The sequence below is a fragment of the Dendropsophus ebraccatus genome, chromosome 6 (assembly GCF_027789765.1).
Source record: "Dendropsophus ebraccatus isolate aDenEbr1 chromosome 6, aDenEbr1.pat, whole genome shotgun sequence".
Classification (NCBI taxonomy): Eukaryota; Metazoa; Chordata; class Amphibia; order Anura; family Hylidae; genus Dendropsophus; species Dendropsophus ebraccatus.
In genome coordinates this window covers 143,262,569-143,406,747 of record NC_091459.1, presented here as the reverse complement: position 1 = coordinate 143,406,747, position 144,179 = coordinate 143,262,569, and the positions used below count along the sequence as shown (strand labels likewise).

Genomic DNA, 144,179 nt, shown 5'->3' with positions numbered 1-144,179 from the left:
GACCACCCTTATGTAATAGGGCCAGTGTCCTATTACTGATATATTCCCCGACCACCCTTATGTAATAGGGCCAGTGTCCTATTACTGATATATTCCCTGACCACCCTTATGTAATAGAGCCAGTGTCCTATTACTGATATATTCCCTGACCACCCTTATGTAATAGAGCCAGTGTCCTATTAGAATGTTGCTCATAATATATATATTCAAGAGCAAAACTTGTAAAATTCAAATCAAAATTCAATTCTACATTTTTTAAAGATTTTTTTAAAGCTGGAGTCAGAGTCGGTACATTTTTTTTCCGACTCCGACTCCAGCCAAAGCTAGCTCCGACTCCACGACTCCGACTCCACAGCCCTGGTTGTGACATCACCATGTTATCCAGGAAGTGACATCACCATGTTATCCAGGAAGTGAAATCACCATGTTATCCAGGAAGTGACATCACCGTGTTATCCAGGAAGTGAAATCACCATGTTATCCAGGAAGTGACATCACCGTGTTATCCAGGAAGTGACATCACCATGTTATCCAGGAAGTGACATCACCATGTTATCCAGGAAGTGACATCACCATGTTATCCAGGAAGTGACATCTCCATGTTATCCAGGAAGTGAAGCCTAGATGCAGTAGTAAGTGCAGGTAAAAAAGTAATAAGTGTATATTGGTGATTTATATAACTTTTGGGGGGCAATACAATACTTTCATAAAAAGCCCACCAGGACCAGCTCTGAAGCTGCTCGGCCCACCCAGCCCCCAGATTAATTGACTTTCCATCTGGACTGTGTACCATCTAACTAAACACTATCACTAAAAGTTAGTCAGCGAGCCTGCTTTACTATTCCCTGCTTTGTTTCCTTGACTCTTACCTCTTGTTCCCCACACATCTGCTTGTTTTATTCTGCCCGGTGAGGAAGCTTTTACTATCCAATCTGCTGACTGGTTTATAGAGCTGTCATCCCAGAACTGCAGCATGCAAACAGTACTATAAAAATGCAGAAAAAGCGGAAACCTTCATAAATAGAATGAAAATACAAACCTGCATCACATAATCCACAATTTAATCTTTTAAAAATGGACCTATATAATAAGACAGTGCTATTATATTAAGGGGGAACTCCGGAGAAAATAGAAATGTTTTCAAATCAACTGAAGTCAAAAAGTTATAGAGAGTTGTATATTTCTTTCACTTAAAAATCTTCCAGTACTTATCAGCTGCTGTATGTCCTGCAGGAAGTGGTGTAATCTTTCCAGTCTGACGCAGTGCTCTCTGCTGCCACCTCTGTCCATGTCAGGAACTGTCCAGAGCAGGAGAGATTTTCTATGAGGATTTGCTGCTGCTCTGGACATTTCCATTTTTGCAGTTTAGTAATATGGTAAAATAAAGGATGAGATTACAAAGTACAATTGATCCTGCTCGCTCTTATATGGCTCTGCAGATGAAAAAATAAATGGCTCTTAAAGCGGATGGGACCAAGAAGAAACGAAAATTTTCTCGGTGATTAAGAAGTCAAAGGGGTTATCCAGGATTAGAAAAACATGGCTACTTTCTTACAGAAACAGCGCCACTGCCGCCCTCAGTCTGTGTGGGGTATTGCAGCTTAGTCTCACTGAAATTAAATCAGCGGAGATGTGAGACCGGACACAAACTGAATAGCTTTGATTTTCAAATCCTGGAAACGCTCTTCATAGAGGCAGCTAATTAAAGGGGTATTCTCCCCAAGAGCTAAAAAAAATTAAATGCTCCCAAACCTAGCTGGTCTTAAACAGCAAGTCCCCCTGAGTATATTGAGCCGTCTCCCGTCTTTTTAGCTGCTTCCGTTCCATAGTTTAAAAGATTTTTTTTTTTTTTTTTTTTAAAAGCCAATCTATATTCAACATGTCGCCGGTCAGAAAACTACATCTCATATCATGCAATGCTTATCCCTAAATGGTACATGATGCAGCAGAGCTGATAGCCACAAGACATAGCAGAGTTGAGGTGAGGTTGTGACATAGCAGAGTTGAGGTAGTGATATAGCAGAGTTGAGGCACTGATATACCAGAGTTGAGGCAGTGATATAGCAGAGTTGAGGCAGTGATATAGTAGAGTTGAGGTAGTGATATAGCAGAGTTGAGGCAGTGACATAGTTCAGTTAGTGAGTTTAGGCAGGGGGTTATTCAGAGGTGGGTCAGCAGAAGGGGGTCACAGGCGAACCAGGGGGGGGGTGCCGGGGGTTAGAAGCAGAGACAGAGGACACGGATGGTGGGGGCTAGGAACAGGGAGTGGTGAAGGTTTGGACTGAGATTAGATGATTCTTTGCGTATGGTGGGGGTGAATGCATCTAGATAACAGCAAAACTGTGCAAAATCCATAATAAATTGATGTTGGAAAGATGGAAAGCTATGGATGGGCGTATATATGGGGGATACCCCTTTAAATATCTTCTCAAATGTTGCCTAATAAGGGATCAGCGCAGTACAATAAAGGGTCCACTCTGGTCCATGTTGTTAAAGGTATTATATTGTAACAATCACTAGTATACCTGGTATGTGTAGTTTGTTTTTTGTTTTAGCACCTTTATTTACTTCTATATTTTTTTCTATTTATGGATTTTTTTTTTAATTATTTGGTAATTTTGTTGTACTAGTTTTTTTTTTTTTTTTTTACAATGATGAAAGCAATTTCATATTCTCAGCATTAGGCTGGGTTCACACTAAGTTTTTTAAATCCAATTTTGCAAAAAACCTACATGGGAAATCTTGAGGGGTTAGCTTCGTCCAGTTGTTCAAGCCTGGGACTTGTGTTACTGAACCTGACAGTCTCTGGGCTAGTTTGGCAAAAGGCGGTCTTCTATTCAGTTCTAACCGTGAGTAATAGGATTTCTACAGAAGTCACACTCTACACTATCCCGGCAGAGAACTGTCCTAACTAGGCAAGGTCCCCAAGACAGTCCCTATATCGATCTCCAGTCAAGCTACAATTCTTCTACCGCACCCCGGGCCACGTCCAGGGCTGGTTCCAGGCTTTTGCGGGCCCCTCATCCATCCATTATGCACAATCACTTGAGACACCACTTTACTGACACTGACTGACTGACACACACTAACACACAGAACTTACAGCTCAGTCTTCTCCCTCTTCCTCTCTGTGAGGCTGCTCTTCACACTGTGAGGTTGAGGACCTTCGGGTCATGTGATCAGGTCCTTCACTCTTTCTCTCTATCTCTGCAGGTCCTGCTCCATCTCCTGTGTCTTCTGATGTTCAGCTCCTCACCCTGCACTACAGTGATCAGGCAACATTAGTACACCGGGCCCCTCTTCCTCTCTGGGCCCCTAGAGGTGCTGTGGGCCCCGGCACTTGCCCAGGTAAGCCCTGAGCTGACGTCGGCCCTAGCACATGTTCTCTGTCCTGGCTGACAATGGGGTATGATGTTTTTTTCTTTTGTGTGGTTAAAAACCTTATAACTAAGGCGTCATTATAGTGATCCCATAATTTGGGGTTTGGTCTGAATATGTAGGGATTTGGGGTATAATAACACTGTGTCTATAACGAACTTGGGGCCACAGATTCACCTGAACCCCTAAATAGGCTCCTAGTTGTTTATTGTATCGGATTTAGGAAATTTAGGAAAATTATCCTGTATGTTTAACCAACACCTAATATTAGTGAATCTCTCTAGAATACCAGCTGCCTACACGTTGTACATGTCCGTTAGTCCCTAAAAATGCAAAGTCATCCAAACCCGGAGTCACACATCACTGTATAAACCTGCCCAGACCTGTAATCTCTATTTGCCAGCCGTGTTCCTGAGATATCATCTGGTGACCTTCTGGAAAAGAGCCAAATCCTTACATTGCCTGATGGTTGTGCGGAGCTGGATATAAGCTTGGAAGTGAGCACATTATAGTGGAGAACCGCACAGCTTAGAGGTTATGTTCACACATGATGGATATGCTGCAGATTTGTTGCATTTTATTTTTCTTGGACTGAAGTTTCTTGGAAAATTTGCATTGTATCTTTCGAACATAACCCCAAAGTTACAAGCCACTTCCCAGCCGTGGGGCCCAGGATAGGTGCATGTCTTCCGGAGAGCCATCCAAAGCATAAAGCTAGTAGCAGAGATGAGCGAACCAAATCTTCTAAACCAAGATTCATGGTGAACCTTGCAAAAAAGTCTGGTTCGGTACAAAAACTCAAGTGAATTGTCCTCTGATCAAATCCTTCTGGTCGGAAGGGGTGAAGTTGACATCCAGTCATATAGAGGTGGACACAGCTCTACACAGGTCCTGTACACCATATACATTACAGTGCAGTTATGTCAGGTGACTCACAGGGGATGTCTTCTCTGATCAGAGTTTTTCCCTTTTCATCTTCTTCTCCATCTGCCCTGGGCCATTATGAGAACTTCTCCGAGCCACGAATCCACAGAATCTGCCAGACAGACATATTAGGCTCCTCACTCTGGCACCATCCTCATCTCTATACTAAATGCACATCTGTATTGGCCCCTTTACACCCTTATTAAGTGGGTAGCCCTGACACTATGTGACCCCCTTATAGCAAATGACCCCCTCTATGTAGCCACCTTATAGATGGCCCCTTGTTCAGTCTTCCATATAAATGACCCCATGTGTATCTCCTAGAGGGCACCCTCTGTGTAGTCCCCCTATAGTAGATGCCCCCCTCACCTACCCCCTATAGTAGATGCCCCCCTCACAACTCACCTAACAACACACTCCCCCGTCCCTGCTGTCTTCTCCTCCTCCGCCCCTGTTGCTGCGTCACTCCCTGGGGGTGTCCTGGGCAAGGCACACATCAGAAAGCTCAGTGTGCGTCGGGGCCCGCGCTCCCTGTACCGAAAGTCCCGGCCGACGCACACTGAGGTTCCCGATGCATACGCCAGATGGGACATCCTCAGGAAGAGGAGCAGCAGCTGAGGGCCAGATTGCCTCTTGCGACTGCAAGCAAGACAGTGCTTGCGGTCACAAGAGGGAGGGGAAGGGGCGCGGCAGTACGGGGTCCCTACTACACGACAAGGGAGGGGGGACTCCGGCGCAGCACTTACTGTCGGGGGGCCTTGCCACCTTATAGTAAGTATGCTGTGTGCCTGGGGGGGGGGGTCGGGGCCAACCTGAGGATTCTCCGGTCCTCCGGTGGCCCAGTCCGGCCCTGGTTCAAGGAAATAAACCATATTCAACAAATAGAGGAACTCTTATCAGATTCCCTCCACTATGGGAATAGATACTCCTATTGTTGGTCACCATGGTTAGCATTTAAGGACACCGCTGATTACAAACTAATATCCCCTCTTCCTCCGGACTCCCCTTCTTCCTCTCCCGCTCCCACGCAGACCTCTTCTTGGGCACATTCCCCTAAATTTGCCGCTCCTGCTTCTTCCCCGTAAGTTAGTTACCTTTGCATTCAGGTTCCGACAACTGGACACCCTATTCATGCTCTACACAGTATAAGGTATGCAACAGTGAACTGACCTCATCAAGATGTGTGATGGCTCGCATCTGTCAACCCACATAATGGACAAGAGGTGAAACTTTGAGGCTTGAAATGTTAGGCTCATATCCTATGGCCTTTCTGTTTTCCGCCCAAACAAGAAGAGCGCATTTGTTACCCCTGTTGTTTCTACCCACCCTTCTCTTCCCCTCTCTTCCTCCTCCTGAGTGCTTGGCACTTAGGTTTGTGTACGACTCCACCAACGTTGCACAACTTGTACCTTGGTATGCTATATCTTTTTGATAACAGTGAATGCAGGTTTCATGCTTTTGGATGATTCCTCTGCTTTTATGTTTTTGTATTTGGAAAACCCCCCAATAAAAATCAGACAGCGCCACGATTGGCTGAGCGAGCTTTCACTCTTGTTTCGATAGTGACAGCCCACTCACTGGCTATCTCAAGAGTGACAGCCTGCTCAGCCAATCACTGACTGTCTGAGACGACACAGCGCCACAGCCAGTGGCGGATCCATGGAGGATCCGATTTGAAGAGCCCTGATGCCTCAGTGTGAAGACCACATCACTTTGTCCATGCATCTGGGTGATATATATATATATATATATATATATATACATATATATATATATATGATGTCTCTGTGATTCTGTGAAATTACTCATTCTTTCAATGTGGTGGCCAGCAATGTGGATGTTCTTAGTTTTGCTGTACAGCTCAGCCAAAGATAGTATTGTCGTGACGCCAGTGCTAGTCCAGCACACAGGTTTGATGTTGGTACCTGCTTTGTATTGTGGCTGGCTGTGTTCCCCAGAAATGGTCGGTTACCTGCCAGGTTGTGATGGGGTCCCTTGGACTCTTGTCACGGTGTCCTGAGTGGCAATTGACCCACCCGGACTATCGATACTGCCACCCACAGAAAGGGGGAAAATATCTCAAGGTGTGCGGCTAGTGTGTATAGGTGCTGGTGCGTAGTCCCAGGGATATAAAAATAGAATAGCTTTACTGTGCAGTCTCTTAATAGTACAATACACTTTGGTAAAATAAATAGATCTTTTACCAAACTTTATTGCTTTACTTGATTGTGCTGAGGAGGTGCTTGAAAAAGTAGTGCTTAAGAGGTAGTTATAGCAGTGCTTGATGAGTTCAAAGTAGAGTAGAGTCCTAATAGGGTGATACAAGCCCCAGCCGTGGTTATCTAGGTGAAGCTAAGCTCCCGGGGGTCTCTCAGTTACCTGCATTGCGAAGTAGGATATGTAGACCTTCCTTGGTAGCTTTGTCCTACCCAGGCTAGTTCCTCTTGTTCTCAGGATACTGCCCTGCACTTTTTAGACTGGTTCACGGCGTGGGCTAGGATGTTCCTAGACTCTTTTTCCTTGTAGTGCTTAGCACTGCATAGTACATATTAAGATTACTGTAAGAACTGGATGACTCTATCTGCAGCTGTACACATGTGTCTTAGACTTAGACCAGACTAGACTCAACTAACTTTGGTCCTGGACAAGGGTCCTAGCATAAGCCAGATTCCGGCTTGGCTACCGCAGGGACACTTGCTCTGTGTGTCTTTCTCCCACAAGAATCCAACTAGAACTTCCTCCCACAAGTAACTAACTTCCTACAGGGGCTAAGTAATCTACCCTGTGAGTGGTGGGATGGAGTGTGGTGTTCAAGAGAAAGATGAAAGATAATAGGCTGAGAGTAGAGAGCACCTCCAATAGGCCAGCACAGAACACATGGTACATATAAAACATTAACCCATTAGGAGCTTCGGCTGTGCAAGGCATAGAAATACATATATAGAAGATACTGACATTTAGTGGTGAAACTATAAAATACTACCTTCATCACCACTTAGAGTTAGAAGCTTTTTTTAAAAGGTGCAAAGGACAAAACAAGCAAGAATATAAGAAATTTGCTGGAAAGCTGAGTATGTGTTCTAATTTCTATTTTTTTGGCTTAGTGGGCTGTCGTTATGAGACAAGAGAGATGGCCTGCTCAGCTTCAAGGGCAACCAGAGACAAAAGAAGGGCAGCAACAAGGGAGTGTGGGAAGTATAGGTGAGGGAACGACATCGACATAAGATGGGGCCAGGAGAAGAGGATGTGGTCGACAGTTATTAGGTATGTATGCTTTCTTTCTTTCTTATACCTCCGGGGGAAAGGGGTCAGATAATGTAGCTTAATAACACACATTACAAAGAGCTAAAAACACAAAGCACAGGAGTTGTCCTTTAAGTCCCAGGATGAGAGGGTAAGCTGTATGCTTTAACCCCTAGACGACCTAGGACGTACCGGTACGTCCTGAGCAGGTGGGGGCCGGCTGCAATCAGCAGCTGGCACCTCACCGTTAATGACATGCTGCTCCTTAAACTCCTTAAACGCTGCGATCGCGGTGCGGCTGCGGCGTTTAAGTGTAAGTGACAGGGGGAGTCCCCTTTCACTTACCGATCGGGACCCCTGCAGTGTGACTGCAGGGGTCCCGATCGTTAAAACAGACCGCCAACGTCTCTCACCTGCCTCCGTGCGGTCCGATCGGCGATCTGCTGCACTGAGCTTGCACAGGCTGGCTCAATGAGCAGAGTGTCGATAACACTGATCAATGCTGTGCCTATGGCATAGTAATGATCAGTGTAAAAATCAAAGTATTGTATGTACAAGTCCCCCAAAGGGACTTCAAATGTGTAAAAAAAAAAGTTAAAAACACTAATACACTACCCCAGACCCCTCCCCCAATAAAAGTTTTAATCACCCCCCTTTCCCATTATATAAATAAAACATATGAAAATAAATAAATAAACATATAATATACCGTAGCGTGCGTAATTGTCCGATCTATTAAAATATAACAAGCGTCATTGCGAATGGCGAACGGCGTACACGAAAAAATGATTTAATTAAAAAAATATATATAACATTAGAGAATCTGTGTAACCTGCATATGGTTGTGTTCGGACTGACCTATAGAATAATAGTATCATGTCGCTGTTACCATATAGTGCATTACGTAGACACAGGAACCCCCCAAACGTTACCATATTGCATTCTTTTTTACAATTTCACTTATTTATATCTTGATAAATAATATATTTGGGATTCCATCATACATGTTATGGTAAAATGAAAGACGCCATTACACAGAACAACTATTCCTGTAACAAATAAGCCATTACATGGCCTTGTAGATAGAAAACTGAAAGTGCTGGAGCTCTTAGAAGGGGAGGAGGGAAAAACCAAAGCGCAAAGAACAAAATTTGCGCGGTCCACTGGGTCATTTAGGGCCTGGTCCTCAAAGGGTTAAAGGCGTTACCCAGCACTACAAAAACATGGCCACTTTCTTTCAGACACAGCACTGCTCTTGTCTCCAGTTTGGGTGTAGGTTCTATAACTCATGAGATTGCAAATGCCCCTTTAATGCTTCCCATCTAGTTTACAGGAGACATGATCTGGGTCTCACCTCCATTGTCCTCCATAGTGCAATGTTTGTGTATATATTTTCCACTGCAACATATTCTCCCTGCAATGATAAACTGTGTGCACGACCAAAGTCCAATTTACTCAGTATTTCATAATCTCCCATAAGTTTCCAGAAATGGTGCAGGGTCAAAGAGTTCAGAGATTCAAACTCATTCCGTACTTTACAAAATGTAACCGGAGTCACCGAGTTTACAGCAATAAGGAGCGGAGTCTACAAGCCGAGTACAGCGGATCTGCATAATACCCACAATGCACCAGTTTTAATAACTTTGATGTACGCTGCACGCGTTCCAAAATAAATTCCCTTATCTGTACAGAATGGAAACTCTGGGTTGTGGGGAACAAGGTTCCTTTCTAAATGATGATTTCTTCACAGAGACAAGAATATATTCCGGCTGACACTGACAACTACGTATAATGAAGCCTGAGCGGGATCGGACACGTTGTAATAGGCACATCTTGTTATTCCCAGTGCTCATGTTTGTAATGGGCAAAAGGCAGAGATGATATTCCTAATAATGGATAAGATTATTAAACATTAGATCTTTTGCCAAGACAAATTATGGGGTGCACCCAAAGGGAAATAGATACATAGTTACAGTACTTTGCAATGGTCAAACTCCCTTTAAGTAGAGCGTGAGCGGGTACAATGACGGACAACCTGAGTAATATGGAAAATATGGAAAACTCCAGGTCCAATCTCCTGAAGGCAGCTATATAACAGCTATACTTACTGTATCCAGGTCCAGTCTCCTGAAGGCAGCTATATAACAGCTATACTTACTGTATCCAGGTCCAGTCTCCTGAAGGCTGCTATATAACAGCTATACTTACTGTATCCAGGTCCAGTCTCCTGAAGGCAGCTATATAACAGCTATACTTACTGTATCCAGGTCCAGTCTCCTGAAGGCAGCTATATAACAGCTATACTTACTGTATCCAGGTCCAGTCTCCTGAAGGCAGCTATATAACAGCTATACTTACTGTATCCAGGTCCAGTCTCCTGAAGGCAGCTATATAACAGCTATACTTACTGTATCCAGGTCCAGTCTCCTGAAGGCAGCTATATAACAGCTATACTTACTGTATCCAGGTCCAGTCTCCTGAAGGCAGCTATATAACACCTATACTTACTGTATCCAGGTCCAGTCTCCTGAAGGCAGCTATATAACAGCTATACTTACTGTATCCAGGTCCAGTCTCCTGAAGGCTGCTATATAACAGCTATACTTACTGTATCCAGGTCCAGTCTCCTGAAGGCAGCTATATAACAGCTATACTTACTGTATCCAGGTCCAGTCTCCTGAAGGCAGCTATATAACAGCTATACTTACTGTATCCAGGTCCAGTCTCCTGAAGGCAGCTATATAACAGCTATACTTACTGTATCCAGGTCCAGTCTCCTGAAGGCAGCTATATAACAGCTATACTTACTGTATCCAGGTCCAGTCTCCTGAAGGCAGCTATATAACAGCTATACTTACTGTATCCAGGTCCAGTCTCCTGAAGGCAGCTATATAACACCTATACTTACTGTATCCAGGTCCAGTATCCTGAAGGCAGCTATATAACAGCTATACTTACTGTATCCAGGTCCAGTCTCCTGAAGGCAGCTATATAACAGCTATACCTACTATATCCAGGTCCAGTCTCCTGAAGGCTGCTATATAACAGCTATACTTACTGTATCCAGGTCCAGTCTCCTGAAGGCAGCTATATAACACCTATACTTACTGTATCCAGGTCCAGTATCCTGAAGGCAGCTATATAACAGCTATACTTACTGTATCCAGGTCCAGTCTCCTGAAGGCAGCTATATAACAGCTATACTTACTGTATCCAGGTCCAGTCTCCTGAAGGCAGCTATATAACACCTATACTTACTGTATCCAGGTCCAGTATCCTGAAGGCAGCTATATAACAGCTATACTTACTGTATCCAGGTCCAGTCTCCTGAAGGCAGCTATATAACAGCTATACCTACTATATCCAGGTCCAGTCTCCTGAAGGCTGCTATATAACAGCTATACTTACTGTATCCAGGTCCAGTCTCCTGAAGGCAGCTATATAACAGCTATACTTACTGTATCTGTATCCAGGTCCAGTCTCCTGAAGGCTGCTATATAACAGCTATACTTACTGTATCCAGGTCCAGTCTCCTGAAGGCAGCTATATAACAGCTATACTTACTGTATCCAGGTCCAGTCTCCTGAAGGCAGCAAGATAACAGCTTGAAAATGGCTGCGTGATGCTGCTGAAATGTAGCGCACTATGGATTGCTGTATTATGCCTTTTGTTTGAATAAATTCCCACAGTTTTTTCACAAGATTGGTGTGCCGTGGAATATCCTAAACTATATATTTAAGTCTGAGGTCAAGACTATCTGCTGGCACCCACACATTTACCACTTAGTGCTACTCGAAATTTTATTTTTGCTATCTATCTATCTATCTATCTATCTATCTATCTCCTATCTATCTATTATCTATCTATCTATCTATCTATCTATCTATCTATCTATCTATCTCCTATCTATCTATCTATCTATCTATCTATCTATCTATCTATCTATTATCTATCTATCTATCTATCTCCTATCTATCTATCTATCTATCTATCTATCTATCTATCTATCTATCTATCTCCTATCTATCTCCTATCTATCTATTATCTATCTATCTATCTATCTCCTATCTATCTATCTATCTATCTATCTATCTATCTATCTATCTATCTATCTATCACCTATCTATCTATCACCTATCTATCTATCTATCTATCTATCTATCTATCTATCTATCTCCTATCTATCTATCTATCTATCTATCTATCTATCTATCTCCTATCTATCTATCTCCTATCTATCTATCTATCTATCTATCTATCTCCTATCTATCTATCTATCTAGTCCACAGAAATCCGCAGCACTCCAACATGTGGTAAGAAAAAGTTTTATTCCATCAGTATAGATACAAAAATGGCGACGTTTCGACCCTCTCACAGGGTCATTCTCCCTGTGAGAGGGTCGAAACGTCGCCATTTTTGTATCTATACTGATGGAATAAAACTTTTTCTTACCACATGTTGGAGTGCTGCGGATTTCTGTGGACTGTGTTTGGGATCCCTAGCCAAGGGACTTTCTTCGCTGGCACCCACGTCTTTACTTTCGGATGTGCGGCTCCTCTCTGGACTATCTATCTATCTATCTATCTACCTATCTATCTATTTCCTATCTATCTATCTATCTATCTATCTATCTCCTATCTATCTATCTATCTATCTATCTATCTATCTACCTATCTATCTATCTATCTCCTATCTATCTATCTATCTATCTCCTTTCTATCTATCTATCTATCTATCTATCTATCTCCTATCTATCTATCTGTCTATCTATCTATCTATCTATCTATCTATCTCCTATCTATCTATCTATCTATCTATCTATCTATCTATCTATCTATCTCCTATCTATCTCCTATCTATTATCTATCTATCTATCTGTCTATCTATCTCCTATCTATCTATCTATCTATCACCTATCTATCTATCTATCTATCTATCTATCTATCTATCTATCTATCTATCTCCTATCTATCTATCTATCTATCTATCTCCTATCTATCTATCTATCTATCTATCTATCTCCTATCTATCTCCTATCTATCTATTATCTATCTATCTATCTATCTCCTATCTATCTATCTATCTATCTATCTATCTATCTATCTATCTCCTATCTCCTATCTATCTATCTATCTATCTATCTATCTATCTATCTATCTATCACCTATCTATCTATCTATCTATCTATCACCTATCTATCTATCTATCTATCTATCTCCTATCTATCTATCTATCTATCTATCTAGCTATCTATCTCCTATCTATCTATCTCCTATCTATCTATCTATCTATCTATCTATCTATCTATCTATCTATCTCCTATCTATCTATCTATCTATCTACCTATCTATCTATCTCCTATCTATCTATCTATCTATCTATCTCCTATCTATCTATCTATCTATCTATCTATCTATCTATCTATCTATCTACCTATCTATCTATCTCCTATCTATCTATCTATCTATCTATCTCCTATCTATCTATCTATCTATCTATCTATCTATCTATCTATCTATCTATCTCCTATCTATCTATCTATCTATCTATCTATCTATCTATCTATCTATCTCCTATCTATCTCCTATCTATTATCTATCGATCTATCTATCTATCTGTCTATCTATCTCCTATCTATCTATCTATCTATCACCTATCTATCTATCTATCTATCTATCTCCTATCTATCTATCAAATCAAATCAAATCAAATCAAAAAAGCTTTATTGGCAGGTCCAAGTTACACATTAGCATTGCCAAAGCATGGGGAGAATAGGGAGTTGAGGAAATGGGATTCACCCGGGGTCGGTGTACAGGGGTTCATGATGTATCATGGGGGGGGGGGGGGGGGGGGGAATACATTCAGGGTCGGGGTATTGGAGTCCATGACCTATCGGGGTTGGGGTATCGGAGTCCATGACGTATCACGCTCCTCTCAGTCTATGGCAGGCAGTGACGTATTGTGCCACTATAGTCGCTGTGGTCTCTTCTTCTCCCAGCAGGATGGGTAGTTTCTCTTCCTCCTCCATGGTGGAGAAGCCTGGGAGGAGGTTGGAGAGTCTCCTATAGTGAGTGTCCCTCACTGCTGAGTATTTAGAGCAGTGTAGCAGGAAGTGGGCCTCATCCTCCACGGCCTCCTGGTCGCACTGCTGGCACAGTCGGCTCTCCCTGGGGATGTAGCTCTGTCGGTGCCGCCCAGTTTCAATGGCCAGGTTGTGGGCGCTCAGTCTGTAGCGGCTCAGGATCTTCCGGTCTCTGGGGTTGGGAAGCTCCTCCAGATATGGGGCCAGTCTATACTCCCTCTGCAGGCTCTGGTACACGGCCAGCTTCTGGGATGCCCTGACCTCCTCTCTCCATTCTTGGACGTAGTCTTCTTGTCTCCTGGTTATTGTGTTCCTGATCCCGGCTTTTGTGAGCTGGTATGGTGGGATTGTCTGGTTGGGCTGGGTTCCAGAGGGTATGTTTTGGGGCTCATCTATCTATCTATCTATCTATCTATCTATCTATCTATCTATCTCCTATCTATCTATCTATCTATCTATCTATCTATCTATCTCCTATCTATCTATCTATCTATCTATCTATCTATCTATCTATCTATATCTCTCTATCTATCTACCTATCTATCTATCTATCTTCTATCTATCTATCTCCTATCTATCTATCTATCTATCTCCTTTCTATCTATCTATCTATCTATCTATCTATCTCCTATCTATCTATCTATCTATCTATCTATCTATCTCCTATCTATCTCCTATCTATCTATCTATCTATCTATCTATCTATCTATCTCCTATCTATCTATCTATCTATCTATCTCCTATCTATCTATCTATCTATCTATCTATCTATCTATCTATCTCCTATCTATCTATCTTCTATCTATCTATCTATCTATCTATCTATCTATCTATCTATCTATCTTCTATCTATCTATCTATCTATCTATCCATCTATCTATCTATCTTCTATCTATCTTCTATCTATCTATCTATCTATCTATCTATCTATCTATCTATCTCCTATCTATCTATCTATCTATCTATCTATCTATCTATCTATCTATCTCCTATCTATCTATCTATCTATCTATCTATCTATCTCCTTTCTATCTATCTATCTATCTATCTATCTATCTATCTATCTATCTCCTATTATCTATCTATCTATCTATCTATCTATCTATCTCCTATCTATCTATCTATCTATCTATCTATCTATCTTCTATCTATCTATCTATCTATCTCCTATCTATCTATCTCCTATCTATCTATCTATCTATCTATCTATCTCCTATCTATCTATCTATCTATCTATCTATCTATCTATCTATCTATCTATCTATCCATCTCCTATCTATCTATGTAGATCAGTGCAGTAATACATCTTGTTGCTCCATTTTGCAGTATAACAATAAGTAACAGACTCAGTAAATAGGACGTTGTGTAAACGCTTAAAAAATGTGAACCAGGAACGGAGGCAGATTGTTTGCTATCTTAAATGTGACAAGTCCTATGGGGGTGCACCCGTGTCTTCCCCTTCCTCATACATGAGTGAATGAGGACGCGATAACTGCTCGAGCTCCAAGACCACAAACAGCAATTTAAACAGAATAGAAACAGATAAGAAAAGAGGAAGAAGACAGAAAACAACAACAAATCATTAAACATTTATTTATGTTCCTGTAAAACAGCAGCAAAGTAGAATGGAAAAGGGATTATTTTACTCAAAATACAGTAAAACACTATATAAAATTAATCTTATGCACAAGCCTGAAGAACACAGAAATGGCTGCACATCGCACCCATTGTTGATACTAAAGCTTGTTCAGCTACATTAAAAACCAACATCAGAAGTTAGTATATAAGTTAGTATAAGAAGTTAGTATATCTTCTCTCCATTTCAGAAGTTAGTATATAATTTGATCAAACCATATTGCCTCATGTACCAACGTGCAGGTCTCTGATACACGAGTCCCTAACCAAACAACAGCGTTCCGGTCAGTGGATGCAAACCCCATAGAGCGTGCGCAAGCAGGATAGGGGGGCCATAGAATTACCCTGCAACCCCAATGTCACAGGACCAAACCCCATGTGTATCCAAGACCTGCACGTTGGTACATGAGGCAATATGGTTTGATCAAATTATATACTAACTTCTGATGTTGGTTGTTAATGTAGCAGAACAAGCTTTCGTATCAACCATGGGTGCGATGTGCAGCCATTTCTGTCCTCCAGGCTTGTGCATATAAAAGTAATCTTATTCTGCTATGGGAATGATGTTTGGGTTAAAGTTCCTCTATTATCAGGACAATGATCCCAAAGACAAGGCCAAAGTAAAGCTAGGATGACTGCAGAGCAAAAAGGTGAATGTCCTCCGATGGTCCAGTCAATGTCCTGACCTCATTCCATATAAGACTCCATGTCTTCATTTAAGTATCATCTGACTGTGCACCTGGATGACAACAATTATTCTAGACTGTAGGACGAGCTGTAATTATAGACATTACCCGCTTTATGATGACAGCTTATCACTAAAGGGGTACTCTGGTTTCAGAAAGTTATATAGATTTGTATTTTACTTCTATTTGAAAAATCTCATGTTTCCCAGTACTTGTCAGTTGCTGTATGTCCTGCAGGAAGTGATGTATTCTTTCCAGTCTGGCACAGTGCTCTCTGCTGCCACCTCTGTCCATGTCAGGTACTGTCCAGAGCAGCAGCAAATCCCTATAGAAAACCTCTCCTGCTGGAGCTCTACTGACCCCCCATCAATATCTCATTGGATTGAAAGGGTGGAGGATACCCGGAGGCTGGAGGAAATTATTAGTTGGCAGAACTTCTCACATGATGCCTACTTAAAGGTGTGGAGTCCTTGGATAGCCCTATTGAAACGTAACCAATCCTAAGTAGTATGTTTTATAATATACAATACATCTCTGTATATGGATATTTTACTTTTTTTTTTACATTTAAAGTTTTGTTCTTGAGTCTTTGATATGATGGGACGCAGCACTCCCCCCCCCCCCCCCTCTCTTCTTCTTTGTTTCCTATACAACTTCCTCCTCTCATGGTTCTGTTGGTTCCTCCCCCCCCCCCTCACCTAAAACCCTCTCTATATTTTACAGTATATCTAGAAACGGCTGTAATGACTCCGTAACTTATATCTACATTCAGGGGCGTAGCTAATGTCTCCTGGGCCCTGGTGCGAGAGGCCAACTTGGGCCCCCCCCCCTCCTTTCACGACCAAGTGATGCTATTGTTGTGTGTGTGTGTATATATATATATATATATATATATATATATATATATATATATATATATATATACACACACAGTGGTGCCTTGGATTATGAGCATAATTTGTTCCAGGACCGTGCTTGTAATCCAAATCCACTCTTAAACCAAAGCAAATTTTCCTATAAGAAATCATGTAAATGCAGACAATTGGTTCCACACCCCAAATATATTTATTATTCTGTACTGTACAGTAATGGAGAGGATGGGAAACACAAGGGCTGACAGAGACTGCAGGGAGCAGGAAGGAATGAGCAGGGCAGATGTGGGCGCATACATGCAGCACTCTCTGTCCGGGGAGAGAGGGGTTACAGCTATGGACAGATTACCCCCCCCAACAGTCCTGTCCCCTGATGTAAGCCCCAGCCTGAAGGGGATCTGCTATGATTTGGAAGGTGTTTAGAGTACAGTGCTGTAGACCCCGCTATGCAGGCCATGCCCCTTCTCCACTCGCGCTCCCACCCAATACAGGAAGTTCTTAAACCAAAGCAATGTTCTTAAACCAAGTCACAATTTTGAAAAACTGTGCGCTCTTAAACCAAAACGCTCTTAAACGAAGTTACTCTTAAACCAAGGTACCACTGTATGTATGTATGTGTATATATATATATATATATATATACACACACACACACACACACACACACACACACCAAGACAGATATTACCTATTACCGCCATACTGTTACCGACCAAATCCTGTATACTGAGACCAATATTACCAGTAATACCAGTATATAGGGAGGAAACATTACCGCCACACCACAACCACTACCATCACCACCATATTGTTACTGACCAAATCCAGTATACTAAATCACCTCATCCAGTCATATAGAGGTGGCCCCAGCTCTACACAGGCTCTATACACCATATACATTACTGTGCAGTTATATCAGATGACTCACAGGGGACGTCTTTTCTGATCGGAGTTCTTTCCTTTTCATCATCTTCTCCATCCGTCCTGGGCCGTTATGAGAACTTCTCCGAGCCACGAATCCACAGAATCTGCCAGACAGACATATTAGGCTCCACACTCTGACACCATCTCCATCTCTCTACACACTGCACATCTGTACTGTCCCCTTTACACCCTCATTTAGTGGGTAGCCCTGACTCTATGTGACCCCCTAATAATATATGCCCCCCTCTGTGTATTCCCTCTCCCCCTATGTTGCCCCCCCAAATAGATGGCCCCCTCTACCCCCTCCCTTATAGATGGCCCCCTCTACCCCCTCCCTTATAGATGGCCCCCTCTCTCCTCACCCTCCCTTATAGATGGTCCCCTTCCCCCCCCCCTCCCTTATAGATGGTCCCCTTCCCCCCCCCCTCCCTTATAGATGGTCCCCTTCCCCCCCCCTCCCTTATAGATGGTCCCCTCCTCCTTCCCCCCACCCTCATAGATGGCCCCCTCCTTCCCCCCACCCTCATAGATGGCCCCCTCCTTCCCCCCACCCTCATAGATGGCCCCCCTCTTTCCCCCCACCCTCATAAATGGCCCCCTCTTCCCCCCACCCTCATAGATGCCCCCCTCCTTCCCCCCCACCCTCATAGATGGCCCCCTTCTTCCCCCCACCCTCATAGATGGCTCCCTCCTTCCCCCCACCCTCATAGATGGCCCCCTTCTTCCCCCCACCCTCATAGATGGCCCCCTCCTTCCCCCCACCCTCATAGATGGCCCCCTCCTTCCCCCCAGCCTCATAGATGGCCCCCTCCTTCCCCCCACCCTCATAGATGGCTCCCTCCTTCCCCCCACCCTCATAGATGGCCCCCTCCTTTCCCCCCACCCTCATAGATGCCCCCCTCCTTTCCCCCCACCCTCATAGATGGCCCCCTCCTTTCCCCCCACCCTCATAGATGGCCCCCTCCTTTCCCCCCACCCTCATAGATGGCCCCCTCCTTTCCCCCCACCCTCATAGATGGCCCCCTCCTTTCCCCCCACCCTCATAGATGGCCCCCTCCTTTCCCCCCACCCTCATAGATGGCCCCCTCCTTTCCCCCCACCCTCATAGATGCCCCCCTCCTTTCCCCCCACCCTCATAGATGGCCCCCTCCTTTCCCCCCACCCGTACAGGCTGATAAAAAAAACAAAACTTAACTCACCTGACATCACGCTCCCACGTTGATCCTCACTCCTCCTGGTCTGTCCCCGGCTGCTGCGCGGCTGCCGGGGGTGTCGCGTCTTATCCCCGGCAGCGCGCGCATCCCAGAACTCCCTGCGCGCCGGAAACCGGAAGTCAGGGCCCAAGGCGCGCAGGGAGTTCTGGGATGCGCGCGCTGCCGGGGGTAAGACGCGACACCCCCGGCAGCCGCGCAGCAGCCGTGGGAAAGACGGAGCCAGACTCTTGTGACCGCAAGCAAAACAATGCTTGCGGTCACAAGAGTGATTGATCGGGGGGCCCCGCGGGCCCCCCGTGTGGCGGGCCCAGTCGCGGCGGCGACTCCCGCGACCACGGTGGCTACGCCACTGTCTACATTATGTATTATAGTATGTACAGTTTTGAACTGAATCTATAATGGGGTCCCGACCCTTCCCCCCTCCCCCCTCCCCCCTCCCCCCCTCTTTTCTCTCTGTATTCCCTAGAGTATTTTTGTAAAAACCAAAAAACTTCAATAAATAAAGATTAAAAAGAAAACCTCTCCCGCTCTGGGCAGTACCTGACATGGACAGAGGTGGCAGCAGAGAGCACTGTGTCAGACTGGAGAGCATACACCACTTCCTGCAGAACACACAGCAGCTGATAAGTTACGGAAAACACAAAATTTTAAAAATAGAAGTAAATTACAAACCTTTATAACTTTCTGAAACTAGTTCTCCATAGTCTTTCTGCAGACACATAGTCCGCCCTAATGGGGTGTTCAGCCTAAGTGCCTGGATCAGCACAAGCTGTGAACATGAATGTTTGATATTTCCTTACTAGTGGTTGTATTCATGTTTTCCCAGACTCCTTAGGGCTGCATCCAACTTCTTCAGCCACTGTGATCAAATGCCAAAAGATCGGACTTCAGCGCGCCCAAGTTCCAACCAATGTGATGTGTGGTACTGCGCTATGTTATATTTTTAAAGGATTTTTCTATGGTGAGCACTAGTTTGTTTGCAGGCTAGAAAGGAAAGACTCATGTAACAGCATTAAAGGGGTACTCCAGCGTGGGGGCTATTTTTTGATCTGGCCGGGGAGGAGGTGGCCGAGGGAAAAGACGTCCACTCTCCTCCCCGATTCCAGCGGTGGGTCCCGTATCGCAGTGCTCCGGTTCCTGGCCGCTCCCTGGTGTCTGGCGCGGGTTTGAGACGTGACGTCTCAGATCTGCTCAGCCAGTCAGTGACAGAGGCGGGATCTGAGCGGACTTGAAACGGATCCTGCCTCTGTTACTGACAGGCTGAGCGGGCTTGAGACGTCACGTCTCGGGCCCGCGTCAGACACCAGGAAGTGTCCAGGAACCGGGCACCAGAGCGCTGCGATACGGGACCCCCCTCTGGAACCGGGGAGGTGAGTGGACGTCTTTTCCCTCGGCCACCTCCTCCCCGGCCAGATCAAAAAATAGCCCCCCCCCCCCCCCCGGACTACCTACTTGGCTGGTGATGAAGTAGAACATTTTTAGCGTTTAGTAACTTTAGTAACCTTTTAGGTCTCACTTGACCAAAAGTTTTTCTGTACATTTTTTGTATTTTGTCTCGCACTGGTCTGAACACTGCTCTATTTCCCTTGGATTCCACCACTTGTCTATTTCTCTGGGCTACAGACAGTTAAGCCAGTTGTGATTGACAGTTCATTCACTACTCATATTCCTTTCTTACCACTCTGTGATCTGTGTGGTCTACATGTCAGAAGACTGATCCAATCACTCCCTGGACCAGAGCTCTGACACCCCATAAGAATATCACAGGCCCTTTGCTTAGTTCTTGCTTAACGGAAAAGTCTGGCGAAATTTTTTATTGTATGTTTTCTATACCCCCCAAAAGTTATATAAATCCCCAATATACACTTATTATGGGAAACACTTATAAAGTGATTTTTCCCTGCATCAAGGCTTCACTTCCTGGATAACATGGTGATGTCACTTCCTGGATGACATGGTGATGTCACTTCCTGGATGACATGGTGATGTCACTTCCTGGATGACATGGTGATGTAACTTCCTGGATATCATAGTGATGTCACTTCCTGGATAACATGGTGATGTTGCAGTGTCCCAGAACAGAGTATTTATTTGTCATTTTATCTATACACTTTTATTATAACCATTCCTGTTCTGGAAAGCTATGGTCCACTGCAAACTGTGTGTATTGTGTCACCCCTCTCAGTATTCAGGTCTGCTATTCCATCCATTTCTTGTATGCATATTCAGTTATCAGTGCCTAAGGGTATTATGTCGCCCCCAGTGTTCAAGTATGGTACTTCTAATGTATATTCAGTCCAATATGTTCTAATGGTGTGATAATGCAATGGCTTGGTGTCACGTGACTGCCCTGCTTCCATGGTAACCCCAATGGCCATCGAGCTTTTGCTGGGGAATACCATGTGACTTCCTGTCCTACCAGGGTCCTGTCTTCCACCTTCAGGGGGACAGGGTGTGTGTTGCTGCTGCTCCTGTGTCACAAGGCCGCAACCCTGCGGTATCTGCTGCAGCATTACCAGAAGTGTTCCTGGCTGTGTTCTATCCTCAAGTCCTCAAGATTCTCATCCTTACCACAAGATCTGGGTGCCGTTCTTCAGTCATTCCTCTTATCATCTTCTGTAAATCATCAACAGCAAGGATTCATCTCAGTCTCATTCCACCCAGCATCTTATCCTCAGTATCACTACTACTCCCATCATTCAGCACGCTATAATCACAGCCTATTGCAGCATCACCCATTACTCTGCCTTATTCAAGTCTGCCTTATACCTGGTTGCATCCGGAGAGACTGTTGCTACTAGTTACCACCGTTACAATAAATACACAACTACCGTTGTTTCTGAATCTTGGCATTGGTGTGATGATTGGTGCCCTGACTAAGGACAACGAAGAATCGCACGCCTAGTCTCCGCTCGGTCAGGAGCACGGTTTTCAGCTGTGATCCCTCGTGCCTACACCGTGACAACCCTCTAGCTAGCAGCTGCCCCAGTTCCTGCCCGCAACAACACCTTTCAGCGGAGTGGCCCCTAGGGGCATCGCAATGTCACTTCCTGGATAACATGGTGATGACACAACCCGACTCCCAGAGCTGTGCGGGCTGTGGCTGCTGGAGAGTATGATGGCAGGGGGACACTGAGGGACACAGGGCACTGGAGGGACACTGAGCATCCCTCTGCTATCATCCTCTCCAGCAGCCACAGCCTGCACAGCTCTGGGAGTCAGGTCGTGACATCACCATGTTACCCAGGAAGTGACATCACCATGTTATCCAGGAAGTGACATCACCATGTTATCCAGGAAGTGACATCACCATGTAATCCAGGAAGTGACATCACCATGTTATCCAGGAAGTGACATCACCATGTTATCCAGGAAGTGACATCACCATGTTATCCAGGAAGTGACATCCCCATGTTATCCAGGGAGTGAAGCCTTGATGCAGTAGTAAGTGCAGGGAAAAAAGCACTTTATAAGCATTTCCCATAATAAGTGTATATGGGTGATTTGTATAACTTTTGGGGGGCAGTAAAATACTTAAATAAAAAATTTTGCAGGACAACTCCTTTAAAATCTGTTTTGGCTTTTTCTGGCATTTTCTGACCTCCTGTTTCCCTGCTGATTTTCTGTACTGTATTTTCCCGTTTGGTTTTCTGACCCATTTCTTCAGTGTCTTCTGTTTGTCTTGTTTTGTCTCTGTGTGCACTTTGGCGCTCCTTACTTCTTGGATGGATATAGATATATATATATATCAGGTATATCATGTAACAGTATAAAGTTGGCTGGAGCCATAACACAACAACACATAACTTTTTCATTGTTTAGTAACTTTAGTAACCTTGCAGGTCGGACTTGACCGTAAGTATTTACCCTTTGATTGGGTTACAAAATATTACCGAAAGGTCGAAAATATAGACCTGCTCTATGTAGCAATCCTTCAAGGCTTTGTGTGGCGGCCGGTGACTCAGTCAGATGTTATGACTGCCGGCTATATACAGTTGTGGATATGGAGCACAGTGTCATAGGGACGCCACTAGATCTGAGGTTTATCACATTCTAGTTTACTTTTCGTAAGATTTTGCAATCTGGAATCCTGTACAGAGTGGAGCTTCTCATGATTGGAGTCACCCAGATTATTATGAGAAGCTGCACAACATGTACAAGTAGTGACCGGGAAGTGACTCATTCTCCAGGTGCGAAGCTTCTCAGACCACAATGTAACTCTATCTGCCCCAGATTTCATTGTGCACCAGAAAGTAAGCCGGCGAATAGGTAATGGAAGTTTATTAGAGAGTCTAAAAGGCACCAAATACATCCAATAGCAAAAAAGAAAAAAAAAACACTACTCAACTTTGAATCCGCCATGATGCAAGGGTGCTGGTTCATGGTGCCCACAGGTCTCAGGTTACATGGTATAAGTTATTTATCGTTGCATTTAAAGGGGTTATCTAGTGCTACAAAAACATGGCCACTTTCTTCCAGAGACAACATGACTGTTGTCTCCAGGTCAGGTGCAGTTTGCAATTAAGCTCCTTTCACTTCAATGGAACTGAGTTACAAAACTCCACCCAAACTGGAGACAAGAGCGGTGCTGTCTCTGGAGGAAAGTGGCCATGTTTTTATATTGCTGGATAACCCCTTTAAAGCTGAGGTTATAAAGCCTGGAGAAGCCCTCTGTCTGAAGCTTCCTTCCCGCTAGGTAAAAATGATGGCTTTTTTTTTGGACTTTCATAGTAAATATCTGTTGTTATTTTGCTTAAATTGCGGCCGTTCTAGAAAAATGGCCATCATTTTTACCTGGTATATAAAAAAGGTCCTATCTCTGTATGACATCCTGTGCTGATTTACCTCCAAAAAGCCATTAAAGGTCATTAAAAAAGAAATTAGGATGTGACTCTATTAAGCGGCAGTGTATGAGAAGATCACCGCAGCCAGGAGAGGCCATTAAGGCGAGATGGATGGTATAGGCCTGCACCGGGCGTATCCTGCTACTATTATGTATTGTGTTGGTGCGGATATTATCAAAGATGACACATGCTGCATAGTAAGGCTACGTTCACACTACGTAAGTCCTGCAAAAATCATGGCCGTTGTTACAATGGCCGTGATTTCTGCAGTACTTACGTAGTGCTGCAGGCTGAGGGAATCCCGGTCGGAGTGTATACACATAGGGGGAGATTTATCAAACATGGTGTAAAGCAGGGATGAGGAACCTTTGGCCTTCCAGCTGTTGCAAAACTACATTTCCCATCATGCCTGGGCAGCCAAAACTACATTTCCCATCATGCCTGGGCAGCCAAAACTACATTTCCCATCATGCCTGGGCAGCCAAAACTACATTTCCCATCATGGCATTGCAACATCTGGAGGGCCGAAGGTTCCCCATCTCTGGTGTGAAGTGAAACTGGCTCAGTTGCCCCTAGCAACCAATCAGATTCCACCTTTAATTTTCCAAATAGTCTGTGAGGAATAAAAGCTGGAATCTGATTGGTTGCTAGGGGCGACTGAGCCAGTCTCACTTTACACCATGTTTGATAAATCTCCCTCATAGTATACTCTGCAGACAGGATCCCTAGAGGCGCAGCGAGAAACTGACATGTCAGTTTTCTGCGGCTGCTATTCACTGAATAGTGGCCGCAGAAAACCCTGTCAGTGCACACTGTGGAGCAAGTGGCCATAGTGTGCAGTGGAGAGTTCTGATGCGCGGATCAGAGGCGTAACTACCACTATAGCAGCCATAGCGGCTGCTATGGGGCCCGCCGCATCAGGGGGCCCCATGGCCTGCTCCTGCAATACACTGGGCCCCCTGAGCCGTCATCATTTGCAGCACCGGGTGGCCCTGCTGGTCTCCTGGGTTTTGCAAATGTCCCTTTAACTGCAAGCACTCCTGACCAGAGCTAGCAGTTATGTAGGTATGACTTCATTTGACCGTTTAGTGGTCAGTCGGGGGGGGGGGTCACGGAACGGCCAGACTCTTACAAAGTCGAACATGGCCAAACAATGCACGCTCATGATGAAGGGTTAATGCTCCCATAGTACATTAGCTGCATCACTTCTCCAGGAGAGAAAAATGAAGCCAATTATCAATAGGATGTTCTTTATTGTACTGTATGTCTTACATAGAATGATGCAGAACTAGCCTGGGAAGGTCCTAAGCTTGTGCACCGATCACAGAATTCTTCCACCAAATATTTTAAAGGGGTACTCCAGCGAAAATCTTTTACAGATTTATCCTTTACTTCTATTTAAAAATCTCCAGTCTTCCAGTACTTATCAGCTGCTGTATGTCCTGCAAAAAGTGGTGTATTCTCTCCAGTCTGACACAGTGCTCTCTGAAGATCATGCCGCCCCCTGCAGGTGCACAGAATCTGCTACCTGAGGTCGGACTAGAGGGATCAGGGGGAAGTGTTTGTGTCAGGACACGGTATATACTAATAACCAAAGTAGTGGTTAGTTACATAGTATTATTAGTGGTTCTCCGACTGTCTATGACTCTATCAGTGCGATAGGCCGAGCTATTCCAGTGTCTGCATTCATAGACGTGTAATTCTCCGACTTGTTTCCTTTGTCTTTATTTGGGGTAATGACTCAGAAATATAAGATGAAATATCCAGTTAAGCAGAAAATTCTCAGAATTCACAAAAATAATTCTTTTGTGTAATATAATAAACCTGATCAGTTGGAATGGAGGCAGCCGAGTCTGCAGTAATGTAAGTCACCCACAGTACTTAAAGGGGTAGTCGCATCTCACAAAGTGATATCAAATCAGTCGGCTATGCCCTAGCTATAGGACTGGGGGGCTCTCTGGGACCCTCCCGATACTGAAAATGGTCCCCGGTCTTTCTTGTCTATGACGCGGCTTGAGATGTGATGTTTCAAGCCCGCTCTGCCATTCTGTGGCTGTAGCGGGGTCCGGCCTCTGCCTCTGAATGGCTGAGCGGCTTGAAATGTCCCATCTCCAGTCGCGTCATAGATAAGAAAGCGGCCAGGGACCGGAGACAGAAGCAGTGCGGAATGGGATCCAGCGCTGGAACCGGGGAGGTAAGTGAAAAAAACCCTCACGTCCTGAGTAACTCTCTGCTGCCACCTCTGTCCATGTCAGGAACTTTCCAGAGCAGCAGCAAATCCCCATAGAAAACCTCTCCTGCTCTGGACAGTTCCTGACATGGACAGAGGTGGCAGCAGAGAGCACTGTGTCAGACTGGAGAGAATACACCACTTCCTGCAGGACATACAGCAGCTGATAAGTATTGGATGACAATATTTTTTTATAGAAGTAAATTACAAATCTCTGGCACCAGTTTATTTATAAAAAAAAAAAAAAAAAATGGGGTGAACAATCCCTTTAATAATCAGTCTTTATAATGTATCCCCATAGAAGAAGACATGGCAAATGACCTCAAGAGAACGCGGCTTCATTACTATATTATTCCTCAGATTTTTACATCTAAGCAGAACAAGGTTACGGCCACGCGTAGAGTGAGGAGAAACAATGATCTGTGACACTGCGGGAGTGCAGAATGGATGGGACCACGCTGGGCTGTGAGGCAGGGACGGCAGGCATCTCGTATCCCGAGGAGAAGGCGGGCACGTAGAGCCGCTGTAAATAACAATGGGATTGTATGGAATATATGTTTGCCGTAATTGGAATCAGATGCATTTCTTGGCTGGAGCTGTGTTTTATATTGATTCTTCTCTTTTGTAGCAAACATCTGTTTGTTTATATAATAAAGCAGAAACAGTCGGGGATTGTGCGCTGCGACGTCCGTAAACAAAGGCTTTAGATTGGCGACGTCTTCCCATAAAACTCAACAATACCGAGAAGAAAGTTCCACCTTGCAGAAAATCTTCTACCCGGGCACCAATGGCACCAGTGGTAGTGCCCACTCCTTCTGTCACTGTATGGTCTACAGGTGGTAAGTACAGGCGGCCAATGGCACCAGTGGTAGTGCCCACTCCTCCTGTCACTGTATGGTCTGCAGGTGGTAAGTACAGGCGGCCAATGGCACCAGTGGTAGTGCCCGCTCCTCCTGTCACTGTATGGTCTGCAGGTGGTAAGTACAGGCGGCCAATGGCACCAGTGGTAGTGCCCGCTCCTCCTGTCACTGTATGGTCTGCAGGTGGTAAGTACAGGCAGCCAATGGCACCAGTGGTAGTGCCCGCTCCTCCTGTCACTGTATGGTCTGCAGGTGGTAAGTACAGGCGGCCAATGGCACCAGTGGTAGTGCCCACTCCTCCTGTCACTGTATGGTCTGCAGGTGGTAAGTACAGGCGGCCAATGGCACCAGTGGTAGTGCCCGCTCCTCCTGTCACTGTATGGTCTGCAAATGGTAAGTACAGGCAGCCAATGGCACCAGTGGTAGTGCCCACTCCTCCTGTCACTGTATCGTCTGCAGGTGGTAAGTACAGGCAGCCAATGGCACCAGTAGTAGTGCCCGCTCCTCCTGTCACTGTATGGTCTGCAGGTGGTAAGTACAGGCGGCCAATGACACCAGTGGTAGTGCCTGCTCCTCCTGTCACTGTATGGTCTGCAGGTGGTAAGTACAGGCGGCCAATGGCACCAGTGGTAGTGCCCGCTCCTCCTGTCACTGTATGGTCTGCAGGTGGTAAGTACAGGCGGCCAATGGCACCAGTGGTAGTGCCCGCTCCTCCTGTCACTGTATGGTCTGCAGGTGGTAAGTACAGGCGGCCAATGGCACCAGTGGTAGTGCCCACTCCTCCTGTCACTGTATGGTCTGCAGGTGGTAAGTACAGGCAGCCAATGGCACCAGTGGTAGTGCCCACTCCTCCTGTCACTGTATGGTCTGCAGGTGGTAAGTACAGGCAGCCAATGGCACCAGTGGTAGTGCCCACTCCTCCTGTCACTGTATGGTCTGCAGGTGGTAAGTACAGGCGGCCAATGGCACCAGTGGTAGTGTCCACTCCTCCTGTCACTGTATGGTCTGCAGGTGGTAAGTACAGGTGGCGAATGGCACCAGTGGTAGTGTCCACTCCTGCTGTCACTGTATGGTCTGCAGGTGGTAAGTACAGGTGGCCAATGGCACCTGTGGTAGTGCCCGCTCCTCCTGTCACTGGATGGTCTGCAGGTGGTAAGTACAGGTGGCAAATGGCACCAGTGGTAGTGCCCACTCCTCCTGTCACTGTATGGTCTGCAGGTGGTAAGTACAGGCGGCCAATGGCACCAGTGGTAGTGCCCACTCCTCCTGTCACTGTATGGTCTGCAGGTGGTAAGTACAGATGACAAATGGCACCAGTGGTAGTGTCCACTCCTCCTGTCACTGTATGGTCTGCAGGTGGTAAGTACAGGCAGCCAATGGCACCAGTGGTAGTGCCCGCTCCTCCTGTCACTGTATGGTCTCCAGGTGGTAAGTACAGGCGGCCAATGGCACCAGTGGTAGTGCCCACTCTTTCTGTCACTGTATGGTCTGCAGGTGGTAAGTACAGGCGGCCAATGGCACCATTGGTAGTGCCCACTCCTCCTGTCACTGTATGGTCTGCAGGTGGTAAGTACAGGTGGCCAATGGCACCAGTGGTAGTGCCCACTCCTCCTGTCACTGTATGGTCTGCAGGTGGTAAGTGCAGGCGGCCAATGGCACCAGTGGTAGTGCCCACTCCTCCTGTCACTGTATGGTCTGCAGGTGGTAAGTACAGGCAGCCAATGGCACCAGTGGTAGTGCCCACTCCTCCTGTCACTGTATGGTCTGCAGGTGGTAAGTACAGGCGGCCAATGGCACCAGTGGTAGTGCCCACTCCTCCTGTCACTGTATGGTCTGCAGGTGGTAAGTAGAGGCGGCCAATGGCACCAGTGGTAGTGCCCACTCCTCCTGTCACTGTATGGTCTGCAGGTGGTAAGTACAGGCGGCCAATGGCACCAGTGGTAGTGCCTGCTTCTTCTGTTACTGTCCAACTACCTGGGGGTGCAGACGATGGAAGGCACTAGCACTCCTCTTGTCAGGGGCTGTCAGGGACGCTTATACCATAGAGCCAGATCATGTGCCCTCTGCCCCATAGCAGCTTTGTGGTCTGCCTCCATAGTAGCTATGCCACATTTTCAAGATAAGCTGCCCTGTGAATGCTATCACTATTTTTGGCATCTATATAACTTGTAAGAGGCGTTTTTCACCTGTTTTCTCTGGCCTTCCATCTAACACGAATCATACTTAGCCATGCTGCCGAGGCTGTGGGGGACATGTCGATAATGTATACTTACCGGTCCCGCTCCTCCACCACTGGCGGTTCCCAGGCTGCCCCTGCTCTGTATCACTGTCAGCATTTAGAAAACATAGAGCCAAAGCTGACCAGCTATTTCCTATGGAAACAGGATGTCATCAGATCTAATGAAAAACTGACAACGGCGGAGAAGTGAGACAGGTAAGTATACATTACTGACATGTCCCCGGCAGCTTGATTAAGTATACATTTTTCCTGTACAACCCCTTTAACTCACTCCTCCTCTGTCTCTCCCCTCTGCCAATCTTTTCACTTACTACCCATTTCCCAACAAATTCAGTTAGGAAGATTGTTCACAACTTGTTACATCCATACATCTCTGACCTCATCTCCCAATACCTCAACAATATACGATCCTCACAGGACCTCCACCTATGACCTCCTCCTACCTGCTCCTAACACCTCCTTATCCAAGATGTCTCCTGTACTTCCCTCTCTGAAACCCATAACCCTAACACAGACCTTTACCTACCAACAAACCTTCCATAGCAACCTATAAAGCCCGTGTCATTGGAAAAGCCTGCGGCCTACGCTAAGCCTGCTGCCATTGACCTGCTGCCTCCCTCACCGGCTCCCTTCTTTATGGATTGGAAACCCTCGCAGGCAGACATGAATACTGCGATACCAATACCACTTTCCCTACAGGCACAGTATTACCTACAAATAGTTTTTCCACAGGGGGGGACGCAGCACTACGTGGGCACCGGGACAGGTGAGTATGAACTCTTTTTTTATGTTCCCCCACCCCCATTTTTTTGCCCCGCACCGGACTTTCCTTGTAAAACACGTCTGTATTCTGTGTAACACATAGAAAATTGACACCAAACTTTTACTTCTGGACGTACATTTTTTTCTGTCGAATACCATACACGGCTCATGCAAAAAACCGCGGTGCTATTTATGGGGAAAAAACGAGTCTCAGACATCTCCTCTCCATTTTTTCTCTCTTTGGCGCGCTGTAGATATAACACCTCCCGGATTCACATGTTGCTTACAAATGTCGACCTTTGACCTGCATTGTATAAATGTGATACATATGTGTGTTTTATCACTCTGGCAGGTTCTATTGGCAGGAAAGAGATGCAATGTGTTTATTGTCATCGATGGTGAAGGAATTACAATAAGACGGGAATGCAATGCATTCTGGGACTGTTAGAGAGATTCACTCCATGCGTCTGGACACGGTCATATCGATTGTGCAATAATGATAGAGAAACCGGGAATGAGATCCGGCTCTAATAAGATGATGATGATGACGATTAATATCAGATCAGTCAAGGATCAACCCTCATTGCATTATTATAGGGGGGGATATTCATTATTATAGGGGGGGGATAGTCATTATTATAGGGGGGGATATTCATTATTATAGGGGGGGATATTCATTATTGTAGGGGGGGATATTCATTATTATAGGGGGGGATATTCATTATTATAGGGGGGGATATTCATTATTATAGGGGGGGATATTCATTATTGTAGGGGGGGATATTCATTATTATAGGGGGGTACCTGGTGGAGTAAACATTCAAACGTGGCCACTTTCTTCCAGTTTGGCTGCAGGTTTTGCACCTCATTTCCACTGAAGTGAATTGAGTGAGATTCATAGAAAACCAAGACAGAGTTCCTGTCTCGGCCAGACATGTCAGCAGAGAGCACTGCGTCAGACTGAAAATAAAACAACATTTCCAGTAGGACATACAGCAGCTGATAAGTATGGGAAGAGATTTTTTTAATAGAAGTAAATTACAAATCTAAATAACTTTCTGATATCAGTTGATTTTTAAAGAAAAAGGTTTTCGCTGTTAAGTTACCTGTAAAGTTTCTCAAGTTACTTCCCCCGCCCGCAGTTCCATCATCATCATCGTTGCTTCTCACTGATCTATGTGAGATGACATTTCAGATCCCCTGATGTCAGGAAACCCAGGGCAGATGTGGGCGGCAGATAATAATATTTGTCTCTTATAGACGCCCTTTGTAACCTGTTAGTCTAGTAACATCCCATATACATTCTTCATTTCATATAGAGACGCATTTCCTAGCAGCTTCCTGGCAGCGGTCGGCTCTCTGATTTATTGGGACGCCTTGATCAGGTTATTATTTCTCTTCTGAGTAGATCTAAAGTTGCAGATGAATTATTTATTCACTCTCTGCGATCCCTCCATGTCAGTCCGCATGTTACAGGCTCCTACCCTAAACAATAGAATCCTAGGTCACTGGCTCCCACAACATCAACATGCTTGTCTCCCGCTGTCATCCCAATCATCTGACTGTCTCCACCCAATTGATGACATCACCCCTATCATCTGACTGTCTCCACCCAATTGATGACATCACCCCGATCATCTGACTGTCTCCACCCAATCGATGACATCACCCCTATCATCTGACTGTCTCCACCCAATTGATGACATCTCCCCTATCATCTGACTGTCTCCACCCAATTGATGACATCACCCCTATCATCTGACTGTCTCCACCCAATAGATGACATCACCCCGATCATCTGACTGTCTCCACCCAATTGATGACATCACCCCTATCATCTGACTGTCTCCACCCAACTGATCACATCACCCCAATCATCTGACTGTCTCCACCCAATTGATGACATCACCCCTATCATCTGACTGTCTCCACCCAATAGATGACATCACCCCTATCATCTGACTGTCTCCACCAAATTGATGACATCACCCCAATCATCTGACTGTCTCCACCCAATAGATGACATCACCCCGATCATCTGACTGTCTCCACCCAATTGATCACATCACCCCGATCATCTGACTGTCTCCACCCAATTGATCACATCACCCCGATCATCTGACTGTCTCCACCCAATTGATGACATCACCCCAATCATCTGACTGTCTCCAACCAATTGATGACATCACCCCAATCATCTGACTGTCTCCACCCAATTGATGACATCACCCGATCATCTGACTGTCTTCAACCAATGGATGACATCACCCCTATCATCTAAATGTCTCCAACCAATGGATGACATCACCCCTATCATCTAAATGTCTCCACCCAATTGATGACATCACCCCGATCATCTGACTTTCCCCACCCAATTGATGACATCACCCCGATCATCTGACTGTCTCCACTCAATGGATGACATCACCCCTATCATCTGACTGTCTCCAACCAATAGATGACATCACCCCTATCATCTGACTGTCTCCACCCAATTGATGACATCACCCCGATCATCTGACTGTCTCCACCCAATTGATGACATCTCCCCTATCATCTAAATGTCTCCACCCAATTGATGACATCACCCCGATCATCTGACTGTCTCCACCCAATGGATGACACCACCCCTATCATCTGACTGTCTCCACCCAACTGATCACATCACCCCAATCATCTGACTGTCTCCACCCAATTGATGACATCACCCCTATCATCTGACTGTCTCCACCCAATAGATGACATCACCCCTATCATCTGACTGTCTCCACCCAATTGATGACATCACCCAATCATCTGACTGTCTCCACCCAATAGATGACATCACCCCGATCATCTGACTGTCTCCACCCAATTGATCACATCACCCCGATCATCTGACTGTCTCCACCCAATTGATCACATCACCCCGATCATCTGACTGTCTCCACCCAATTGATGACATCACCCCAATCATCTGACTGTCTCCAACCAATTGATGACATCACCCCAATCATCTGACTGTCTCCACCCAATTGATGACATCACCCGATCATCTGACTGTCTTCAACCAATGGATGACATCACCCCTATCATCTAAATGTCTCCAACCAATGGATGACATCACCCCTATCATCTAAATGTCTCCACCCAATTGATGACATCACCCCGATCATCTGACTTTCCCCACCCAATTGATGACATCACCCCGATCATCTGACTGTCTCCACCCAATTGATGACATCTCCCCTATCATCTAAATGTCTCCACCCAATTGATGACATCACCCCGATCATCTGACTGTCTCCACCCAATGGATGACACCACCCCTATCATCTGACTGTCTCCACCCAACTGATCACATCACCCCAATCATCTGACTGTCTCCACCCAATTGATGACATCACCCCTATCATCTGACTGTCTCCACCCAATAGATGACATCACCCCTATCATCTGACTGTCTCCACCCAATTGATGACATCACCCAATCATCTGACTGTCTCCACCCAATAGATGACATCACCCCGATCATCTGACTGTCTCCACCCAATTGATGACATCACCCCGATCATCTGACTGTCTCCACCCAATTGATCACATCACCCCGATCATCTGACTGTCTCCACCCAATTGATGACATCACCCCAATCATCTGACTGTCTCCAACCAATTGATGACATCACCCCAATCATCTGACTGTCTCCACCCAATTGATGACATCACCCGATCATCTGACTGTCTTCAACCAATGGATGACATCACCCCTATCATCTAAATGTCTCCAACCAATGGATGACATCACCCCTATCATCTAAATGTCTCCACCCAATTGATGACATCACCCCGATCATCTGACTTTCCCCACCCAATTGATGACATCACCCCGATCATCTGACTGTCTCCACTCAATGGATGACATCACCCCTATCATCTGACTGTCTCCAACCAATAGATGACATCACCCCTATCATCTGACTGTCTCCACCCAATTGATGACATCACCCCGATCATCTGACTGTCTCCACCCAATTGATGACATCTCCCCTATCATCTAAATGTCTCCACCCAATTGATGACATCACCCCGATCATCTGACTGTCTCCACCCAATTGATGACATCACCCTATCATCTGACTGTCTCCACCCAATGGATGACACCACCCAATCATCTGACTGTCTCCAATCAATAGATGACATCACCCCTATCATCTGACTGTCTCCACCCAATTGATGACATCACCCCGATCATCTGACTGTCTCCACCCAATTGATGACATCACCCCTATCATCTGACTTTCCCCACCCAATTGATGACATCACCCCAATCATCTGACTGTCTCCAACCAATTGATGACATCACCCCAATCATCTGACTGTCTCCACCCAATTGATGACATCACCCGATCATCTAAATGTCTACAACCAATTGATGACATCACCCCAATCATCTGACTGTCTCCACCCAATTGATGACATCACCCCAATCATCTGACTGTCTCCAACCAATGGATGACATCACCCCTATCATCTAAATGTCTCCAACCAATGGATGACATCACCCCTATCATCTAAATGTCTCCACCCAATTGATGACATCACCCCGATCATCTGACTTTCCCCACCCAATTGATGACATCACCCCGATCATCTGACTGTCTCCAACCAATAGATGACATCACCCCTATCATCTGACTGTCTCCACCCAATTGATGACATCACCCCGATCATCTGACTGTCTCCACCCAATTGATGACATCACCCTGATCATCTGACTGTCTCCACCCAATTGATGACATCACCCTGATCATCTGACTGTCTCCACCCAATTGATGACATCACCCTATCATCTGACTGTCTCCACCCAATGGATGACACCACCCAATCATCTGACTGTCTCCAACCAATAGATGACATCACCCCGATCATCTGACTGTCTCCACCCAATTGATGACATCACCCCTATCATCTGACCTTCCCCACCCAATTGATGACATCACCCCAATCATCTGACTGTCTCCAACCAATTGATGACATCACCCCAATCATCTGACTGTCTCCACCCAATTGATGACATCACCCGATCATCTGACTGTCTTCAACCAATGGATGACATCACCCCTATCATCTAAATGTCTCCAACCAATGGATGACATCACCCCTATCATCTAAACACTGGTTCTATTCACTGACAGCCTGAAGCCCGACCACTATAGGAGATAGAAATAGTGTACGTTATCCTTCAGGAATGATCAGGTGATGGTAAATGGCCGTGCATGAGCGGCTTCTAGTCCAGGTGCCCTTGTACATGAAATTACTAGTAACCCCCCTCATCAATCAGATCTTTATGGCAGCGAATACTTCATAAACGTCCTGAAAGACCCGATAAATTTCTATTCTTCCCGTAATTTTGGATAACGTGATGAATATAATAATAATCATAATTATAATAATAATAAATTATATATACTATATAAATATATATATATATATATATATATATATATTGTTTTCGTTGTTACTACTACTACTACTACTAATAATAATAATAATAATAATATGTTGTTGTTGTTATTATTATTATTATTATTATTATTATGTTATATTATTATTATTATTATTATTATTATTATTATTGTTATTATTATTATTATGTTATATTATTATTATTATTACTAATATTATTATTATTGCTATTATTATTATTATTACTAATATTATTATTGCTATTATTATTATTATTATTATTATTATTATTACTATTAAATTGGAATATTTTTTTAGTATTTATATTACGTACACATTTTTGGCCAAAATTTCTAAATTCTTTTTAGTATCCATTCAGGTCAGTGTTGAGATGGCTGATAGTGACGGATGTGAACCTGAGTCCTTGAGTGAATGACGGATCAGTTATTAGGGAATGTAGGAGGAGACCTTTCATCGCCTCTAGGAATCTAACCCTGCAAGGAGAAGGCTATCCCTCTATAGCGTGTACACAGTTGTCCTCTGTTTAAGGGTGAAACATCTTGGATGTATGAACTACTTACACACAGATGAACCTGACACTTCACGCTTCATGCACCAGTAAGAGAGAAGCCTCCCATTACTACACTGGACTCCCTACCGACCATTGTGTGAATACAATCAACTGGTTTATATAGATTTGTAATTTACTTTTATTTAAAAATTGCAAGTTTTCCCATACTTATCAGCTGCTGTATGTCCTGCAGGAAGTGGTGTATTCTTTCCAGTCTGACACAGTGCTCTCTGCTGCCACCTCTGTCCATGTCAGGAACTGTCCAGAGCAGGAGAGGTTTTCTATGGGGATTTGATGAAAAAGCGGGTGCATTTGTGTGCATCCATTTTGATCTATTTTTCCATTGACTTCTATTATAAAAAAAAAAAAGGATTAAAACGCATCCGTTATTTTAGCGTACACAAAAACAGGGTCGAACACATTTTTGTGTACTTAAAAAAAAAAAAAAAAAGTTTTGATCCGTTGTTTATTAGTGGAAGTCAATGGAAAAACAGATGCACACAAATACATCAGTTTTTTCTATGTTTTTTGTGTTAAAAAAACAACAGATTGCAAGAAAATGCAGTGTGAACCCAGCATTAGGCTATGTTCCCACTACTTTTTTTTTTCCAGAATTGTCTCCATGGTTGGAGCCATTACTATAAGCACCAGTCCATCAAGTAGGTAAGGACTGGGGATGCAAGGTCAGATTGGGACTTATACGTATATGTACAGACTGGCTAATAACGTCACTGGCGGGGGTATTTTACACTTTGGGCTGGCTTTCTGGCATTTAAAGGGGTTTTCTGATTGTAACTTACTTGTCCACACTATAGGGGATAAGTAAGAGATAATGGGTGGTCTGACCTCCATGCCCCCTGACGACCTCTAGATGGCGGGTTGGCACGTGACCCGCAGCTCTATACATTCTTTATGGAGTCACAGAAAAGAGAATCCGTAGAGAATGAATAGAGCTGCGGGTCACGTGCCAACCTGCGGCTCTATTAATAACAACCGATATGAAGATCGATGGGGGCCACGTAGGTCAGACCCCCCGCAACCTCTTACTTGTCACCTATCCTGTGGATAGGGAACAAGTAAATTTTAATTGGAAAACCCCTTTAACTAATACTGCCTTACAGGAAACACGACAATATAAAACATCACTGCGAGAATATTTTATAGCCTCCAGGCATTACATAGAAATTCTAGAACATGGGTGAAATGTAAATGGAAAGTTTCCCACTGACACCTCTCATTTGGGGCTTTCTATACAGTATCTCATGTCACACACTGATTGTATTGTACAAATTACATGAGAAGTGGATGATATCATTCCGCTTGCCAAAGGGGCGTGTCTCTACATAACCTGACGTTGGCCAATCAGTGCTCACAGTCTGAGACACGCCCTAGTGACAGGAAGGAAAGGTAACACCCACTTGACAGTTATTCATATATGTCAAGGAGGATTAACAGAGGAGTGGCACAATGCAGAGTTATTTTTTAACTAATTAAAAGAGGATAAAAAAAAAAAGTTTAGATGTTGTAAAGTGGACATGACAGGAATGAGATTTAGGGCACGGTTTTGGGTCAATTTATAGATTTAAAAACACATGCTTAGATCTCTGGTGTAAAGCATATAGGGCTCTCTCGACCACTGATAGATGATGTTGGTGGAGATAAGGTTTGGGCGTGAAGGAAAATCATTACCCGACCCCTTTGTTCTGGAAGAGATAAGCCACAGTCAGATCTGTCTGGCTGCAGTTTACCCCTCCACTCAAAACAGAGAACACAGGATCACTCGGCCATGCTGAACGTTACTGTGTATGGGGAGGACAGGAGAGATAATTGACGGCCGGACGATCGTTAAGCTGCGCGTTATTGAAAGTGTATGTGTGGTGGTGTCTGTGCCCAACCGTCAGGATGACGTCAGTGGTTGGAATATAGCTCAGCCAGTGATAATGTACTTGTGACGCCAGTGCTAACTCAGCACACAGGTGTGAATGTATACCTGCTTTGTTTAGTGGCTGGCTATACGGATCCCCAATGGTCAGTAACCTGCCCGGTTGTGATGGGTCCCTTGGGCTCTTGTCACAGTGGTCTGGAGTGGGAAGATGACCCACCCAGACTGTCGGTACCGCCACCCACAGAAAGGGTCAAATAACCCAAGTATGGTGTAGCAAGTGTGTGTAGGTGCTGGTGCAATGATCACTGGGTCCTAGTAGAATAAATAAAGTAGTTTTACAGAATAACTTTTCACTAGGTCCCTTCTGTGATACAGACTTGAGCTCACTGATTCTGTGCTGGGAGATATTGAAGTGCTGAGGAAGAGTAGCAGCGGTTTACTTCAGTGTAGAAAAGAGTAGAGGAGTTTAGAGAGGTTGAGAGGAGTTTGTTGCGAGAGTCCCAACCCACTGTAGTAATGTACTCTGCCGGAACTTGAGAGAAGAGTACTGAAGAGAAGAAGACTTGAGAAGTGAAAACTTGTGCCCATGTTTCGACCTTACTGTCACTATACCACCTTCTGCCCTGCAGTGTTGGGGTACTCGTCCTCGAGGATGACACAAGCCCCAGACTATGTTACCTGGGCAAAGCTAAGTGTCCAAGGGTGTCCTGGTTTCACCTGCGCTGCGATATAGAGTGCGTAGACATTTATACAGTAGCTTTGCTCTATCCGGGTCAGTTCTCGGTGGTGGGATGGGGTGAAGTTTTCAGCGTGGGAAGGGGTGATCTCTCCTTTAGTGACTTAACACTGCATAGTGTCTGTAGTTATAGCTTGTAGAAAGAAAGTCTCTGGGTTCTTCACACACGTGTGTTTGTCCACTACCACAGCTGGTTTGTCCCGGACAGGGAACCTGGCAGAGCCAGGCCCTGGCTAAGTTCAGCAGGGATGCCTGATCCTACCCCTCAGAGAATCAGAGGGAAAATAACTAAGTGATGCTACATTTCCTCTTCCCAAGTGACTACTTCCTACAGGGTGTGTAAGAGTCCTTGTGAGTGGTGGAGAAGAGAGTGTGTAGAGGAAGGAGGATAGAGATAGGTAGAAGGAAAAGAGCGTCTCCCATTGGTTCACAGAATCACATAACAAAACAGTAACCCTTTAGTGACTACAGCTGTGCAATACATACAGAGTTGTGAACACTGACATCTGGTGGTGAAACTTACATACAACTTCATCACCACCTTACTTTAGAGTATAAGGCTTTTGTGACAGGTGTCAAACTAGAAACACCCATGGTGGGACACCACATATAAGGCTCCACATAGCTATCTAGTTCTGAGAACCCCTACCTTGTGCACCTAGAGAGCTTATCCCATCTTTTTTAAGGGACATATATACTGACTTTCTTGCTTTATAGAGGATCTTTCCTTCTAGTACCACCACATTAGTTCCTATCGTTTATTGCACCGATTTGACTTCCCTTAAAGCCCAACCAAAGAACCTTCGAGTTACGAAGAGGTTAATAGTCTGTCCTTTATGGTAAGTGACCTGGAAACCAGGCGTCTCGTATCAGGTCAGAGAATATTGAAATCAAGCGGCTCGTACCAGGTCAGAGAATATTGAAAACACACAGAGGGTCTCCGGCTTCCCATTCATATTTAATGCTTCCTGTGCTACCACGAAATTAGAGCCAACCCCATTGTGCTGTGATCCCGTTTTTGACTATAACAAGATAAAGCCCCATTCAGTGAAAGAAAAGTCTAATATTTCAGGCAAAAAGGACAAAGAGTCATTCTTCCAGACGGAGTGTGAGCAATGGCTACTGTAACCTGTTCCTTCTTCCCGGCTAATTTAAGACATGTCACAAAGACGGCTAGTATTTCCCGAGAAGAATTCTCCTTGTGTATATTTGGAAGCTTGTAATACACACACATAGGACGGCCCGGCGGTAACGCGATAGCCAGCGCTCCGTTTTGTCATAAGCAAAGGAAATATCTTAAAATAAGATCCCGGTATTTAGCATGCTTTCCCTATCCCACCTGCTCGGCGCCTCTCATCCGGAGCCAAGCACTCATATAGTAACGCACACTCGCACTTCATTCCATCTTGCTACAATTTATTTTTACCGTGCACCATCCCGGGGAATGAGCAGGGATTAAATCAGCGTTTAGATTTTCACGAATGCGTTAAAAGACGCGCTACCGAATCCTGCCTCTGTTTATAGTCTAAGGGCGGAATACCAAGGACGTCACAGATTCAAGGCTAGATCCGCCATTAAATCCCGTCTAGTACATTGTTATCCGAAGGAAATTGAAAGGCATTAAGAAAGATTTGTTTGTCGCAACGTGTCCCTTTTTTTTTTCCGGTTACAAATGGAAATCATTACGTCTGTCCTAGGGAGGACATGGTAAGCTGGTTATTGTTCCCGTGCACGTAGCAATCTTGGAAAGTGGTCTACCGTTTTTTGTGTACAGATCTATGTAGATCTGCAACTTTATCACTGAAAGAAGCAAGTAGGGCTATTGGATCAGACTACACAGGTTTATTTGTAGTCTGTAACCAAGGAGACACATACGTCTGCATAGGAGCTGTAGACATTAAACAGTAGTATATTTGCAAATGTAATGAGCAATGGATATGGACCTGCCGTGCTCGGCATTAAGGGTGGACTAGATGGACCAGGTCTTCTATGTTTTTATATAATGGAGTCTAAGTACTTCAATGTTTATGCCACAATGGGAAGCTGGATGCCAGGTATGGGACTGAAAGACACAACACTCTCCTGTGTTTGGCCCCCACCTCGCTGTCCTTGCCTGCTTACCACAACTGCCCTAAGTGGCAGCGGATAACTGAGCGACAGTCCCTAGCCTGAACAGGTGAAAATACAAAATGCAGACAAGACGAACAAACACAATATATTAGGATCAGCTGGCAGGGTCGGTATCAGACGGTCCTTGTGGTACAAAATGGGAAGTCGAGGGGAAAGTCGGGAGGCCAAGACCAGAATCAGGAAACCAGGGAATACACTCAGGATAAACACTAGCCTAGTAACTCTCACAAGGAGGCTTTATTGCAGGCAAGGAGGTCCCATAGGAGAGTCTACTTATGGAGACTGGAGTCCCAGCCCCAGGGCGTGATTGGGGCTTAAACTCCAGCTCCAGGCCACATAACAAAGCTGACTGATGGTGCTGGCCGGCAGTCAGTAAGTTCACACACATAACACTTGCGGCGATTGGCCAAGGGCGGTGAAGCCCTGGCCGCAGCAATACAGGGAGGACGCTGCCGCACCACTAGCAACAGTTGGAGTTACCAGGGGGCAGGCTGTACGCTCCGGCAGTGCCGGAAGCCTAGTGTGTCAGCCGGCTCCTGACACTCGACTTCTGCTTTTACAGGGTACCAGTTTGCTTCATCATAGTCCCAGTTTGGGTAGGGGCCGCCCTATAGGACTAAATGGCACCAAGTAATCAGGTAGGTGAATGTAGTCAGCAGGCTAGGTCCTACACTGGATTACCACAATGGTGCTCAGATTATCTCTGACGTGTCCTGTGACTGTTAGGTGCGTCCTAGCTCTACAACGTCTAACACAAAAGACCTATACACTTCCTCTACCCATGTGACCTTCTATCTCCAGCATATCTACCATGTGCTGTGAGTGGGTGAAGAGTGCATAAGAAGTAAAGAAAGACATGATAGAACAGAAAAAAGAGACACTCCCATAGGTTCACAGATCCACGTGACACACAAATAGACAATAACCCTTTCCATACTTCTGCCATGTAACACTGAGTACACACACCTATAATAGCGACATCTAGTGGCGAAACTTTATCACTACTTCATCACCACTTACAAAGTACAGGCTTTTGTGAAGGGTGTAACCAATAGTAACACCCATGGTGGGACACCACACAACCATTGTTTGGCTTCAATCGGCCTAAAAATACAATGTGGGAACATAGCCTTACAAACAAGACATGGTGCGGGCTACAGATTTAGCACGGGGCCCATTACACTGTATGTATACTATATATATATATATATATATATATATATATATGTATATATAATCCTTCCTTCAGTATCATCCATCATGTTCCTGCGTAAGCGCTCCATAATCTCGCAGTACAATCTCACTTCAGATTTCATACTCCGGAAAATCATTGGCAAACAAAGAACAGGATCCGGGTTGTTGTGCTGTCTTAAAGTCTTTGTTGGAGAATGTCTTTGCCTATCTCGTCTTCTGATCAGGTATCAGTCAGACGTTGCCAGCATTCCGGCCGTGCTTCACTACCGATAAGAAATCCATCCTCTTGTGGGTTTTCGAGATACGCTTTAAATAGGCCACAAAGAGAAACTCTCACGTTATTGAATGAAAAGAATCTTTTTTATTTCTCTAATGAGGAAAATTCAGAACATAATAATAATAATAATAATAATAATAATAATAATAATTGGAGATTAGCGGAATATAGGGCGAATTACCGGAGAGTCATAAGTAGATGAATAAAGGAAAAGAAAAACACACAAAAAAACCTATCATCTGGATCTATGAGAGTGAGTCTGGGGGAGGGGTGCTCCTATTGACACTGATGGTGGTCCCAAAGGGTCACCAAGGGTCCAATAGAAGACTAACTGGAGTCACTCACTTAAAGGAGAACTCCGGGCTGGGGTGATTTTTGGCTGGGCGGGGGGGGGGGAGAGAGGATAAAAGAAGTAACATGCTCTCACCTCCCCCGCTCTAGCGTTGGTACCGCTATCCCGCAGCTCCAGTCTTCCCTGGTCCCAGATGCCTCTGAGTCTGAATGGTGACCGGGGACGTGACATAGTGGGACCCCGCTACGGCCGCAGCCTATGTGGCACAGTTGTCTATTAGACAGCTTATGTAGCACGGTTCTCTATTAGACAGCTTATGTGATACAGTTCTCTATTAGACAGCCTATGTGATACTGATCTCTGTTAGACAGCCTATGTGGCACAGTTGTCTATTAGACAGCTTATGTGATACAGTTCTCTATTAGACAGCTTATGTAACACCATTCTCTATTAGACAGCTTATGTGACACTGATCTCTATTAGACAGCCTATGTGATACTGATCTCTGTTAGACAGCCTATGTGGCACAGTTCTCTATTAGACAGCTTATGTGATACAGTTCTCTATTAGACAGCTTATGTAACACCATTCTCTATTAGACAGCTTATGTGACACTGATCTCTATTAGACAGCCTATGTGGCCCAGTTCTCTATTAGACAGCCTATGTGGCACAGTTCTCTATTAGACAGCTTATGTGACACCATTCTCTATTAGACAGCTTATGTGATACAGTTCTCTATTAGACAGTGTATGTGATACTGATCTCTATTAGACAGCCTATGTGATACTGATCTCTATTAGACAGCCTATGTGATACTGATCTCTATAAGACAGCCTATGTGATACTGATCTCTATAAGACAGCCTATGTGATACTGATCTCTATTAGACAGCCTATGTGATACTGATCTCTATTAGACAGCCTATGTGATACTGATCTCTATTAGACAGCCTATGTAGCCCAGTTCTCTATTAGACAGCCTATGTGGCCCAGTTCTCTATTAGACAGCCTATGTGGCCCAGTTCTCTATTAGACAGCCTATGTGGCCCAGTTCTCTATTAGACAGCCTATGTGGCACGGTTGGTTACGTCCGTGTTTGTAGGTTATCGCCAGTTCACCGCCATTCATCCGCTCTACCTCACAACTTGAATGACAACTCAAAATCAATGAAAGCAATTAGAATGAGCGGCCCTTCTGTTGCCTGTTCATTAGCCGGGATCAGGAAGCTTCGGAGTCTCGGAGCGGCCGTCGTGTCACCCGATCTGCTCTTTCCTTCGCTTCACATTCTAGATCCCATCTCTGTTACATTTCATTCTTTATGACCTTGTTTTACTAACACAAAACAATCCAATTGCCCTTTCCACAGCCGATCACAAGCAGCAAGTGACCTCAATGTCTCAGCCTGGCCTTTCTCTAAGTCGTGTCATCCGATCGATCTGAAAAGAACTTCTAGAACATTATACATTGTTATAATTGTACATTTCAGATGGACTTAAAGGGACATTACCACGTCCGGCCTTAGCTATGTGCAACCAGGGTGGTCACAAATAATGCCAGCTGCCGAACTGTTGTGGGGGGGTGCGACATTGCTGTCATCCATGCTGTCCCCTGCCGGGTTGAGATCAGCTCTCACGGTCCTGTATCCAACACTTTAACTATGGGCGCTTGTCGTGGGCTCTTATAGTTAAATGCTGCACATCGACAGAGCAAGGAGCCATTTGCTCCCCACCCTGTCGGTTAACTTTGTGGCCACAGGCAGTGGTATACCTCTGCCCACTTGAGGGCGCTCTCTCCCACAGATCCCCGTCGCACAAGTGGTGTCACCCCAGGGGACGGGGATTACCTACATGGAGACTAACAGGGAGAATGGTTACATTAGGGTGGTTATTCTACAGGGGTACTAGCTATGTGTGTGTGTGGGGGGGGCATGGCCTACAGGGGGGATTATCTACTGGGGGATGTCCTACCACGGGTGGTATTTACCTTTGGCTATGAGGCTGGGGGTTTATTGCCTATGGGGGATTGCTTACAGGGTGGATTGCCCACAGGGGAGATACTACAGGAGAATTACCTACATGGAGGATAACATTTATTGTGGGGACTAACTACCAGGGGGGACTACCTACGGGAGAATAGCTACATAGGGAATACTACCTGCTGAGTGGACTAACAATCCCACAGGGCTACCTAGATTGGGGCACAGAGGCCTTAACAACTTTATGGGGGCAGGGAGACCTAACTACTATATGGGGGAACAGAGAGGCCTAACTACACCGTATACTATATGGAGGCACAGAGGGAACCTACTACTATATGGACATAAGGGGCTTATTTACTATATGGGGGCATAGCGTTTCCTGGATATACATATTAGGCCCAACTGCTTATATGGAAGACGTATACTATATGAGGGTACCGAAATAGCCTAATTCTATATGGGGGCACAGAGGACCCTTTTTAACTATATGGGGGCATAAAGTTGTCTAGAGGTGTGGTGTTCCACCATGTCGCAAAAGCCTTTTTACTCAGAGCTAAGTGGTGATGAAGGTATTTATTATTTCGCCGCTAAATGTCAGTGTTTTCTATGGGAACTCTTTAATTTTGCACAGCTGAAGTAAGCAAAGGGTTACTGCTTCTTATGTATTGTGTACTTTTATTGCCCAATGGAGATACTCTTCTTTTCTGACCTATCCTTTCCCTCCTCTTCTTTGCACATATTCTTTTCCACCACTCACAGGGTCTCTTACACACCCCTGTAGGAATTAGTCACTTGAGGGGAGGAAGTGTCGCTTCGGTCTTATCTGGTTTCTCAAGGGAGGAGGACACACAGAGCAGACGTCCCTGCTCTAGCCAAGCCAGGGCCTGGCTCTGCCTGGACCACTGTCTGGGACAGTCTAGTTGTGTTAGTGAGTCAAGACACACGTTTATGAAGCAACCAGAGACACTCAGCTTTCCTAGTCTATCTACTGTAGCCACAATGCAGTGTTAGACACTACAAGGAGGACAAGTCGGGAATCACCACACCATTTTAGGTGGATGCAGTCAGCCACATTCTAAAAAGCAGGTACCAACACCGCACCTGTGTGCTGGACTAGCAATGATATCACAAGATTTACCATCTCTGGCTGAGCTGTATCACAACCACTGATAACATCACAACCAGTGGTCACCACAGTCGCACATATTGGAAGCACAGAGGGGTCACTGTTACTGTGTAAAGGAATGGGGAGTGGGAGCTGACGGGGAGGGGAGAGACGACTCATGGTCAGAAAAGTCTTTATAATGTCCAGGACAGATGGAGAAGAAAAGGAAAAGTGAACAACTTCTGTTAACACTTGCAATTAGATAGATAGATAAAAGATAGATAGATAGATAGATAGGAGATAGATAGATAGATAGATAGATAGATAGATAGGAGATAGATAGATAGATAGATAGATAGATAGATAGATAGATAGATAGATACTAGATAGATACAGTAGATTGGAGATAGATAGATAGATAGATAGAAGATAGATAGATAGATAGATAGATAGATAGATAGATAGGAGATAGGAAGATAGGTAGGAGATAGATAGAAGATAGATAGATAGGGGATAGGAAGATAGGTAGGAGATAGATAGATAGAAGATAGATAGATAGATAGATAGATAGATAGATAGATAGATAGATAGATAGAGAGGAGATAGATAGATAATAGATAGATTGTGATCTGTGCACAAATGAGAGCTATTCTTCCCTTTGACCTATGTCTATCCTCTTCTCTCTTTGCACTCTCTTCTCCACCACTCACAGGAGCTGTTACACACCCTGTAGGAAGTTGTTACATGGGGAGCAGAAGTGTAGACCCCACACTGTAGATAGGAGATAGATAGATAGATAGATAGATAGATAGATAGATAGATAGATAGGAGATAGATAGATAGATAGATAGATAGGATATAGATAGATAGATAGATAGAAGATAGACAGATGAATAGATAGATAGATAGATAGATAGATAGATAGATAGATAGATAGATAGGAGATAGATAGATAGATAGATAGATAGATAGATAGATAGATAGATAGAAGATAGATGGTAGATAGATAGATAGATAGATAGATAGATAGATAGGAGATAGATAGATAGGAGATAGATAGATAGATAGATAGATAGGAGATAGATAGACAGACAGACAGACAGACAGATAGATAGATAGATAGATAGATAGATAGATAGATAGATGATAAGATTATTCAGTTTGAGAAGACACTGTAATAGATGACATCCTGTTAGTACAGACCTCTATCAGAGTGCAGCTGGTTATATGAGTTGATCCCCCACTACCTGCTGTTTCTGCTGGGTAGTGACTATGTAATTGCTCATTTATACCCAGGGAGAATGAAGAATTACATGACGTTCATTGAAATCAATAGTTGTCCATTGATTTCCTGGACTCTGACGCTCTTCCATAGTGAAATGCTCATCTAGAGGCGTCTTTCAGCTTCAGCTTATAGAGAGAGGCTGAAGGGTTCTAGGAAGATTAACAGGCTGTAATAGGGACATGGAATAGGGGGGTCTGAGACATACAAACGATATATATATATATATAGTTATATTTGTCATGGAAAAAAATTACAAAAAATAATACTTTACTGACCAAAAATGTAAAAAGTTGAAGCTGTTTTCCAATATTTGCAAAAAAATTAAATAAAAATCTGGGGGAAGGGATTGAATAAAAATATTGATTTTATTACTCCCTTTTGCTACTTGAATTTTCATCTTATTTATGAACTTATTTGTAAGGTTTCTTACAAGGACAGTGAGTTATCCCGATCCTCCTCCTCATCAGCATTGGCCGCCATATTGTACAGACTTTACCGCCCCCACGCCCGGGTAACGGCTCATTTACGTAAGAACCTCTGATGGGCTTCTTGGTCAAGCGCTTCACGCGGAGATTTCCCATAGTCCTTAGCTTCCTGCCGTTCTTTATGGAGGTCGTTGTGTCGATTTAATAGCCTCCCGCCACTGTATGGTAATTTTTTTTATTTATTTATTTATTTTTTACTTTTTAATTCCAAGCCCTAAGGAACATCCATTACAATAAATACAAATTACGGCTTTATGGAAAAACAACTATTGAATATTATTCTTCCGCGCGTCCGTCCACATCTATTTCTTCTGGTTTTTATTGCCATGAAATTTTCATAAGCAGTTATTAGAATATTTAAAGGGAGCATTAAGAGTTGGGGGTTTGATAGCTTCGCCTATTCAGCGGGATAGTGTCCTCTCCTCCGGCTTGTGGCGCATAAATTTACAAACATCATGCAAATGTATTATTTGCAATAAAACTGACTAATGAACTTTAAAGGCAAATTACTTTCGCTGTCTGCCGGCTCGGCGAGAGGTAATCATCCATCATTCACATTTACGCCTGTGTGTTTGCTTTAGGGAAATCATAATCACTTCCTAATTTATGACTTATAAAAGACATCATGGATTTTCAATATCTCTAACAAGTATGTACCAAAACAGTTCATTTAGCGGCAGCAAATTTAAATGAAGCCTTAATACGGCTCCGCGTGCCAAAAAACCGTCAGCGCAATCACAGCTTTCTATAATGTACTTTAAGTGAATGACGTTCTTGGCCGAACACTTTTTGATTTTTATTTCTACTTTTTATTTTTTTATATTTTTATATCTTTTTGATGGTCTGAATCTCGTCTTTTTTTATGGCTTTAGTCCTCCTAAAGTCAGTTTTTTTTTTAAACTGGGTAAGAGGTTGCCTATTGGACCTATAGTAGGGCACCACGTCATCGATGTTATTAGAGGATACCAATCTTTTTTTTTTTTTTTTTTTTTCAACTTTCCTTTTCGATTAAAAGTTTTATTGTAGATTTTATATTTTTATAACAAAATAAACACAAAAGCAACAACAAGTTGCCAGAAAAACATACAAAAACATACCAAAATGAGTACAAACATCTTTCAAAGTAACTTTTTTTTTTTAAACTTTTGATGACATCGAAAGTTTGGTTCTTTAGAGGTTGTGGTGGTGAAATCCCCGTAACTATATAAACAAAATGAAAAAGTGCTCAGCTTAAACATGGCCACTTTCTTCCAGAGACAGCACTACTTTTGTCTCCAGTTTGGGTGAAGCTTCTGTAACTCATTTTTATTGAAGTGAATGGAGCTTAATTGCAAAACGCACCTGAACTGGAGACAAGAGTGGTGCTGTCTCCGGAAGAAAGTGGCCGTGTTTTTGCAGCGATGGATAATCCCTTTAAGGCCATGTTCACACTCTGTATTGACAATGGCCATTGTCTTACATGTTCACCCATCTATTACTGTAGTTTTGGATATGCCTGCAATCCAAATTACCATTGACCTCAATACAATGCATGGCCATGACCACGGCCATTGTTCACTGTCTTGTTCACAAACAAGTCAATTATTTCCACGGTCATAGGAGAACTACGGGCGTTGTTCAATACAGTGTGTGCACAGTGTAGCTGGCGGCTAACTATTGAATAAACTGTATACAGTGCTCTCTACGTGGCGGTCCTGGCAAGTGATTGGCTGAGCGGCCTGTCAGTCCAGAGACTGCTTTGAAGCTGCAGCTGCGGTCCCAGGAAGCAAGCAGAGGGCAGGAGAAGACTGCGAGCGTGGGGAGGGAGTTTATAACAGTTTAGAGCAAGGGCTGCACGGACATCCCTGATGATCGATATATATATATATATATATATATCTGTATGTAACTTATCATCAAGCTTTAAAGGGGTATTCCAGAGAAATTTTATTTCTTTCTTAATTTACTTGTATTTAAAAAATTACAGGTCTTCCAGTACTCATCAGCTGCTGTATGTCCTGCAGGAAGTGGTGTATTCTTTCCAGTCTGACACAGTTCTCTCTGATGACACCTCTGTCCATGTCAGGAACTGTCCAGAGAAGCGGCAAATCCCCATAGAAAACCTCTCCTGCTCTGGACAGTTCCTGACATGGACAGAGGTGGCAGCAGAGAGCACCATGTCAGACTGGAAAGAATACACCACTTCCTGCAGGACATACAGCAGCTGATAAGCAGTGGAAGACTGAAGATTTTTACATAGACGTACATTACAAATTTATATAACTTTCTGAAACCAATTGATTTGAAATTATTTTTTTTAATAGAGTACCCCTTTAAATAAAGGCCATACAATAAGTCGCGAAGGCTAGCATATCCCACAATTCGGTCTTCAAAAGGGGTGGGGTTTAATCAAAACGTGACTTAGAGTGTCTGTTTTTGGGAGGGCATGGCTTAAAGGACCCGTTTTGGCAATTTTACCTTTTGGTTTGTATGCTATAGTGACTAAACAGCACTAAATATCAATATCAATTATTGATGCACAAGAGATGCCTACCTGGTATGATATGTATACAGGGAAGCCATTTTGCTACAGCAATATCCTGGAGTGCGGCACAAACATCAGATAAAGCTTCAAAGATGTACGCCATAAGGACATCACTATACATGAGCCATATCTGTAGGCCGACTATGGCACATATTTCTCACGTGATAGGTGCCCCACCCAGTCATTACATATATATCCCACAAAGCTCTCTTTATTGGATATCCCTTTAAGAAACATGGCAAAAAGACGCACACATAACTGTCTAAATTCAGACTTAAAGGGGTTTTAAAGGTTTTTTTTTTTTTGTACATTAACAGGCCCAGCGGCCCCCAGTGTGACGACCTGCCCTCCCCTCTGTGACGTGGCTCCATTCATTCTGATGGACATGTGTCATAGAGGAGAGGGGGTTTCGTCACACTGGGGGTCGGCGGGCCTGCTCACAGTGCTTCGGGGCGGGGCGGTACTCACAAATAGACCACCGCTGGTCTATTCATGTATAAAAATCAAAGCGAAACTAAAGGTGGTACATTCCCTCTAAAATCATGGACTCAATCCACATTTTCTCATAGTGGACATACAGGGGGAGATTTATCAAACATGGTGTAAAGTGAAAATGGCTCAGTTGCCCCCGGCAACCAATCAGATTCCACCTTTCATTTATTACAGACTCTTTGGAAAATGAAAGGTGGAATCTGATTGGTTGCTAGGGGCGACTGAGCCAGTTTCACTTTACACCATGTTTGATAAATCTCCCACATAAAATCTATATAGATACAGGCCTAGGCTGTTTTTATCAGTAAAGCAGGGTTGGGTTTGCCTCTTGGCACAATATTATCCCTATGTGATTTCCCATATGTGATCTATTGTGTTACACAAGACACCACCTATTCGGCTCTGCTGCATCCATAGAACATTCTAATAAAGCAATGAAGTAGATAAGAGTAATGGTCATAAAGACACTCCTATGTATGGAGGACTATAAAAAGCTTCGACCCATCGCCCTGGTATAATCCATGAATATCCATCTCCTCTCAGCTACATTTATATCCAATTGCTTCATGGGCCATTGTGCATGGATGGCAATAATAAGACAGATAAAGATAAGGAGATAAAAAGCCACATGTACGCCATATACTCCTATTCCTGAGAATGATCCCGTGATGTGAGCGCTGTGCCACATGTACGCCGTATACTCCTATTCCTGAGAATGATTCCCGTGCTGCGAGTGTTGTGCCACATGTACGCCGTATACTCCTATTCCTGAGAATGATCCCGTGCTGTGAGCGCTGTGCCACATGTACGCCGTATACTCCTATTCCTGAGAATGATCCCGTGCTGCGAGCGCTGTGCCACATGTACGCCGTATACTCCTATTCCTGAGAATGATCCCGTGCTGTGAGCGTTGTGCCACATGTACGCCGTATACTCCTATTCCTGAGAATGATCCCGTGCTGTGAGCTTTGTGCCACATGTACGCCGTATACTCCTATTCCTGAGAATGATCCCGTGATGTGAGCGCTGTGCCACATGTACGCCGTATACTCCTATTCCTGAGAATGATCCCGTGATGTGAGCGCTGTGCCACATGTACGCCGTATACTCCTATTCCTGAGAATGATCCCGTGCTGCGAGCGCTGTGCCACATGTACGCCGTATACTCCTATTCCTGAGAATGATCCCGTGCTGTGAGCTTTGTGCCACATGTACGCCGTATACTCCTATTCCTGAGAATGATCCCGTGCTGCGAGCGCTGTGCCACATGTACGCCGTATACTCCTATTCCTGAGAATGATCCCGTGCTGTGAGCGTTGTGCCACATGTACGCCGTATACTCCTATTCCTGAGAATGATCCCGTGCTGCGAGCGCTGTGCCACATGTACGCCGTATACTCCTATTCCTGAGAATGATCCCGTGATGTGAGCGCTGTGCCACATGTACGCCGTATACTCCTATTCCTGAGAATGATCCCGTGATGTGAGCGCTGTGCCACATGTACGCCGTATACTCCTATTCCTGAGAATGATCCCGTGCTGTGAGCTTTGTGCCACATGTACGCCGTATACTCCTATTCCTGAGAATGATCCCGTGCTGCGAGTGTTGTGCCACATGTACGCCGTATACTCCTATTCCTGAGAATGATCCCGTGCTGTGAGCGCTGTGCCACATGTACGCCGTATACTCCTATTCCTGAGAATGATCCCGTGCTGTGAGCGCTGTGCCACATGTACGCCGTATACTCCTATTCCTGAGAATGATCCCGTGATGTGAGCGTTGTGCCACATGTACGCCGTATACTCCTATTCCTGAGAATGATCCCGCGCTGTGAGCTTTGTGCCACATGTACGCCGTATACTCCTATTCCTGAGTATGATCCCGTGCTGCGAGCGCTGTGCCACATGTATGCCGTATACTCCTATTCCTGAGTATGATCCCGTGCTGTGAGCGCTGTGCCACATGTACGCCGTATACTCCTATTCCTGAGAATGATCCCTGTGCTGCAAGCGCTGTGCCACATGTACGCCGTATACTCCTATTCCTGAGAATGATCCCTGTGCTGCGAGCGCTGTGCCACATGTACGCCGTATACTCCTATTCCTGAGAATGATCCCTGTGCTGCGAGCGCTGTGCCACATGTACGCCGTATACTCCTATTCCTGAGAATGATTCTTGTGCTGCGAGCGCTGTGCCACATGTACGCCGTATACTCCTATTTCAGAGTATGATCCCGTGCTGCGAGTGTTGTGCCACATGTACGCCGTATACTCCTATCCCTGAGAATGATCCCTGTGCTGCAAGCGCTGTGCCACATGTACGCCGTATACTCCTATCCCTGAGTATGATCCCGTGCTGTGAGCGCTGTGCCACATGTACGCCATATACTCCTATTCCTGAGAATGATCCCGTGCTGTGAGCGCTGTGCCACATGTACGCTGTATACTTCTATTCCTGAGAATGATCCCTGTGCTGCGAGCGTTGTGCCACATGTACGCCGTATACTCCTATTCCTGAGAATAATTCCTGTGCTACGAGCGTTGTGCCACATGTACGCCGTACACTCCAGCAGAAGACAACCCCATTTGGAGATGACTTTGGAGCCAAACTAGGTTCTATTTCTTATGGGAAAACTAAAGATATTAGACCTGAACTATCCAATGATACCAACAAACACTATGACTAAAATGCTTGATTGCTCGTTACTTGGGTCCAGCACTTTTCAATGCTTGAGCGCTCAACTTGAGTAATCATCCTCATTGAAATCAATAGGAGACTTTAACCAGATGCCCCCCGGCTGGCCGAGCCCCATGTGCCTGGATCACCTAGAAGAGATGTGTAAAGGAAATGTACAAAAATTGGAATAAAAAATGCAATAGGTTACTGCAAGACACAACAGAACTATGGCGGTATGCCGTCAATTTGCCGGTGGTATGACGTCAACTCCTGTGGTATTCTGTCAATTGGCATACTGACGGATGTCTAATGTGCCTTGCAGTAACAGATTGTATTTCTTGCATTCTAAGTTTTGTACGATTTGTTTCTACATCCCTTCAAGGGACGAAATATACAAAAATTAGAATGAAAAAATGCAATTTGACGGCATGAGTATTAGGTATTACTATGTTGCCCGCAGCCCCGGCAGCAGCATGCATTAGTCGCTGAGCCCCTGTAAGGGTCTTACAGCTATAGGGATTTCTTGATGTTTGCATCATCACAGCCATCAAGTAGTACAAGCCCCCCCCCCCCCCCCCCAAGCCTCAGGTTTTTATTCATTTAGTTTTTTCCCAGCTTTTTCTATTAGGGACCTCAAAGGTCCCTGGAATCCATTACCTCCCAAGTTAAACAGTCATTAAACAGTGGAAATAATGAAACATATTGCTTAAACCGCGTTAAGATCATCTGCAAACATTGAATTAATTTTTTGCCTCCTAAACCGAGTTTTATGATATTTGACGTTTTATGACATTGAAGTTCCATCAGATTTGATATTAAAAGCCGTCTCTGTGATGCCGACTTCATTAATTTTGTATAATTTACTACATCATATGCTTCATTTCTTCTTTTATGGAGATGGGATTTTGAAATTAAAGTTGTGGTAATGAGTTTCTGAAACATTCTGCCTTCAGCGTGCGATTCCGCTTTATTACAAGCTGTAGGGAGGCCGGCATCTCCGGCATTGTATGAGGGATCCCTGCAATTCCGTCCATCAGCAGAAAACTGCAAAGGTCTTCTCTAGGGTAACTTTACTTTCCATCCTCAAAAAAGGATTACAACTTGAATGTACCAGTAAGGCCAGGTTCACATTGCGTTTTTGCAATCCGTTTTTTATTTTCATCCGTTTAATAGCACAAAAAATGGATGAAAAAACAGATGCATTTGTGTGCATCCCATTGACTTCTGTTATATAAAAAAAAAGGATAAAAAACAGATCAAAATGTGTCCTCTTTTTAGTGTACACAAAATGTTGTTGGCTGCATTTTTTTGCACACTAAAAAAACAGATGCATTATGAAACGTTTTTTTTATCAGTTTTTTTTTAAGTAAATGGAAAAACTAATAAGAAAAATAAGAAAGGAAATACTAAAAGGGCAGACTAGATGGACCCAGTGGTCTTTTTCTGCCAACAATCTTCTATGTGTCTATGTGCCCCTATGTGCTTCTGCGTAATGTCCCCTATCAGCAGGTTAGGATATTACAGTGGTGACCATTATTCTTGGGGTCCCTCTGTCCCTCCATATGCCTCTGAATTCATATGGTATAATTCAGTGGCTTCTTATGCTGACTTCTGTAGAAAGCATTCTTTTTTTTAGCAAAAATATAGCAAAAAAACACCCAAAACATGGAATATAATATTGTGGCACGTGGAGAGCCTTGGGCTTTGTGCTCTATGTTTGACTATGAATCTACATACTATCAAAAAAGGTACTAACGTAACCATAGACTTGAAGTGCGACTGCATGCTGTCCATTTTACGAGCACATATACTGTGTTTGCCGGACACATGGGAGGTCACATTGTCGAGTTCCGAACACAGAAAGTATATGTCATTAGACTATATGTGGTCCATATGCATCTATGGGAATGTGGGATGGTAACGTGTCGCCCAATGTAGGGCACAAAACCTGAAGTGAATGCAGCTTCAGGCCAGGTTCACACTATGTAAAAACAACGGCTGTTTTTCATAACAATACAAATACGACCACAGTTGTGCAAAGAGCAGCCATTACTTCACAAATAACAGCCGTGGTTTACACAACTACGGCCGTTGTTATGTAATGCGGCCAATGTTTTTACATAGTGTGAACCTGGCCTTAGACATTGTGTTCAAAGTTGTAAACCAAACCTGCTTACAGTGCATAAATAATAGAGCCAAACAATGGCAAAATAACACCACAGATATTCGCACTACATCCCATCTATACACAACGATTAACCTATAGATAATGTGTCCTGCATGTCACACGGAGATTACTGTGCAATGGACGGTGGCCGTTCTGTCTCATTTCCTAAGTCCAACCATGTGCAGTCTATTAGGATTGGGCTAAATGGTTTTATACTACATATGAGAAGATAAAGGCTGCAACGAGACATCAACATCCATTTTACTGCTATTTGTGTTTTTTAACTGTTGTGCAGTAGTGTTGAGTGAGCACTATAATGCTCGATACTCAAGTCAAGCATTTTTCAATGGTCGAGCGCTCAACTAGAGTAACGAACACCAACAAAACCAATGTGAGACTCGAGCATTTAACCAGGTGCCCCCTGCCCGGCAAAGCAGAGGGTTCCTTGTTCACCTATTACCTTTCCTTTTTTTTTTTTCTATTTTTTTTATTCTAATTTTTGTATATTTTGGTTAAACATCCTTATATAGGACAAAATACACAAAATTTTTTACAAAAAATGTAAAAGGTTTCTGTGGCGGGCAGGAGAGATTTAGTTATTGGTCAGTTATCGGAGGTGTGTGGCCACTTTTACCCAAGCACCACGATGTGCTTGGATGAACATCAAGTTCGATTGAGCACCCTGATACTCGATTGAGCACTATGCTCACTCAACGAAATTGGGTGGTCTTTGTTCTTAACATCTGAAGTCCCCCCTTTCCCATGATGGAGCAGCCCTCTAATAGAAGATCATGACACAGCGATGGTTGGATATGATGGAAGGTATACAATACTTTAAGGCCCCATTACACGAAACGATTATCGGCTGTATTCAGCTGATATGGGCCGATAATCATCTTTTGTAATAGAAGACAACGCTCAGCTGACATGAACGATGTCGGCTGATCGTTGCTGTTGTTTGTCTTTCAACATGTTGAAAGACAAAGACTAATAGAGCAGCGATCTGCTGCTGTCGCTCCGTGGAAGAGGAGTGGCGACAGCAAACCGCTGTTATATGCTATGGGCTGCCCGGACGATCAGCAATCACCCGGGCAGCCCCCCCGCAGTGTCGCCCCTTGTAATAGGGGCTTTACTATGAACGTGTTTTTCAAATTCCGTTTCTATTGAAGAAATGTCTTCACTCGGAGAAAGGCATAATGGATATGACGGCAAGTTACTCTACAACATTTCTTCACGTCCCAAACATCCTTGAAGGTCACAGTAAATCCACTGGTGACATCTTCATTGTTCGATGAATTTCTTGGCATTGGTGTAATTGTTTGGATGGAATGGTGGATTCCAGAGATTTGTTCCTCCGAGGATGTAGAGAACGTCAGGTATTTCTGGTCCTGATGAACATATTAGATGTTGAGATGGGAACATTAGACGTTGCAGGAAAGATGATAAAAGCTGATGTGCTACCAATATCTCTACAAGAAATCAATGCCGAGTAAATCTATGATATGTAGGAGCAAATGTTCTGCATAGCAATGAAGAGGAATCGATGGAGGATCGTTGTGGTGACACTAAGTGGCTGAATGTGGATAATGGGAGGTAGATGCAGAGTGAGAAGCCCCATTATACACTGCCTTGTACAAATAAAATTGCAGTAGGAGTCCATCCAGGTCACATGACACAGAGCCTACGTCTTGTGGTGGTTCACCAGGTCGGTCGATCCCTGAACACTCAGACCTGACCGATCAAAACTTTTAAGAGAGAATTCAAGACAAATTTATAAATCTGGTGCAGGCGGGGGGGTGGGGGAACATAATACAGAATCTATACTTACCCGTCCCTGTGCCCCCTGTAGTGCAGCATCACCAGCTTTCTGATAGCCATTGAGCTCCTGAAGCTCCCGCTCTTGTCAAGTTAGGTGCCAATTGGGAAATGCCCCCTCAGCCAGTCAGTGAATATGACTGGACACCGCTGCAGTAACTGGCTGGCTGAATGGGTACTTCCCACCAGGAGAAACAGGAGAGCTGGTAATGCTATGCTGCAGGGGAATGGGTGTAACAATGGGTATTGTGGATCCGCTGTGCCACCACTAGCAATGACATAAGCCGCACCAGGGAGCAGAGTCTAAGGGGCTGGTCTTCATCAGAGCCCGCCACAAGGCAGGATGGGTTTACTGCACCAGGCGCTACCCTTGGCTTGGCTTGCCAATGGCGGCAGGCAAGGTGCAGCTGGAGACAAGTAGGCAGATAGACTGGAACTCAGCAGGTGGCTTGGCTGGAACTGAGACAGCAGTCAGATGGCAGAAACCAGGAATGGCTGGAACAACTGGCCAGGATACACGGGCAGGTAAATATATGGGCAGGATACACAGGCAGGAATATATACACCAAAGCTGGGCCACACACTAATGGGAAGCATGTAGAGGCTCCAACACATGTGGTAGTCCAGGGCTGCAATTTATAGGAGAGCTGCAGCCAATTAAAGGGGTTATCCAGCGCTACAAAAACATGGCCACTTTTCCCCTACTGTTGTCTCCAGTTTGGGTGGGGTTTTGAAACTCAGTTCCATTGAAGTAAATGGAGCTTAATTGCAAACTACACCTGAACTGGAGACAACAGTAGGGGGGAAAGTGGCCATGTTTTTGTAGCGCTGGATAACCCCTTTAAGGGCACATTGGCCCTTTAAATTAGAGCAAAGCCAGGGCAAGCGCGCTCCCTTGGAGACAGGGACACGGCCGTCGAGCTGACAGGGAGCTGGAGGAGGAAACGTCCAGGCACAGAGCAGGAGATGAGGCAGCAGCAGCAGAACCCGCGTGACTGGGGACGAGACTGTGGGCACGACCAGGGGTGACAGAGTGACCGCGGCAATGGATGTGACAACGTGGACAGGTAAGTATAGATGCCTAAGGCTATGTTCACACTATGCACAAACAACAGCCATTGTTCAGCACTTAAAAAACAATGGCCGTTGTTGCACTGAAAATTGCATTCATTTCAATGCACAACAGCCGGAAATAACTGATACGTCAATTATTTCCGCAGCCGTTGATCGGTACACTGTGTGAACAACCGCTGTTGTTTGAATTTAATACAGCAAATTTTGTGTCTCTTTAACATATCAAATATAAAAAAAACAAAACAGGTAAACGTTAAACCTAGATCTCAGAGTGTCCATGGACCATTTTATTTGCAACTCTTTGGACTTGCCTTGCTGATCGCCAAATTTAGAGAATCGCTGGAAAAGAGAAAATGTACACAAAAATAAACCACAAATCTCGATATTCATATCTGAGATGGCAACAAATGTAGGAATTTGTATTTATATTCCTCCAATTACGCTGGTCCTAGTCAATGTGAGCCATTGTTTCCTATCTCCCAGTCTTCCCATCTCACCAGACAATGTATTCCCAGTAGGAGTCAGAACCTTCTTCTTTGTAATAAAACTCCGCAGTCGCCTGTTTACAGCAACAATGTTTAATATGATAGAAAAAAAAAAACTGCTCGTCTTTCAGGAAAAACTAATCTTCTGCTCGGGCACAGCTCCAATCTATTCATCAGCTGAATGAACAATGGAAGCCATAACCAGTTCTACCTTCCAGAGTCCATGGCTTTATTCCTGTGACAGATGCTGCGGTGATGAGGCGGCCGTCATTCTGCATACTGGGCCTGTTATATATAATACTGACCATAGCAAGAGAGGAAGAACGTCCATAGACAACACATACAGTAGCAAAGCCCTGAGCACTGCTCCCCATACTACAGAGATGATACCGGGCAGGAAACACATAAGCAGCACATGTATACTGTATATAGGAGATAGATAGATAGATAGGAGATAGATAGATAGATGATAGATAGGAGATAGATAGGAGATAGATAGATAGATAGATAGAAGATAGATAGATAGATAGATAGATAGATAGATAGATAGATAGATAGATAGATAGATAGATAGGAGATAGATAGATAGGAGATAGATAGATAGATAGGAGATAGATAGATAGATAGATAGATAGATAGATAGATAGATAGATAGAAAGATAGGAGATAGATAGATAGGAGATAGATAGATAGATAGATAGATAGATAGATAGATAGAAAGATAGATAATAGATAGATAGATATATAGATAGGAGATAGATAGGAGATAGATAGATAGGAGATAGATAGATAGGAGATAGATAGAAGATAGATAGATAGATAGATAGATAGATAGATAGATAGATAGGAGATAGATAGGAGATAGATAGATAGATAGATAGATAGATAGATAGGAGATAGATAGATAGATAGATAGATAGGAGATAGATAGATAGATTGATAGATGATAGATAGATAGATAGATAGATAGATAGGAGATAGATAGATAGATAGGAGATAGATAGATAGATAGATAGATAGATAGATAGTAGATAGATAGATAGATAGATGATAGATAGATAGATAGATAGATAGGAGATAGATAGATAGATAGATAGATAGATAGATAGATAGATAGATAGATAGATAGATAGGAGATAGATAGATAGGAGATAGATAGATAGATAGATAGATAGATAGATAGATAGATAGGAAATAGATAGATAGGAGATAGATAGATAGATAGATAGATAGATAGATAGATAGATAGATAGGAGATAGATAGATAGATAGATAGGAGATAGATAGATAGATAGATAGATAGATAGATAGATAGAAAGATAGGAGATAGATAGATAGATAGATAGATAGATAGATAGATAGGAGATAGATAGATAGATAGATAGATAGGAGATAGATAGATAGATTGATAGATGATAGATAGATAGATAGATAGATAGATAGATAGATAGGAGATAGATAGATAGATAGGAGATAGATAGATAGATAGATAGATAGATAGATAGTAGATAGATAGATAGATAGATGATAGATAGATAGATAGATAGATAGGAGATAGATAGATAGATAGATAGATAGATAGATAGATAGGAGATAGATAGATAGGAGATAGATAGATAGATAGATAGATAGATAGATAGATAGGAAATAGATAGATAGGAGATAGATAGATAGATAGATAGATAGATAGATAGATAGATAGATAGATAGGAGATAGATAGATAGATAGATAGGAGATAGATAGATAGATAGATAGATAGATAGATAGATAGGAGATAGATAGATAGATAGATAGATAGATAGATAGATAGGAGATAGTACAGAGGCCGTGGGTGACCACAAAAAACTCCAACGTCGTTTCGGAAATGCACAGATTTCCTTCGTCATTTTCCTTCGATTTTCCTCCCTGACGAAGGAAATCTGTGCATTTCCGAAACGACGTTGGAGTTTTTTGTGGTCACCCACGGCCTCCGTACTTTTTTGCTTGTGACGTCACAAGCTCACCTTTAGGGCGGAAGTAAGTGGTGCACGTTGCCGGCCGGAGCGTGCCCACAGTTTTCACTCCGCACCATTACTGCAGATCGGGAGATGGTTCTCTGATACTTCAGTGCAATCACACTACGCCGCCTGGACTAGACCGCATTACAGACTATATATGTCCGCACTGCGGACCATCACGTCTTGCCCCGCATGTCTATGATGTCAACTCTGTATACTCAGGTAGGACATTAGTTTTCTTACGCTGGTCAGGGTTTTATATCGAGATACATTAGTGAGCTTTGATTGATGGATTAGTACGTTGACTATAGCTCTGGTATAAGTGATTGTACTATCTCAGCAAGATATCTATAGTTTTCCTCCTTTTTTAGTACGATCTGCCATCGACACCTACTGAGGACTTGAATGCATGTGGGGACTATATCTGGTTCTATATGATCCTGACCTCTAGTAGAGGGTGAGTTGCGCCAGAGCAGCTGTGATTTTATATATGCATGTGTATATATCTTGTCAGCATTATTTTAGTTTCTTTGTTTGGACAGTGGTAGGCTGTGTCCATTGCTCTGTGCAGCACCATCTAGAGGGGTGTGGCGCAGCTTAGGTCAAGTCTTTTCTAGACTAGCCTTATACAGATTTTATCTGGTCTCAGCAAATGCCAGAGATTTGTAATTTACTTCTATTAAAGAATATCCAGTCTTCCAGTACTTATTAGCTGCTGTATGTCCTACAGTAAGTGGTGTATTCTCTTCACTATGACACAGTACTCTCTGCTGCCACCTCTGTCCATGTCAGGAACTGCACAGAGCAGCAGCAAATCCCCATAGAAAACCTCTCCTGCTCTCCAGACTGAAAAGAATACATCACTTCCTGCAGGACATACAGCAGCTGATAAGTACTGGAAGACTTTACAGAAATAAATTACAAATCTCTGGCCCTTTCTGGCCCCAGAACATTTTTTGGTGAACTACCCCTGTAAGGACCATTGGGTCAGTATTTTTTATGCTTTCATACTTATCGGGGTTGTAATTTCTGCTCTGCCTTATGGACATTTTCTTAGAGGGATTATATCACCATTTTTTTTTATTTTTAATTTAAACCAGATGCTGACACATAATCGTTTCTTCTAATCTGCTTTTCCGATTGTAGATTTACTATTTGTTCCTGTATAAGGTTATAGCGGCCGTTACCTTACAGCAGTCATGTGGACCACAGGAGACTGTAATAGACTTCTACTGGAAAGTGCTGTGAGCATGCTCTGTGACCTGTGCAAAGGTCATTGCACAGGGGGGTGGAGGAAGGGAGCTGTGATCTTCACCTATTGTGTATAGTGGATGCTGTGATCTCCTTATATATCAGTTTATATCACTATTCTATCTGTGTTTATAGAGTGATTCCTATAGAACAGGAAGCGTCCAATTATAACGCTCCAAAACTGGCCGCTGATCGGAATAATTGGGCAAAAAAAATCAATTAGTAAAAAATATATTTTATATGAAAACTTGATTTAAAGTGCAGGTAATTTACTATCAATACTTTTACTTTAAAGGTTTAGCGCTAATAGACTTTAAACCATCAGTGCATTAGGGTTATGCTATAAAATTATAATGATAAAAAATAATAAAATAATAATAATAAAAAAATGTTATGAATAAAAAAGAATATTACAATAAGAATGATTGAAGTTCACACATGGAGTATAAAATAAATACATCAATATGTGTTGTGGGTCATAGAATTTAATTAGAAATTTCTGACCATAAATTGACAATTGGATATGCTGAGGGCTATTGATCGAAAACATTGATTGAAACAAGTAGTGCTGCTTAATTAACTTCAATGGTGCTTTAATGTGGAGGGACCCGGATCAATACAGCCGAGCCTGGCGAATAATCCCGATCAGATGGATTTATTTCTCAGCTTATCTTCCCAAATGCTGATCAACTAAAATAACAACAACAACAATTTTTCCTGTGTAAAAAAACAAGGTTCATGTGTTCAATAAAACAGTCCGGATTTATTAAAAGAATAGATGGAGATAGGAAAGGAGAGAAAAAGGGAGTGGGGAATAAAAATATATGGATAGATAGATAGATAGATAGATAGATAGATAGATAGATAGATAGGAGATAGATAGATAGATAGATAGATAGATAGATAGATAGATAGATAGATAGGAGATAGATAGGAGATAGATAGATAGATAGATAGGAGATAGATAGATAGATAGATAGATAGATAGATAGATAGATAGATAGATAGATAGGAGATAGATAGATAGATAGATAGATAGATAGATAGGAGATAGATAGATAGGAGATAGATAGGAGATAGATAGATAGATAGGAGATAGATAGATAGATAGATAGGAGATAGATAGATAGATAGATAGATAGGAGATAGATAGATAGATAGGGGATAGAGAGAGAGAGATAGAATATAGACTATATGTCACCATGGTTACAGACTACAAGCAGACCCTGTGTAGTCTGATCCTACAGTCACTGTTTACATCTTCTTACTAATATACCTTTAGCAGTTTAACAAGAAATAAAGGACAGAGAGAAGGAAGTATTAAGTCAGGTCCAGACTATGTTTCCATAACCTTTTTCTGGACATGTTTTAGGACAGTCATCATTTTGAGGCAAAAATACGGCTTAACTTTCATAATTACAGCCGTAAATAATGATCGCGCTGTTTACTTACGGCCTTAATTATCAAATTACACTCGTATTTTCACCTCAAAATGGAGGCTGACCTAAAATAAGTCCGGGGGAAAAAAGTTCTATGAGCATTCCTTTCAGACTACACAAGGTTTGTTTGTAGTCTGTTGTCATGGAAATACATGGAATGCATGCATGTAAACTGTATACACAAATCATTATGAGTTTTATTTTTTAGATCATTGGTGGATTGAAGATGCACTGAAATAATAATAATAATAATAATAATAATAATAATAATAATAATAATATAATAATAAAAAAGCCCCCTCCGCCCACAAAAAAAAAAAAAAAAAGAAAAAATAGTCAGTCTTATCTCCAGATTAGGGGCGATTTGTTAAAAAAAAAAATTCTGTTTATAAAATATGCTTAGAAAAGAAGTAATAGGATAAATGGAGACCGTCACAGAGACCATGAACATGTTTTGTAGCATATAGATCCAAACCAAGATGGCACATAAATAAGGTCACCTGTCCAAACCGGTTTAAGGCCTCCTGATAATACAAATGACTATGATGTTAAAATCCATTGTTGCTTTCAGACCATAGCAGTTACACAAGGATTCAGCATAATCTGTATCCTCATGTTTATGCTGCGCTAATGTAACAACGCTCCCTGACAATACCCAGCACGTCTCCTGCAAAACACGTCTGTCTGTCGGATTTTGACACGCGTCCAGCTCCGCTCATTGTTGATTAAAATATTTGCTCTATAATGTCTGTGCTTACCGGACCATGAGAATACACGGCTCTGGGTTCTTTCCAATAGCCGCCATCATTATCATCATTCCACCATCACTCCTGGCAGCCGCCGTCTGTTGTCTTCATGGGAAATAGAATTAAGGTCCAAATCCTCTCCTGTATAATATCAATGGCATCAATGGCGTTTTAATTGTAGTTCATAAATAATTTGTCACTTACTTCCTTTCTTACATTGCAGCTTATAGTGGAATCTGAAGCATTACATGCGATTTCCTTACAGAACCCAGAAATATATTGTTTCTGTTTCTCTTAAAGGGATTGTTCACCCAAAAAGTTTTTCTTTCGAATCAAATGGTGAAAAAAATGCCAGAAATTTGTAATTTACTTCTTTTAAAAAATCTCTATCTTCCAGTACTTATCATCTGCTGTCTGTCCTGCAGGAAGTGGTGTATTATCTCCAGTCTGACACAGTGCTCTCTGCTGTCACCTCTGTCCATGTCAGGAACTGTCCAGAGCAGCAGCAAATCCCCATAGAAATCCTGCTCTGGACAGTTCCTGACATGGACAGAGGTGGCAGCAGAGAGCACTGTGTCAGACTGAAAATCCACCACTTCCTGCAGGACATACAGCAGTTTTGCCTGGACAACCTCTTTAAGTTAAATTAAATCAGACTCCAGATCAGACCCCTAATTTAAAACAGGACTTAAGTTAATCACAGCCTAAGATTAATCAGACCCCAGTCCCATAAAGGGAATCTGTCAATAGGTTTATTCCACCTTAAATGAGGGCGGCATAAACTAGTGATATAAATACTGAACAGATGGGTGTATTACTTACATCATTCTGTTCAGCCGCTCTCCTAATATGCAGGAGAATAGGATTCTTGCCCTTCCCCTCCCCCCGCCCTCCAGCTGCTGATTGACAGGTGACTGCCCATATACAGCATGGATAGATAACCGCCAATCGTTCATTTTATCCTTCAACATGTTCTCAAATCGTCGTTGGTCGTTCGCTAAAAAGTCGCAGATCGCTTCGTGTAAACAGTCTTTCACAGATTCACCCTATGTGTGAGATGGGCTTAAGCGATCTTAAAACGATGGCAATAACTATTTTTTAAACGATTGTTCACTTTGTCTAAACGCTGATTGTTATAAAAACCGAATCGTTGCTTCAAAATCGTTAAACGATCGATTGGGCAAATTATTTCTCCGTGTAAATGCAGCATTAGCCACTAAGACCCCAGACCGGAACCTCACAAATAATTTAGACCCCCGATCATTAAACATAATGAGACCCCAGACCAGATCCCTAAAAGTAATCAGATACTAGATTAGACCCCATATCCCAGATGCCTAATAATAATAATAATAATAATAATAATAATAATAATAATAATAATAAATACATCTTATACCAGACCCCGGACCTTAAACCACTGAAATTACTCCGACCACCGAACAAACAAATATTTTTTAGACTCTAAACCAGACTGGTCTCCTCCATCTAAGAAACTAAGCATGGAAACATGTTATATAATATTTCGGCAGAGTAACGGCAGAATGTCAGCACATGATCATTATGGCCTATAACAATGAAAATAAACTACATGACAATCTGATGTCATCTCAGCCGCCTCCATCTATCGAATTTCGATTGTAACTGCCATTCACTATGACCTTCACCTGCACAATGCTATGGGAATAATTGTATAAAGAATTATAGACACTACAATTTTAGTGAGAAAAAAATCTATTATCTATCTATCTATCTATCTCCTATCTATCTATCTATCTATCTCATATCTATCTATCTATCTATCTATCTATCTATCTATCTATCTCCTATCTATCTATCTATCTATCTCCTATCTATCTATCTATCTATCTATCTATCTATCTATCTATCTATCTATCTATCTATCTCCTATCTATCTATCTATCTATCTCCTATCTATCTCCTATCTATCTATCTATCTATCTATCTATCTATCTATCTATCTATCTATCTCCTATCTATCTATCTATCTATCTATCTATCTCCTATCTATCTACTATCTATCTATCTATCTATCTATCTCCTATCTATCTATCTATCTATCTATCTATCTATCTATCTATCTATCTATCTCCTATCTATCTATCTATCTCCTATCTATCTATCTCCTATCTATCTATCTCCTATCTATCTATCTCCTATCTATCTATCTATCTATCTATCTATCTATCTATCTATCTCCTATCTATCTATCTATCTATCTATCTATCTATCTATCTATCTATCTATCTCCTATCTATCTATCTACTATCTATCTATCTATCTATCTCCTATTTATCTATCTCCTATCTCTCTATCTATCTATCTATCTATCTATCTATCTATCTATCTATCTCCTATCTATCTCCTATCTATCTATCTCCTATCTATCTATCTATCTATCTATCTATCTATCTATCTCCTATCTATCTATCTATCTTCTATCTATCTATCTATCTATCTATCTATCTATCTATCTATCTATCTATTTATCTCCTATCTATCTCCTATCTATCTATCTATCTATCTATCTATCTATCTATCTATCTATCTATCTCCTATCTATCATCTATCTATCTCCTATCTATCTATCTATCTATCTATCTATCTATCATTTAGTTGTATATATACATAGTAACATTTACGCCCCGCTGTCCATCCATACTCCTAGTATATCCTGCTGGGATTATAGGTGATAGTATACACTGATCTCCCCGATGAGCTGACACTATATACATTTTTTGTCAACCATTTATTAACAACATTCATTTTGGTAAATTGATATTGATCGGTGTCCGTCCTTTATCACCAGGCAACACCTTGGCTGTCATCACGTCACGGTCTTCATCGACAGGTCAGAATATCTTTACGAGGCCGACCCAGGCTCTGACCTTTTGTCCTTCCAGTATTACATTGTGTAGATTGAACGCACATTTATCTTGTTACTAAGTTACCGCGACGTGGTGAGCCGGCCGGTGCTAACCTCTGTGCCACCGCCACCACCTCGCTCCATTGTATCTGGAGGAAGGGCGTCCCAGAGACCCAGTATATGAGCACAGGGACCCTCCTAAGCCGAGCACATTACTCATCTATAGCTTATATATAGCAGTAATATATTCTACACCGCCATACATAGATTGTGGCCGCTCCCATTAGGCTCACCATCCCTGTATTGGGCATAAACAGAAAATGGAGCAACGGGTGGAACCTACATGGACACTGAAAATAATATTTATTTTAAAGGATTTTTGACTTTTAAAAGTCCCTTAAATTTTCGCCCCATCGCAATGACACCGCTGCATTCCTTTTTGATGGGGCAGTCAAACATTTCATCGCTTGGTAGCCTCATACAGAATGAATGGAGCAGCGGACAGACAGGCATGGTTTACTCTTCACCATTCACTCCAGGGACAATTCTAACCTTGTTCTCAGGATCGGTGGGGTCCCCTCTCCCCTCCCCTACACTAATCAGCTTGTTATACCGCCCCCCCATGGATACCCCTTTTAAGAACAGGAACAGAAATAGAAATATAACAATATAATAGAAATAAAACAACTCCTGTGCACAGTTTGGGTGTGGGAGTTTTGCAGCTCAGTTCTATTGAAGTGAATAGAGCTGAATTGTAATACTACACACAACCTGAGGACAGGGCTGGCGCTGTTTTTTTCTAATTCTGAATAACCCCTTTAAAGGGTTCTTACAGCCAGTAACAGCTGGGTCCTGGCCCATGGATGTATAACTATCAGGGATGGTCGCCTCATCTCTTTGAGATCCTTCGGTGATTCCCCTTTAGGAGGTTGAGTATAGGAGATTTGTTACATTCCTCCATCTGTAGACGATTATACATCACAAAGAGCTGCTGCCAATAGTGCAAGTATAGAGAGGAAATGGGCGACACGTTATTTATGAAACACAATCAAATCCCTCCCCGTGACATTATACAGGAGACGCACGGATCCCTATCACATCGACTCCGAAGGCAACGGACTTGTATGAGTAATATGGTGATGTAATGGTCGATGGTTGGAAAGAAGGCGATATTCTCACTAATACAGACATCATATTTTGTGTGTGTTTTTTTACATGGGGGTCTATGTGATTTTTAGCCTTCATTTTTATCTTGGAAAACACAAGGGACTATTTAGCGTATATGTGACAACCCTGACCCTAAAAGCCATAGAACAGTCATTAACTGGCTGGCTGAATGTTCAGACAATAGACACAGGGCTATTAAGTGGAAACATTAAGGCTATGTTCACACACAGTATTTGGGTCAGAATTTCTGTCCATATTTTGTATCAAAATCAAGAGTGAGGCTATGTTCTCACAATTTTTTTTTCCTCTCTGTTTTTGAAAATAAATAATTACGTCCGTCATTTGGCTGTTTGGTGGCCCGTCAGCGCAGTGACAGCTGTCGGTCCACTTTTCTAGGTCAGGTGGACTGATCGCCCTTTATCTTTAATTGAAAAGTCCATTGTGCTAATCTTCCCTGTTGGAGCCTCTGCATGCTTTCCTTTGTGTGTGGTCCCAGCTCTTCGTTGTTCCTGCCCGTGGTTCCTGCCGCCTGTGGTCCCAGCTGTGAATCCTGCTGTGTTCCTGCCCACCTGTCTCCAGCTGCACCTCGCCTGCCGCTGTTTGCAAGCCTACCCAGGGATAGCGACCTGGGGGTCACCTACTGCAGCAAGGGACCCTTAGACTCCGCTCCCTGGTGTGGCTTACGCCATCGCTAATGGTGGTACAGTGGATCCACGATTCCAGTCTTTGCAGTAGGCTCCAACCATGGAATCTGGTGTGGTGGCTGATATCCGTGAGATCACTAGAGTGGTCGCCCAGCAGTCTCAACAAATCTAGCAGCAGTCTCAGCAGATCCAGCAATTGTCTGCTGCCTTACAGCAACGTTCGCCAACACAACAGGCTCCTCCAGCGACCCCACCACCTTCGGCGCCTAAAATGTCTCCTCTTGGTCTGAACTTACGCCTTGCACTCCCATCTAAGTATGGTGGAGACCCCAAGATGTGCAGAGAATTCATGCGCTATGCACATCGAGCTCCTGGCCAACCAGTTCACGACTGAGCATTCCAAAGTGGCATTTGTCATTAGCCAGGGAAGGCCCTGGCTTGGGCAACACTATTGTATGACCGAGAGGATCCGGTTACTCAATCTACACCAGGGGAACTCCTCTGTTGGCGAGTATGAAGTACAGTTCCGCACTTTGGCCACCAAACTAGACTGGAACAACACTGCCCTAGTTGTCACCTTTAAGAAGGGCCTTTCCAGTTGTCTAAAGGACATGCTTTCCCCCCGAGACCTCCCAACCTCGCTAAATGACCTTATCCACCTTATCCCTAAATCAACTTCAGTTTTTTTGAGTGAGGGAAAGAGCTTCGTCAAGAACACCTGTTACATGGTCCTTGCCATGCTTTCCATTTGGCCCCAGCTTTCTAGAGGCCGCCCGCTCCTGAGTTTTGCCAGTATCGGAGGAGCCAATGCAGGTGGAGAGAGTTTGTCTGTCATCAGAGGAACGAACTCGCCGTCGGGAGCAGAATCTGTGTCTCTAGTGTGCCAGCCCCGACCACTTTAGTCTGTCCCCAGTGTCCCAGGTCTGGTAGGTGAAGTCCAGAAGTGGCAACTTTCAGTGGTTCAACTTCCCAGGCCAATGCCCATCTCCTCGGTCACTGGCAAGTCTTTCAGTGAAAGCATTGAGTACCAGATTGAACCGTTACTCTCCCATTGGGGGGAGCTGCATTCTGAGAGAATCGCCTTCTACGTTCTGTCCAGCTCCTCATCTGACATCCTGTTGGGTCTTCCTTGGCTGCAACTCCATGCCCCCAATTTAGACTAGGGGCCGGGGAGATCTTGTGTTGGGGTCCAGATTGCCTCAACTGCTATCTAAAGACCCCTCAGATCCGGCCTCCTTTTTCGCCGACAGATTCGCTCCAAGCCGTTGTCCGGCCTTCCGCCAATATGTCTTCCCTGAAAAGGAGGCTGACACTTACAATTGCCCCATTGACCTCCTTTCGGGGGCAAAAGGGTTTCATCCATAAGTCCACCTCTCCAGCAGGCACAGGATTCTTCTTTGTTCAGAAGGAAGATGGGTCCCTCCTTCCTTGTATCGATTACAGGGGCTTTAATAAGGTGCCCTTGCCTTTGATTTTAGAGTTATTTGTCTGTCTCCAGGGAACCCGAATTTTCACAAAGCTGGATCTCAGGGGGGCCTACAACTTGATCAGGATTTGAGAGAGCGACGAATGGAAGACTTCAACACCAACGAAAGGCACTTAGAGTATCTGGTCATGCCTTTTGGCTTGTGCAACGCCCCAGCAGTCTTCCAGAAGTTCGTTAACTATATATTCCGGGACCTACTCTACGTCTACGTCATTGTGTATTTATAACAATATCCTGATCTATACCTCTGATCTGCAGACCCATGTCGGACAAGTACGCCAAGTGTTGCGATGGTTAAGGGTCAACCGTGTGTACGCCAAGTTGGAAAAGTAAGTATTCCATCAGTCCAGCCTTCCATTCCTTGGGTACATTGTTTCCAACCATGGCATGCAGATAGAAGCTCTCAGCAGTACTTCAGTAGCCACGCTCTGTTGGACTTCCAACCATACAAAGGTTCCTGGGGTTTGCAAATTATTAGCAGTTTATTCCCCATTTCTCTACCTTGGTTGTGCCGATTGTGGCTCTTACCAAAAAGGGGGCTGATCCCAGGCAATGGTCCACCAAAGCTGAGAAAGCCTTTTCTAAATTAAAATCGGCTTTTGCTTCTGCACCTGTTCTGTTACATCCGGATCCAGCCAGACCATTCTTCTTGGAGCAGGACGCCTCCTCGGTTGGAGCTGCTATGCAATGGATGCGTTTAAACATAATGTGAACATAGCCTAATAGAGGTAGTTAACCATGTAGTAAAGTCTCTATATTTTAGGAACATGGGAGGGCATAGCAAAAAATAAAAACAGCATTGGAATGAGGAGAGCAAAGGCTATAAAACATAACACATGTAATACTTTTATTCTCAGCCCAGGCACTCTCTTAGTCTAATCCTCTATACGGTTGTATGTGCATGTTCTCCATTTGCGGCTTTGGGATATAATTAATATGACTAATGTGGATGAACACGCTCATGTACAGCTAAAGGTTAGAGCAGGACCAAACCTCCCTCCATTGTTAATTAACCTTTAGGGTAGAACTCACTTCTGAGGTTAAATCGGAAGTCCCTATAGCAGGTGCGGATTGACTTCTTCAGCTTCCATGTTATGAAATGTCAGAGTCAGATCCCTGCGCACATAGATGTATGAGCCCGGAGCCTCCGCAGGGAGATTATTATAAGCCGCCATAATTCATCGTTCAGTATAATACAGTTAATCATGGGACACTTCATATTGGTTGATGATAATATTCCGCAAGCTAGTCAACATTCCTTGTTACCTTCCATTGTGAGAGGGCAAAGAGCTAATGAAAAACTAAAGAAAAACACTCAAACACTTACCGTAATAACCTGCTTAGTTTTTAGTCCATTAATCTTATCCAGGAGGGATAGAAAAGAGTTGATTTGCTTTCGTTCTTGATTATAGTTATAGCAATAGATCCATATTATTTGGCTCACTTAGAGGTATTGTATGAGACTCGGAGAATGGTTCTTGTTGTAGGAACAGTCACATAGTCTATTGGTTTTATAGCTGAATGGGTGTTGTTGCCATATTAGCCACATCGCCCCCCATACACCTTCTATACCCGCCAGGCAAACAGTTGTTTCTCGCTCACCACCCATCCCCCCATATACAGAAACGAGGCGTTCCTATATTCTCTATGGGAAGGAGTAAGACACAGCGAGAGCACGGATTACAAAGAAAATCATGGCCGCCCCCATCACCACCGATATCATTTGTTGGTGGTTGTTCTACACGACCTCATATTGTTAGGAACCGGACAACAGGACAAGACAAGACAGTGAGCCCTAAGCTCAGCCCCTCCCACTGTCCTCTACCTATTTGCCACAATCCGCCCTAAGATGGCGGCGAGCAACTGGGCGGCGGTCCCTGCACTGTCTAGGTTGGACACAAAGACAAGACAGACAGACAAAACACAATGAAGAATAGTCAACAGTCCGTGTCACAACAATCGGGCAGCAAAAGTACAAAATCACAATCCAATAAACGTAGTCAAAGTCCAGGCAATATGGTCAAGGGCAGGCGGCAAGCAATTGACCTTTACTATTAGCATGGGAGACTATGTGAGAATAAACATTAAAAAGACATGACTACACATTGTCTTCTAAGCCACTAATATAGCAGATCATAGACATTAGATAAAAAGAAGTTGACGGTTGAACAAGCAATCTTCAATATTTTCATAAACACAGCCATACAGATTGTAGCCAATATTGGCTGTTAAAGCGAACGTACCAGTTGAAGTAATGCTAAAAAAAAATTTCACTACTTGGTTGGCACCGGCACATGGATGCCATTGGAGCGGTCCATTTTTCAAAACATTGCCTGGCACGCTCTATACACTTGAGGGGCCCCCAGTGTGATATCTCCTCCACTCGATGACCTGGCCAGACTTGATTCTAATGGAGGCGCATCACTGTGGGGAGGGCATAACATAACACTGAATCGGGGCCGTCTCAAGTCCATAGAACTGGCCGGTATCCCTTAAGAAACCGGAACCAGGCAGCGTTTTAAAAAACAGACCGCGCCACCAGGAGAAAATTTACACTACTTCAACTGGTACATTCACTTTAAATTAATTCAAATTGCCCGTACCTTATTGATGACATCAGGTGAAGAATCTTTTTGTGAACATTCTGACAATATTCTAAAAACGTTTTCTACCTTGCACACAGCAATAATGGAGCCGCGTGATGAGTCCTAATCAACAAAATCAATGGACCCGTCAGTCCCATGCATGGTGTCTGGTAAGTACTAGGAAGAACCAATATATATACAAGTGGCCCAATTCCCTACTGAGCCATCGTGTCACTTGCAGAATCATTAGACAGTATGTATATATATTACTATGTATTATTACTATACACAATATATTATTTTTTTCTGTAACTTTGTGATCTCCATCCGAGGCATTGGTGGTGTAACCTTTGAATATAGCGTAAAAACCCGTATTTCTTGTCTCTGACAGCCTACAGCATGGCTTTCATTGTGAGCTAAAACATTGCAATCATGATCCATAAGGATAGCAATTATTGTTGAACAACTTTTGCAGGCAATAATAGCAGGCAGTCTCTATGGTGAAATGTTTTGTGAAGCACCTAAAGCACTTAGCTCTTCCATTAAGATAATAGTCATTTTCCTGTAATCAGCCGAGGGAACATACTGTATGGGAGATATATTTTTATCCCTACAATTGTAATTACATTAAAACTTATATTTATCACATCAAACTGCAAAAAAAGAAAAACACCCCTGATGAAAAAAATTTGTTCCTTTGTAACTCGGTGACTATGTTAACTGTTATTGTACAAACTAAACACAGAGCATTGGACGTGTTGTTTTCTTAAGCGTTGGCATTAATAATCAAGTATTCAAAGTGTAGGAGAAAAAGGAAACCTAAATGCACTTAAAGGGGTTGTCCGGTATAAAATGATATTAAGTTATGTCAGTGAGGTATACTTACCTGTCCCACTCTGCCGCAGCTGCTGGGTCCTTGGCCCCCCGCTCTCCGCCACTGTCTGGAAACAGAATCTTGGCATACATAGTATAGAGTTTGTGCTGATTTTTCATTTCCGGTGGGAGCAGGACCAGATGTTTTGAAATCAGCAGAGAGTGGGAGGCCCAGGATCCAGCAGCTGTGAAGGAGCAGGACAGGTAAGTATACCTTACTAATATGTCTTCCACAGCCCTGGTAGCATAGCTGAATATCATTTTATCCTGGACAACCCCTTTAAATATCATTTCAAACAACTTCCCTCCATCTGATTGCCTATGTGTTTTTCAAAAAATATTTACTGTCCACCACCGGTGGGTTCGGAGGACTGTATAAGGTGTATGGGGGGACTCCCGACTCCCAACCAACGGATGATGTAGGTAGAGGAAAGGGTTGGGCATGATGGATTTTTACTGCCTGACCCTGTTGTTCTAGGAAGGATAAGCCGGCACTACTACAGCTGTCCGGCTGCAGTTTACCCCTTCCCATAGGGATAGTATGAGAACAAATGATTGGATATATTGAAATCCAACATGCCTGATCATTCTCTCTCGTGATATCTGCCATCAAGGAAAAGTTGGAACACCTAAAAACAATGAGATGTTTGGTCAATGTTCTTGGTGATATTGGTGAATTTGACCAATGTTCATGGCCATGTACCGGTTATGATGTACGTTGACTCAATCGGTTTGAAATCCATTTTAACGGTAGAAATTCGGGTATTCATGAATACTACTATGTCAAGTCCGTACTCCATTCTAATCCAATAGGCCGACCCGGCATAGTTATATCCACGGATACCCAAACTTCCGGCAGCAGAATAGATTTCACGCCGATCGGGTCACTGTACACCAAGACAGGTGCACTGTAATCATCTTTAAACTCACTAGTAAGATACAGTTTAAGATAATTCTATCCATGATAAACGGAAACAAGAACATTTTCCGAAACAAGAACATTTTCTGATACAATGAGATGTAATAAAACATATTGATCGGTACCCGGACGGCAGTATTTACTTTCTCCCGGACCGCCATAATGCTATGTAATGAAACATCACACTAAGGCAAAGCAAACATATAACACAGGGTTTGTCGGCAATTTTCTCTCTGTCAAGGACAAAATCAGATCTATAACTTTGTTTGCTATAACGTCACCATAGAGTAAACAGACAAAAAGTCATGTGCCGAAGGAACCCTCCGAGATATCACTCCATGGACTGGTATGGAAAATGATAAACATATTCCCTAATTATTCCTCAGCCGTGTCAAGGTTGCCAAGGAATTGACTCAAAGGCGTTGTCTGCTTTGTTTGAAGAAACTCCTAAAAAATCTACCAGAAATTGTTTTCAAAGTTATACAGATTTGTAATTTACTTCTCTTTAAAAAATCTCAAGCCTTCTAGTACTTATCAGCTGCTGTATGTCCTGCAGGAAGTGGTGTATTCTTTTCAGTCTGACACAGCGCTCTCTGCTGCCACCTCTGTCCATGTCAGGAACTGTCCAGAGCAGCAGAGGTTTTCTATAAGGATTTGCTGCTGCTCTGGACAGTTCCTGACATGGACAGAGGTGGCAGCAGAGAGCACTGTGTCAAACTGGAAAGAATGCACCACTACCAGCAGGACATACAGCAGTTGATAAGTACTGGAATTATAAATCTATATAACTTTCTGGCACTGGTTAATTTGAAAAATCTACATACATACAAGCATCTATCGAACAGGGGGCAGATGGGGCATTAGACAAATTCCCTTTAAATTACCCATACAGCAAACAGCATTAGTGCATATCGTCTAATACAAAACATCTCCATATTCTTTGGATTTTTAGTATTTATTTCTGAGTCAAGTGGAATATTTTAGCTTGAAGCGTAATGGTAGCGATGCCTACAGATCATTGCCAAGATTGTGTTTTCTTCATCTCTCCTGTTAGAGTATAAAATAATTGAATTCTTAGCTAACATATCACTGTCACTGCTCATTTTCTTTCCCTTTGCTTCTGGCAGGCATTTACACTTTACCTTTTTCAAGAACTTAAAGAGGCTGTCTGGGGAAAATTTTATTTATATATATATATATATATATATATATATATATATATATTGCAAAAATGAGAAGAAAAAAAAAGAGTAATACTCACCTCCCAGCTCCAGATTCCTCTAACTCATCACTGCTTCTTCATGGTTCCTGTGATGTGTTGAGGGGGACTGAGGGGTGCTCAGTGACTGGGTGGGAAATTTCTGTGGATCACAGGAACATAGGAAAGAAAGCTGGGAGTGGGAGCTGCTGGAATTGTAGCAATGGGTGATCAGGGGGAGGTGAGTATCACATAATTTTTACTTTAAACCACCCCAGCCATATTAAAAATAACCCTTTTAAGAGTTTGTTTTAACTTACAAAAAAGATTTTTTTTTTTCTAATACTCACCTCCCCCAATCTCCTTTAGTTGCCACTCCAACAGCTCCAGATTCTTCCCACTCATTACTGCTTCTTCATGGATCCTGTGATGTGTTCAGGGGTGCTCAGTGACTGGGTGGGCAATATCTGTGGGTCACAGGAACCAAAAAAAGGAAGCAGGGACTAGGAGCTGCTGGAATCGTAGCAGTGAGTGATCAGGGGAAGGTGAGTATCCCTTCATTTTTACTTTAAACCACCCCTAGCTATATATACATATATATCTATCTCTCTCTCTCTCTCTCTCTCTCTCTCTATATATATATATATATATATATATATACATATACACTCACCGGCCACTTTATTAGGTACACCATGCTAGTAACCGGTTGGACCCCCTTTTGCCTTCAGAACTGCCTCAATTCTTGGTGGCATAGATACAACAAGGTGCTGGAAGCTTCCTCAGAGATTTTGGTCCATATTGACATGATGGCATCACACAGTTGCCGCAGATTTGTCGGCTGCACATCCATGATGCCAATCTCCCGTTCCACCACAAAGATGCTTTATTGGATTGAGATCTGGTGACTGTGGAGGCCATTGGAGTACAGTGAACTCATTGTCATGTTCAAGAAACCAGTCTGAGATGATTCTAGCTTTATGACATGGCGCATTATCCTGCTGAAAGTAGCCATCAGATGTTGGGTCCATTGTGGTCATAAAGGGATGGACATGGTCAGCAACAATACTCAGGTAGGCTGTGGCGTTGCAACGATGCTCAATTGGTACCAAGGGGCCCAAAGAGTGCCAAGAAAATATTCCCCACACCATGACACCACCACCAGCCTGAACCGCTGATACAAGGCAGGATGGATCCATGCTTTCATGTTGTTGACGCCAAATTCTGACCCTACCATCCGAATGTCGCAGCAGAAATCGAGACTCATCAGATCAGGCAACGTTTTTCCAATCTTCTACTGTCCAATTTCGATGTGATTGTGCAAATTGTAGCCTCAGTTTCCTGTTCTTAGCTGAGCGGAGTGGCCCCCGGTGTGGTCTTCTGCTGCTGTAGCCCATCTGCCTCAGAGTTGGCCGTACTGTGCGTTCAGAGATGCTCTTCTGCCTACCTTGGTTGTAACGGTTGGCTATTTGAGTCACTGTTGCCTTTCTATCAGCTGGAACCAGTCTGCCCATTCTCCTCTGACCTCTGGCATCAATAAGGCATTTCCGCCCACAGAACTGCCGCTCACTGGATGTTTTTTCTTTTTCGGACCATTCTCTGTAAACCCTAGAGATGGTTGTGCGTGAAAATCCCAGTAGATCAGCAGTTTCTGAAATACTCAGACCAGCCCTTCTGGCACCAACAACCATGCCACGTTCAAAGGCACTCAAATCACCTTTCTTCCCCATACTGATGCTCGGTTTGAACTGCAGGAGATTGTCTTGCCGCCATGTAATTGGCTGATTAGAAATTAAGTGGTAACGTGCAGTAGGACAGGTGTACCTAATAAAGTGGCCGGTGAGTGTATATATATATATATATATGTAAAATCGCCTCCGGAAAACCCTTTTAAGGTTTTGTTTTAACTTTTATTTTTAACTAATAACTTTTATTTTATCTAATTTTTTTTTCTCTAATTGTGGACAATCACTTTAAACACAATGGAATCAACTCAAGGGGAAGATGAATTTGCTGAACATAAATAATATTTACCTCCCTACTTACACAGAAGGATTTCTCTTAATTGTATCTCATTCCCAATTTGAGTTAATCACAGTATTGTGATGTTTCTCTAGGTGTGACTCTCATTTAGCGTCTCCGGAGAGCGGGGTCTGCGGCTGTTCCTCGGTTCTAATGAATTCTGTAGGTGGTTTTAATCTGAGTGTAAGATGTAACATGGTGTATTTACTGTGCGGGTGCCATTATATCAATTAGAACATTGTAAAAGATTAAATCCCCGCTTAACGCCCATCACATGGGGCGCTAGAATATATTCAGGAGGTGAAGGGGGACCATTAACCTCTCAACAAGTTCAGCCGAGCCTGTTCCCAATTATTCCAATGAGTCGGCCACACAATAAATACACTCTGCCTGCCGTCTGTGCTGATGTAATCGCCCTTCCTTATTACAAATAAATGACGGCAAATATGGACGTCCCTCTAAGACTCCATCATGGCTGGAGAACAAGCAGAGGTTATATGGATGAAACTTAATTTGTTCCACACACGTGTCACCTTACATTTCATTATTATAACATTGCCTTTTTTGTATTTTTGTTCTATAAATCCAGAAAGTGACGACTATAAATGTTTACTTTTAGTTTATTGTGTAACTTTTTGATTATTTTATCCCCATCAAGTAGTTTTTTTTCTCTCCTCTCCTAAGATTCATAAAGATTTTCATTTTCCATCAACAAAGGTCGTAGAAAGAAAGTCGTACTTTTAATTGTTGAAAAACCAGAAAAAAGGGTAATTTATGGGGTGGAATTTAAAACGAAAAGCACAGTTTTAAGGGATCTCAATTTCTTTGCATAGCGGGGTCTACAGCCCTGTACTCTGACCCAGGAAGTTTCCCTCACCTTCCAAATCATAGCAGATCCACTTCAGGCTGGGGCTTGCATCAGGGGACAGGACTGTGGAGGTAATCTCTCCATAGCTGTTACCCCTCTCTACCCGGTCAGACTGGAAAGAATATACCACTTCCTGCAGGACATACAGCAGTTGATATGTACTGGAAGACTTGAAATTTTTAAAAAGAAGTAAATTACAAATCTGTATAACTTTCTGGCACCATTTAATTTGAAAGAAAAAGATTTTCGCTGGAGTACCCCTTTAATCTGATAAAACCTGGCCATAATCATTAGAAATTCTAGTCTCGTTTGTGGGATGGTTTCAAAACCCACTGGGATCGGTCATCACTAAAGTTGCACTCAAATTCTAGAGTGAACGCACATTTCCCAATCCTAGCTATGTTATCGGCTTCCCGCTGCTCGCAGATGTGAGATTCCGTCTACGTTATTGTACAGTCTCGTCGGGACCTCTGGGATAAGAGATACATTACCCATCACAAACAAAATATTAATTTGCCGTGTTTTCAAATTTAATCTCCTCAGTTCAAAACATCATTTCTTCCCGTCTCTGCGAGGAAAAGCTATTTAGACAATTGCATTGCCTAAAAAAAGCAAAAAAAAAATCATAAAAAAACATAAAAAATCTGTAATTTTCTTAGAGACGTCTCCTCCAAACATATATTTTTTTTGCAACAATAGGAAACTGGATAAATTGAATTTCCGACTCTAGGTGGAATTAACATTTCTACTCTGAGCATAAAAACATAAACTTAAGAAGCGTCTGTGAGAGGTGCCGATAGAAAAGCGTAAAACAATCTCTCCTCCCGCTAAAAAGAGATAAATAAAAAGCAAATCTACAACTACATCCAGATAAATGGGATTTATTTAATCTCTTCAGGGCTGTGTACATAAAATATATCCCTGTGGCGGCGGCTGGGGCTGCCATTCTGCCTGCTGGATGGATTGTGCGAGGTGACGGCGCTCCCGCTAGAACGGGCTATAATGGTGTCATTTCTGGAGACTACTTTATGGGTCGCCTTTTGTCTTATGGGAATCGGGAGCCATTTAAAGTTGACGAAACTGTCATAAAAAGCAACTTTTTATTTTCCCAATGTTGAAATTTTATTTATATGCTGAAAATAAAATTCTACATAGTGAATGCCCTGTACGTGGTGTCTATCGCCTGTATATGAAAGGGGGTGGGTAGGTGTGTCACCGTCGTATTTTTTTATAATTTTTATTTTATTTTTTTGCAGAAATCAATAGTCCAGGCTATTTTAAGAAACTTTGTAATTCGGTTTATTAGGCAAATCTGCCATTATCTGCGTTCAAAAAGACTTTCCCCAGCCCCCCTCCCCCCTCCTCTCTCTAATTCACTGCTCATTATCAGGAAATCATGTCTTGTTGCATCAGTCTGTGTAACCTATGGAGAGGGGAGGGGGAGATTAGTCATCAGCAGAGAGCAGAGAACAAAGGATTACACAGCGGGAACTGTGTAAAAGCCGGTATTCAGAGGTCAAAGAGGTCAGCGCTGACGTCAGAGGAGATAGCCCGGTGATGTAGCTGTACATTAACTCTTTGTTGTCCTGTTTGTTGTCACTCTCCACCCCTCCCCTCTCCATAGAGAACAATGAAGATAGGGGGAGAGCTTCAAACTGCTTTTTCATGCTAAAAATGCATTTTTTGGCTAATAAACCCAATTACAAAGTTTCTTAAAAGCGCCTGTACAGGTACACTTTAAGAAGATATGGGTAGGTCCATGGTTTACACATGGGGGGGACTTATCAAGAGAGGCACTCTTATCTGAAATTCCCCTTATGTCCGCTGTACTGAATTTATCCAGAGGCGCATGCTCAGAGCTTCAAGCTTTTCACTACAGTAGATACCGATGTGCAAGTGTAAATTATGATACATTAAAGGGGTATTCTTCTAAAATTAAAGGTTTAATATGTTACTGGCCTTGGGGAGAACATAACATATTCTATTCTCACCTCTCTGCACCCTCCGTCTTCGGGCCCCTGGGTGAACAATACGTCTCCACTTTCTAAACAGACTTATCTGGCACTGACAGCCCATTTAGCCGTCCCGTCTCAGTCAGAGATTGGCTAAGCAGGCTGTCACTCTCAGACGAGTCCACCTCAGAAGTGGGGGCGGGATTTTTCACCAAGGGACACGAAGATGACGTAGGACAGGAGACGGCGGAGAGGTAAACATATTTTAAGAGATATATTGGCCATTTTACAACTCCAAAGATTGTATGCACAAATATGGAACTGGGACTGCCATAAGGCAAGAGAAAAAAGTTTACCCACCCCCACATTTTCTGTCACTATGGTGCTTCCTGCCTGCAGCAATGACACTTGATGCTGCAGCCAATCACAGGCTTCAGTGGTTATATATGCTGGCAGAGACTGCTGAGGCCAGTGACTGGCTGGAGCATAAACTGAACAAGCGTGGGAAGTGTGGAAGAATCTAGAAGAACACCAGGGACCGTGGAGGGGTATCTACAAAGTTTATTATTTTACATTTAAGGCAAGGTCTGCACAGACATCGCTAACGAACCATGTAATAGGCTCAGTAAGTGGGTGCCGCTTTAGCAGTCAGCGTTCGCTTATTCGGCAATTAGGCCTAAGGTGTATGGGGCTCTCCTGACTGACCACCAACTAATTATAGACAGAAAATAACCGCCCGACTCCTTTGGGCTGGCAGAAATAAGCCTTAACCATTTCCTCAATTGCAAAACGATTTTTCGGGCGTCAGTTATTGATGGTGTATGGCCACCTTAAAGTGATACTGAGACCCACCCCTTACTCTCGCTTCATTTCATCGGTTAACAGTGTCAGGTAGATACTCCCTGTGACCACTTCAGCAGACAGAGACACATGTACCGTAATAATGGTCACTGGGACAGGAAGTCATGTGGTTGCTAGGCAACCTGAAGTGAAGAGCAGGAAATCTGTATCATAAAGAGGCAGTCCGTACAGCAGATAGACACTCCCTGTGACCACTTCAGTAGACAGAGACACATGTACCGTAATGATGGTCACTGAGACAGGAAGTCATGCGGTTGCTAGGCAACCTGAAGTGAAGAGTAGGAAATAATACATATAGAATCTGTATCATACAGAGGCAGTCTGTACAGCAGATAGACACTCCCTGTGACCACTTCAGCAGACAGACACACATGTACCGTAATGATGGTCACTGAGACAGGAAGTCATGTGGTTGCTAGGCAACCTGAAGTGAAGAGCAGGAAATAATACATATAGAATCTGTATCATACAGAGGCAGTCCGTACAGCAGATAGACACTCCCTGTGACCACTTCAGCAGACAGAGACACATGTACCGTAATGATGGTCACTGAGACAGGAAGTCATGTGGTTGCTAGGCAACCTGAAGAGAAGAGCAGCTCGCAGCTGCTTGGAAATAATACATATAGGATCTGCAAAAGAATGTAATATTAATCCCAGTGTACGTGTGCAGCTAGTAGAGAGGAGATACCCAGAGGCTTTAAATCATTTCCTTTAGTTTATTACCCATCTGTCACCGGCGGTTACATAACTCCTGACACTGACACACATTGCCGCCGCCGCCGCCGTCACGTCTCTCAGCTCTTAGTATTCCTGTATTTCTGGAATATTATCATCTTTCAGCTGACTTGATATCCACTACCTGGAGACACAAACCCTGGTAAATGGATTACTGCTGAAAGAAATTACATCTGACATTTTGATGTATGCTTTTTGTTGTTGTTGGAGATAGTTTTTAGCTATGGTCCTCTGCATGTGCGACTTTATAAAGGGTTTATACTGACAGGAAGATTTAACTATCGGATACGGATGACATTTTATGAAAAGAACAACGAAGAATAAACAATGGCGCTGCCCTTGGCAACGGAGTGTCCTATAAAACGTTATTAATCGCAGCGATACTGAAGATTTCGTATGTGGTTGATCACGTACAGAAGATCTGAAGCCTGAAGGATATCGGAGGGGGCTGATCTGCTTAGACACTACATTGTTTTATGTCCGTGATTCGCTCTTATTCGCGGTCCTATTTTATCTCCTTGATGGGGTTGTATAAGATTAAACATTGTTGCTTTCTTACAGAAACAGCGCCACCCCTGTGGCGAGGTATGGTACTGCAGTGGAGCTAAGCTGCAATACCAGATGCGACCTACACTTAGGTGTGGCACTATTTCTAGGGGAAAAAAAAACTGTTCTGGCCTAGTTAGTAGTTTGCTCCATCATCAAGTGAGACCATTAGGAGCACTACGTTGATCTGGCTGGACCCTTTCTAATGATAATGAATGGGGCAGGCCGGTTCGCTGCTATGGGTGCTTCAGTGCCTCTAATGGTCTCACCGGACAATGGAGAGCATGAATAACTGCACCAAAATGGCCCCGAGGAGGAAGGTAAGCGACATATCTTTCTCCTTGGCGTCTCTTGTGCAATAGGGACACATCAGCAAGTTAGATTTGTGTATTCTGCTGAGAGTTCCCCTTTAATTCCAACATGGCAACGGGCACTGTAGGTTGTGGTCAGAATAAATCAATGGGCTATACTTTACTAAAAGGGTTTCTCATTGGTTGACTTGGACGCTTGTGGATCTCACTGTTTCCATCCTCTACAATGACTAATCTAATGGGTGAAGGCAACCTGAGGTGTCTCACCTATAAACTAGGCCTTGCCAAAAGCCCAGGGGGGGTCCTAGACCTTTAATAGGGCTCCTGTACATCCCTTTTCTTTTTCTCCTCTTTAGTTTTTCCCTTAACTACAGGGGGGCCAAACTCACGGTCCTCCTGCTTTGCAAAACTACAATTCCCATCATGCAAAGGAAAGGCCTCAGATTTAAAAAAAAACTGTATCCCATTGTCTTGACAACTGCCAGGACCTGTACTTCTATGGCATTGGTGCCCGCTAGTTACATACAACCTAAGAGTCTGCTTCCTCCATACAGATGGTCGGCTAATATTGGCCCAATGACCATGGCGCTGTGCTCCCATGTGCACTTTGACTTGGCGGCTCTGTCGGGGGACATTGAAATTGACAGATTTATGTTCATTTTGTACCAAACCGTTATTATGTTACGCGTCTAATAGAGAAAAAACAAGTGACAAAATCAAAGCACATTCTTGCATAAACGCGAACGTCGGAGGAAGTGGATACAAAGCGCGCCGCCGCATATTTCTTCTCTCCCGAAACATTATTTGTCGGAAGTCATTGAAGGGGAACCATCCTTTTATCTTTTTTCATTTCCTGCTTCTCAAAGTGATGGGCCATTATCATACGAAAACCGAAATGCAAGAATGTAATTGTCAATGTTCGTGACACAAACGTGGAAGTAGAGCGTTAATAGACTGAAAGCCGCCTGTAAAAAAAAACAAAAAACACTGGGGCCTCACACAAAGACGACACTCACAATGGGCTATATGAAATCTGTTGTTTTCCCGGATATTTTCATTGCTGCACATGTTGAGAAGATTGTTCTGGAATGTTCTGGAACAGTGTTTGTTTTGTGCCATCACAATACTGGAACATATGAGGATGTGACATGTCTATACAGCTCGAGGGTTTGTAGCCGGTTGCTCCCTCTATACCCACCTTCACGTCTCTCAAGGCTTATAGCCATGTTCTCTGTTTATAAAATGCTGAATGTAATATGTTACGCCGCATCCCATTATATTACTGTATCAGGCCTCTTTCACGCATTCAGTGATTTTTCTGGCCTGCAAAGCCGCTATTTTTTCTGTGTGATCTGTGGAAAGTTGCATCCATTTCTGTATCCCTAAAATATGAACAGTACTAGTTTTCGTAGATTTGATCCGTGTTTTTGTCATGTCAAAAGATTTTTATAATGACAGGTACACTTTAAGGCCATGTTCACACGGTGTATGAGACCGGCCGTTCTGTGACCTAGCCGAGTACTGCCTGGATAATATGGTGATATCACTTCCTGGATAACATGCCGGTACTTCCTGGATAATATGGTGATGTCACTTCCTGGATAACATGGTGATGTCACTTCCTGGATAACATGGTGATGTCACTTCCTGGATAACATGGTGATGACACGACCTGACTCCCAGAGCTGTGCGGGCTGTGGCTGCTGGAGAGGATAATGGCAGGGGGACATTGAGGGACACAGAGCACTGGAGGGACACTGAGCATCCCCCTGCCATCATCCTCTCCCGCAGCCACAGCCCGCACAGCTCTGGTCGTGACATCACCATGTTATTCAGGAAGTGACATCACCATGTTATCCAGGAAGTGACATCACCATGTTATCCAGGAAGTGACATCAAAATGTTATTCAGGACGTGCCATCACTGTTATCCAGGAAGTGACATCACCATCTTGTCCAGGAAAGGACATCACCATGTTATCCAGGAAGTGACGTCATCATTTGATCCAGGAAGTGAAATCACCATGTTATCCAGGAAGTGACATCACCATGTTATTCAGGAAGTGACATCACCATGTTATCTAGGAAGTGAAGCCTTGATGCAGTAGTAAGTGCAGGGAAAAAAGCACTTTATAAGCATTTCCCGTAATAAGTGTATAGTGGTGATTTCTATAACTTTTGGGGGGCAATACAATACTTTTATAAAAATTTAGATGAACTTCTCCTTCAATGCTCTACTGTCATGTGCTTCTTTCTTGTTCAGTCTGTCTTTGCTGGTTTTAGCATTTGATTTTGAAAGCTTCTCCAGTGTATTGTAGAATTCTGCGTCCTGTTGTTGTTTTTACGTTAAGTCACCCTACAAAACTATTACTCCCTTCTCGACCACTGCTCTCATGTGCTAAGGATATCTATGATAAGTTACCTTATGCTTCTACAATTTGACAAGCTTGTATGGTTTCCCTGCTGATTGGTTCCACTCTTCTGCCCTGACCTAAGTCCTGGAAGTATCTAAGCACTGGGGGCCATTGTTTTGACCGAGGCAATAAAACCTCAATTTTGGTTTGATAGTCCTAATAAATCTGCAGGTTTCACCTACATGTACTTGGTTTATCGCCTCCAAACTAATAACAGCCTTGGACAAATGGGCGGGTCGCAACAATAAAATGGAGACTGCCACTTCCCCACATTGACAATACTAAAGACGACATATGTGCGGATACAGGTTATATTAACCTATGACTAACCCCCTAATATTGATGGAGCCATGTTCATGAGCCGGTAACCATAAGTGTGAGTGTACGGGAAATAAAGTTTTATGGAGACCGGATATTCTCTTTCCTTTCAGCAGTTGGAGGGGTGGGGATCCTACGCGCGAACTTTCTATAACATCTTTCAGCGCTATTTACTTTACTTTTTTCCTCATTATTAATGACTCATCTTATTCATTGACAAATATGTTGTCGCTTGGCAACATATGAGATCACCGTGAGTGGGAGTCAATGTAACTTCCACCGAAATTCAGTACAAAAATCAGGGGATTTTTCTTCTAGCGCTAGGATTACTTATCGTTGTTGGACCTTTATTTAAAGTTTATCGACTTTTCCTACTCAACACCTTTAATCTTTCTGCAATTTCCTTTAATTCAGTTTTATCCCAAAGCCGTATTATTCAATATTATCAGCCTATACGTGCTAATTGGTTGGGAAAGACCAAACCAGTCCTAGGTCCATACAACCTATGGCCTGTGGCTGTATCCATGTCTTCCAGGCAGTCTTGAGGGTGCATCAAACTCACACAGCCACCGGTAGTCAAATGCCAAGCATGCTCAAAGGTTTGTTCGTCCCTATTGGTCATCCAAGTGAAAGTCATGAAGAGTCTTTAGAGCAAGTACTAATGCATACTGTATATAAAAATAAAGGGCTGAAAGAAAATTACCCTATTATAGCATTCTGAGTTAAAGGAGAAGTCCGGGGAGACCTCTTTTTTTTCCACAAGTGTCGGGGAAAGGGAGGATAAGAAGTAACATGCTCTCACCTCCCCGACTCTAGCAGTGGTGGCCACATACCGCCGATCCGGTCCTTGGGTCCCCGATCATTTCCTGGTCTCAGTGGGAACCCGGGTTGTGACATGTCAGGTCCGCTCAGCCAGTTAGGGGCCGTAGTGGGGTCATCATGTTAAGCTTCAGTTAGACTGTGGTGGCACCGCAGAATTCAACATTTGCCACCACTATTATAGCTAATCACTAGTGACGAGCGAACCGGCCGAGCTTGGGGTTCGTATGAACCTGAACTATCGGCTTCTGATTCCCGCTGTCTCCCTGTAAAAGGCGGTCCACAGGCTGTATCCACCCTCTCCACGGAGCGGCCAGACAGCGGGAATCAGAAGCCGATAGTTCAGGTTCATACGAACCCAAACCTCGGCCGCTTCGCTCATCCCTACTTATCACTTGGCATTAGTGTTGGGATGGACTTGCTGAACTGTTTGGGTTCGGCAACATTCTCGGCACAAAAACGCTTGGCATTTGGCTCCCATCGGCTGGTGAAGTTGAATGCCTGCCCAGCTTTGTCAGCTGCTGGTAGTTAAATTGTCAGTATTTAGGTTTGGAGAACGTTGCCAAACCCGAATAGTTTTGCTGCTCAACACTGCTTGGGATTAAGGATGGTCTGAACCTGGTTCGGTTGGGGTTCGTACGAACCCGAACTCTCAGCAATGATTCCCGCTGTCTGCCCGCTCCGTGAAGAGGGTGGATACAGCGGGAGGACCACCTGGAAAACTGGGATACAGCCATAACCATAGGCTGTATCCCAGTTTTCCAGGCAGTCCTCCTGCTGTATCCACCCGTTGCAGTGTACTGGGCCTCCTAAACTCAGATATCTGTGCGTCTGCTATTCATTGAATAGCAGCCACACAAAACTGAAATGTCAGTTTTTCGTGCGGCCGCTTGCAATCCCGGCCGGACCGTATACTATGTGTGTGCACTCCAGCCGGGGTTCCATTCCATGCATTGTACCTTTTGCAATAATCACAGCCGTTGTTGCAATTTGCAACAACGGCCGTGATTTATGCAAAAAATACGTTGTGTGAACATGGCCTAAGAGTAATAACAGCAGAAAAGGACTTGGTTGTAGACAGTGACCTGTACAGTAATGTTCTTTATGATACTCCAGACTACACGGGTCGCACAGCAGGTAATTTAGGGTCTAGTTCTGACTTGTGCGTTTCATTTCATATACATGTCGGAACGGTTGGGAGAAACTAAGTGACAAGAAGACTTGCTGGGAAAAGCAATGTGCAATTTCTCTTCTATCACTAAGAATAATTAGACTGACAAGTGCTAATATATAGCAGTGCCCTTCTTTTCAAGTAATGACAAGGCTGCCTGCTATGAGAGTGAAGATCACCCAAATGATTGCATTAGATCATGGCTCGGTGTCTAGTAAATCGTTCCCATTGGACTCCCCATGCCTTTCCTTTCTTTCTTCTTCTTTCAAGTATCCTGTAATCCCTTTAATTTGATTTGGATTGAAGCCAGAGCGCTGCCTCTTTTATTACCACTGTAAATAAATGGCTACACAATAATGTTGAGTACAATTATCAAAGGCGGATGATTCATCGGGGGAGAGCGAGTGGTGGAACGCCATAAATAGTGAATGAAGTGATGGAAGAAGATGCCGCCGCAGTGCTTCAAATAATCGCATCTATCCCAGGAAGCTCTCCATTACTTACTGCATGCATCCCAAGCCTTAATTGTTTATGAAAAATAAGTTATTTACTCCGACAAGGAAAAACTCTGCTTGTAGTCTGTACAATGAAATTCTATAGATCGGTGAAATCCACAGCTTGCTTCATGACCATATTTTTCTTATTTTTCTTCATTGTACTTAAAGGAGAATTCCGATGTGGGGCAAAAAAGAAAAAAAAAATGGGGGCTGGGAGTGGGGAAACATAAAAAAGAGGTCATATTCACCTGTCCCGCTCCGTCCCCTCCAGCTCCCGACCCGGCAGACAGATGTCCCGCTCAGCCAGCCAGGGCGGGAAACGGCTGCAGTCACTGATTGGCTGAGCGGGCTAAATCCCACCCGCTTGTAACATTTCAGCCGGGTTGTGACATATGCAGAACCCAGGAGAAGATGTCACCCAGTCATGTGGCAAATTGCGGACATGGGGACAGGTATGCTTAGTGTCTTTTTTACTCTCCCACCTTACGCCCTGCCCATGATTATTTTTGGCCACCTCACCGGACTTCTCCTTTAACTTTCACTTAAAAATGTAAAAAAAAACCCAACATAACATTTATTTTTTATTTTGAAATATCAGTTTTGTTTTGTTTGTTTTTTTTCCTTCCAATTCATTAACCAATTAATTTATTTGTTAAAAAATATTATATTAAATTATATTATTATGCCTAGAAATTCACTCCTCTCTAGACTAGACGCTCCAATCCAGAGCGTTTTTATTTTTTTCTCCCGGTTTTGTTCCTTCCTCCTCACCTTCTAAGGGCCCTATTCATTCCACAGTAACGATAATCGTCCGGATCGGCCCCACTTGGCCCGAATCTGCCGATTATCGTTCGGTGAAATAGAGAGAACGATCAGCCGATGATCGTGTCATCGGCTGATCGTTCATCTAGGGCCAGAGCTAAAATCATGGTTACCCCACATCGCTACGGTTGAATAGCGGTGCGCGGCAGGCGACCGACGATTTGACAAGGAACAGCAGCATACATTACCTGTCCCGGCTTCTTCTCCGTGCTGTCTTCATCCCCGGGTCCCGCGCGCTCTATCTTCAGAATGGCCGGTCAGCTGACCGAGCGCTCAGCCAATCACAGGCCGGGACCGCCATGGCCTGTGATTGGCTGAGTGTGGCCTGTCAGCTGACCGGCCATTCTGAAGATAGAGCGCGCGGGACCCTGGGATGAAGACAGCGCAGAAGAAGCCTGGACAGGTAATGTAGGATGCTGCAAGGACATCGGTAACGATGTCCCTGCAGCCCTCGGTCAACCATCATCGGGCCGTGGAATAGGCCCAGAAAACAAGCGGCGATCTGGCAGATCGCCGCTCATTTACATCATTGATCGGGCCCTCCTCGGCCCGTGGAATAGGACCCTAAGAGTCAGAACTCTTGTAAAGTGTATAGGGTAAAAAGAAGAAACTTGCTGCGATGCATGACACATTGCTTACCTGTCTGTGACACTTCTGAAATCACCAAAAACCCATTTGTTTCCGTGGGTTTAAGTCTCTTACTTCCTGGTTGAACAGAGTTTTTATTGATACACTTTTGGGATAGATTTTTGTGACTTTTTGGTCACTTTTTTGGTCGTTTTCTCATTTTTATGATCTGAAAAAAAAAAACACACACAATTATGCAATTAGGAATTTTTATCTTTAAAGGAGAAGTCCGGCTATTTGAAAAATGTCACAGCTGGCGGGTGCCGTAGCTGCGCTGGATCACCACTTTGGCACCCCCATTAGGTTACAGGATCTCCTGCCGAGCTGACCTCACCACCTGGTTGATGGTCTGCCTGCTCAGCCAGTGACTGGGGGGGACACCACTGCAGTCATTGATTGGCTGAGCACGAAATCCATCTGCTTGGATGGGCATTTTCATGACGTCTTCGGAACTCAGGGCAAAATATCTTCTGGTCCCGGAACCTGTGGACTGGTGTTTCGCAGACAAAGAGAGAGGTAAGTAATGATTGTTTATTATGTTCCCCCTGCCCTGCCAGCTGTGAGATTATTTTAAATAGCCAGACTTCTCCTTTAATTGCTCAAATTATACACATGGCAATCCAATTTTTTTATTTTATTGTTGTTTTTTTTCCATTTAAAAACAAAAAGGTGAAATATATATATATATATATATATATATATATATATATATATATATATATATATATACTGTATATATATTTCTATATTTATTTTTTGCAATCCCCTTATGGAACTTACCATTGCTTACTGCTTACCGAATTAAAAGTAAAAATTATTTGAAACATGCAGAAAATGTTAAAGGGGTTTATAATTAAAACATTTTTTTCTTTATAGTCAACTGTTGCCAGAAAGAGCCAGAGATGTTTACTTCACTTCTATTAAATATAAATATAAAGTCTTCTTGTACTTATCAGCTGCTGTATGTCATGCAGGGAGTGCTGTATTCTCTCCAGTCTGACACAGTGCTCTCTGCTGCCACCTCTGTCCATGTCAGGAACTGTCCAGAGCAGCAGCAAATTCCCATAGAAAACCTCCCCTGCTTTCCAGATTGGAAAGAATACATCACTTTCTGCAGGACAGACAGCAGTTGATAAGTACTGGAAGACTTTTTAATAGAAGTAAAGAACAAATCTCTGGCACTTTCTGCCACCAGTTAATTTGAAAGAATTTTTTTTGGTTAACTACTCCTTTAGGCTATGTGCACACACAGTAAGAGATCCGCCGTTCCGTGACCCGAATGGTCGATCTCTGGAAAGAGTACCGGCCGGATGATCTTTGCAGCCGCAGAGTTCTGATGCGGGCGCATGCGTGCGCGCCCGCATCAGAACTCCCCACTGCACACTATGGAGCGTACATAGTGTGCACTGACATGGTTTTCTGCGGCTGCTATTCAATAAATTGCGGCGGCAGAAAACTGACGTCAGTTGTTTGCGGCGCTGCAAAGGATCCCGGCCGGAGCGTATACTATGTGTATACTCTCCAGCCGGGATTCCGAGGCAGCAATGGCACATATATTTCCGTATAAATCACAGCCGTTGTACAATGGCCGTAGTTTTACGAAAATATACGTTGTGTGAACATAGCCTTAAAGATCATATCTGCTAGTATTCCTTAAGATGTCAGGCATCGCAATCATATAACATTTTCCTGGCAAGTTATATGCTACAGTGATATAATAAATTTTAATATGTATAATTATTAATAATACTAATTAGTACTCTCATTGTTAGCATTAGCATTATTAACCTAATTAGTATAAGTGCTATTGTAAATAATATACGGGTGTCATTTTTTTGTCTTATAATAATAATTAAAATAATTGTGTGCTTAAACTTTTTATAATTCATGCTGTAACAGAACATAGAAATACCTGACATACGATATGCTGGTATAGAGTTATTAGCTAGTACAAACACTGTGTGTGTCGGCCACTTTCTTCCAGAGACAGCACCACTCTTGTCTTCAGTTTGGGTGCAGGTTTTGTAACTCAGTTCCATTGAAGTGAAAGGAGCTTAAAGGGGTACTCCAGCGGTGGGGCTATTTTGGGATCTGGCCAGGGAGGAGGAAGCTGAGAGAAAAGACGTCCACTCACCTCCCTGGTTTCAGCGGCGGGTCCCGTATCGCGGTGCTCCGGTCCCCGGCCGCTTCCTGGTGTCTGACGCTCAGCCAGTCAGTGAAGGAGGCGGGATCCGTTTCAAGTCCGCTCAGATTCCGCCTCTGACCTGGAGACAAGAGCGGTGCTGTCTCTGGAAGAAAGTTGCCATGTTTTTTTTAATGCTGGAGAACCCCTTTAACCCCTTAAAGTCCACGGGCGTATATTTACGCCCTGTGGTCGCCTCAGGAGGGTTCAGAGCGGGGCCGCACGGCGACTCCGCTTTGAACCGCTGTGGTCCCGGGTGCTTCACGCAGCGGCTATTAGCGGACACGGTCTGATCACTGTGCCCGCTAATCAGCATTTTAAATGCAGCTGTCAAAGTTTACATTCTATTCTAGTCGGCATTCTATTGTTTTCAGCTGCAGCAGCCAAAAGCAATAGAGTACCTATCTCATTGATCTATGCAGTATAACTATACTGTATCTATATATCTATACTGCAAAGATCTCAATGAGAGATCAGTGTACTTATAGTAGAAGTCCCCCAGGGGAAATAACCCTAACCCCAGGGGGGAATAACCCTAACCACAGGGGGAATAACCCTAACCCCATGGGGGAATAACCCTAGCCCCAGGGGAATAACCATAACCCCAGGGGGGAATAACCCTAACCCCGGGGGAATAACCCTAACCCCAGGGGGGAATAACCCTAACCCCAGGGGGGAATAACCCTAACCCCAGGGGGGAATAACCCTAACCGCAGGGGGGAATAACCCTAACCCCAGGGGGGAATAACCCTAACCCCAGGGGGGAATAACCCTAACCCCAGGGGGGAATAACCCTAACCCCAGGGGGGAATAACCCTAACCCCAGGGGGGGAATAACCGTAACCCCAGGGGGGCTTCTAGTATAAGTGTTAAAAAAAAAAAAGTTTAAATCACCCCCCTTTCCCCATGTTATAAATAAAAATAAATAAATAAACATGTTTGGTATCGCCGCATGCGTAATCGATCGAACTATTAATTTATCACATTCCTGATCTTGCACGGTAAACGGCGTCAGCGCCAAAAAATCCCAAAGTGCAAAATTGCGCATTTTTGGTCGCATCAAATCTATATCGTATATGCGCAATCAAGGTACCAATAGAAAGAACACATCATGGCGCAAAAAATTACACCTCACACAGCCCCATAGACCAAAGGATAAAAGCGCTATAAGCCTGGGAATGGAGCGATTTTAAGGAACGTATATTTGTTAACAATGGTTTGAATTTTTTACAGGCCATCAGGTACAATATAAGTTATACATGTTGCATATCGTTGTAATCGTAACGACTTGAGGAACATATATAACAAGTCAGTTTTACCCCAGGGTGAATGGCGTAAAAACAAACCCAAAATAAAAAAAAAATTCGTTTTTTTTTTTTTTTTTTTACAATTTTACCACACTTTGAATTTTTTTCTGGTTTCACAGTGTACTTTATTAAAGAAGTCTGCCTGTCATTGCAAAGTACAATTAGTGGTGCAAAAAATAAGGGCTCTTGTGGGTCTCTAGGTGAAAAAATGCAAGTGCTATGGCCGTTTAGGAACAAGGAGGAAAAAAACGTAAGTGCAAAGATGCAAATTGGCCCGGTCTTCTAAGGGGTTAAGATGTTCATACATATTAAGGCTGGGTTCACACTATGTATATTTCAGTCAGTATCTTTCAGTCAGTATTGCAACCAAAACCAGGAGTGGATTGAAAACACAGAAAGGCTCTGTTCACACAATGTTGAAATTGAGTGGATGGCCGCCATATAACAGTAAATAACGGCCATTATTTCAATACAACAGCCGTTGTTTTAAAATACCAGCAAATATTTGCCATTAAATGGCGGCCATCCACTCAATTACAACATTATGTAAACAGATCCTTTCTGTGTATTCAATCCACTCCTGGTTTTGGTTGCAATATGAGGACCACAATACTGACTGAAATATACGTAGTGTGAACCCAGCCTTAAAGGGGTATTCCCCTTAAACATAACTTTTGATATGTTGTTGCCCATGGTGAGACTAACAATTCCTTCCATACTTGTTATTATCTATTCAGTCTCCTTTCCCCATTTCTGAGCTGCTGCTTTCTGCTGAAGACACTAAAATCTGTATGTGAGACGTTCTCCCTGTCTACCCCTCCTCCCTTCTGAGACGGCTGATGTAAACAAGTCCCTGACTGGCTTTATCTGCAACTTTGTAATGTTGGGAGGGTTGTTTTGAGGTCAAGTTGCTGATGAACACACTGTGATTATCCCTCCTAGCATTACAAAGTTGCTACATTGTTACAGATAAAGCCAGTCAGGGACTTATTTACACCAGCTGTCTCAGAAGGGAGGGGGAGGAGACAGAGAGAAAACCTCACACACAGATTTTTGTGTCTTCAGCAAAAAGCAGCAGCTGAGAACTGGGGGAAGGAGACTGAATACATAATAACAAGTATGGAAGGAATTGTTCATCTCACCATGAGCATCAACATATCAAAAGGCTTGTTTAAAAGGAATACCCCTTTAATAGCTGTTGAATTAAAGTCTGTTTGGCTGAGAGCTATGTCACCTAATCCCTCCCTAATACACTTAAACATCTGGCTCAAAAACAGAAAGGGTCAGACATTAAAATTTAACATACCCGACCCTTCCCTTCCTTGACATCATATGCTTGTTATTATGTAAATAAGGCTCAGAAGCCAAGGGGGTGTTCCCCAGCATGGCAAAAGCCAAGGCAAGGCCAGCCCATGTCCTCTTTAGCTAGTTTCTGTCAGTCAAATGGGTAGGCAGAAGCATGTGGGTATAGAGGTAGTGAATAAGAAGATATGGGCAGAGTTTAGCTTGGCTTTGGCCATGCTGAGGAACACCCCCTGGGCTTTTTAGCCTCATTTATACAAGGCATACCTTCAATTCTAATGAGCTCTATCTAGCCAGGCACTTATTTATACTCCTGTTTTTCTGCAGACAGGTCCACTTTAAAGGGGGTTGAGAGAGGAAGGGGTTTTCTTGTCAGTCCATTGCTTCCCTTTTCATTTCTACACAATCAAGGTTGCTGCTGTTTTGCTATAGCAGTTACAATGGCACCTAGTTCTAACATATTAGTATACCTACTGGGCCACATCCATAATGTCCTGACCATAACAAACGTGTATACCTGGCCTGCTCCCCTGCCGTATTCCAGGCCACCCGGTGGTCCTCTTCATCAAAGCTTCTGCTGACTCGCCATCTGGTCTAAAGATGCCCACTCGGCACATACAGCATAGGGATAGAAGAAGAGGACAACAAACACCAGGTGGCCTAGAAACTGGCATGGGAGCAGGACATGTGAGTACAAATGTTTGCTATGTTCCCTACAACCCCCAAAGCATGTTTAGTTATCTATAATGAATAGACAATCCCTTTAAGGTTAATACAATGTTTTTTAAAGAAGAGAATTTTGAGGTTGTATTTTGGCCGTGTTTGTGTGAACGTACCCTTATTCTGTAACTTTGATAATATTTTTGTATAAGACCAGCATGTAAAATGTTTGGGGGCAACAGAGCGTGAGGCTGCGGGCCGGCATCGGGAACTCCCACCATCATGTATAAATATGATGCCAGGAAAAATAAACGTTTCCCTTATCCACAAAATCGTGGGGGGTCAGACCTTTGTACCCCCCCGCCGATCTCCAAATTGGGACCTGGTTTCTGTATTATGAATAGAGCCGTGGGTACGGAGCGATAGAAAGAGCTGAGTACACAGGAAGAGCGTTGCACTCTGCTTTTTCCGTCGCTCCGTAGGAATGAATAGAGCCGCGGGTCATAAGCCGTATCTGTGGCTCTATTGATAATACAGAAGGGGCCCAATACAGATATCAGCAGGGAGTACAGAGGTTATATTACCAGCAATCTCCTACTTTTCCCCTATCCTGTTTATTTTCCCTGGAATACCCTTTTAACAGCGTTTAAATCTTCCCCGAACTGTACTGATACAGCCTCAGCAAAGCCTAGTTAACATTTTGTCAGTTTTCCCGGCATCATTTATACATGATGGTGGGAGTTCCTGATGCCGGTCCACAGCTTCACGCTCTGTAATGGTAACAATACCAAGCAATAAAATAAAAAAGGCAGAATTTAGCAAACCCAAATGATTCAAAATGTCATTTTTAGCCCAAAATGGAACCACTAAATATTTTATCCTTCTCCGACAGAAAACAATCCTCAGCTCAGCTATAGTGCCAGAAAAATGAAAAGTCTATAGGTCTTCCAATGCAGTAACATTTAAAGCGACTCTGTACCCACAATCTGCCCCCCCCCCCAAACTGCTTGTACCGTAAAAGTTGTTTTTTAGGACAATATCTGCATCACCTGCCGAACGGACCCCAGAACAGATCTGAAGGTACAAGTGGTTTGGGCGGGACAGATTGTGAGTCACTTTAAGGTACTAAAAGTTTATCAATGATTTTACACCGTAACTGTGTCGTTAAGTCCTCCTGCAAAAATAAACATTTAATTCCAGAGAAACATAAAAAAACATAAATATAAAAAACATAAAAAAGTTAGAAAATAAAATAGATGCATTAAGTACCAAACTAGGCCACATCCTCAATGGGTTATAATAATAAATATAATGACTATTATTATAATAATAAGGTTGTTAGTTATGGCTGGCAATAATTAGTATCAATGTTCCAGGGAAGGTAATGCCTAATAATAATAATAATAATAATGATAATAATAATATTGTAATTACTTTTGTTATAAACTTTTAAATAAAAAAACAGAAATGAAATGAAGAAGGGAAGAGATAAAGGTTTTTTCCCTGATATTAAAATAAAGCACAAACCAGTAATGTATTGAGTTCTATAGAATTGTGTCTCTTTATCTCCGATGTGCGCGCCTCGTCCTACTTTTCGTAATTACCTCTTGCAAAGTATTTTCTCTGAGCTCCTGGAAATGGAGATTGTGAAAGAATAAAGACATTACATCAAAGTCCTGACTTTTACAGCTTTTATTAATTTCTGCTCGGAGTAATGCGGAGAAGCCTATGCAATCATTTAGGTTTAAAACTAATGAAAAAAGAAAAAGGAAGCGTCAGAACTCTCTCGCTTTTCTATCCGTGTCAGTCGGAAGAGTTCAGTATCTCTGGGGTCTGGATATTCCAGCGCAAATCACTAGGAGAAAAAAGTCATGTATTTTTAATATTAACACTTTAAACAAAATGTAATAGTAAAGAGGCATCAGTATTGGCATCCACTTGCCTCTGGCTTTAGCACAACACTGTGTCTCTGGAAATAAGACTGCTACACACTGTTCTCAACAAATATAACACTCTTACACTGCCTGTCTAAAACAAAAGTGTGACACATGAGTGAATATTAGTGCCATCATAGTGCCTCCTGAATATCAGTGCCATCATAGTGCCTCCTTAATACTAGTGCAATCATAGTGCCTCCTTAATACTAGTGCCATCATAGTGCCTCCTGAATATCAGTGCCATCATAGTGCCTCCTTAATACTAGTGCAATCATAGCGCCTCCTGAATACTAGTGCAATCATAGTGCCTCCTGAATACTAGTGCGAACATAGTGCCTCCTGAATACTAGTGCAAACATAATGCCTCCTGAATATTAGTGCAGCCATAGTGTCTCCTGAATATTAGTGCAGCCATAGTGTCTCCTGAATATTAGTGCAGCCATAGTGCCTCCTGAATATTAGTGCAGCCATAGTGTCTCCTGAATATTAGTGCCATCATAGTGCCTCCTGAATATTAGTGCCATCATAGTGTCTTCTGAATATTAGTGCCATCATAGTGTCTTCTGAATATTAGTGCCATCATAGTGCCCCCTGAATATTAGTGCAATCATAGTGCCCCCTGATTATTAGTGCAATCATAGTGCCCCCTGATTATTAGTGCAATCATAGTGCCCCCTGATTATTAGTGCCATCATAGTGTCTCCTGAATATTAGTGCAATCATAGTGCCCCCTGAATATTAGTGCAATCATAGTGCCCCCTGAATATTAGTGCCATCATAGTGCCTCCTGAATACTAGTGCAATCATAGTGCCTCCTGAATATTAGTGCCATCATAGTGCCTCCTGAATACTAGTGCAATCATAGTGTCTCCTGAATATTAGTGCAGCCATAGTGTCTCCTGAATATTAGTGCAGCCATAGTGTCTCCTGAATATTAGTGCAATCATAGTGCCCCCTGAATATTAGTGCCATCATAGTGCCTCCTGAATACTAGTGCAATCATAGTGCCCCCTGAATATTAGTGCCATCATAGTGCCTCCTGAATATTAGTGCAACCATAGTGTCTCCTGAATATTAGTGCAGCCATAGTGTCTCCTGAATATTAGTGCAATCATAGTGCCCCCTGAATATTAGTGCAATCATAGTGCCTCCTGAATATTAGTGCCCTCAAAGTGCCTCCTGAATATTAGTGCAATCATAGTGCCCCCTGATCATTAGTGCAATCATAGTGCCTCCTGAATATTAGTTGCTATTGTCACTAATCGATACCGACTGACATAGTAGAGAGCCTTTCCTATAAGCAGCCTGCCTCCAGCTTTCTTATTCAGGTTGTATCAATGGGTCGGTTACTAGGATGTTCCTGAAGGCAGCAGCTTCCTTCAATGTCTTTTGTGACCCCTATAGAGGGGTTGTCTACAAAAATCCTATTCATATTTCTCACTTGCATAGAAAATACTATACAGATACTGTATAATACAGAGCAGCATAGGACAGGTTTATTGTGTATATTAGCAGTCTGTACATGGAGCCAGTGATGAATATTACAGCATGGGAGGGGGCTTCCATTTCTAATTGAAAACTTAATTATCACTTCCAGCCACTCCACCACCCAATTTCCTTTGCAGCATTCAGGCCTCTCAGCAGGTGTCAAACAAAGCGACATAATTTAATTCCGAGACAATGTGCGGAGTGTGTCAGTGGCTTCTAGATATCCTGGATACAATGGGACGCTTGTGTTTGGGAAGTCTATTAACAACATTGTCTCAACAGGAAAAAAAACACCTAATACTGCAACCGAGGGCGGAGAAAAAAAAAAAATCTATGGCTTATACCCCCCCGTTTCCTAAGAAGACAATAAGGAATATAAGTTACAGAATAGAGAGCTGCTGCAGGAGGATTTACAGAGTCAAATTAGGGAAGGACAATGATTGTCATTTGTCAAGGTAACGCGTCAGTCAGCCGAGCACGGAGGTGACAAATAGGAAGCGCCGTCCGCATAATGTGACAAGGGAATGTAACATAGAAACAAACATACAAATACATGGCCTGGGCTGGAGAGGAGACAAGCTGGATGATTACCCAACGACCTCCTAATGATCCCGGGCATCTGACTGTACTCTCTTGTCCAAGATCCCTCAATTCAACCTGTCCAGTACTTATCAGTTGCAGTATGTCCTGCAGGAAATGGTGTATTGTCTCTAGTCTTCCCCCTAAATATTAGTGCAATCATAGTGCCTCCTGAATATTAGTGCCATCATAGTGCCTCCTGAATATTAGTGCCATCATAGTGCCTCCTGAATATTAGTGCAACCATAGTGCCTCCTGAATACTAGTGCAATCATTGTGCCTCCTGAATACTAGTGCAATCATAGTGTCTCCTGAATATTAGTGCAATCATAGTGCCTCCTGAATATTAGTGCAACCATAGTGCCTCCTGAATATTAGTGCAATCATAGTGCTTCCTGAATATTAGTGCAACCATAGTGCCTCCTGAATATTAGTGCAGCCATAGTGCCTCCTGAATATTAGTGCAATCATAGTGCTTCCTGAATATTAGTGCCATCATAGTGCCTCCTGAATATTAGTGCAGCCATAGTGCCTCCTGAATATTAGTGCAATCATAGTGCTTCCTGAATATTAGTGCCATCATAGTGCCTCCTGAATATTAGTGCAACCATAGTGCCTCCTGAATATTAGTGCAACCATAGTGCCTCCTGAATATTAGTGCAATCATAGTGACTCCTGAATATTAGTGCAACCATAGTGCCTCCTGAATATTAGTGCAATCATAGTGCTTCCTGAATATTAGTGCAATCATAGTGACTCCTGAATATTAGTGCAACCATAGTGCCTCCTGAATATTAGTGCAATCATAGTGCTTCCTGAATATTAGTGCAACCATAGTGCCTCCTGAATATTAGTGCAATCATAGTGCCTCCTGAATATTAGTGCAGCCATAGTGCCTCCTGAATATTAGTGCAATCATAGTGCTTCCTGAATATTAGTGCCATCATAGTGCCTCCTGAATATTAGTGCCATCATAGTGCCTCCTGAATATTAGTGCAACCATAGTGCCTCCTGAATATAAGTGCAACCATAGTGCCTCCTGAATATTAGTGCAATCATAGTAACTCCTGAATATTAGTGCAACCATAGTGCCTCCTGAATATTAGTGCAATCATAGTGACTCCTGAATATTAGTGCAACCATAGTGCCTCCTGAAAACTAGTGCAACCATAGTGCCTCCTGAATGTTAGTGCAACCATAGTGCCTCCTGAATATTAGTGCAATCATAGTGACTCCTGAATATTAGTGCAATTATATTGCCCCCTGAATATTAGTGCAATCATAATGCCTCCTGAATATTAGTGCAACCATAGTGCCTCCTGAATATTAGTGCAACCATAGTGCCTCCTGAATATTAGTACAACCATAGTGCCTCCTGAATATTAGTGCAACCATAGTGCCTCCTGAATATTAGTACAACCATAGTGCCTCCTGAATATTAGTGCAACCATAGTGTCTCCTGATTATTAGTGCAATCATAATGCCTCCTGAATATGAGTGCAATCATGGTGCCTCCTGAATATTAGTGCAACCATAGTGCCTCCTGAATATGAGTGCAATCATGGTGCCCCCTGAATATGAGTGCAATCATAGTGCCCCCTGAATATGAGTGCAATCATAGTGCCCCCTGAATATGAGTGCAATCATGGTGCTCCCTAAATATGAGTGCAATCATAGTGCCTCCTGAATATTAGTGCAATCATAGTGCCCCATGAATATGAGTGCAATCATAGTGCCCCCTGAATATGAGTGCAATCATGGTGCTCCCTAAATATGAGTGCAATCATAGTGCCTCCTGAATATTAGTGCAATCATAGTGCCCCATGAATATTAGTGCAATCATAGTGCCTCCTGAATACTAGTGCAACCATAGGGCCTCCTGAATATTAGTGCAATCATAGTGCTTCCTGAATATTAGTGCAACCATAGTGCCTCCTGAATATTAGTGCAATCATAGTGCCTCCTGAATATTAGTGTAGCCATAGTGCCTCCTGAATATTAGTGCAATCATAGTGCTTCCTGAATATTAGTGCCATCATAGTGCCTCCTGAATATTAGTGCCATCATAGTGCCTCCTGAATATTAGTGCAACCATAGTGCCTCCTGAATATTAGTGCAATCATAGTGACTCCTGAATATTAGTGCAACCATAGTGCCTCCTGAATATTAGTGCAATCATAGTGACTCCTGAATATTAGTGCAACCATAGTGCCTCCTGAATATTAGTGCAATCATAGTGCTTCCTGAATATTAGTGCAATCATAGTGCCTCCTGAATATTAGTGCAATCATAGTGACTCCTGAATATTAGTGCAACCATAGTGCCTCCTGAATATGAGTGCAATCATGGTGCTCCCTAAATATGAGTGCAACCATAGTGCCTCCTGAATATTAGTGCAATCATAGTGCTTCCTGAATATTAGTGCAACCATAGTGCCTCCTGAATATTAGTGCAATCATAGTGCCTCCTGAATATTAGTGCAGCCATAGTGCCTCCTGAATATTAGTGCAATCATAGTGCTTCCTGAATATTAGTGCCATCATAGTGCCTCCTGAATATTAGTGCAACCATAGTGCCTCCTGAATATAAGTGCAACCATAGTGCCACCTGAATATTAGTGCAATCATAGTGACTCCTGAATATTAGTGCAACCATAGTGCCTCCTGAATATTAGTGCAATCATAGTGACTCCTGAATATTAGTGCAACCATAGTGCCTCCTGAATATTAGTGCAATCATAGTGACTCCTGAATATTAGTGCAACCATAGTGCCTCCTGAAAACTAGTGCAACCATAGTGCCTCCTGAATATTAGTGCAACCATAGTGCCTCCTGAATATTAGTGCAATCATAGTGACTCCTGAATATTAGTGCAATTATATTGCCCCCTGAATATTAGTGCAATCATAATGCCTCCTGAATATTAGTGCAACCATAGTGCCTCCTGAATATTAGTGCAACCATAGTGCCTCCTGAATATTAGTACAACCATAGTGCCTCCTGAATATTAGTGCAACCATAGTGCCTCCTGAATATTAGTGCCATCATAGTGCCTCCTGAATATTAGTGCCTTTATAGTGCCCCCTGAATATTAGTGACATCATAGTGCCTCCTGAATATTAGTGCCATCATAGTGCCTCCTGAATATTAGTGCAACCATAGTGCCTCCTGAATATTAGTGCAACCATAGTGTCTCCTGATTATTAGTGCAATCATAATGCCTCCTGAATATGAGTGCAATCATGGTGCCTCCTGAATATTAGTGCAACCATAGTGCCTCCTGAATATTAGTGCAATCATAGTGCTTCCTGAATATTAGTGCAACCATAGTGCCTCCTGAATATTAGTGCAATCATAGTGCCTCCTGAATATTAGTGCAGCCATAGTGCCTCCTGAATATTAGTGCAATCATAGTGCTTCCTGAATATTAGTGCCATCATAGTGCCTCCTGAATATTAGTGCAACCATAGTGCCTCCTGAATATTAGTGCAGCCATAGTGCCTCCTGAATACTAGTGCCATCATAGTGCCCCCTGAATATTAGTGCCATCATAGTGCCTCCTGAATATTAGTACAACCATAGTGCCTCCTGAATATTAGTGCAACCATAGTGCCTCCTGAATATTAGTGCCATCATAGTGCCTCCTGAATATTAGTGCCATCATAGTGCCCCCTGAATATTAGTGACATCATAGTGCCTCCTGAATATTAGTGCCATCATAGTGCCTCCTGAATATTAGTGCAACCATAGTGCCTCCTGAATATTAGTGCAACCATAGTGTCTCCTGATTATTAGTGCAATCATAATGCCTCCTGAATATGAGTGCAATCATGGTGCCTCCTGAATATTAGTGCAACCATAGTGCCTCCTGAATATTAGTGCAATCATAGTGCTTCCTGAATATTAGTGCAACCATAGTGCCTCCTGAATATTAGTGCAATCATAGTGCCTCCTGAATATTAGTGCAGCCATAGTGCCTCCTGAATATTAGTGCAATCATAGTGCTTCCTGAATATTAGTGCCATCATAGTGCCTCCTGAATATTAGTGCAACCATAGTGCCTCCTGAATATTAGTGCAATCATAGTGACTCCTGAATATTAGTGCAACCATAGTGCCTCCTGAATATTAGTGCAATCATAGTGACTCCTGAATATTAGTGCAACCATAGTGCCTCCTGAATATTAGTGCAATCATAGTGACTCCTGAATATTAGTGCAACCATAGTGCCTCCTGAAAACTAGTGCAACCATAGTGCCTCCTGAATATTAGTGCAATCATAGTGCCTCCTGAATATGAGTGCAATCATGGTGCTCCCTAAATATGAGTGGAATCATAGTGCCTCCTGAATATTAGTACAACCATAGTGCCTCCTGAATATTAGTGCAACCATAGTGCCTCCTGAATATTAGTGCCATCATAGTGCCTCCTGAATATTAGTGCCATCATAGTGCCCCCTGAATATTAGTGCCATCATAGTGCCCCATGAATATTAGTGCAATCATAGTGCCCCCTGAATAGTAGTGCCATCATAGTGCCTCCTGAATATTAGTGCAACCATAGTGTCTCCTGAATATTAGTGCAATCATAATGCCTCCTGAATATGAGTGCAATCATGGTGCCTCCTGAATATTAGTGCAACCATAGTGCCTCCTGAATATGAGTGCAATCATGGTGCTCCCTAAATATGAGTGCAATCATAGTGCCTCCTGAATATTAGTGCAATCATAGTGCCCCATGAATATTAGTGCAATCATAGTGCCTCCTGAATATTAGTGCAATCATAGTGCCTCCTGAATATTAGTGCAATCATAGTGCCTCCTGAATATGAGTGCAATCATGGTGCTCCCTAAATATGAGTGCAATCATGGTGCTCCCTAAATATGAGTGCAATCATAGTGCCTCCTGAATATTAGTGCAACCATAGTCCCTCCTGAATATTAGTACAACCATAGTGCCTCCAGAATATTAGTGCAATCATAGTGCCTCCTGAATGGGAGGGCTGCCACCTTTGTCCATGTCAGGAACTGTCCAGAGCAGGAGAAGTTTTCTATGGGGATTTGTTTCTGACATGGACAGAGGTGGCAGCAGAGAGCACTGTGTCAGACTGGAAAGAATACATCACTTCCTGCAGGACATACAGCAGTTGATAAGTACTGGAAGACTGGAGTTTTTTTCTCCAGAGTACCCCAGTACCCCTTAACCTGAATATTACACACAAATAAAAAGAAAGGTATTGTAACATATTAGGTAGACAGTACAGGGATTAAACATCCTGACGGCCATAGTCCTGTACTATATACTAGATGATGTATTATGGTCCTCTATATCAGGTGTTATTTTGTGGTGAGTGCCTGCCCCAGATATCCCTTATCTCCACCAGGAAACAATCTATTGGCCATGACTCTGGATTGCATCCCTCCCCGCACAATAAATCAATGACAGATCCTTCTGAAAATGTAGGAATATGCTGACACCAAATGAATGAATGGGGGAAGGTTAAGGGTTCCATCAGATGCAGCGTCAGCACAATATGTCGGCATTATGGTGACCTATATAGAGGCACAGCTGGTGTCTACACCGCCTGCACCGTTATACTGTCAGTATGAACACGCTCTAGTTATTACCACCTACAACTCCCAGCATCTTCTAGGAATTGGTGGTTGACTCTTTGGATGTTATTGATGAATTCAGAGCTTGGCCCATATATACTGTACATGGTGTGATAGAGTAGCCTGCAGTTTTATATTCGTAGGCGGTGGTATCACAGCGGTGCAGTGACCTCCTATCCGGGATCTAGGTTATATGGCTGCTATATATACACTCATGGGGTGACAATGGCTTTTGACTCCCTTTGCTTTCTTACCCTGAATGGAACCATCTGCTAAGCTGCCCGGTGATATATCACCACTATATGGTAGCAGAGCAGAGTTTGTATACAGCGGCCATGGAATACAAGGTGATGGCCATTACCGGAGCTATTTCCTGTCCATATAATGTAGATGTAAGAACAGTAATTTGGTTGACAGCCATTAATAATGACCCCCACCCACGATGCTTTCCCAAAGAGAATCCAATGGAGATTGTGGCTTCCAGCCTTCAACCGACATGGAGACAGAATAGTGGGTGATGTGAACGTGCACAGGATTTGAACGTTGCTGCAGCATCGGAAGGAAACAGCGCTGTGGGATACCGCGGGGTGGGGGGTGTTCAAACAAAAAAAAATTTCCATAGTGCTTCTTTAAGCAAATGAGCGCCAATCTACAAGGTCACCACTCGGTTCCATTGTGCATCAGCACAAGTAATAGGGCCCTAGAGGTGGCCATACACGTTAGATACAAATAGGTCGATGGTTGAACTATCATTTATCGATGACTGATCATTTTGCAGACACAGCCGTACCTCTTTGAGTCCATATTGGCTGTCACAATTGTTAAAGGGGTTATCCAGTGCTACAAAAACACGGCGTATTTTTCCCTCTCTTGTCTCCAGATTGGGTGGGGTTTCAAACTCAGTTCCATTGAAGTAAATGGAGCTTAATTGCAAACCGCACCTGAACTGGAGAGAAGAGGGGGAAAAGTGGCCATGTTTTTGTAGTGCTGGATAACCCCTTTAAGCCTGGTCATATATGATTATTGGACTAAGGACGACTATTGCTCAAAAATCGGTCAGCTAAAATGATTGTTCATTGTTATACGTCACCCAATAAACAATTGTTTTTATCATCCATAGAAGGTGCATGGGAACTCTAACACCTATGTGTCCTGTAATCCCCCCAGCACTAGCATATGGTGTTCCCGCTGGTTACACAGCCGAGGGCCACACATAAGGGCCGGCCGGGCCAGGAAATCCCTTCCCTCACTTCCTCGAGGTTTGTGTTGTCAACGAGGAAGTTGTTGATGTTCTCACGATGAGTCCTTTCTCTGCCATCACCCAGTGAAGTGGACTTAGCCGCTAATTCTGATAGTGTTTGATCAACAAACGCCCCCCAGGACTGTGATAGGGGGCCATTGTGTTACCCTCACCCCTCTAGTCACTTTCTCCTTGTCTCTATCTCTTCTCCGCAGATTTGTGTATTCTGTGCAGCAAGCCATGGTGGTTACTATACTGCAAGGACTACTGATATATACATAACAATGAGCCCCGTTAGGTATTCAATGATGTTGTATGGATGGAGCTGTAGGAAGCAAAATGTGGTTTGAGGAGATAAGATTGGAGACACTACGTGTGGACTAGCCTTAAAGGGGTTGTTCCTTTTTTTTTGTTATTTACTTCCATTAAAAAAATCTCAAGTCTTCCAGTACTTATCAGCTGCTGTATATCCTGCAGGAAGTGGGGTATTCTCTCCAGCCTGACACAGTGCTCTCTGCTGCCACCTCTGTCCATGTCAGGAACTGTCCAAAGCAGCAGCAAATCCCCATAGAAAACCTCTCCTCTCCAGACTGGAAAGAATACAGCACTTCCTGCAGCACATACAGCAGCTGATAAGCACTGGAAGACTTGATATTTTTTTTTATAGAAGTAAAGTACAAATCTCTGACACTTTCTGGCACTAGTTGATTTGAAAGACAAAAACATTTTTGACGAACAACCCCTTTAAGGCGGCCATGCAAAGTGTTATGCATGGATCAATGATATCGAATGGAGCAAAGCCAAGAATCCATAAGGAATACTTAGAACAATGCAAGAAAGTTCCCTTTTTGCTGGAAGAGCTCTCTGCAATTATGAATTTTTTTTCTACTAGGACTCCATTGGTTCGGAGCACAGGAAGATGTCTAGGAGATCAAAGAGACGTCTCACAATCTATAGAATCTGATTGGTTGCTAGGGGCAACTGAGCCAGTTTCACTTTACACCATGTTTGATAAATCTCCCCCCATATATTTTATTTTAATATATTTTATTTTACAACTGGCTATCTGCTATGCCTAATGTATTTGGAAAGCCCAGCTTGAATGCAGAGTGAGCAGAGTGCTCATGTAGATGCTAGGGCTGTGGCAATCCTCACCATACCTGCTCGTCCTTATTTTACAGGTGTGTATTGTGGCCATGATGGGAAGCTGGTAGTCACTGAACTGGTATACAGGTTCCTGGAGAGAGTCTTGAGGTTCAGTGTAAATATCTGAGAAAGCCCTTTAATATAAATGGTGCATGCTCGGGTTAGGCCGGGTTCACACTGCGTTTTTAAAATCAGGTTTTTTTTATTTATTTTTTTAAAATAGTTTTTCGGTATCTGGCAGGACCTTATAGGTGTACAAACATGGCAGAGCTGGCAGCCCTCAGTAAGCCAATGACAACACATTGCACCCTGTCATCCAACTGGGCTCTAAGGCCAGGGATCAGAGTTATCTCGATTTCCAGCCAAAACTGCAGTGGTGCTTACAAAAGCAAAAGAAGTATTATTACAGTATCGTATTGCCCCCCAAAAGTTATACAAATCACCACTATACACTGATTACAGGAAATGCTTATAAAGTGCTTTTTTCCCTGCACTTACTACTGCACCAAGGCTTAACTTCCTGGATAACATGGTGATGTCACTTCCTGGATAACATGGTGATGTCACTTCCTGGATAACATGGTGATGTCACTTCCTGGATAACATGGTGATGTAATTTCCTGGGTAACATGGTGATGTCACTTCCTGGATAACATGGTGATGGAAGTGACATCACCATGTTATCCAGGAAGTGACATCACCATGTTATCCAGGAAGTGACATCACCATGTTATCCAGGAAGTTAAGCCTTGGTGCAGTAGTAAGTGCAGGGAAAAAAAGCACTTTATAAGCATTTCCTGTAACAAGTGTATAGTGGGGATTTGTATAACTTGTGGGGGACAATGCAATACTTTAATAAAATTTTTCGACGGATTTCTCCTTTAAGAGAAATAATTCTTTAAAGGAATGTACATTTTGCTAGTACAAGAAAAAAACAGTCTGAATGCCAGGAGCGGCATATAGCCAGCTGCCTGTTATCCCTTACATAGGGGACTGTATTATAACAGAGAGGATGACATGTAGGAAACAACAATACCTAAGTAAATATTAACCCAGGAACTATACGGCAGTGATCTCCCATTACACGGTCTTACATCAGAAAGTGCAGTAAGACTGGTTTGGCTTTTCCGGTTACATGCGCCCTGGTATTTGCATCACTTTTACTATGCAAAAAGAAAAAAAACTATTTTGGTATTTGGGTTATGTGATGACACTTAGTTGTTTCTTACAGGAGGAAAACGCAAAAAAAAAAAAGGTAGTAGACAGATAGATAGATAGATAGATAGATAGATAGATAGATAGATAGGAGATAGATAGATAGATAGATAGATAGATAGGAGATAGATAGATAGATAGATAGATAGATAGATAGGTAGATAGATAGATAGGAGATAGATAGATAGAAGATAGATAGATTAGATAGATAAGATAGATAGATAGGAGATAGATAGATAGATAGATAGATAGATAGATAGATAGATAGATAGATAGGAGATAGATAGATAATAGGAGATAGATAGATAGATAGATAGATAGATAGGAGATAGATAGATAGATAGATAGATAGATAGATAGATAGATAGATAGATAGATAGATAGATAGGAGATAGATAGATAGATAGATAGGAGATAGATAGGAGATAGATAGATAGGAGATAGATAGATAGATAGATAGATAGATAGATAGATAGATAGATAGATAGATAGATAGATAGAAGATAGATAGATAATAGGAGATAGATAGATAGATAGATAGATAGATAGATAGATAGGAGATAGGAGATAGATAGATAGATGTAAAAAAAATATTAAAATAAATGAAATATTAATGATATATTTTAAAAAATAACATAAATATATAAACAGTATAATAAAACAACAATATTCTACAATTAAAAATAAACAAAATAAATGAGTAAATAAACCAACAGTTAAAAGTAAGAGCACAATATAAAACCATATAGCAGTAAAACAAAACCTTTATAAAGGAGATAATAACTCGGTGTCCTTGTGTCCGGCCCGGTATCGCCGTCACTCAGGAGACATTTATTGGCTGCTGCTGGATTTTTTGTACAGTGATTAGCTAATAAACCATTATTACAGCACATGACACCATCTTCCCAGGGAGTTCTGGGGATGTCGCTTTACGGACAAGGTAGACTGGATCCTCCTCCATAATTACACCTAGCACATTAGTCTGGAAATGAATGAGGATAGCTGTGAGCACAGGTGCCGCGCGCTCTGCTAGAGGTGTCCGGGCAGCTCGGAGCTGTATGCCTCCCTGCCACATACACTCATGGCTGCCATGCTGCCTGCTGTCAGGATGTCATCACATAAGCCTGCTCTCCCTCTGCTGTCCAGACTGATCCTACATATGTCACACACCACCTCCTCTTATATACCTGTATAAAAACATAAAAAACAACATGCACACATACACCTGCATAGTGATACTACCTTCAAGTGCTGATCAATTGTGCGCACAGTGAGGTCCAAATACTGAGCCAAATACCATATGTCACCTCAACCTTATAGAAGCTTGGCTAGGCCTTTAGGGGTGTGTCTGTTGACAATTAGATAATTATTATTATTTTTAATAATTTAAGTCATAGTAACATAGTAAAAAAGGTTGAAAGAAGACAAGAGTCCATCAGGTTCAACCTAGGGAAACCCTACTGTGTTGATCCAAGGAAGGCAAAACCCCCCACGAGGCAGACGACAACCGCCCCACCACAGGGAGAAAACTCCCCCCCCCCCCCGACTCCAATGGCAACCAGAACAGTCCCTGGATCAACGTATCACCAGAAATCTAATGCCCATAACTTGTAATATTATATTGTTCAAGAAAATCATCCAGGCCTCCCTTGAACGTATTTAATAAATCAGCCATGACAACATCATGTGGCAGAGAGTTCCACAGTCTTACCGCTCGTACAGTAAAGAACCCGCGTTGATGCTGATGATGAAATCTTCTTTCCTCTAGACGTAGAGGATGCCCCCTTGTCATGGTTACAGACCTAGGAGTAAGGAGATCACTACAAAGATCTCTGTACTGTCCATTCATATATTTGTACATTGTGATCAGATCGCCCCTAAGACGTCTTTTTTCTAGCGTAAATAACCCCAAACTTGATAAACTATCCTGGTCCTGTAACCCACCCATTCCCTTAATGACCTTTGTTGCCCTCCTCTGCACCCGCTCTAGTTCACCTATGTCCTTCTTATATACCGGTGCCCAAAACTGTACACAGTATATACCATGTGTGGTCTGACCAGTGATTTATAAAGAGGCAAAACTATGTTCTCATCTTTAGCATCTCGTCCTCTTTTGATGCAATCCATTATTTTATTAGCCTTGGCAGCTGCTGCCTGGCATTGATCACTAAAGATGAGTTTACTGTCCACCAATACCCCCAGGTCCTTTTCGGAAGTAGTTTTACCCAGTGTTTTATTATTTAGCACATAACTGTATTTATTATTTCTATGGCCCAAGTGCATAACCTTACATTTATCCACATTAAACTTCATTGTCATTTCTCTGCCCAAGCCTCCAGCTTCTCCAAATCCCTCTGTAATATGATATTATCCTCCTCTGTACTGATTACTTTACCCAGTTTAGTATTATCTGCAAAAATGGAGATTCTGCTCTGTAGCCCCTCTACAAAATCATTAATAAAAATATTAAAAAGAAGTGGACCCAACACTGACCCCTGTGGTACCCCACTAGTAACTAAAACCCAATCTGAATATGTTCCATCAATGACCACCCTCTGTTTTCTATCACACAACCAGTTACTTACCCATTTGCATACGTTTTCCCCAAGTCCCAGCATCCTCATTTTGTAGACCAACCTTTCATGCGGCACAGTATCAAATGCCTTTGAAAAGTCTAGATACACAACATCTACAGCCCCCCCCCAGGTCTAGTCTATATACACAACATCCACAGCCTCCCCCCAGGTCCGGTCTATAACTCACCTCTTCATAGAAGCCGATCAGATTAGTCTGACAGGATCGATTCCCATATGGTATGTGCCATTCACACGATTTACCCAGGATGCTCTTAAATATGTCCCATTTCTCTTGTGTACTTTTATTGCTGAAGGCATTGTCCCAGTCTATGTTCCCAAGGTCCTCTCTTAGTTTTTGGAAATTAGCCTTCCTGAAATTTAATATTTTTGTAGCCCCTCTGCTAATTATTTTATTGAAGGATAATTGAAAACTTACTATATTATGGTCACTATTACCTAGGTGACCCCCCACCTCTATTTTTGATATTCTGTCAGGCCTATTGGTTAAGATCAGGTCCAGAAGGGCCCCCCCTCTTGTTGGTTCCTGTACTAGTTGGGAAAGGTAATTATCTTTTACTATTTCCAGTATCCGCTTCCCTTCCTGGAGCTGCAGGTTTCTGCTTTCCAGTTGATATTTGGGTAGTTAAAGTCCCCCATAATAATGACTTCCCCCTGCTTCGCTGCCGCATCTATTTGTCTTATAAGAAGATTTTCTGACTCTTCCACTATACTTGGAGGTTTATAACTCACTCCTATAAGAATTTTATTATTCTTCGTCCCTCCCCTTATTTCTACCCAAAGAGACTCCACATTATCATCACTTATATCCTCCCGCATATAGGCAGACCCCTCCCCCTTTCTTGTTATTACGGTCATTTCTGAATAGACTATAACCCTGGATATTAACAGCCCAGTCATAACTCTCATCCAGCCATGTCTCGCTTATCCCCACTATATCATATTTCTCTTCAACCATTATGAGTTCTAATTCCTCAGCTTTATTAGTGAGGCTTCGAGCATTAGTATACATACATTTAATATGTTTGTCCATATTCCCTTTTCTCTTGTCACTAGTAACTGTTCTAATCCCTCCCGCCGCTCCACCCCCAGTTCCATAATCTAGGCCCAGCTCTCCATCTACTCTGTCTTCACTTACTATATTGTAGTTGCCCTCCCCCCCGGTCCCTAGTTTAAACACTCCTCCAACCTCTTAGCCATCTTCTCCCCCAGCACGGCTGCACCCTCCCCATTGAGATGCAGCCCGTCCCTACCGTAGAGCCTATAACCGACCGAGAAGTCAGCCCAGTTCTCCATGAACCCAAACCCCTCTATCCTACACCAGCTCTTGAGCCACTTATTTACCTCCCTAATCTCCCGCTGTCTCTCAGGTGTGGCTCGTGGTACAGGTAATATTTCGGAGAATATCACCTTGGAGGTCCTAGTTTTAAGCTTCCTGCCTAAGTCCCTGAAATCGTTTTTAAGGACCCGCCACATACCTCTAACTTTATCATTGGTGCCAATGTGCACCATGACTGCTGGGTCATCGCCAGCCCCTCCCAGTAATCTGTCAGCCCGATCCGCGATGTGACGAACTCGAGCGCCAGGAAGGCAACATACCGTCGACGATCCCGGTCTTTGTGACAGATTGCCCTGTCTGTCCCCCTAATAATTGAGTCCCCCACTACCAGTACCTGCCTGGCCTGCCCTGAACTCCTGTTTACCACCTTACTGGAGCAGACACCCCCCTGGCTTTCAGAGGCAGTGTCCTGCTGCAGCAATGCCACCCCTGAATCAACATCCCCCTCATCCGCCAATTTGGCAAACTTGTTGGGGTGTGCCAGATCAAGACTGGCCTCCCTCACACTCTTCCCTCTACCCCGTTTTCTAACTGTGACCCAACTAGTTGCCTCTTCCTTCTGTACTTCCATGCTATCACTCTCTCCCCCATCTACCCCTTGGAGCGCTTGCTCAGTGAGCAGCAGACCCCTTTCCAGTTTGCCAATGTATCTCAATCGTTGCAGCTGCTCATTTAGATCCAGGATCTGGGCTTCCAAACCAGCAACATGCACACATCTCCCACAATGGTATGCACCCTCGATCGGTTGATCAAGGACTGCATACATCGCACAAGATGTACATTGGACCGCATTGTCAAACATGGCGCTCATTTTTATGGGGATATTATGTATAACTGAACAAAACAAAAACAAGCATCAAAAGCAAACAATGTATTCAAAAGCAAGTAAACAATTTGTTTTCCTCTAAAACTCCCTGAATCTAAAGTCCCAGAATATTAAAGTCCCACACTTGAGACAAAAACACACTTCAGATCAAAAACTCGCACGCTCTAAAACTCGCTAACAAATACAATATAAAAGCACTTAGCTTGCAAAGATTGCTGTTACGTTCTATAACTTGGTTCCATTGAAGTTAATGGAGCTTAATTGCAAACTCCACCTGACCTGGAGACAAGAGCGGTGCTGTCTCTGGAAGAAAGTGCCCTTGTTTATCTAATGGTGGATAACCCCTTTAACTTGCGCTTAGAACAATTTCGGTAAAACAACTTCTTTACACATTATGTGGACGATATGATATGTAACGAGGAACATTCTCCTGATACTATGATAGTAACATTAATAAGCGCCTTACCAGAAATACAACCCCCAGTCTCATCTATGATCCCCCTGACACCAGATATTGGGGGGATATCCGATTGTTGGTGGATCCCACTGAAATTACTGGAATCTGCTGAGAAGCATCTGTAAGCAGCTCCCATAGAAGGATTACCAGAGGAAATAGTGGTTCAGTGGTTCGTATTGGCGTCCTGCAGTACTGGGGGTTCAATAAAGACATCTGCAAGGAGGTTGTATGTTTCCCCGGTGTTTACGTGTTTTTTTTTTTCATGCTTGTATGTTTCCCCCATGTTTCCCCGACATACTTGTGTCGTTTGGGGGCAGCCTTCCCCGCCGATGGTGCTGGCTGGGTTTTGGTGGGGCTTTTTGGGTCTGGTCCTGTGACATTGGGGTTGCAGGGCCGTTCCATGGCCTCCCTTCCCTGCATGTGCACGCTTTGCGGGGTTGGCGGTCGCTGACCGACACGGTGTGGAGTTAGCGTAGGGACCCGTGTGGACCAGAGGACCTGCGCGGTGGTACACGGGGCAATATGGCTTGATCAATTCATATACAGACACTCTGGTGTTGATTTTTAATATAGGCCTAGCGGCATTAGTGTCAGCCATAGATGGGATGTGCAGCCGTTCCACTCTCTCCAGTCCATGTTTAAATGGGTTTCCCCCATGTTTTTGTGGGTTTCCCCCATGTTTATATGGTTTTCCCCCATGTTGACATAGGTTTTTCCCATGTTTATGTGGGTTTCCCCCATGTTTATATCGGTTTCCCCCTTGTCTGTATGGGTATCCCTCTTGTTTATTTGGGTTTCCCCCATGTTTATATAGGTTTTTCCCATGTTTATGTGGGTTTCCCCCCATTTTTGTGTGGGTTTCTCCCCTGTTTATATGGGTTTCCCCATGTTGATATAGGTATCTCCTATTGTTATGTAGGTTTCTCCCATGTTTTTATGGGTTTCCCCCATGTCTGTGTGGGTTTCCCCCATGTTTGTGTGGGTTTCCCCCATGTTTGTGTGGGTTTACCCCTATGTTTATATAGGTTTTTCCCATGTTTAGGTATGTGCACACTGAGGAAATATGACAGAAAATCTCTAGGGTAATTCGCCGCGCGCATCTCCGTCCGTGTCATAGACTCCATTCTATGCACGGGCGGATTCCTTCATCCGTCCAAAGAATGAACGTGTTCATTCTTTGGATGGACGACAGAATCTGCCCGTGCATAGAATGGAGTCTATGACATGGGCAGAGACGCACGCGCACGCCGCAGTCCGCGAGGGGGCACGAATTACGCAACCGATTTTCCGTCACATTTCTGATGTGTGCACATACCCTCGGTTTGCCCCCATGTTTATATGGGTTTCCCCATGTTTCTGTGGGTTTCACCCCATGTTTATATATGTTTTTCCAATGTTTGTGTGGGTTTCCCCCCATCTTTATATGGGTTTCCCCCCATGTTTCTGTGGGTTTCTGCCATGTTTATATGGGTTCCCCCAAGTTTGTGCGAGTTTCCTACATGTTTGTATGTTTTCCTCATGTTTATGTGGGTTTCCCCCAAGTTTGTGTGGGTTTCCTACTTTTTTTTTTTTTTTTTTTTTTTTTAAATCAAACTAGATTGTGAGACCCAGTGGAGAAAGGGATTGATGTGAGTGATGACAAGCCGTGTACAGTGCTGCAGAATATGTTGGTGCTGTATATAGGTAAGTTATTATACTCAGGATGAGCACAGTCAGGTGCAGTCACCATTTCTGTTCTCTTTGTAGGGAGATGAGAGGAGTGTCTTCTCCCAGCCGGGCAGGATACCACTCTCCTATTCTCAGTTATTGGCCTCCTCACTGCACACATCCTGTGGTGACCCCCTAGTTCTAGATGTCCGCAGCCGCAGCCAGTGTGTTCTGTAATAGGGGGCGTCCAGCAGACCAGTCAAAATGTTCGGGTTCCGCAACCGTACGCTCTGTGACTGATTCCCCTATGGTGTCCTGGAACACATGGAGAGAGCCATAGACTGTATCCATGACAACCTGAGGGCGGCATCCATCTTCTGCGGCCGCAGGGAATCAATCGCAGAGCGTACGGGCGCAGCTGAAAACATGGAACCCGAACATTCTGTCACCAGTAATAGAAGTGTGAATGGGGCCTAATAAAGGCTGTGACTGACCCCGCCATACCCAACCAAGGGCGGAAGAACCACAACTCCCAGCAGGCTCTGACATACTGGGAGTTGTAGTCCTGCAACAGCTGGGGAGTTACTTGTTTAGTCATAGTCTGTGAGGGCATGCTGGGAGTTGTAGTTTTGGGTCAGATGGCCAGTCACACGTAGGGTAAAGGCTAAATATATATATATATATATATATGTATATGTGTGTGTATAAATAAATATATATATATATATATATATATATATATATATATATATATATATAGCCAGTCACACAATGGGTAAAACAAATATATATATATATATATATATATATATATATATTTGTTTTACCCATTGTGTGACTGGCTATATATATATATATATATATATATATATATATATATATATATATATATTTATTTAGCCTTTACCCTACGTGTGACTGGCCATCTGACCCAAAACTACAACTCCCAGCATGCCCTCACAGCCTATAACTAAACAAGTAACCCTCTCAGCTGTTGCAGGAGACATATACACATATCTCCGTGCTGTATATATCCTCATCCACTGCTGACACAGAATATTATACTACATTGACCTGAAAGCCTGCGCTCTCTTCCCCCGGGGGAGAAACAACAAGCCGCACTATTTTCCCTTTACCTAGAAAGCATCCATCACCACACGGCGGCCCCGGGATCACCTGAGCCTGCTCACTCACCCCCCGCGCGCGGAGGGATACGGCTCTTAATGCTCTATTTCCTTTTCGCTACAGGATTAGAATGGAGCGGAGGACACTGTGCCGCTCCGATGGGCGGGAAAAAAACGGCTCCCGACGAATGACTGACGGCTCTTTCCCACCAATCAGGAGAGAGGAGTCCGGCAGAAAGGGGCGGAGCCGCTTCCCCATTGTTCGGCTGGTGCGGCCAGCTCGTGCACCGGCTGGCATTGAGTAGTGAGGCAGCGTACGGGGCGCACACACTCTCCCTCACACACACGGACAGGCGCACGGGACACATCTTCCCGGCCACGTAAGACACCGCGCACCGAGGAGGAGGAGGAGGATGTCTTGCTGAAAGGGATCGGCCTGAGCCATCCCTTCTTCTCCCTCCTCACAAGAAGCCGCCGCTGCTGCAGGGAGATCGCACACACTTCGCCTTCCATCTTCCCTCGTCTGTCCTTGGCTGAACTTGCCCATTGTGCCCCCTCTGCCCGTTGTGTGCCCGCTGCTGCCGCCTCACCCATCGCTGCACCGTTACCGGCCTCCACACGCCATCTACAGTCAACTTTCTTATTGTCAAGTGACGAGAAGACCCGCAGCTCCATCTCCCTCCTCCTTGGGATTTGCTCTCCTCTTCGGCTTCTTCTTTCCGGTCACCGTTGGTTTCTCCACTTACAGTTTTTCTCCCCCATTGGATTTTGCACAAGAACCGGATCAAACATTTTTTTTTTTCCTTAAATCTGATCTAATTGGCTTTTTCTTTCTAACAACTCTACAATCCCTTTAAATTTTGTTCTCTTGGAAAAAAAAAGCACAAAGTCCTCAGCATCATCTCCCCCCTCCCCCCCCCCCCCCTCCAAAATAGCCTTGGATTTGGCTGCTCTTTCATACTCATGAACATACAAAGGTCGAACCCTATATCGATCACAAGGTATGGGCGACCTAGGAATAAGACCCAGGATTTTGAAGAGTTGTCGTCTATAAGGTGCAGCGAGCCCAGCCAGAGCTTCAGCCCCAACCTCGGCTCCCCGAGCCCCCCAGAGACTCCCAACTCGTCGCATTGCGTTTCCTGCGTTGGGAAATACTTATTGTTGGAGCCTCTGGAGGGAGACCACGTTTTCCGAGCGGTGCATCTGCATAGCGGAGAAGAACTACTCTGTAAGGTATATGAACAATCCCTTTAAGCCCTTTAATTCAGTGCAATTGTCCCCGGGCTGTCGATCTTACAAGCTTGACTCTCCACCTGGTGCAAAACTACAATTCCCATCATGCCTGGACAGCCTTCGGCTGTCCAGGCATGATGGGAATTGTAGTTTTGCATGCTCCCCTCCCCCCTCCCTCCCCGTTTTTTCGAGTCTGCAGGTGTGCACATAACTTCAGGTAAACGATCCCGCTTTGATCTTTCATTTGCTACCAGCTGCGAAAAAACAAAGACCCCGTTTATGAGGGTACCTGGTGGCATCCGGATCAAAGGAGCCATTGTAGAGGCGGGGTGCCCCCCTTTGCAATATCTGGATCCCACCTAAAAGAGTACAAAGTATCCGTCCCTTCTGCTTGTGTTTCCATTCATTGTTCCTGTAGAAAAGCCGCTCTCCTCCATTCATTCATTCATAAACAATGGGGGCCGGAATGATGTCATTGCCGGCTGTAGACCAGGGTCACCGAATTCCCAATGGCGGTCTATCGGGATGGATTTATAATGCTGGTGGTTATGAATACCGCTCATTTAAAAAAAAAAAAAAAAAAAATTCTAATTAAAGTTAGTAGAAATTCATCCCCCTGAGTTGCATAAGCCGCCCGGGGAGCGGAGTGTCGGCCCCATCGTGCAGGATGGCTCTGTGTGCTGCTGACATCTCTGAATTCTATTGCATCTTCTATGTGCGGAGTGTCCTCGCTGCAGCCGCCGGGCTGGTGACATATGCTGCAATTTTTGCTTTATTGTTGTGTTTTGAGGTTTTGCAGCTATAGTAGAGTTATTTTTAGTTTTATTACTTTAGTGTTTTTGTTTTTGCGGATTTCTTAAATTATACTATTCCTCCTGAAGAAGGTAAAGAAAACCTTCTGTATGCAGCACTACTATATGGCGGCACTACTAGTGTGAATTAGGGATCTATAGGCCGCCTACAAGGCACTGCATTCTCACCTAGAAGCCTTATGGTGACACCTTGTGCTGCTGTGAAGGTCTATATAGTCTGGGCCCCAGGATCGCTATGTGCTATTACAACATGGGCCCTTGCACCGAATGAGTTTAGAAAATGAGACAACTTCTAGGTGCTTGCTTTTTGGCACTGTTGCTATTGAGACCCCTGGACCTGCCTTGGTTTAACCCCATGGTGTCTTAAAGGGATCCCATTATTATATAAAGTCCGTCACCTTCTGTATGTCACCCATATGCAGGAAGAAGCCAGAAAGGAGAGAAGAAAATTTATATATATATATATATATATATGTGTGTGTGTAATCAGACCTGTTTCAGGTCACGTGGAATACACACAAACAGGTCTGACATATATATATATATATATATATATATATTATTTTTTTTTTTAATTAACAATGAATATAAAAAAAAACATTTAATCATTTAATAAAGTTTTTATTAAAAAAATATATTTTTAAGTATATATATTTAAAAGGAAGGTCTATCACTTAGGTTTAGGACACATAGGGAGGAAAATAAATATATAAAAAATACAAATATTATTATGTTAGCTACTAAGAAGGTATGGCACCCTGTTAGATTATATGGAGGTATATCACCCTGTTTCAGGACGCATTGGTTCCTATTCACACCCATTAAACTTCTAGTCCACGTGAGGCTTGTGTCTGCTGCCACTCTTGTCTCACTCCCTTTGTCTCTCCCCCCTCTGCAGGTTTTCGATATTCGCTGCTACCAGGAGTCCTTGGCGCCCTGTTTTTGTCTACCTATTCACAGCAACATTAACCAAATAGCTGAGATCCTCCTTGGAGAGACTAAAGCCTACGTGTTCTTTGAGAGAAGCCATGGGGACATGCACTCTTTTGTTCGTACCTGCAAAAAGCTCAAAGAGGAAGAAGCGGCCCGGCTCTTCTATCAGATCGTGTCGGCCGTAGCGCACTGTCACGACGGAGGGGTGGTGCTGCGAGACCTCAAACTTAGGAAATTTGTCTTCAACGACGAAGAACGGTAAGATCCATCTAGGTGATGCTTCATTGTTTGCATCTGGGTGTAGCAGAGTTGAATGTGTTCAACTCAACTTTTTGCGGAGCTGCTTTGTGGTGAACCGTGCGGTGGGTATTGTTATAGAACAGATGGCAAACACATGGCGGCTCTGCTACAACCTGCACCCTCCATGTATTGTCTTTTTATTGGATACTATTGGTAAGAACAATAGGACAACAATGTTACTAGTATTTACATAGCACCTCTGTTCACGGTTACAATGCACTTGCCATATAATGGAGAAAAAAAAGAGCTCTAGCCCTAAGAGCTTGCAATCTGTGTGGGTAGAAGGGCTAATTGCACTTGATAAGGTTTAAATGGGTTCTCCTTTATTTCAAATCAACTGGTTTCAGAAAGTTATATAGATTTGTAATTTACTTCTAAATCTCCAGTCTTCCATTACTTATCAGCTGCTGTATGTCCTGCAGGAAGTGGTGTATTCTCTCCAGTCTGACAGTGCTCTCTGCTGCCACCTCTGTCCATGTCAGGAACTGTCCAGAGCAAGTAGCAAATCCTCACAGAGAACAAAGAGGAGTCTCCCCTAGGGCTCTGCCGGCAGTATACGGTGTGTACTGTTGGGAATGCCTGGAATGTGGGCTAGTAAGAGGCTCCAGCCATAGGTTATCCAGCAGCGTTATACTCCGGCCACTTACTATATTAACAATGACATCTTCCCATGGGATAAATCATTCTGCTTTCCTTCAGGAATGTGGACATGTGACTTTTTTATTTTTTTTTTACGTTAGTTGTAATGTATGATGTGTCATGTGAACACGGTTGTACTTGGAAGCTGTAAGGCTGCGTTCACATAATATGCTTTATGGCAGTTTTGCAGCATTCTAGGTTTTGAATTGAGATAATGAATGGGAATAAGGTGCAGCTCTTAGATATTAGTAAGGCTGGGTTCACACTACGTTTTTGCAATTCATTTTTTGCAAAAAAACTTGAAAAAAACAGATGCAACTGTGTGCATTTGTTCATCAGTTTTTCCATTATTAAAAAAAAAAACGGATCCTTTTTTTTTTTTTTTTTTTTTTTTTTTTGAGCCTACACAAACGTGGTCGACCTCATTTTTGTGTCCGCTAAAAACAAGATTTTTTTTTTTTTATACAATGGAAGTCAATGGAAAAATTGAGGCACACATGCATCCGTTTTTCTATCCATTTTTCCATCCGTTTTTGCAAAAAAACTGGATGAAAACGGGTTGCAAAAATGTAGTGTGAACCCAGCCTAAGCTGGCACAGTTGCACTGATAAAATATAATTTTCTATAAGGCTGTATGTAGAGTTAAAGGGGTTGTTCACAAAAACTTTTTTTCCCTTTAAATCAACTGTTGCCAGAGATTTGTAATTTGTTACTTCTATTAAAAAAAAATAAAATCTGTAGTCTTCCAGTACTTATCAGCTGCTGCTGTAGTCCTGCTTTAAGTGGTGTGTTCTTTCCAGTCTGACACAGTGCTCTCTGCTGCCACCTCTGTCCATGTCAGGAACTGTCCAGAGCAGGAGAGGTTTTCTATAGGGATTTGCTGCTGCTCTGGAGGCAGAGGTGGCAGCAGAGAGCATTGTGTCAGACTGGAAAGAATACACCACTTCCTGCAGGACATACAGCAGCCTAGAAGATTTGACATTTTTTAATTGGAGTAATTTTTTGGACTTCCTGCCACCAGTTGATTTGGAAGAAGAATTTTTTTTTTTTTTTTTTTTTGTGAACTGCCCCTTTAAAAGGACACCTAAGCTGTGCTATATCTATAAGCGTATGTGAGAAGGACTCCCGCCAGCGCCTCCTTTTACTTATAATCCATTTTATTTCTCCTTCTCCCCGGAGTATAGCGCATAAGACGTGCTCCCGGATCTGAGCGGGTGATTACAGTAATGGCCTATTTAGTAGCGTTTCAAGATTTGACCTTTGTGGTTAAATATTCTCTGCGTGAAGCGGCCAGAAGAGAATGGTAGAGGGTATCGGTGAATAGGTGTGAGCTGCCGCGGTGCCGGGACTCGGCTCAGTGTGATCCGGCTGCACCATTGTAACACGGCCCTGTGAAGGCTATAGCCGGCCAATGGCTGCCCCTCAGCCTGACAGGCAGATTTTACAGGTTGAGTATAGAAATTGGCTTCCGTAATGTAACAGGTCGTCTTTCATCGATCAGGACTATGGGTGCTATTACACAAAGCGATTTTTAACGATAAACGATCGCAAATGAGGTTGTTTATCGTTGACCTGTAATCGTTCACCATATTACACAGAACGATAGTCGTTAGTCATGATCGTTATTGCGATTGTTACTATGATCGTTTACGCCTTCTGATCCCAGCGGAACAATGAACAATGTGCAATTACACTGAACGATTAGTGAACAAATGCGGAGCTTGAGCGAACGAATGGGATTACAGTGAACGATTAGCAATCTAAATCAACGACATACGAACGATTTTTCGATCGTTGCCCGCAATTACACAGAACGATTATCGTTTAAATTCGAACGATTTTTCGCACGATAATCGTCCCCTGTAATAGGGCCCTATGTGCTCCACTATTCCCGACACCATTATCCTACCATGTCGGGCGTCCCTTGTAAGGTTTCTGGAGATCACATCACAGATCATTGCGTAGCTGCCATGTCTGGGCCAGACTCCCCTCTAGTTCATTCTACGTCATGACTGTGTAATCCCTTAAAGCATCTGCGGGGTTATAGAACAATGGAGGTGGAGGAATATACTGGTATAAAGATTGATGGGGGTGGGGGGGTAAGATCTGTATGATGTTATGCCAGGTATGGGGGCATCCATGGGATGCTGATGGCTATTGTGTATACATGGTTACATGCTTATTGTTTCCTTTTGGCTTCTAAAATACTGGCCCCAAATTTACTTTCTTTCCAATGGTTTTCATAGTCTTCAGGGGCGGCCCCGAAGCCTAATTCTTGGTCCGTTAGTAATGTATCGGTATCTGGTTAATATTTTCCAATAAGTGTCCATAATGCATTGCATAGAGGGCAATGCTATACCTGCTTGCTTCTAGGATATCTCATTGAACATTGGGGGTTTCCATCACTACTGGTATACTTTATCTATGTAATAATTGATCCCATTATCAGTCTAAATATGGCTACAGTTTGCTTGGCATAATGCAAAATTAAAGAGGTACTCCCAATATTTAATATATATATATAATTTATTTATTTTTTTAAATCAACTGGTGCCAGAAGGTTGTATAGATTCATAATTTTACTTCTATATATATAAATCTCCAGTCTTCCAGTACTTATCAGCTGCTGTATGTCCTACAGGAAGTGGTTTATTCTCTTCAGTCTGACAGTGCTCTCTGCTGCCACCTCTGTCCATAGCTGCAGCAAATCCCCATAGAAAACCTCTCCTGCTCTGGACAGTTCCTGACATGGACAGAGGTGGCAGCAGAGAGCACTGTGTCGGACTGGAAAGAACACATTTCCTGCAGGACATACAGCAGCTGATATATACTGGGAGTTTTTTATTTTTTTAAGTAATATACAAATTTGCATAACGTTCTGCCACTAGTTAACTTGAGAACATTTTTTTTTTCCCACCCAAATACTCTTTAAAGGGATAATCCAGAAAATGTTATACCTTTTACATATAACATTCCCCTAAACACTTGTCTAGTCTAGGTTTAGACCAATGATTAGTTCACTTACTTTAAACCGAATATTTGGCATCGCTGGGTCGCACCACTTTTGCTGTACCTGGTAGGAAAGTTCTAAAATTTACAATGTGTTGCGAGCTGTGTAAAAGTTTTTTCTGGCCCGTTGACGCCTTTGCCTCGTTCATACTACTAGATTAGGAATAGAATGCAAGAACTACAGTGAAGACTGACACAAACATTACAGCGAAAAGACTTGTAGAAGGTTGTGTGTGTGTTGTAGAGGTAAGTGGCAGCCGGAGACTGTGGGAAGTTGGGTGACAACCTCTGTGGCTATTGTAATGGCTAACTAGCGAGCGTCTCTTTCTGCGAGGAGGCAATGTTTTCCTATGGTAATGGAGGCTCTCAGCCATTGTGTGGAGGCAGTCATGTTTTCTTGCTCGGTGTGAAGCCAGCTCCATCTAATGAGCAGTCTCCTCTGGATTCCTTTGGCTGTAACAATGCTTTTCTTGTGTCATTTTATAGCAGTCAGCTGATTTACTTTGGGTAGTGCTAACCTCCCTGACCTCGGTCATATTGAATGGAGCACAAACAGGGCTTGAGGAAATTGTTAATCAGCTTTAGCAGAGAATACAATGTAATCTGGGTTACATAAAATATGATGATGTGTCAGCGGAGCGACGGCTTCCCGGGCCCGGGAAACCTCTAGATGGAGCATTTACGTCACCGCTGGGTTTGTGGACAAACACGTATTGAATGGGACTTTAACAATTGGCTGCATGTGGGGGGCCGGCCGGGCCTTGTTCCCATATGGGAAGCTCATCCGGGCCTCTTAGGACGTCTCGGTTGGTTTCATCCCATTTCCTTTGGAGCATTCCATTGACTTAGAACAAAAATGGGTGAAAATTCCAATGATTCACCAAAAAATAGGTCCTTGATAAGTTCTATTTATAAACCAGTATTCAACGGGCGAATGTTTTTTTTTTTTAAATCTGCCTATTTTGAGTATTCACCCAAAAAGCTGCACAATCCGGGATTTCCACCAAATTTCTCATTCGCAACTTTTTTTTTTTTTGTTAGTCGCCCAGACTGGTGCAGGCCTATGTCTGGTCAGCACCAGGTGAATATGTTTGTACAATTTTTGAAAATATCCTGAGAGAATTCTAGTCACAAGCTTACGCATAGTTTTTGTATTAGTCCTATTCGGCTGAGTAAAAGACAAAAACAAAAAAATTGCATGTTTTACACTCTGTCCCCCATAGTGATAGCTCTGAGTTAAGTTATAGTTGCATACAAAAATCTTGCAAATTATCCCTTCATTGGTAAAAGATAAGCGGACCTACAGTAAGATTGGGTTTGAGCCCCTTAGGCCTCATTCACACAATCATGGACAAGTGTACGGGTCGTGTGAATAAGGCCTTAGGCCTGCATCCACCACCGTCAAATGGATTCAAATATTGAGCGTTTTGGTTCACGCAAACCCAAAACTGCTGTGAGTTTGCTCATCCTTTTGGCTCTTTCTAAAAGTTGCAGAGGTAAATTATATCGGGACCACCAACTTTCATCATCACTTTAGATGAGTCTCCGGCTGATCGGTGATGGTCCCACCACTGGTATGCCCTCTGATGACAAGCTATCTTGTTCCCCAGTGAATGGAGCAGCAGTGCATGTGAGCGGCCATTGCTCCTGTCACTGCCTGATATTACCAATGGTTGGCCACTTTATTCCTACTATGATGTGCAGACCCATAGCATGTATGTAGTGGTGGTTAAGCGTGTGCACTGTTCCATTTACTAGAGATGGAAGAGACCCCACACACTCACACACACACTCACACACACACACACACACACACACACTCCGTTTCATCTATACTTTTCCTAGGACCAGTGTCATACCCGTCTATTACATGCACACCTGTCTTTATATTTGGAGTGAAACCGGCCTAAATTTTTTTTTTTTTTTTTGTATACCTGTTTTGACTTGAGTTTAGCTTTAAATCCGGCATATAAACAACAAAAGATATAGTGGTAGTCAGCTCACCTCCACATAGATTTGGAAGGATCCCCGTTCATGGAAGAAGGATGCAAGGGGACGGCTTCGGCCAGTTGCCAATACGGTAATGGAAGTTACAAACTGATGGTCCCAGCACTCGAGATTAAAATTTCAAAAAAACTTTATTGCATATCAAAAAGGGAAAAAGGATAAAAGCTCATGACAGGATATGCCAGAAAACCTATGTGTTTCACGCGCATGTGCGCTTAATCATGATCATGATTATGCATGCGAAATGCGTTTTTTTGTTTTTTTTACCTTATCCTGTCATGAGCTTTTATCCTCTTTCCCTTTTTGACATACAATAACGTTTATTGGAAATTTTAATCATGCAATGCTGGGATCATCACCTTGTTACTTTAATTCCAGCATATCTGCCCCAGACATTATCCAGTATTTTTCCTGCTTGGATCACCATAATTTTATTTTATTTTTTTTGCATTCGTATTCCCTCCAGGGTTGTTGCTGCACCTCCAACCCTCCCGCCATAGCTCAGTAATATATCCAGCTGGGTGAGGGATGTTCTGCTGAGTCCACATTTAGTCATATTGTGGCAGCAGCCTGAATTTCAATGTTGGCGTATGAATAAACAAGCTTTGTCGTAGGGGGGTGGGTGGTATTGGCAGTGAGTGGAGGAGATGACGGAAGCCGTCAGATCAGCACATTCCTATATGAGCGATGTGTAGATTTGACCATTGCTCAGCACTCTGTTTGTTTGCCACGCTGAGCTGTGCATCGCAAGCATTCTGAGCCACGTGGCCGCCTCTCATGGCGGCAGGCGTTAGGTCATCTTTAATAGGTGTCCGTTACTGGAGAGTTCAATATGTTTGTAATTATACAGTATCTCCTATCTAAATGTATATTCCTTCAAGGAATGGGCAGAACTGGGCTGATCCCAAACAATATTTATTTTCTGATCAGACACTTATGTGTACGAGGGAGAGAAGGATAGGGCATGTTGTCGCCACCACCATTGGGGTCTTGCAACAGCTTAATCCCAGTTGAGCGCAGGTATATGGAGGACTGGGATAGTATATAAAGGCGTATGTCCACATCACAGAACCGAAATCGCTCTTTTCCTACAGACTCAACCAAGCACCGTGAAACACTTTATCCGTTAAAATAAAAGCTCCTTTAAATGACCCCACTGGCTTCTAGACTTGTACGGCTGGTTACTGCCCCCTCCAGCAGGTCCGCAGCAGACGTCATCTATTTTTATAATGTGTTAGCGAGACTAGTAAGTTGCGTCAGTGATGTCATCCGTCGTAACGTTACACATGTGCCGGCCTGCGGTTTCTTTATTGTAGGTGAATAGTTCATCATTTGTTCTAATTTCACACCTCCTATAGTTAATAGGGTGCTTCCAGTCAGGTCTGGATAAAAGCCAGGAGTGAAACAAATACCTTTGGAAATTTATTGCTGGCGCCTGTTTCCTTTTGGGCTTTATTTATTTTTTTTAAGGTTAGGGTTGTCTACCTGGGATTAGTTATTGTCCATTTGACTGCAGACGGGTGTATGGAGTTCTGTAGATTTACTTTAGACCCTGTATATCTCAGCCGGTCACTTGTCGCGTAATAAGGCATGACTGACTTCTCACTGACTGTTTGTTGGGGGGGCGGTATGGTATAGTGAACAGGTGATAACAGCAGGGCTGTCATAGCTTTGCTGGACTTTGATGACCTAATTGTAACCATATCCATAACGACAAGGTGTCTACCATATTGCAGGCATTTGGCTTTTGTTTTGGACCCTCTGGAAGCGTCAGGGTATGTTTACACTGAGGAATAGGAAAGTAATTTCAAGCGGAATCCGTATTCTGCTTGGAATTCTTTCCCGTAAGATGTCTACAGCGCAGTGTCCCATTGTGTTCTTGGGGATTTCCACTGTTCAAATGGCACCCGGAATGTTCCACCGTGGATATGCTTTCCACCCAAACAATTGACATGTCAATTCTTAGAGCGGATTCCATTGGAGTAATCCTATAAAGTTGTCGTTGGAGGTTTGAAATTCTGCCAGAGCTGAAGATGAGGAAATTTCAAGCAGAGAACTTTCTTCCTCCTTCAATTCCTCAGTGTGAACATAACCTAAATTGCTTAGAGGGGGTTTAGGAAACAAGAGCAACCCAACACTAACCATGCTAGAAGACTAATAAATGTATACAATATATCATTGCCATCAATTAATGGAAACTGCATGTTCACCCATGGCAAATAAAAATCCTTGAGCGCAACTAGGTTACGTTGTAACCAAAGACACATCGAGGATGTGGTCCAAACCATTCCCATAGGCGGTAGCCAATGGCTGCACGATTATCCGGTAAACCGTATGTCTATTGGCCACGACATCAATAGTTTCAACCCCTTGGCAAATAAAACTTGGTCTCTTTATCCAACTGTGTATGATCATGAGGTCCAGTCTTCTATAGAGGAGGACAAAGTGTTATCCATATTATGGATGAATACTGAGATGAGCGAGCCGGGTTGAGGTTCAGGATCGTATGAAACTGAACCATCAGCAGTTGAATCCTACGGTCTGCCTGCTCCGTAGGGAAGGTGAAGACAGCCAGAGTCCTGCCTGAAAAACAGCAATAAAGTCTAGGTCGTAGGCTATATCCCTGTTTTCCAGGTGGGACTTGGGCTGTCTCCACCTTCCCTACAGACTGTGACAATGGTTCGGGTTCACTTGCACCTGAACCTGAGCCCGGCTCTCTCATCTCTAACGAATACCCTTGTCGTTTCAGTCTAGTCAGCTCGGTTAAGTAGGAGCTGTCTTGGCAGTATTGAGGTCAGCTTTGGGTGGGGACATACATTTTATAGAAACCTGTTGGTGGCTACCATTTTTAGACACATTTTAGACCCAATAACATGTAAGTGATGGATGTATATTGTCCTCTGAGATGGTGGCGACTCCGTCCTTACATCGCCCAGTGTTATTTTTCCCTTACTGTAATAAACAGTGTTTGACTCTTCGAGGGCTGAAATACAGAAAGGCATTACCAGGTCTTTAGAGATGAAGCTGAATGCAAAATGTTTTCCATTACCAGTGAGGGAAAACCACAGAAGTACAGCAGTAATTCTTAAGAGACGGAATCTACGTCTTGGTTTCCTTGGAAACAGGCAAGGGAAATCCTTGAAAATTAATTCCGTTAAGGTTTCACTCTTCGAGATGCCTCCTTCAATCTTCCTCTCCTCCGAACGCTTGTGTAGGAGCTCCTAGAAGGGATGTTCAATGTAAAACCCTCCATGATATCCATGAGGTTGGATCAGATTCGGACCTTAGAGTGTGGTCTCCGTCACGGGGGGTGGGGGGGGGGGGTGGGCACAAGACTGAGGTGTCGATCCGTGAAATAGTTTTCTAACAATTTAATTGATCCAGTTGTTTTTGTTACTCTACAGTCGTCTATAGAGTGAATGCGGCAATTCAGTTCCCCATCAAAGTGCCTTTGTCTTTGCGTAGGGGATCCCTGTCTGTTACCATGGAGACAGGGATGCGTTTCCTGCTTCTAAGTGCCATGGCTGCCTCGGAGTTAAGCTTTTTGCGGTTTCATTCACCACTAATGGGGAAGCATTCACAGGCTCAATTGTTTCCTCTTCAGACATGCTCATGACTTCAGCCCTGAAAGGAAATCTAATCAGTCCTAGTATTGATCGGGTGTATCCCCCCAATAAACAGACATTTATAGATGTCGTCTGTATAAAGGGGCTGAGGTGACGTCATTCTATAATGCATCCATGTATACTGACCTCTTGAATATCGTTTTTCTAGAACGAGTGTCAAACTTGTGGCCCTTCAGCTGTTGGCCTGATTGGAATTGACGTTTTGCAACAGCCGAGTTTGGCACCCATGAACTAGAGCGTCGACCATGTTCCAGGGTTCTTACAATTGTATTCATCAGTCTTCTATATCGAAAGAAGAGCCTGTGGAGCCTCATCGAAGAGTCTCGAAACACAGGATTAGACAGATATCCCTCCGGTAAGGACCCAGCCAAGAAGTGGCTCCTGTAAGGACCTTGGCTGGGTCCTTCTTAGAGAGATATCTGGCTAGTCCTGTGTTTCGAGACTCTTCGATGAGGCTCCACAGGCTCTCTTGCATATTTGTTTCCCAGGGAGCAATGCACCTAGGATTTCACTGCATTGAGTGCTTTTACTAGCAGCCGGCAGTGTTATCGTTTGGTCTCCCTGCGATCTGTTTCTCTTATATCTTCTATATTGGTCATTCTCTTGCATTATGTTCTCCAATAGGATTTTACAATAATAAAGGCTGACAATATAGTTAGTAAAGTTAAAAATATTAATCCTTCTACTTCAACTACATCTGTTAGGCTGGACAAAAGCATCCCCCTTTAGACTGAGGTTTTTCTGTGTAAAAAAAAAAATAATAATTCCTTGTAAATAGTGTTGCGCAGACCTGTCAAACTGTTCGGGTTTAGCAACATTCTCCGAATGTCTGTATCCAAGTCTTCCTCCTGGTCTCCCTAGGGCTGCATCTAACATCTGCAGCCGCGATTAATCAAATGCCGAGCGTTCGGATTTGGAGAACATTGCCCAACCCCAACGGTTTGACAGGTCCGCTCAGTGCGCCACTGGGATCCCCCTGCCGATCGGCTAATAAAAGAATAAATAAATAAATAAATAAATAAAAAGCAATGTACCTAATGGCACATTCGCTTTAAAGGGGAACCCTTCCCAAATTGGCACCAGTCACTGGATCAAAGACCCTTATCCAGTAAAGGAACACTGATACTTTTTATAGAAATAATCATAATAAAACTGAAGGGTCCTTTTAAGACTTTAAACAAACCAACCATCACAATATACTTGGAGAGAGACCTCCATGGTCTCTATGCTCTTACAGTAAAGAATCGAACTATTGTGGAAGCCCTCTGCGGTTATAGATTATTCAGCAACTTTCTGTGTTGACCTTTGTGTATAGTATTTGTCCACAACCAATAACTATCTTGTTACTACAGACCGCTTATACTGATTACTTATTTTTTTGTATATTTATGCGTGTATGCATTGTTTTATTGTGACTTGTGAACTGAATGTAGTCCTTCTCTTTCCTTCCAGGACTAAGGTGAAATTGGAGAGCCTGGAAGACGCCTACGTCCTATCGGGACACGATGACTCTCTTTCGGACAAGCATGGCTGTCCAGCTTACGTGAGCCCGGAAATCCTTAACACAAATGGTAGCTATTCAGGCAAAGCTGCCGACGTTTGGAGTCTAGGTGTCATGCTCTACACCATGTTGGTCGGACGATACCCATTTCACGACATCGAACCTAGCTCCTTGTTCAGCAAAATTCGTCGTGGGCAGTTCAACATTCCAGAGACCCTATCCCCTAAGGCGAAATGCCTTATACGTAGCATACTCCGTCGGGATCCAACAGAAAGGCTCACATCTCAAGAAATTCTGGACCATCCTTGGTTTTCCACAGATTTCAATGCATTGAATTCAGGATATGGTGCTAAGGAAGTGTCAGATCAACTGGTGCCTGATGTCAATATGGATGAGGAAACGGACCCTTTTTTTAACTGAGCACAAGACATTCCTTTTTCGGTACTTGACGTGACCATGGCCACATGAAGGAGTCCTTCCGGACCTTAGTATTCAAAATCTGTATTTGGCCCAGGATGGCGGCTGCTAAAGCCTCCGCCCGGGCTTCTTGGTTTTGAGAAGACGAGTCCGCAAGGATCTACTCTACACATGTAGCATTAAGGCTGCTATACAGTTAGTCTTTATTTTAATAAATGTGTTTTATGTTTGTTTTTAACTAGCATGGATAAAAGTGTAGCTTCACCCTGTATGGAGCCAAGGAGACTGCACAAGCCAATTCCGGTGCAGCTTTGTCACTCCTGTTTAATAGTAATTTTTGTCAATGTTTTTGCCACGCACATCCTGGCATCGCACTGTTAGAATTGTTTTCTTTTTTTTCCTTGTGCCATTGTTCAGGGAAGGTACAATTGGCTTTTTATTTTTATTTTTTATTGTGCCAAATTGGTACAGTAAGCTAAAAACATACACAACGTTAGATGCACTGACCTAAAAAGTGGGTGTTATATATATATATATATATATATATATATATATATATATTTTTTTTTTTTTTTTTTTCATACCTATTTTTATTTGATCTAATTCTAAACTACTTGATATTCCTGTCAGGAAATGACATTTTAATGCTTTGTTCCCTTAAGGGAGGTAATTCATATTATTATTTTTTTTTCCTTCCTTCTGTTCGATGGGTTTGCTACAGGAAGCAGTTTCGGCCTCTTCGATGCGTTCTCTCATGCTTGTGGCAGACAATATTACCTTTTTGGAAACGTTTTTAAACAGGGTTCGGATTTACTGGCTTCTAATGCCACCTTGCACTTATAGCCAGAAATATACATAATATATATAAATATATATGAGATAAGCTGCAGAGCCATTACTAAGGGATGGCCTACTAATAACTCGTCTCCCGTATCATCCTAGAAGAAAAAAAGTCGGGAGAGTTTATTTTACGTAACATTTCAAAGGAAATAGTTTTATAAGCTTATGACTATCCACTAAGGTCCCCCGCCCCCGGTTCCTTCCCGTCACCCCTGCACGGACATGCATTAAGTGCACCTTTTGTATTGTCAAGAATTATTTATTTTCATGAAAAATGTCACAGTAGTGATGTATTAAGCCAGTACTTCAATTAAATTACGGGTTGACTTACAATGACATATTACATGCTGTACTTAACACTTCCTATTTTTTTTCCTGTGTGTATTTTGGCTTTTTTTTTTTTCTCTAGCTTGTATTGACTATAACAGGCACCCCCTCCTACCCTCACCACCTCTGTATTGCTCTATAATAAAATATAAGCATAAATATTTGTGTTTTTTATCCCGTACCTCAGTTGTTCCAATTTAACCTGCTTGTATCTGTTCTGTGAAATGGTCCAGTTTTTTGGGTAGGTACATGTAGACTCTCTAAGTATGTAAATGTTACTTGAATTTGTGCTTAATTGTAGTATGTGGCATGTGTGTACAGCTACTTGGCATTTGAATTCTGGGAAACAGTTTGCCTGCCCCCCTTCTATGGGAAAACTTTTTTTTTTTTTTTTTTTTTAAACTTCTCCCCTCCTTGGATATTTTTTTAAGGACAGTCTATATTCTAATATTCTTGACTTCTAAATGACAAAACTGCAGCTGACCTTGGTTCTATTTTGGTAGCTATTGATAAAGGAGTAGTAATAAATACTCAAGATGGTGCTGAATCGGAAGGAATTTGAATTTTATTTTTTGCAACCTACTTATTGCCCATAAACCCGGTTGTTTTTATTTCTCCTATCCTTGGTAAGATGAGAGACTGGTGATAAAACGTGCATGGTGGGGTATTACTGCCTCTGGTGCTTTGAATGTTATGTATTTGGTTTAATGTTTTTGTCTTAATCTCCAATAAATTGTGCATATTTAACTAAATCTTTATTTTTTCCTTGTCAATTTTATGAAATATTAATTTGGTTAAGGGGAAGGCCGTAGCAAAATAAGCATTGAGAAGTTCCAATATGTGTATTTTATTCATGTAACTCACCCTTCTTTCTGGACTAAGTAGTAAAGTGGGTGGCCCTACTCGATGATTGACACTTGTAACTGCGTATAAGAGCTGTCAAAGTAGGACCACCCACATAACTATTAGCCCAGAATATACACACACTGGGGCCAGTCAGATGGTGCATCACATGTTTGGGGGAATAGGTAAGCAAAACTTTAAAGGGGTTATCCAGCGCTACAAAAACATGCCCACTTTTCCCCCTCTCTCGTCTCCAGTTCAGGTGCGGTTTGCAGTTAGGCTCCATTTACTTCAATGGAACTAAGTTTGAAACCACACCCAATCTGGAGACAAGAGAGGGGGAAAAGTGGCCATGTTTTTGTAGTGCTGGATAACCCCTTTAATGTTATGCTGTCCCCTGCTGCCTGTTAGATCCTTGCCTGGGACTGACTTCTCCCTTAAGTCTAAATTGCCCGTCTGGTCTTTGCCATGTGACCAACATTATCGGGCATCATTTCAAGTGTTTTTGTCCTAAATGATCCAATGATGCTCGGTAATGCTGATCATGTTGCATTTAGACTAGACTAACTTGCAGAGCTGACATATTTGATTAGGCTCTAAATAAATTAGAAAAGCAACAGATTAGCAAATGTGTGAACACAGCCTAATAAAAATGCATTAACATTTAGGTCCCCAGATTGGGACATCTTAACCCCCAACACAAGTGTTTGTTTTTTTTTTTTTATTTAGTTTGATACTACAAACAGGGTTGAGCTTTATGCAAAGGGTTGAACCTCGTGTGGTAGGCTTTGCTTTTTTTTTTTTTTTTTTTTTTTTTTTCTCTATGCTTGATCTCTAAAGGTCAGGAAAAGGTAACATCGGACTGACACTTAGGCTAAAAGTTAGAAAAGCACAGCTATTTTCTTTCAGAAACTGCTCCCCTACTGTCCTCCAGTTTGTGTGTAGTATTGCAGCTAAGTTACATTGATGTTATAACACCATACAAATGTATTTAAGAATCTCGGCACTCACCAAAAATGCTTATTTAGTAACATAGTAAATAAGGTTGAAAAAAGACAAGAGTCCAAGTTCAACCTAGGGAAATCCTACTGTGTTGATCAAGGAAGGCAAAAACCCCCATGAGGCAGACGACAATTGCCCCATCACAGGGAGAAAACTCCCTCCCGCCTCCAATGGCAACCAGAATAATCCCTGGACCAACGTATCATTGGAAATCTAATGCCCATAACTTGTAATATTATATTGTTCAAGAAAAGCATCCAGGCCTCCCTTGAACTTATTTAATGAATCGGCCATGACAACATCATGTGGCAGAGAGTTCCAGAGAGGCAAAACTATGTTCTCATCTTTAGCATCTATACCTCTTTTGATGCACCCCATTATTTTATTAGCCTTGGCAGCTGCTGCCTGGCATTGATCACGAAAGTTGAGTTTACTGTCCACCAATACCCCCAGGTCCTTTTCGGAAGTAGTTTTACCCAGTGTTTTATTATTTAGCACATAACTACTTATTATTTCTATGGCCCAAGTGCATAACCTTACATTTATCCACATTAAACTTCATTTGCCATTTCACTGCCCAAGCCTCTAGCTTCTCCAAATCCCTCTGTAATATGATATTATCCTCCTCTGTGCCGATTACTTTACCCAGTTTAGTATCCTCTGCAAAAATGGAGATTCTACTCTGTAGCCCCTCTACAAGATCATTAATAAAAATATTAAAAAGAAGTGGACCCAACACTGACCCCTGTAGTACCCCACTAGTAACTAAAACCCAATCTGAATATGTTTCATCAATGACCACCCTCTTTTCTATCACACAACCAGTTACTTACCCATTTGCATAAGTTTTCCCCAAGTCCCAGCATCCTCATTTTGTAGACCAACCTTTCATGTGGCACAGTATCAAATGCCTTTGAAAAGTCCAGATACACAACATCCACAGCCTCCCCCAGGTCCAGTCTATAACTTACCTCTTCATAGAAGCCGATCAGATTAGTCTGACAGGACCGATCCCTCATAAATCCATGCTGGTGCTGCGTCATAAGATTATTTATTATTTATTCGGTGTCGTCAATCACCGATTACAATGATGTATTTTGGCTAACTGGCCTTCATTAACTGTACAGGTGATAAAGGCCGGTGGGCCAAAACTCGTCCTTGTAGCCTGTGATTGACTACACTGAATAAATAAGCAGCAATCGATTTTGGTGAGTGCTGGGATTCTTTACTACATTTTGCCTGGATTTTCCTACCACAAACACCACTGACCCGCAGAGTGCCATCTCTACTTAAAGGGGTTATCCAGCGCTACAAAAACATGGCCACTTTCCCCCTACTGTTGTCTCCAGATTGGGTGGGGTTTTGAAACTCAGTTCCATTGAAGTAAATGGAGCTTAAATGCAAACTGCACCTGAACTGGGGGGAAAGTGACCATGTTTTTGTAGCGCAGGATAACCCCTTTAACACCATACAAAACCTGAGTACCGTAGTGTCGCTATTTTTACTTTTTCTTTTTCTAAAAATTTCTTAAATAAGCAGAGTCGATTAACACTCCACCCTGGGTAAGAGCACCAAGCTTTTTTTTTGGGGGGGGGGGGAAAGCAGCCATGTTTTTGTAATCCCAGAATCACCCTTTTATACAAAAGACCTACCTCCCAAACAGAAGTTCCCAAGGATAAAAGAAAACCCTGCAGTCATCTATGATGGGGCTGGGCTGTGTGCACATGTGCTGGATTTGTAGCAGGTTTTTGCTCACATACGTTATACGGAGGCAGCTGAGAATTTTCCGGCAGTGTAGTAATGTACGCCGTCCTCTGTGTGCAGCGCAAATGTTTCCTCCATCCTGAAAGTGATACAGGGAAATGAAGATCCGGCACTGGACAATGTCGCAGATCACAGTAATAACTCCACACGGCAGCCGGAAGAGACATTCCCGTGTCCTAACAACTGGAGAAAAGAAAAACCAGGGCCTGATGGTGTCGTAGTTATACTGATGTGCAACTGGAAGTCAAGTGAGCTGCAGGAAATGTCTGCTTATGGTCCACTCCTGTGGGCAGATTGAAAACTGATGTATTTTAGGTTTTTTTATCTTTATAGTATGATGTTAAAAATTAAAATGAGACAGTAGACCTGGTCCTTGAAGAACTCCGTAACCAGAACTCCCATGGGGCTCGGGAGACAATACTGTTTTGAAACAATGGCTGATCACTAGTGTCGAGCGGACTTGACCAATTGTTTTGGTTCAGCAACGTTCTCTGAACCTGAACGCTCCACATTTGCCTCCCAGCATCTGGAGGAGTTGGATACCACCCTAGGCAAGTCTGCTTAACACTACTGACCACCCATTTATCCATGAAATCCTTAATTTAGGCAAATAAAACAATTACTGCTACATTTCCACCTATCTGACTTTTTGTCCCAAATTTTTTTTTATAAATGGTGAAGGCATCATCTCTAGTGCTGTTGTATGATTTGGAACAGCAGAATGCCCTCTAGGTATGTATGGCCAGGACATACATATTGCCTCCCAAACGTGCTATGCTTGCTCCCGCTGTGTGATCTTCTAGTTCCGCCTGAGTACCTATTCTGCCAGCTTCTACTGCTCAGCCAATCATAGAGCTGAGCAGGGAATGGGACGCTGGTAGAAGAGGAACACAGGCGAGACTGGAAGACCACAGAGTGGGAGTACAGTATAGCACGTTCGTTTTATGCCGGGGAGGCACTATGCACAGTTTGTTTTTCCAGGCCATCTCGTTAATATGAAGGGGTTGTCCAGGAAGCAGAAGACAGCTAAAGCCTTCTGCTCCTCAACGCTCACTTCCTTAGATTCCATTTCTCGGAAGTAATCCTTCCAAGACGTGAAGGGGCAGGGCTAAGTCGAGATTATTGTGTGCAGAAACTACACCCACATGCGATGTCAAATAACTGCATGGGGTCTCCGAAAGATGTCTGCATTGATCACGACTTAGACCACCACCACCACATCTTGCAAGTGAGAGGGGAGAAGAAAGCTTTAGCTTTATCCCTGTATATGACTTCTTTTTTTTTTTTTCAGGACCGAAAAATATAGCTTGCCGTGTCCTACAAAAAATCCCCCTGATTAGGTATTCTGTGAAACTGATCCATTATCCAGTGTTTGACCTGTGCCTGACATCGGACTCCGCCTTCGTCTGATCCTTGTGTACCACCTTGATCTTCCTGTGCTTGACCCAGACTGTTTACATTGAATCTGTCCCTAACTAAACAATCTTACTGCCTGTCCGCGACCTATGCCCCCCTCCACACACACACACACACACACACACAATGCGATCATGAAGGTGCGATCTGTTCAACTTACCCAGCCAGGCCTCAGCGTGGAATGACGCTTATCCCGGCTCAGTAAACGATAGATCTGGTCTGCAGCAGACCAGACCAATAGAGCACCGATCTAAGGGATCAATGCTCTATTATATACACAGCATTGATCTCAATGGGAGATCAGTGCTGTGTATATAAAAGTCCTCCAGGGTCCCCAGGCTCCATATTACTGTGTAAAAAAAAAATTCCCCTCCCCTAATAAAAATTTTAATCACCCCCCTTTTCCTATTTTATAAATAAAAATAAATAGATAAACATTTTTGGTATCGCTGCGTGCGTAATGGCCCGAACTATTAAATTATGACATTCCTGATCTCGCACGGTAAACTGCGTAAGCGCAAAAAACAGCCAAAGTACAAAATTGCTGATTTTTTTTGTCACATCAAATTTAGAAAAATTGTAACAAACAGCGATCAAAAAGTCGCACATACGCAATCAATGTATCGATAGACGGATCATGGTGCAAAAAATGACACTTCACACATGCCCCCATAGACCAAAGGATAAAAGCGCTATAAGGATGGTAAGAGAGCAATTTTAAGGAGCATTTAGGCCGCATTCACACATTCCGTGTTCCACGCGGAACATGGACGTGAAATGCCTGTAACAGACTCTCCCCGCCTGGGCAGCATCTGTAATAAGATGCTGGGAGCGGGGGAACTGTACAGATATGCGCCGCGCTGTAGTGACAGAGCCGCACGGCTGCTTCATTACAGCGCGGCGTATATCTGTACAGTTCCCCCGCTCTCAGCATCTTATTACAGATGCTGCCCAGGCGGGGAGAGTCTGTTACAGGTATTCCACGTCCATGTTCCATGTTGAACACGGAATGTGTGAATGCAGCCTTAGCATTAGGAACTGTCCAGAGCAGGAGAGGTTTTCTATGGGGATTTGCTACTGCTCTGGACAGTTCCTGGCATGGACAGAGGTGGCAGCAGAGAGCACTGTGTCAGACTGGAGAGAATACACCACTTCCTGCAGGACATACAGCAGCTGATAAGTACTGGGAGACTGGAGATTTTTAAATAGAAGTAAATTACAAATCTGTATAACTTTCTGACACCAGTTGATTTTTTGGAGTACCCCTTTAATGCTTCATTGCATATAATATAGCCTTGCCAATGTTTTTTTTTGCATGTAAAGAATACAAGGCACAGACAAGACGCATACGATTTCTGTCCTCTGTCATTACCGACCCACAGAGACTTCTGGATTCATCCTGGATGTGTTTGCTGTAGCTTCTGGGCACAGATTAGCAGCGTTTTCCCTTTGCTTAGGTCGTCATTGGATAAAACCATGTGAAATCTCCCCGCTGTATATAATACACTCTAAACCTTATTAAGTCAAGAGGATATTTTGTCATCCGTTAAATGATTGGGATAGAATGCCAGCCTTGTCCCCCACAGTAAAACTCGGAAAGTGAAATCCGCACATTTTCCACTCCAGCTCCTCTGACTTATTCCTCATGGCGTCCTTTGGCGCGGCGGGCTCGGGCAGCATTCAGCATTGATGATTAGAGAGCGGCTTTATGCACAGACTCCTTTCACATCAGCATTCCTAGGAGGAAGCAGCGGCGTTGCCTTTGCATGTTGGCAATGTGTTGGATAACAATGTTAGCAATTCTTTTCATGCTGGGCTACTTTGTTGTGTTATCTGTCAATGTCATCCGAGCTGGCAAGGCCTGGGGTAGAGTCGGGATCCCACAGGGCATGTGCTGTGAACCTGGCACCGAGTGACTCCTCATTGTTAAGAGCAATAACACTTGGAACCCGGTGACCTTTGTCTAGACTGGTGATTAATGGCTTCAGCATGTCTCATGTTTAATACCAAGGAGAGGGGTGGAGGACTTAGCGCCATGATTTTTGGCTTGGCTAGGATCTTTTTGGAGGGGAAAAATATCCTTACCAGATGGAACTCTAATATTTTATCCCAGTTACAGGTTAAAATTTAAAAATGTATTTATTTTTTAATTCTTTACTTTCTACTGGGTACAATGCCGTACTTAGCACTGCAGCTCATCCCATTAATTTAAAGGGGAACTCAGGCTATCCCATAAAAAAACTAATACGCATAAAGGTGCACTCACCCATCCTCCAACAATTGTTTGTCACCTTTAGCACTTGTCTACATTTCTTCTAGCCCCAGATTCAATTTTTTACAACTTATCAAAGTTTTACGTCATCTCCCAGCAAGCATTTCACCTCAGAAAGAAATGCCGGGTATCCGACTCTGTCTCAGAAGGGAGGGGTGATAAGGAGGAGTGGAGACAGAGAGGAGCAGGCAGTGAGGGTTTTCTGCAGCTTCAGGGTGTAAGTTAGGATGTGCTGCAGACAAACGGACCAATTCATGTAATAGAAACCAATTACTTACAAGCTTAGATTCTGGATGGGGATGTACCAGGGTTAAGTTTTTTTTTTTTTTTTACCAGAGTTCCCCCTTTAAATGGGGCAAGCTGCAATACCAAATGCAACCACTACACATTGAATGGCAGTGTAGAAAGTAAAAAGATTGCAGTGCCTGAATATTTACAGCAATCATTTGTTCAGAAGGGAAGCTGGAATCAATTAGATATAAGGATGGAACCTTTTAGCAATATAGTTTAATGTTGTCTATTAATGCTAGATGTCTCCATGTTTTTTCCGGACTCCCTAGGGCTGCATCCAACTTCTTCAGCCACTGGTAATCAAATGCCTAATCTATTATCCTATTAACTCAAAGAGTAGGGAGGGACTGCACAGGCTTGATGCTATGGTGTAATTTGTAAATGATGGTGGTAGTTTGTGTTTATGTACCTGGGCGAAATTACAAAAAGTTGGACATTTCATAGACATGTCAAAAGTTTTGAACTAATCACTGGAACAAGCCGCCTCTGTCCTCACAGTTTACATAGTTGCCAATAGTCCCAGTTTTGCCGGCACTGTCCCGATTCTGAGGAGACAGCCCCGGCAAAACCATGTCCTGGGTATGTCCCAGAAGCTCCTCCCCCACAACGGTAAGCCCCTCCCCTTCCAGCGCGAGTGATGTCACTCACGCAGAGCAGGGAGAGGAGTCCCTGTGGGACTAGAGGAACCATACTGGTGAGGTAAGTATAGCTTTTTTTTGTTTTTAATACAGATGAAGGGACAAGAGGATGCTGAAGGGGTACTGGTATGATGAAGGGACAGGAGAAAGATGAAGGGGGAAGTAGTATGATGATAGAGGGGCAGGATGATGAGAGGGGTAGTACTATGATAATGGAAGGGCAGGAGGATGAAGGGGGTAGTAGTATGATGATGGAGGGGCAAGGAGGAGGATGAAGGGGTTGTAATATGATAATGGTGGGGCAGGAGGATGATGAAGGGATAGTAACATGGTGATGGAAGGGCAGGAGGATGAAGGGGGTAGTAGTATGATGATGGCGGGGCAAAGAGGATGATGAAGGGGTAGTAATATGATAATGGTGGGGCAGGAGGATGATGAAGGGGTAGTAACATGATGATGGGGGGGCAGGAGGATGAAGGGGGTAGTAGTATGATGATGGAGGGGGAAGGAGTATTAGAGGGTTACTACTATGATAATGGAAGGGCAGGAGGATGAAGGGGGTAGTATGATGAAGGAGGAGCAAGGAGGATGATGGAGGGGTAGTAATATGATGATGGAGGGGCAGGAGGATAAAGTATGATGATATGGGGTGCAGCTGCATCATATGGGTACAAACTACCAGTATGGACAGTCAGTCAGTAGAGTGCTATCTCTGAGTCTCAGCCTGCTCTAAATGGGGAGTGTAATATACTGGGGTGTGTAATATACTGGGGACCTGATACTAGGTTGTGTAATATGCTGGGGACCTAATACTGGGGTGTGTAATATGCTGGGGACCTAATACTGGGGTGTGTAATGCTTCTTTTGTGTTGTTCTGACTGTAAATTGTAACTGGAAAATTTTTAACCCACACCCATGATAGGCCACACCCCACCAAGACCCCACCCACAATAAACCACACCCCTTTTTATCGCTAAAGTGTCCCTGGAAAAAAAATTCAAATGTTGGTAACTATGAGTTTAGATGGTCCCATAGACTTGGCTCAGAGCCGAGAGAGAACCCGTTTAGTGTGGACTGTTCTTGGTTTATTCTAGAGCTAGGTCAGCATCTGAGCACCGAGACCCCGACTGATCAAAACACTTTTGGTGTTTCTACAACATTTCAGAAGTGACAGTGCCCATGTAAAGTTTTTGGTAGGAGAACCCTTTAGTAGGATGGGAGAATAGCAGAACCTAGTTGCCTTCATAGAGGATGTGTGGCCTCATAGCAAAGAAAAGACATCAATTTTGACAGTTGGACTAGCAAAAAGAAGTGTGTGAACAGAGCCTAATATTACACTGCCTGAAAAGAGAAGGTTCTACACACAGAAATCAATGTTACCTATTTCCCAGTGTACCCTATAAAAGCCAAATAAGAAATATCTTCTGTATATTCTCCATGTACCAATCCCTTTTACTCCATGTACCAATCCCTCTTATTCCATATACCTACCCTTCTTACTCCATGTACCTACCCCTCTTGTTCCATATACCTACTCTTCTTACTCCATGTACCTACCCCTCTTATTCCATATACCTACCCTTCTTACTCCATGTACCGATCCCTCTTACTCCATATAAAAACCCCTCTTACTCCATGTACCGACCCCTCTTACTCCATGGACCAACCCATCTTACTCCATGGATCGATCACTCTAACTCCATGGATTGACCCCTCTTACTCCGTATACCTATGCTTCTTACTCCATGGATCGATCCCTCTTACTCCATTGAATGACCCCTCTTATTCCATGTACCAATCCCTCTTACCCCATGGACTGACCCCTCTTACTCCTTGTACTGACCCCTCTTACACCATATAACGACCCCTCTTTCCCCATGTACCTACCCCTCTTACTCCATGTACCGACCCCTCTTACTCCATGAATCGACCACTCTTACTCCATGTATCAATCTCTCTTACTCCATATACCTACCGTTCTTACTCCATGGACCGAACCCTCTTACTTCATGGACGACCCCTCTTACTCCATATAACGACCCCTCTTACTCCATGTACCAATCCCTCTTACTCCATATACTTACCCTTCTTACTCCATGTACCAACCACTCTTTCTCCATAGACCGACCACTCTAACTCGATAGAACGACCCCTCTAACTCCATGGACCAACCCCTCTAACTCCATTGACCGATCCCTCTGAATAAGATATTTCTCGTATTTTAGAGTATAATAGTTGATAGTTTTCTTCTGATTTGTTATTTTTTACGCTGCTTTTACTGGAAGGACAAAAACAACAGGGAGGAAATCAGAACGTTTGACATTTCTCTTTTTTTTTTTTAAATGACATTTGATGCAGAACAATACAAACCAGCAATGGGACTCAATGGAGCGTTTTATTATATGCGTTTTATAATAGAGAAATATGCTGCGCTCAGTCAGCTGGAAAAAAGAAAAAAAAATCTGCATAACTATATACTTTATGTCCATTGTAGCAGAGGGAGCACACAACTCCGACAAAGGCTGAAAAATATGATATCAAAGACCCTAATGAACATATGAATGGGAGACCGACCATCGGCTGATCAATGTATGTAACGGGCCAGAGTAGATGGTAAGTCTTACTTCTATGGGAGCTGGAGAGAACCTTTCTATAATAACCAGAAGTCATTATTTTCTCAGCAGTGTCTCTTCGTTGGGATTGGACCATCGGCTAGCCTTCACCCCCCCCACATGCAAGGTGGTTAATGTTCCGGTTGATCGCTGTATATTAGGGGTAAGAGGTTGACTATAGTTATTACGAGCAGCTCTCGAAACCAAGGTTTTTGGCTAACAAATAAGATAATCTTCCCGCTTAGGCTCCCCGCAGACAGTAATATTACATGCGCATTTTTGCATTTATAAAATTATTGCAAGTCCCATTCTGATGACCTGAACTGACAGTGCGTGTAATACACTCATCCGTGGGGGCCTTAAAGTGTAACTGTCATATTTTTTTTATTGCAGAAATCAGTAGTATACGCGATTTTAAGAAACTCTGTAATAGGTTTTATCAGTCAAAAAAGCCTCCTTCTGTACTCAAGAAGCAATCTCCCAGCCTCCCCCCCCCTGACTACTTATCTGTGCATTATCAGGCAAACACGTCTTCATTACAGAGAAGCCAGTGAAGACGGGCTCTGCTCTCTCCATTGTAAGCCTAAGAAGGGGGAGGGGCCGAGGGAGATGAGGGAGCAGGAAGAGGTGACATGAAGGTCAGCTGTTTGTAGACTCTCTGGGCAGCTAAACCGCAGGATTCTGGGGTCAGAAAGGTCAGTGCTTATCTATGAACTTACTGAGAGAAGATTGCAGGGTGTTGTGCTGTGCAGGACTGCTCCGTGCTCACTCACTCCTAATAGCCCCTCCCCTCTCCATAGCCACATAATGGAGACAGAAATCCTGCTTCATCTGATGTGAGGGGGGAGGCTGGGAGATTGCTTTTTCATTACAGAAGGAAACTCTTTTAGTACATAAAACCTATTACAGAGTTTCTTAAAATCGCTTGAACTGTTGATATTTAATGTTTTCAAAAAAATGACCCTGAAATGACAGTTACAATTTAAAGGAGAAATCAGACGAAATTGAAAGCTAGATTGCCGGAAGGGGGTGGGGGAAACATAATAAAGAAAGGATGTATACTTACCGGTCCCTGTGCCCACCTAGTGCCACGTCTCTGGGCTCCCAGACCGAGCCAGATGTAGTTGTCTTTTGGATTCTGGGTATGTCAAGACCAGGCAGGAAGTGGTGGGAAATAGCTCGATCATCCAGTTAGTGATTGCTGTAACTGTCCCTCCCCAGTCAAAGATTGGCTGAGCGGGAAATACATTATCCAGGTCGGGTCTTTGATGAAGGAGAGACCAAGAATGCTGGCAGGGGTCAGGGGTGGATTAACTTTACCATAGGCCCCGGGCTGTACACCAAGCCTGGGCCCCTCCACCCCACTGGCAGCACGT

The 144,179-nt window shown here is 43.2% G+C and overlaps 1 protein-coding gene and 2 long non-coding RNA genes across 4 annotated transcripts in view; 1 reads left to right on the top strand and 2 right to left on the bottom strand.

Moving 5' to 3' along the window:
- LOC138795140 (uncharacterized) overlaps window positions 1-981 on the bottom strand; it is a 19,313-nt gene extending 18,332 nt beyond the window's left edge. Inside the window, exon 1 of the long non-coding RNA XR_011363586.1 lies at window positions 870-981. This is a non-coding gene — a long non-coding RNA (uncharacterized lncRNA). The remainder of the gene's footprint in view (window positions 1-869) is intronic.
- A 61,285-nt stretch (window positions 982-62,266) lies between these two features.
- Window positions 62,267-116,604, bottom strand: LOC138794503 (uncharacterized). Of its 2 annotated transcripts, none has more exons than XR_011363458.1 (5): window positions 116,334-116,604; window positions 96,647-96,750; window positions 89,681-89,837; window positions 63,958-64,086; window positions 62,267-62,477 (listed from the first exon to the last, which is right to left on the bottom strand). It is a non-coding gene; the product is annotated as an uncharacterized lncRNA (long non-coding RNA). The 2 variants fall into 2 exon arrangements; XR_011363459.1 differs by having other exon boundaries at window positions 62,267-62,450.
- Window positions 116,467-132,698, top strand: TRIB2 (tribbles pseudokinase 2). Its single transcript, XM_069973155.1, has 3 exons — window positions 116,467-117,554; window positions 119,265-119,557; window positions 130,333-132,698. The coding sequence occupies exons 1-3, from the start codon at window positions 117,285-117,287 to the stop codon at window positions 130,799-130,801; spliced, it is 1,032 nt and encodes a 343-aa protein (XP_069829256.1). The 5' UTR covers window positions 116,467-117,284; the 3' UTR covers window positions 130,802-132,698.
- The last annotated feature ends 11,481 nt before the right edge of the window (window positions 132,699-144,179 follow it).

Excerpts from the sequence above, each read along its gene's own strand:
- TRIB2 (XM_069973155.1), top strand. The coding sequence starts at position 117,285 with ATGAACATACAAAGGTCGAACCCTATATCGATCACAAGGTATGGGCGA. Across the intron at positions 117,555-119,264 it reads GAGAAGAACTACTCTGTAAG|GTTTTCGATATTCGCTGCTA; the intron begins GTATATGAACAA and ends CCCCCTCTGCAG. Across the intron at positions 119,558-130,332 it reads GTCTTCAACGACGAAGAACG|GACTAAGGTGAAATTGGAGA; the intron begins GTAAGATCCATC and ends CTTTCCTTCCAG.